This window comes from Elgaria multicarinata, chromosome 5 (genome assembly GCF_023053635.1).
Source record: "Elgaria multicarinata webbii isolate HBS135686 ecotype San Diego chromosome 5, rElgMul1.1.pri, whole genome shotgun sequence".
In the NCBI taxonomy this organism is placed as follows: domain Eukaryota; kingdom Metazoa; phylum Chordata; class Lepidosauria; order Squamata; family Anguidae; genus Elgaria; species Elgaria multicarinata.
Window position 1 is genome coordinate 46,531 of NC_086175.1, and position 144,179 is coordinate 190,709.

Sequence of the window (144,179 nt, forward strand, 5' to 3'; positions counted from 1 at the left end):
GACCCCCATCCACGACTCTCTGTGCACAAGAATTTTCAGAACGATAGCTTAAACCCCCCCCCCCCAGTTATCCCCGATTCTTTCCCTCAATGCAATCCTATGGGCGAAAAGCCGAAACGCAGTTTGAGCCGCGCGGTTGACCCGATTTTTAAAAAAATATTGCACGTGAACCACAGCATGCAGAGAGGTGAGAGTGGTCTCAAAATGACCCCCATCCACGACTCTCTGAGCACAAGAATTTCCAGAGCGATAGCTTCAAAAACAAAATAGTTATGCGCGATTATTTGCCGCAATGCAATCCTATGGCGAAATGTTTTCAAGATGGCGACCGGAGCGCTCCGCCTGAACTCGGAGCTCCGAAAAATGGTCGCTTCTCTTCGCCTTGCTTCTAGGGGGTCCACGGTCCGCTCCTACTCCGCCTCTGGGTAAGGCGGAGCAGGCCAATCCGCTACTGCTTCTACGCTCCTAATCGGAGCGGAGCACATCCCTAGTTCCTACCTTGTTGCAGACACTATTTTGGGACTCTGTTGGAGCTGTTCTCTGTACTGTGGTGCATTGGCCTTCATCCATTGTTGCCTCAAAATTTACGTCTCCCACCCCCGCAAGATTCAGTTTAAAGCCCTCCTGATGAAGTTCTTCATGCTGTGGCCGAACTCATTCTTTCCAGCCCTTGTGAGGTGCAACCCATCCCTTGCCAGCAGTCCATGTTCCAAGTAGCGTAGCCCGTGGTCCCAGAATCCAAAACTCTCACGACGGCACCACTTTCGAAGCCAGTCGTTCATCCGGAGTATTTTTCTTTCCCTTTCTAATCCTCTTCCAAGAACCGGGAGGATGGATGAGAAAACTACCTGGGCCCCAAAGTTCTTCAGTTTCCTTCCCAGAACTTCAAAGTCTGAAATGATTTCTTTGTAGCTCTGCTTGGCGACATCATTTGTTCCCACATGGATGAGAAGAAAGGGGTATGTGTCCGTGGGCTTTATGAGCTTCGGTAACCCTTCAGTCACATCTCTAATCTGTGCTCCAGGGAGACAGCACACCTGGCGAGTCCATGGGTCTTCACGACATACTTGGGTTTCAATCCCACGCAGCAGGGAGTCTCCCACAACGACTACTCTTCGCTTCTTCTTGGTTGACCTACCTTCTGTCTCTTGGTCACTGTTGCATGGTGCCTCCTGTACTTCTTCCTCTGCAAACTGTCCTTCAGTCTCATTCTCCAGAAGCTGAAAGCGGTTGCTTAACTGCAATGGCTCCACCGGTGCAGAACGCCCTCTAATTCCTCTTCTAACTGTCACTCTTTTCCAGGGAGTTTCCTCTTCATTGGCTTTCCTCCCCTCAGCATACTCCACTTCTGCTTCAGCTGGCTGTTGTTCTTCAATCTCATGTGCTTCTTGTTGCTGTTGCAGTTCCACCGTTCGGTCTAAGAACTCCTCGACTTCTCTTATTCCTTGGAGGGTGGACACTCGCTGCTCAAGTCCTCTCACTTTTTCTTCCAAAAGTGCCACCAGCTTGCACTTGTTGCAGGTGTACGCCATGTTGAGCTCAGGCAGAAACACAAACATTGCACACCCTTTGCAGGTCACTACCTCTAGGGACTCCTTTCCATCCATAATGTCGATTTCTGCTTTTGTTTTTTTCCTTTTTGATTATAGTAGAATTGCCTTTGCTTTGTTGTGTCCTCTCTGAAGGTACACAACTATATGAGGATGTCTTAAGGGAAAGTAATCTTTTGGGGGTTTTTTTGCTTTAGTTTGGTGGTGGTTTTGTGGGGTTTTTTTTTCTCTTTATGCTTTTCTTTTTCCCCCCACCTCTTTTTTATTTTTATTTTATTTATTTATTTATTTTTATTATTATTATTATTATTATTTTTTAGAGGCCTCCCCCTTGGCCTCCCCTGCTGAACTCCCCCTGCCAAACTCCTGTTCGCTCGCTCCCTGGGAATCTGGCTTACTTTTCTAGCTCCTCCTTGAGCTGGGCCAGCTGCTTTTCCCTGCTTCTGCTCAGCTCCAAGTCAGCAACCAGAATGAGGTCACTGAAAGGCCAACAACAATCAACAGCAATTAGGCACTGATTGCTGAGACCAACTGACAATCAGGCCACTCCCCCTTCAGCTCCTGCAGCAATTATAAACACCAACCTCTCACTCAGCACTCAGGAGCACATGGCAAGCACACGGCCTCTTTGAATTGGCAGCCTCCTGGGTTTCCTTGAGGCTTCTCTTGTTCCCCTTTCCTTGGTCTCCTCTTCCCCTACACTCCCCCTGCCAAACTCCTGTTTGCTCTTCCTGTTCGCTCGCTCCCTGTTCGCTCGCTCCCTGGGAATCTGGCTTACTTTTCTAGCTCCTCCTTGAGCTGGGCCAGCTGCATGCCTGCCTGCCTTCCCTCCCTCCTCCCCTGCCCACCTTGCAGGGATGTTGTGTGTGTCTGGCTTTGACTCAGGGGAGAAGTCCTTCCTGCGCTCACTTGGAGTTTTGGAAGTTCCAAATTTTGCAGGTTTAAGGCCCACCAAAAAACAGGGGATGATGGGACTGCCTTGAGTCTCGGCGTGCGGCGTATGTATCCCTGGATAAGCTGTCATGGTGGTGAGTTTGAGGGGTTTTTTTAACGTGCAAATTGACGGAGCTATTTGAAAGGGGTGTGAATGGGTGTTGGATTTTCATAAATTCCCCAAAAATCAGGGGATGATGGGACTGCCTTGAGTCTGGGCGTGCGTGTGTATCCCTGGATAAGCTATCATGGTGGCAAGTTTGAGGTTTCTAACGTGCAAATTGACGGAGCTATGGAAAGGGGTGTGAATGGGGTGCCCGATTTTCAAAAATTCCCCAAAAATCAGGGGATGATGGGATTACCTTGAAACTTGGCATCCATGTGGACACATGGATTAGCTATCATGGTGCTGAACTTGAGGTTTCTAACATGCAAATTGACAGAGCTATCGAAAGGAGGGGTTATGGGTGGTGCGTTAGAGGTTAGAGCCGTGCCAAAAATCAGGGGATGATGGGATTGCCTTGAGTCTGGGTGTCCATGTGGACACATGGATAAGCTTTCATGGTGCCGAGTTTGAGATTTCTAACATGCAAATTGACGGAGCTATGGAAAGGGGTCTGAACGGGGTGCCCCCACTCTCTCCTGTACTGGAAGGCCATCAGAGCCTTCCAAAGAGAGTAACCCGGTGGAGCAATGCCTATCATGAGTTAAAGTGAGCGTTTACTTCTTAGTGGTGGAGCAATGTCTTTCATGAGTTGAACTGACAGTGTTGCTTCTTAAAAGACTGGTCACTAGGACCAGTCACGATGAGATGCCCTAGGGGAGCTCATCCCCTTGCACCACATCTTTCACATCTTTTCAGTTGTTCCCCAAAGTTAGGGTGGGCAGCAGTGCTCTCCTCCAACTTTGGGATCATCATGACCGGGAGCTGACTCTGCCCCTCAGCCCTTTGAAAAAGGTATTTTTCTCGCCAATTTTTTAAAAAATTCTAGCGCGCGACCCGCACCACGCAGAGAGGTGAGAGTAGTCTCAAAATGACCCCCATCCACGACTCTCTGTGCACAAGAATTTTCAGAACGATAGCTTAAAAATCAACCCAGTTATCCCTAATTCTTTTCCTCAATGCAATCCTATGGGCAAAAACCGCCGTTTGACCCGCGCTGTCCGTTTGTTTACCCGATTTTTTAAAAATTCTAGCACACGACCCGCACGATGCAGAGAGCTGAGAGTAGTCTCAAAATAACCCCCATCGACGACTCTCTGAGCACAAGAATTTTCAGAATGATAGCTTCAAAAACAACCCAGTTATCCGCGATTATTTCCCGCAATGCAATCCTATGGGCGAAATGTTTTCAAGATGGCGATCGGAGCGCTCCGCCTGAAATAGGAGCTCCGAAAAATGGCCGCTTCTCTTCGCCTTGCTTCTAGGGGTCCGCGGTCCGCTTCTACTCCGCCTCTGGGTAAGGCGGAGCAGGCCAATTCGCTACTGCTTCTCCGCTCCTAATTGGAGCGGAGCACATGCCTACAATATAGGCATTATCTGATCAAAACGCCTTGCCTGTACTCAAGCAGCCATATTCTGTACCAGCTGAAGTTTCTGAACCATCTTCAAAGGCAGCAGCATGTACATTGCGTTACAGTCGTCAGCCTGGATGTGACTAGCGTGTGGATAACTGCATCCTCTCCAGATTGGGCATACCAGCATAAGCTGGTAAATGCACTCCTGGATACTTCAGCCATCTGGGCTTCCCCAGTTAGCTCTGAGTTCAGGAGGACTCCCGGACTGCAGACTTGATCTTTTAGGAGGAGTGCAACCCCATCTAACACCTGTTGTAAACCTTAGGGGTGTGATCCACTTCTCCTCGGACCAGAGAAGCAACAGCAAATTGGCCTGATCTGCCTTGCCCTGAGGTGGAGGAGAAGCGAGTTGGGGGGCTGGAGGAGCATGGCGTCACCTCTGTTTACAGCAGGGAATTCCATTTCCAGACAGACCTGGAAGGAGGAAGATGGTGAGTGCTGGTGTGTGGCGCCGGTGGGGTGGGGTGGGGTGGGGTGGGGTAGCTTCGCTTCCTGGCCCCGCCACAGCTGCCGTAGATCCTGCGGCGCCGGCGGCGGGGCCAGGGTGGCCCCCCCCAGGGTGGGGGGGTTCCCTGTATCTTTAATAGTTGCATAGAAAAGGGAATTTCAGCAGGTGTCATTTGTATGCATGTAGCACCTGCTGAAGTTCCCTCTTCATCACAACGTTTAAAATCACAGGAGCCTTGCCTCTTTTGTATCTGGTCAAGATGGCAGGGTTCCTGTAGCTTTAACTGTTGTGACGAAGAGGGAATTTCACCAGGTTCTCCATATATACAAATGACACCTGCTGAAATTCCCTTTTCTAGGCAACTGTTAAAAATGCAGGAGCCCTCTTTTCCTTTCCATGTGGCTAGGGAGGCCATATGCAAAAGAGTACAGGGCTCCTGTATCTTTAATAGTTGCATAAAAAAGGGAATTTCAGCAGGTGTCATTTGTATGCATGTAGCACCTGGTGAAATTCCCTCTTCATCACAACATTTAAAGTCACAGGAGCCTTGCCTCTTTTGTATCTGGTCAAGATGGCAGGGTTCCTGCAGCTTTAACTGTTGTGACGAAGAGGGAATTTCACCAGGTTCTCCATATATACAAATGACACCTGCTGAAATCCCCTTTTCTAGGCAACTGTTAAAAATGCAGGAACCCTGTTTTCCTTTCCATGTGGCTAGGGAGACCATATGCAAAAGAGTACAGGGCTCCTGTATCTTTAATAGTTGCATAAAAAAGGGAATTTCAGCAGGTGTCATTTGTATTCATGTAGCACCTGGTGAAATTCTCTCTTCATCACAACATTTAAAGTCGCAGGAGCCTTGCCTCTTTTGTATCTGGTCAAGATGGCAGGGTTCCTGCAGCTTTAACTGTTGTGACGAAGAGGGAATTTCACCAGGTTCTCCATATATACAAATGACGCCTGCTGAAATCCCCTTTTCTAGGCAACTGTTAAAAATGCAGGAGCCCTGTTTTCCTTTCCATGTGGCTAGGGAGACCATATGCAAAAGAGTACAGGGCTCCTGTATCTTTAATAGTTGCATAAAAAAGGGAATTTCAGCAGGTGTCATTTGTATTCATGTAGCACCTGGTGAAATTCTCTCTTCATCACAACATTTAAAGTCGCAGGAGCCTTGCCTCTTTTGTATCTGGTCAAGATGGCAGGGTTCCTGCAGCTTTAACTGTTGTGACGAAGAGGGAATTTCACCAGGTTCTCCATATATACAAATGACGCCTGCTGAAATCCCCTTTTCTAGGCAACTGTTAAAAATGCAGGAGCCCTGTTTTCCTTTCCATGTGGCTAGGGAGACCATATGCAAAAGAGTACAGGGCTCCTGTATCTTTAATAGTTGCATAAAAAAGGGAATTTCAGCAGGTGTCATTTGTATTCATGTAGCACCTGGTGAAATTCTCTCTTCATCACAACATTTAAAGTCGCAGGAGCCTTGCCTCTTTTGTATCTGGTCAAGATGGCAGGGTTCCTGCAGCTTTAACTGTTGTGACGAAGAGGGAATTTCACCAGGTTCTCCATATATACAAATGACACCTGGTGAAATTCCCTTTTCATCACAACAGTGCAAGCTGAATGAATCCATGGGTACGTAAATCCTACAATCCTATGCAAGATTAGGAGCGTAGAAGCAGTAGCGGATTGGCCTGCTCCGCCTTACCCAGAGGCGGAGTAGGAGCGGACCGCGGACCCCCTAGAAGCAAGGCGAAGAGAAGCGACCATTTTTCGGAGCTCCGAGTTCAGGCGGAGCGCTCCGGTCGCCATCTTGAAAACATTTCGCCATAGGATTGCATTGCGGCAAATAATCGCGCATAACTACGTTGTTTTTGAAGCTATCGTTCTGGAAATTCTTGTGCACAGAGAGTCGTGGATGGGGGTCATTTTGAGACCACTCTCACCTCTCTGCGTGCTGTGGTTCACGTGCAATATTTTTTTAAAAATCGGGTCAACCGCGCGGCTCAAACTGCGTTTCGGCTTTTCGCCCATAGGATTGCATTGAGGGAAAGAATCGGGGATAACTGGGGGGGGGGTTTAAGCTATCGTTCTGAAAATTCTTGTGCACAGAGAGTCGTGGATGGGGGTCATTTTGAGACCACTCTCAACTTTCTGCGTGCTGTGGTTCACGTGCAATATTTTTTTAAAAATCGGGTCAACCGCGGGGCTCAAACTGCGTTTCGGCTTTTCGCCCATAGGATTGCATTGAGGGAAAGAATCGGGGATAACTGGGGGGGGTGGTGGTTTAAGCTATCGTTCTGAAAATTCTTGTGCACAGAGAGTCGTGGATGGGGGTCATTTTGAGACCACTCTCAACTTTCTGCGTGCTGTGGTTCACGTGCAATATTTTTTTAAAAATCGGGGTTTGGGTTTTTTTTATTTATTTATTTATTTATTTGGAAGCGATGACAGGCACATTCAACTCCCAATCCTGATGAGAATTGATCTCCTCAGAAAGCATCCTCCTCCAATCCCAGCGTTGGAGGGGGGACTAAGGCAGACCCACCCTGAGAACTTTCTCTTTTGTGTCTCTTTGTGGGTTGGCGTTCGTGGAGGGAACACTTAGTTAGTTAGTGCTCCTGCTTTGGACTTTGGAGATAGATTAGGATAGGTTTAGTTTGGCGCGTGTGTGTGTTTGTTTGCTTCTTTCTGACTTGTAGCTTAGTTTGCCCTGTGTTTTCCCCTTACTTTGATTTAATATAAACTTTATTTTTGAATTTTGGAGTGTGTGGTTGGGTTGGTTGCCCCCCCCTTCCCTGTATTAAAGCCTGACTGTTCTGCTTTTGTGAAAGCTTTCTTTTGAAAGCATACACACACTTTTTGTCCCATTTCCCTACATTTATATTCTTAAACATATTTTATTATATTCTTTCACATAGTCCATTAGTATATATTCTCATACATATTATATTAGTATTCATATTTTGTTCTTCTTATAGTAGTGGTTGGTTCTTTTTCCCCCTCCCCTCTCTTAAATCCTGATTGTGTTTCCTTCTATCTTCTATATACCAAATATACCAAAAAAATTGGATTCTCTTTTTCTTCTCTGTGTAACTTCGACGGAGTGGGCTGCTTTTGTCAAGTTCAACAGGCAGCCACAGATTGAGCATTTTGGGGAAAGCATACGCACACCATTTCCCTATTCTTAAACATATTATTATTATATTCTTTGACATAGTCTTAGTAGTCTATTAGTATACATTCTCATACATATTAGTAGTAGTATTCATATTTTGTTCTTCTTATAGTAGTGGTTGTCCCATTTCTTGTCCCATTTCCCTACATTTATTAGTAATATTCTAAAACATATTATTATATTCTTGTAGATATTCTTAGTAGTATATATATATATATATTAGTATATTCTCATACATATTAGTAGTAGTATATTTTATTGTTCTTGTCCCATTTCCCTACATTTAAACATATTATATTCTTCTTATACATATTCTTAGTAGTACCTTATACATAGTATTAGTAGTATTAATATTTTGTTAGTCATCATGAAAAGAGGAAGCAGGCGTGCTGAAAGCAGCAAGGCTCAGTCTGCCAGCAGGGCTTCCTCTCCTCCTGTGAAACTCAAACGGGCAACTCCTTGGCTGACTGCTCCAAAACAGAAGCAGGACAAGCAGCAGGCAGAGCCACTCTCTTCTGCAACTTGTGCCCGGCGTTCTCTTTTTGAGGGTGGGAATGGGAAAAGTGCCCGTTTGCAAGAGGCACGTGGCAGCAGTGCCATTAGAGGAGGAGGAGTATCCCCAACTCCTTCATTCTCCTTTCAGCCCACGAGCCCGCTGATGGACCTAGATGAGGTCCTCAGCACAGTGGAGGGGGGGGAGGAGGAGGAGGCGGTGGGCCTCCAGGATGTGGGGGCTGAGGAGGAGCAGCAGCAGGCCGAGGCTCTCTCCCCAGTCTCATCCCACACCCCTGTTTCTGTGGCAACACCAGAGAGCTCAGGCGGACAATTGGTGGTGTCACCACGGAAACGAAAGACAAGCATCGTGTGGGACCACTTTGAGTTGGGAGTGGATCCCCGCTTTGCTGTCTGTCGCCACTGCAAACTCAGCCTAAGCAGGGGTTCATCGACAGGGCATTATGGAACCAGCAGCATGAAGATGCATCTTCATAGGCAGCACCAGGCGATCTTGCTGGGGAAAGAGGCGGGCAAGGCGACTGGTTCCAGGGGAAAGCCGAAGGCTGCTGCTGGCACTGCCACTCTAAGCTCTCCATCTCCCATCCCCACAAGGGTTAGGCAGGCAACCCTGCAGGACATGGGGTGGGGGAAGTATTGACCCACAAGATGGCGTTTTCCAATGCCCACCCAGGGTGCTACTGTGTTGGGGCATCTGCCGGGACTGACTCCTCCCCAATACTAGATCTATGACATGTCACTCTGCCTGCCCCTCTGCTAGCCTGTCCTCCTCGGTGACCGACTCGCTGGGATGGTTTGCGTTTGCAATGCGTGACTAACTGCAATGCTGGCTTAGAAACCAGCCATCACTTCCTTGTGCCCCCAGAAATGCCCGCAGCCTGCCTGCCTGCCTGCCCGCCTCCCCCGGGGTGCTGCTGTGGTGGGGCATCTGCCAGGACTGACTCCTCGCCTACTCTGCCTGCCTCTCTGCCCGCCTGGTGCCTGGTTTGCTCCCAATCGTCCTCCTCTGTGCCCCTCAAGGCATAACTGCTGGCTTAGAAAGAAACAACCAGCCATCTTTGCCTCACTTTGCGCCCACTTATGGGTTGGTTTGCTATGCGTTAGTGCTCAAGCCATCCTTGCGGCACTACAATGCATGCTGCCTGCCTGCTTTCCCTCCCTTCTCCCCTTCCCGCCTTGCAGCGATGGTGTATGTGTCTTGCTTTGACTAAGGGGAGAAGTCCTTCCTGCGCTCACTTAGACTTTATCAAATTCAATAATCCCTTTTTCAAATGTGCCAGAAGATTTAGGGTTATCTCGTGGCATGTTGGGATTGCCTTGGAACTGGCCCCATTGAGCTGTCTGCAATTGCAACTTTAAATCCCTGACGTACTGGAGTGTTCAAATTTCAAAAGTTCCCCTAACATCAGGGGATGATGGGATTGCCTTGAAACTTGGTGTCCATGGGGACACATGGGTAAGCTGTCATGGGACCAAAGGATAGGTTTCTAACATGCAAATTGACGTAGTTGTAGAATGGGACTTGATTTGGGGTGAGTTAAAAAGTTTAAGCCGCGCCAAAAATCAGGGGATGATGGGATTTGCTTGCAACTTGGCGTGCATGTGGACACATGGATAAGCTCTCATGGTGCCGAGTTTGAGGTTTCTAACATGCAAATTGACGGAGCTATCCCAAGGGGTGTGAATGGGGTGCCCGATTTTCATAAATTCCCCAAAAATCAGGGGATGATGGGATTGCCTTGAAACTTGGCGTGCATGTGGACACGTGGATAAGCTATCATGGTGCTGAGTTTGAGGTTTCTAACGTGCAAATTGACGTAGTTGTAGAATGGGACAATTTGGGGTGAGTTAAGCCATGCCAAAAATCAGGGGATGATGGGATTTGCTTGCAACTTGGCGTGCATGTGGACACATGGATAAGCTCTCATGGTGCCGAGTTTGAGGTTTCTAACATGCAAATTGACGGAGCTATCCCAAGGGGTGTGAATGGGGTGCCCGATTTTCATAAATTCCCCAAAAATCAGGGGATGATGGGATTGCCTTGAAACTTGGCGTGCATGTGGACACGTGGATAAGCTATCATGGTGCTGAGTTTGAGGTTTCTAACGTGCAAATTGACGGAGCTATCTAAAGGGGTGTGAATTAGGGTTATGGGAGGTGCGTTAGAGGGTAGAGCCGCGCCAAAAATCAGGGGATGATGGGATTTGCTTGCAACTTGGCGTGCATGTGGACACATGGATAAGCTGCCCTGGTGCCGAGTTTGAGGTTTCTAACATGCAAATTGACGGAGCTATCCCAAGGGGTGTGAATGGGGTGCCCGATTTTCAAAAATTCGCCAAAAATCAGGGGATGATGGGATTGCCTTGAAACTTGGCGTGTGTGTGTATACGCCCATGAGGTGTCATGGTGCCAAACGTGAGGTTTCTAACTTCAACGGAAAAAAAGTTGTTTACTTTTTTAGCTTTCAATGCAAGCCTATGGGGGGGCAAAAATGGAGCTCCGGATCCGGATCCGGAGCTCCGAGCGGAGCGGAGCGGAAGTGGGCGGAGCGGGGGCGGGGCGGAGCGACCCGCTCCGAAAAATGGCGGATCTGCAAGTGAAGCGGAGCGGGGGGTCCGTGCACACCCCTACTATGCATATACCCACGGATTCAAGACCCACTGACATCAGAGTCACCAGGCCCACCATGTGACCATATGCAAAGGAGTACAGGGCTCCTGCATTTTTTACAGTTGCATAGAAAAGGGAATTTCAGCAGGTGTCACTTGTATTCACGCAGCACCTGGTGAAATTCCCTCTTCATCACAGCAGTGAAAGCTACAGGAGCTGTACTAGAGTGACTCCATTTAAAAGAGGGCAAGGCTCCTGCAGCTTTCACTGTTGTGACGAAGAGGGAATTTCACCAGGTCCTCCATATATACAAATGATATCTGCTGAAATTTACATTTATAAATATAACTGTAAAAAATTTATATTTTTTACTTAATTAACATTAAAGAATTGTGCATTCTTTAATGTTAATTAAGTAAAAAATATATTTTTCTCCTGCACCTTTAACTGGTGTGATGAAAAGGGAACTTCACCAGGTTACCCTCTGCTGAAATTCCCTTTTCTATGCTACTATTAAAGATACAGGAGCCTTGTACTCTTTTGCATATGGTCTCCCTAGCCACATGGAAAGGAAAACAGGGCTCCTGCATTTTTAACAGTTGCCTAGAAAAGGGGATTTCAGCAGGTGTCATTTGTATATATGGAGAACCTGGTGAAATTCCCTCTTCATCACAACAGTTAAAGCTGCAGGAACCCTGCCATCTTGACCAGATACAAAAGAGGCAAGGCTCCTACGACTTTAAATGTTGTGATGAAGAGAGAATTTCACCAGGTGCTACATGCATACAAATGACACCTGCTGAAGTTCCCTTTTCTATGCAACTGTAAAAGAGGCAGGAGCCCTGTACTCCTTTGCATATGGTCACAAGGTGGGGCTGGTGACTCTGATGTCAGTGGGTCTATGAATCCGTGGGTATTTGCATAGAATTGTAGGATTTTATGTCTAACCTTGCATAGGATTGTAGGATTTATGTACCCAGAGATTCATAGCCCCACCGACATTGGAGTCACCAGCCCCCTGCCCCTGTGACCATATGAAAAGGAGCACAGGGCTCCTGTATCTTTAACAGTTGCATAGAAAAGGGAATTTCAGCAGAGGGGAACCTGGTGAAGTTCCCTCTTCATCACACCAGTTAAAGGTGCAGGAGAAAAATATATTTTTTACTTAATTAACATTAAAGAATGCACTCTTTAATGTTAATTAAGTAAAAAATATAATTTTTTTACAGTTATATTTATAAATATAAATTTCAGCAGATATCATTTGTATATATGGAGAACCTGGTGAAATTCCCTCTTCGTCACAACAGTTAAAGCTGCAGGAACCCTGCCATCTTGACCAGATACAAAAGAGGCAAGGCTCCTGCGACTTTAAATGTTGTGATGAAGAGAGAATTTCACCAGGTGCTACATGCATACAAATGACACCTGCTGAAATTCCCTTTTCTATGCAACTATTAAAAATACAGGAGCCCTGTTTTCCTTTCCATGTGGCTAGGGAGCCCATATGCAAAAGAGTACAGGGCTCCTGGTGAAAGCTGCAGGAGCCATACTACAGTGACCACATTTAAAAGAGGGCAGGGCTTTTGTCATCCTTTACAAAAAGCCATGAAATTCAATGAACAAAAAACCTACGGTTTATAAAACAGCCCTACTCTTTCCCACCAAGCACCAAAAAGCGGGGAAATTGGGAGTTAAGGCTCGCCAGCCTTAACGCCACATCCTCCCTAAGGAGGCAGAAAGTACCAGTGAAATTCTCATTCTGCCAAAGCAGATAAACCATGAGGACAGGATGGAGAATAGGATATGCAGAGGTGACTGTGGGGTTGTGGAAAACTGATGACGAACAACTTAGAGCCACCTACTTCTTTTTTTGTTTAGAGCAGCCCTTCCCCAACCTGGTGCCCTCCAAAGGTGTTGGACTGCGACGATGGAGCAGGTAAGAAACCCCACCCCCTCCTGCCTGGCCCTGCTGCCAGGTAAGCCCCAACCCACTTACGTGTTCCATCGTCACTGGGCCCGGGCTTGAACTGAGCACCCTGGTCCATCAGGAAACTCAATTCAAGCCTGGGCCCGGGGACGATGGAGCAGGTAAGCACCCCCCTCCTGCCTGGGCCCTTACCTGGACCCGCTGCCACTGCTGTGCAAACTGCAGCAACGGCTCCAGGCAAGCCCCCACCCCAGCCCACCCCACTTACCTGCTCCGTTGTCGCTGGGCCCCAGCTTGAATCGAGTGCCCTGGTCCACCCGGAAGCAAGTCCGCACCTGCAGCCTTGCTTCTGGTTGGACTCAGAGGCTTGATTCAAGCACGGGTCAGGCCATGACGGAGAAGGTAAGTGGGGTGGGCTGGGGTGGGCTTGCCTGGAGCTGCCACCGCAACAGTTTGTGCAGTGGCAGCTCCAGGTAAGGGGCCAGGCAGGAGGGGCGTTGGCTGGAGCTGCCACACTTTGTGCAGCGGTGGCAGCAGGTCCAGGTAAGGGGCCAGGTGTGTGTGGGGTGTGTGTTCTTACCTGCTCTGTCATCGGCTGGCCCTGACTTGAATTGAGCCCCTGGGTCCACCCAGAAGCAAGGCTGCAAGTGTGGCCTTGCTTCCAGGTGCACCAGGGCGCTCAGTTCAAGCCCGGGCCCAACGATGACAGAGCAGGTAAGCGGGGTGGGGTGGGGGTGGGCTTGCCTGGAGGCGCCCCCCTACGTTCCCCATCCTGCTGTCCCAGCATTCCTGACCATGGGACATACTGACTTGCAATGATAGATCATTGCAGTCCAACACCTTTGGAGGGCACCAGGTTGGGGAAGGGCTGCTCTAAACAAAAAAAGAAGTAGGTGGCTCTAAGTTGTTCGTCATCAGTTTTCCACAACCCCACAGTCACCTCTGCATATCCTATTCTCCATCCTGTCCTCATGGTTTATCTGCTTTGGCAGAATGAGAATTTCACTGGTACTTTCTGCCTCCTTAGGGAGGATGTGGCGTTAAGGCTGGCGAGCCTTAACTCCCAATTTCCCCGCTTTTTGGTGCTTGGTGGGAAAGAGTAGGGCCTTAACGTTGTTTTATAAACCGTAGGTTTTTTGTTCATTGAATTCCAGTCTTAGACCCATCATTCTAACCTTAGGGACCACCATTCCAGTCACATCCCTGTATGACAGCCCCAGTGGACATCATTCCGGTCTCAGGCCTGTCATCTCAGGCCCATTCCTGTCCCAGACTCTGTCTTTCCAATCATTTATGGTCTGCCATTGATATTCCACATCTTCTCTCCTTGTCAGTATGGTTAATCTGTTTTATTTATTTATTTAAGAGACATCTCAGTTGTCTTTAAGATCAAATTTAACATTTAGAATAAGAAAGCAAAAAGATCAAGATGTACCATTTCTGTCCCTATGACCAGAAAATCTTAAAATCATATTAAAGCAAACATCAACATTAAAATTGGCCCATTCCATTTCCTTTCAGCATCCATTCTTTGCTCTACCAGTAGTTCATTTTATGCCAACAGAAATTCTCAACTCACATTATTTTCTATGGGACTTATGATAGCTGCTGTTGTTTCCACTGGGCATTTGTTGTGGTTTAAAAGGAAACATCTGGTATTATGCCAAACCAACGGGTCCCAATCAGAAAGTATTGAGCAGCTGTTCCCTGTGTTTCCCATGAACAGATTTTCTGTGGTAAGCAAAAAGGATGGAAGACATGGTGAAACACAGGGGGACACCTGGACACCCCTTCTCTGATAAGATCCTGTGAACGAGGCAGGCCTCATCTGGCCTCATCTGGAAGCACCCCTGCCTCTTAGTCTTGGGAAGTGCCCCGCCCTCCGGCTAGTTTTCTTGGCAGCAGTATCAACAACAATGTCCAAAGCCAACTTTCAAGAATGGAAGAAGAAGACACTTTATGGGAGAAGAGTACTGGGCATCTCGGATGTGCACAACACAACTGAATCCAGCCACTGCCTGGTTCCTCATCCAATGCTGTTGGGAGGGAGGGTTTTTGTGTGTGGCTACTTTCCAGCCCTGTTCAGAGGAAGGACGGATATAATAACATGCCACAGGCAATCAGTCAGAGCAAGCTGTCCCCTTTCCTCCTTTTCCTCCCCCCACTCTGCAGTAAACTCCCTCCCCTTCCCCTCTCTGGCCCTGCTAGCTCTATAGAAGGGAGGGAGAAAGGCAAGACCCAAACAGACAGACGCGTAAATCAGCAAGAACAGCAGCGGCGGCGGCAACTCAGCTCTGTGTTCAGTGTTCGCCATGGACAGCAAAATGCTCACCCTCCTCTCCCTCCTGCTGCTACTCGGAGCCTTTCGTACTACCAAAGGTAAGTCCAGGAGGGCTCACTTTCCTCCTTCCCCTCCATTCTGAGAGACAATGGCAACTGTGGATTGCAAGAGGGGAGATCTTGCTCTTGAACTCCTGCGCTGCACCAGGCAGGCCAGTTCCAAGGGCGTCCACAGTCCAAAGAAGCGGCCAGCGAATGCCAGAGGGGCCCAGAAAAAGGATGCCTGCGGAGAATGCAAATGGAAATATGATGGAGCCGGCAGGGCAACAGACATCTAGGCCAGCAGAATGGGGCTCTAGCAGCTGTCGGGTCTTTTCTGGGGGAGCTGCATCTTTGCAGGTGTTAATGAGACTTTGCAGGGCATAATTATGAATCAAACTAAGGGTTATATTCTTCAGAATGACAGAAAGGCAGCGAGGGAGCACAGACATCGATGCTTGTTGTTCCCCCTCCCCCACATCTCTCCTCTAACTATGGTCGGGTCAGGTGGGGTCAAAGACTCTGAATTCCCAAGCACCGGGATTGCACTTTGGGGGGAGTGCTTCCAACTTTTATTTACGAGTGAAACCCCTTACTTGGGGGGGGGGGTGTGATGCGAAAGGAGGGGATCACAAAGGTGCAATGAAAATCTAAGCAAATTTCTGCTCAGAAAGAAACAGCAGTAGTGGCAGCTGGAATTGCTTCGGATTTTACCAGAAAGCAGAAAAAATGGGAAATACGTGATGATGTGTCAAATACTATTTATCTGCCCATGCAAAGTACACAGTACTGTATCCACCCATTAGCAGACAGGGAGGCATCCCTCCCCATAAATTTCCCAGCGCCAAGAGAAGTTGCTGTCGTCAGATATGGGCTTTCTCTGTATTCTTATTTCCAAAGCCTGATGGGTCCATTTGGTTACCCTAGCTTTAACACATTTTATCACCCTTTCCCAAAGATTCTACTGGTGGTTTATCAGGCCTGAATCAGGAAGTGAGAATGATTCTGACTAGTTCCAAAGAAAACTGAGAGGCGATTCTGCTGAAAAGTTGCTGGAAACGAATGTACCATAACAACCCAGCATTTTGAATAAAGTCCTCAGAAATAAATAGAGGTTTCCCAAAGGCAGTGCAACTTTTCAATGCTTGTGCTTTGCGGTCTAGTAAAGTGGCCTCCCTATCTGGATTTTCTCCAGAAAGGAGTGAGCTCTGACTTCTGCGTTCTCCACTGTTGGGAGAGTTTCCTCCTCGCATGCTTCTGTTGAGAACGAATGAAGGTAGAGGAAAGAGAGACAAGCTCTGGTGCTGTGTATAGATGAACAATGAACTTTTTATTTTTGTAATGATATGAAAATGCTAGCTGTTTCAGATTCAGAGGAATCCTTCCTCAGGAGCTGTAATAAGAAAAAAGAAAGGACAAGCTGCAAAACTGCTTACACAGTTCGCTTGATTAAAAAGCCTCAGCGTTTGTTGTGTGTCCTGATATCAGAACTAACAAATTTTCTGGGTTGTGTGAGCAAGGGTCTCTTTCTTTTACCTTCCTACTGGTGCCAATTCCCTTCATCTACCAGAGAACGAATGAAGCCATCGTGTCTGGGCTCTTTCTATTTTGGAGCACAGAAGCTTATGCTGAATGGCTTCCTCTGTGCCCATTTCAAAGCGGAGGGTTTCTCCAGAATTCGGCCAGGGTCTCTCTGAGGCTTGGGGGTGGGAGCTTGGGGAGGGAGGGAAAGTGGGAAGCGTTCTCCAAAATCATCCCAGGAAACTTTGCTGCCTCCACTGCGAACCAATCTCAAGCATTGAACAGGTACGATCCTCTACAGGGATCGGACATCTAGACAAGATTACTGGGTGCAGGCTCAGGCTACTTGAAAGTTTCTCTTTCCTCTCTGTTAGTTAAGCTAAGGGTACCATTGTATGAAGCACTTTTTCTTTTGCTCAAGGAGACAATTGGAGTGCTTCTAAACAAGACTTTTATTGCCCCTGCCTCATTCATGGAATGTTTCAGGGGTCCAAACATGTTGTCCTCATTTTCAGCCTTCATCTAACAAAACTGCTTGTTAGTTGGCTGGCCTGCATCAAGTGCAACAACCATTCACCCTGCTAATTGTGGGGAAGTACATTCAGTTTTGAGACACACAAGCTAATTCAGTCAATATTTGCTCAGAAGTACTTCCCACTGATTTCAAGAGTACGAGATGAGTTTTATCCTGTAATCACACTGCCTCAAACATGGCATTTTAGGGTGGGTCCAGGGGGGAATCCGCATGTCATTCCGAGATCGCTTCTAAGCGACCCCAGTGCGGCGTGAAAGCGATTGCGTAACTGGCCTTTGGAAGAGCCGATGAAGAGACGTCCTTCCCGCTGCCGCCGCCGCCGCCACCCGCAGACCTCATCGCCGGCTGGGACGGAGAGCTCGGGGGAAGAAGGCGGGGTGGAGAGCTTCTTCCGCTCTCAACCCTGCCTTCTTCAGCCGAGCTCTCCTCGCCGGTTGGCGAGGAGGTCTGCGGGTGGCGGCGGTGGCGGCGGAAAGGACGTCTCTTCGTCAGCTCTTCCGAAGGCCAGTTACACGATCGCTTTCACGCCGCACTGGGGTTGCTTAGAAGCGATCTCGGAACGACGTGCGGATTCCCCCCAGATGTCAACCTTTTCCATTTGAAGCCTCTTGTGTGTCTATCTTTTTCCTTACCAAAGGAGCATTAGGTTCACAATGCCTTTTGGCTAGGAGCTCTTAGGCTTTAGCTGGACCTAATGTTTATCCCGGGATCCTCCCGGGGTCATCCCTTCGCATCTAAATGACACACAGGGGATCCTGGGATCAACCAGTGATGACCCCGGGATGATCCTGGGATAAACCTTAGGTCTAGCTAAGGCCTTAGACTGGAAGCACCTTGAGTCATTGCACAGCATTTGCTGTAAATTCTTCTTAGTACATGCCTTATTAATTTATTCACTAGCTGAAATGTCCAGCATTGCTTGGGTCAGTGAATACTGTGTATAACATTTATTTCATAAATAAATGATTTCTATACAACTTATGTATCTTTAGGTTGGTTGGTTTTTTTAGTTTGGTTGTTAGTTAGTTTTTTTTTGTTAGAATCAATGGAAAATTGTGTTAATAAGAACTGTATTTTAAGTTAGAGCTTCGTGATAAATCACATTTTTTGTTTTACCTGAAATGCCTTGGCCCGAGCAGCCATCTAAACTTCATAGAATCACAGAATAGTAGAGCTGGAAGGGTCCTATTAGGCCATTAAGTCCAACCCCCTGCTAATTCAAAAACAATCAGGACACACAACACCCTTTCTCCCAGCTAACAGAGATGCAAACCTAAAAATATGTTTTCAAAATATCCCAAGCAATGCTACATGTGAATATCATATATTGTGAACCGCCCTGGCTATTGGCAGTATAGAAATGTAATAAATAAATAAATAAATAAATAAATAAATAAATAAAAATAAATAAATCATATAGAATCATAGAATCATAGAATAACAGAGTTGGAAGGGGCCTCAAGGCCATCAAGTCCAACCCCCTGCTTAATGCAGGAATCCACCCTAAAGCATCCCTGACAGATGGTTGTCCAGGTGCCTCTTGAATGCCTCTAGTGTGGGAGAGCCCACAACCTCCCTAGGTATTAACTGATTCCATTGTCATACTGCTCTAACAGTCAGGAAGTTTTTCCTTATGTCCAGCTGGAATCTGGCTTCCTGTAACTTGAGCTTGTTATTCCGTGTCCTGCACTCTGGGAAGATGGAGACGAGATCCTCGCCCTCCTCTGTGTGACAACCTTTTAAGTATTTGAAGAGCGCTATTATGTCTCCCCTCAATCTTCTCTTCTCCAGGCTAAACATGACCAGTTCTTTCAGTCTCTCTTCATAGGGCTTTGTTTCCAGACCCCTGATCATCTTGGTTGCCCTCCTCTGAACACGCTCCCGCTTGTCTGTGTCCTTCTTGAATTGTGGAGCCCAGAACTGGACGCAATACTCTAGATAAGGCCTAATCAGGGCCGAATAGAGAGGAACCAGTACCTCACATGATTTGGAAGCTATACTTCTATTAATGCAGCCCAAAATAGCATTCTGTTGTTTTCAGCCCAGCACTCCAGCCTATCAAGATCACCCTGAAGTTTGTTTCTGTATTCCAGGGTATTAGCTACCCCACCCAATTTTGTGTCATCTGCAAATTTGATAAGCGTTCCCTGCACCTCCTCGTCCAAATCATTAATAAAAATGTTGAAGAGCACTGGGCCCAGGACTGAGGCCTGCGGTACCCCACTCGTTACTTCCCCCCAGTTTGAGAAGGTACCGTTGATAAGCACTCTTTGAGTCTGATTCCGTAGCCAACTGTGAATCCACCTAATAGTTGTTCCATCTAGCCCACTTTTAGCTAGTTTGTTAATCAGAATGTCATGGGGCACTTTGTCAAAAGCTTTGCTGAAGTCAAGATATATGACGTCCACATATGATGGTCACTGGTCACTGGTGACTTGGGCCTTTTATCTGACATACCTTTGCTCAGACTACACACCATGGCACTTTTAATTTTATTTTTTTAGTTAAATGAACTTGTGTATAAATTAACCATCTGTACTACAGTAAGTGTATACATAAGGAAGTGAAGACACCTAGAATGATACAGCCAAACTGCATGTGCCTTGAATTGTGCTGCGATCAGGACTATAGCAGGGGAGAATTTAACTCCCCCACCCACCCATTCTGTTTTCCTGGTTCATATTTCCCCAAAGCTGCTATTTGATCCAGATAATGTAATTAACAGCAAACAGCACACGGACCTGGTTAATGGTCATCCCATTGCTTTATGGTGCTGGTGGCATTATGCTATGGAGTCACATAGAGGATAAAGCCATTTTTAATATCTCCTGCTGAAGACATTTTATTTATAGAATGTCCTGAAGGAATAATAGTAATTTGTACTGATCATGATCATGAGTCATAGTTTGGTGGCAAGAGAAGACTCTTGGGAGTTCCACCCAAGGCATGCTGGGAGTTGTAAGTATAAGGCACAGGATTTTTTTATTAAATTCTTTAAAAATACTTAAAATCCAAATTTTAATGTTTTTAGGTTTTTCTGGTACATTGTACAGCCAGATCTATCAGTGTGCCAAATTCCAAGTTACTACCCAGCATTGTTCGGGCCCCCTAAGATATAAGTCTGTGAGGTAATTGTCTTAAAGTAGCAAGCTGGTTCTAGGCCTGTGAGTTAACTTTTAAACAAATTAAATTCATTTCTTTTTCCCCTCTCTCACCCTCATGACAACTCTGCAAGGTAGACCAGTCCTAGGCCTGTGAGGTAACTTTAAAACAAATTAAATTAGTTTCTCCCCCACTCGTCTCTGGCTGGCTGACTCACAGGTAGCTTGTTTGTTGCCGTCGAATATGGGCCCAGAACTTCAACCTCCTTCACTCCTGCTCCAGCCAGCCCAGGCACTCTCCCTTCAGGCCCAGAATGGCGAGCTACTTCCAGATGATGGCTGCCAAACCCTAATAAGTCTGCCCAAGGCATGTCGGTAGTTGTAGATGCAAGCCTAGCTCCCTGAATAACATGTCAATCTTTGAACACATCTTAGGTGTGGTAGGACAGCAGGCCTTCTTAGTTGTAGCACTCTGCTTAAGGCTTTCTTTTTCCCAGGCAGGCTTGCCTAGTGACTGCATTAATGGCTTTTAAGTGCCAAGTGGTTTAAAAAAAAAAAAAAAAAAACATTATTTCCCAAAGCCTTTTAACTCGATGAGATTTTTTTATGCTGCATCCCCCCCACCATTTTAACTAAACCACAAGATTCCAAGACAGATGCAAGAATTACTGAATAAAGTTCATGATTTTTATGTAAAAGCCTGACTTTACTATTGAAACAGAAGAGTGAATGGAGGAATGACTGATAGCTGAAGCTAGAATGGAATGGTGGGCAGGGCGAGTGGCAGTTGGAGAAAGAAGGAGAACTACTACACCTCCCAGCATGTCTTGGCAGCCCTCTGGTGCCCATGTCCTCTGAGAGGCGCTTTCCTCCTCTCATTGCTGATGCTGCTCCTTGATAGAGCATCGAGGAGTAGCATTGCTGAGGAGGGGAGGTAAGCAGCTTTTAGTGGACATGCACAACTCTGGCGAAGTGTTGCTGGGCCTGCCTCAACCCGCACTTCTCACTCACAAAGTGCTCCGTCAGGAGCCTGTACTGAAGGGCAGGCCAGGGCCGGGCACTTGCTTCCTTTTGTCAAGCTTGTTTCTAGGCATATTTATTTATTTATTGCATTTTATACCGCCCAATAGCCAAAGCTCCCTGGGCAGTTCACAAAAATTGAAACATTAAGTATAAAACAAACAGTATGAAAACATGATATAAAATACAATATAAAATCATATTATACCACTTCTGAGGGTACATCCCCTCCAGCTACTACATCAAATAGTCTATTGGCTTCCATAGACTATTTTTTGCCTAGTAAACTATCTAAAACTATCTCCAGGGTCAGCGCTACCATAAGGCCAAGAAGGCAACCGCCTAGGGCACAGACCTCAGAGGGGCTCAGTACTGTGTGTGATTGTGATGCAGGTGGAAGCGACAGTTTGCGCTTTCCTCGTGTGTGTGCGTGAGTAGTAATTCTTCTCTTGGTGCAGAAAGGACTTGGCAACCTAATAGCCTAGCAGGAGAAAACGCCTTGAATCGCTGACTGGCTGCAGCCGGCATGCGTCCACTGTCATACATGCATGCCCTTGCCCCCTCCCACGCCACGCTATGCCATTAAGAGAACAGCAGGCTGTTTAGGGGCGCTCCATTTACCCACCGAGAAGGGGGAAATGGAGGTGGTGGTGGGCACGTCGTAGTGGGGTAAGGCAGGACTGCAAAAGGGAGGGGGTGCAGATCGTAAACAACAATGCAGCACCAGCCACGGTGCATTGCAAAGGCACCTCTGACCATTGGGTGCTTGCCCTGGCTACCAGCCAAACTGTGGAGTTCGTAGGCAGCCTTCGAATAGAGCTCAACGTGGCATTCGGAGACGATTGAGTGGAGCCCCTCCGTGTGTGTGTGTGTGTGTGTGTGTGTGTGTTTGTTATGATGTCTTTGTCTTTTTGAAGTGGGTCGGATGGGGGACACACAATAAAGGCAGAGGAAGCAATCACACCTGCCACGTGAGAAAATAAAATATAAATAAATGGTTAGGGTTGCAATCCTGTACCCATACTTACCTGGCAGTAAGTCCCATTGAACTTAATGGAGTTGACTTCTAAGTAGATATGCATAGGGTTACTTTATTAGGAAACAACCTTCATCTCTGGGAGAACAGAGCAGTCTGATCCTAGACATGTGTAAATCGGGACTAGTTCCATTCAGTTCAAATGTGTTTAGGATTGAAGCTCTGAAGACGCAATCCTGTGTATGTTGACAGAAAAAGAGCCCTACAGCATGGCTGGCTGGGGAACGCTGGGAGTGTAGGACTATCCCCTCCCTCTAAACATTGTACCCTTAGGGTGCAATCCTATGCATGTTTAGACAGAAAAAGTCCTACAACTCCCAGCATGCTTACTGGGGAATGCTGGGGATTGTAGGACTAGTCTATCTAAATATCCATAAGGTCCCCCTAGTTCTACAAAGAAAGCCTTGCTGGTTGTTACTATGTTGTTTGCAGAATTCCCTAATAATAACTAGTATTTAACTTACTATGTTTCACATGCATCATTTTGTTGTAAGCCTTACAACAACCCTGTAGTGTCGACCTGTATTATCCCCATATTTGCTAGAGTTCTAGTGGGTGAGAGCTGAATTTGAGAAAAAGTAACTTGTCTGAGGCCACCTAGTGAAATCATGGGCTTCTTCACCCCATTTGCACCCCTCCAGGCACCTTCAGTCTTTGCGTGAGATGGTGGGTGCCCCCCCGGTGGATTTGCAAAAGATAATCAAAAGTTGTTTACTACTTGTTACTTATTCTTGCAATTTAAAATAAATTTAGCAGTTTCAAGTTGTGTGCTTTTTATTTTTTCTACAAAAATCTGTTCTTAAAAATCGAAGTTGGAAATTTTTTGGGTGTGTGCGTGTGTGCAAGTAGCTCGCCTTGCCTAGGGCACAAAATAGTCTGGCACTGGCCCTGACTATCTCCAGCTTTGTCAAGTTGGAGATAAAATTACCTAGTTTTTTTCTGCTTCTATCAATCAAGGAAATCCATTAAACAGCTGTATTTTATATTTCAGCACCTGGTAGAGCCTGATCTGAATATCTGCAGCCAACTCACACTATTTACCTTTAGACAGTAACCAAAGGGTTTCAATATCAGTCATTTTTCTTTCATGATATTTTGCATTGTTTATCGTCTTGTCTGATGAAGAGTTCTGAAGAATGTATGACCTTTGAGGTGGCATAGTGATATTACACAGGAGATGATATTATACAGTGATGATATTATACAGGTGATGATATAGTGATGATATTATACAGGAGCCCTGTCCTTTTCATATGGTTACCCTATGTAAAAGGTATTACCATACCATGAATGTTTGATCTTGGATACAGCCTCTGTAGCTTTGGAGACAACTTGCTTTACTTTCAGCCAAGCTCATCAGGCATTTAGGCAGACATATCTGAACAGGAGTACAAACACTGATGATCTAAGCTGAAGTGTTGTGGAAGAGGCAGCTGGCATTGCTCATCCTCTAACACAGCCCTGTTGTTTTGAAAAGTTGTCGTACAAAGTAAGAGCTTGAAACAAGTGGTCATTAAGGCAGTGTCTGGACTTTGCTTCAAACTGCAAATAGGCCCTCACATTTATTTATTCATTATTACATATTTATATCACCCAATATATCACCCAATCACAAAAATTAAACTCCTCAAATTGTTGTTGTTTATTCGTTCAGTCGTTTCTGACTCTTCGTGACTTCATGGATCAGCCCACGCCAGAGCTTTCTGTCAGCCGTTGCCACCCCTAACTCCCCCAAGGTCAAGTCTGTCACCTCCAGAATATCATCCATCCATCTTGCCCTTGGTCAGCCCCTCTTCCTTTTGCCTTCCACTTTCCCTAGCATCAGCCTCTTCTCCAGGTTATCCTGTCTTCTCATTATGTGGCCAAAGTACATCAGTTTTGCCTTTAATACCATTCCCTCAAGTGAGCAGTCTGGCTTTATTTCCTGGAGTATGGACTGGTTTGATCTTCTTGCAGTCCAAGGCACTCTCAGAATTTTCCTCCAACACCACAGTTCAAAAGCATCTATCTTCCTTCGCTCAGCTTTCCTTATGGTCCAGCTCTCGCAGCCATAGGTTACTACGGGGAATACCATTGCTTTAACTATGCGGACCTTTGTTGTCAGTGTGGTGTCTCTGCTCTTAACTATTTTATCAAGATTTGTCATTGCTCTCCTCCCAAGAAGTAAACGTCTTCTGATTTCCTGGCTGCAGTCAGCATCTGCAGTAATCTTTGCGCCCAGAAATACAAAGTCTGTCACTGCCTCCACGTTTTCTCCCTCTATTTGCCAGTTGTCAATCAAGCTGGTTGCCATAATCTTGGTTTTTTTGAGGTTTAACTGCAACCCAGCTTTTGCACTTTCTTCTTTCACCTTTGTCATAAGGCTCCTCAGCTCCTCCTCACTTTCAGCCATCAAAGTGGTGTCATCTGCATATCTGAGATTGTTAATGTTTCTTCCTGCGATTTTAACTCCAGCCTTGGATTCAGCCTTGGATTCGTCAAGCCCAGCACGTTGCATGATGTGTTCTGCATACAAGTTGAATAGGTAAGGTGAGAGTATACAACCCTGCCGTACTCCTTTCCCAATCTTAAACCAGTCTGTTGTTCCGTGGTCTGTTCTTACCGTTGCTACTTGTTTGTTATACAGATTCCTCAGGAGGCGGACAAGATGACTTGGTATCCCCATACCACCAAGAACTTGCCACAGTTTGTTATGATCCACACAGTCAAAGGCTTTAGAATAGTCAATAAAACAGAAATAGATGTTTTTCTGGAACTCCCTGGCTTTCTCCATTATCCATCGGATATTGGCAATTTGGTCTCTAGTTCCTCTGTCTTTTCTAAACCCAGCTTGTACATCTGGCAATTCTCGCTCCATGAATTGCTGGAGTCTACCTTGCAGGATCTTGAGCATTACCTTGCTGGCATGTGAAATAAGTGCCACTGTCTGATAGTTTGAACATTCTTTAGTGTTTCCCTTTTTTGGTATGGGGATATAAGTTGATTTTTTCCAGTCTGATGGCCATTCTTGTGTTTTCCAAATTTGCTGGCATATGGCATGCATCACCTTGACAGCATCATCTTGCAAGATTTTAAACAGTTCAGCTGGGATACCGTCGTCTCCTGCTGCCTTGTTATTAGCAATGCTTCTTAAGGCCCGTTCAACCTCACTTTTCAGGATGTCTGGCTCTAACTCACTGACCACACCATCTGAGCTATCCCCGATATTATTATCCTTCTTAATATCACATGATGTCTCCCATCCTTTAACACAGCCTTTAACTCATAAAAAATTCTTGCCTTCAGTGCTCTGCTACATGTGATATGATGCAAGGCATCTGTGAATGGATTTCCTGACATCTTTTTCTTTTGTTAATTTGGACTGGGTCTGCAGAACTGTGAGATTGGGTCTAACAGCCAGAATCAGGCTTCCTGTAACTTCATCCCATTATTTCATGTCCACAGAAGTTGTAAGTCTTACCTAAAACATTCCCCTCCCCACCTACCCCCACAGGTAAATTTTCTATGTAGGAACTGATAATCCCATTGGCAAATGTACAACAGTGACAAAGGCATTAGAAAAAAAGCCTTTGTAAATTGTTATATGTGAGCAACACCACCAGAATGCTTACAAAATAAATTGGGTTAACTGCTGTGTTGTGTTGTTTAGCTGGTTCATATCTCCATTTTTGTTGTTGTGTTGTTTAGTTGGTTCATATCTCCATTTTTGTTACTGATTTGATGCCTTTCTCTCTCCCTTTCCCACCCCACCCTTTTTCTGGAAAAGGCGAGACACACACATGTAGCACCATAGTCCAGACCCAAATAACACTTTCTACTGGCAATAGCATTTAGCAATGAAAAAAGACACAAGGAGAGAATACTTGAATGTAAAGGAGAATGCTGGCCTTCAGCACAGGAATGTTGTTTTTTTCATGTAGGGTTTTCCAGTCATATGAGCTTCCACCATCTGTTTGAATTCATTCAGGCCAAATAAAGGTCTAGGTGGGAAATAGAACTTAGCATGAAGAAGTTGCCCCTTCGGTAGGATCAAGGGCCCCTCAACTTCCAAAGCTCGAAGTTAGTTAGGATACATTACAGCTTACTGGATCTTCAGGGTTTATTGGATTGTAGAATTTTCAAGTGACAGTATATTTAGGGTTATTGAGGAAACACGCCTAACTTGGAATCCTTTGCAATGAAGTTTCTTCTCTCTGGTTAATCATTTTAGAAGTTTGGGATGTGGAAGGAGCTCCCTAAGTTTCTTATGCCAACATGATGATGGTTGCAAACCATTTGTAGTTATGATGAGAACAGTGGCCAACAATTGCACTGTACTGTGGGGCTTTGTGCTCCATAGTTACTATATGATTATTCTAAAGTTGTAAAAACACAAAATAGCTAAACCATGGCAGTACTTGCATGCCTAAAGGACTTGCTAACTTTTCCCTCCCTGTCCGGAATCAGTTTGCAAAGGAAGGAGGTTGTTTGGCTTTGCAGAGCTGTGGGCTAGCTGTCTGCCTTTTCTTTTTGCCTCAGGTCAAATCATTTGGCAGGAATAACACTGAAGAAGTGAACTGCATTTCAGTTCTAGCCTTTATCTTGCTTAATTACCACCAGCCACTTGAGAGAATTAGCTGACTCCTTTTAAAGACTCCATTTCTTAGGTTCCAGTTTCTTATCCCATTTTTGTCGCTTAAAACCCATAAACACAAGGATTAAAGGCTGAAATAATTTGCATTGCAGAGTGAATCTATATCCACTGAATACTTTACTTTGTGTTGCACTCTAGGGAAGCCCATCAGCTTGACCTACCGCTGTCCCTGCAGATACTTTGAGAGCAATGTGGCCAAGTCCCACATTAAGCACCTCAAAATCCTGACCATCCCTGGCTGTTCTCTCCAGCTTATGTAAGTGACCACAGGTTTGTCTAACACATTTTGCTGTAGCAATTTCTAAAGTGTCCTCACAAAAGAACGTGTATCACTGAGGATATATGGCTTCACTGTGGCTAACTTGCATTAGTTTTGCATCAGCAAGAAATTAATGAGGCTCAGCCAATACCAGATGAATAAAACAATGGATCTGAGGAACAACAGACAGATTTTGGCTTCTGGAGACAACTTTTCTCCATTACGTTGTCCTCATCCATAAACTGATGTACAGCAAGCCCTGTTTATTTGCATGGTTGTCTGAAATGTATGGTTTTATTAATATTTGTGTTAAGTACATAACACAAATATTAATAAAACCATACAACTCTGCATAAAACCATGCAAATTAATATTACGGTTATTTGTAATTGTTCCTATTATGTTTTTGAATTGCTGCATTTATTGCTGTAAATATGTTAGCTGTTTTGGGTTATAAGGTTGATTTCAATTGGCAGGCTTCTGGCACTAACAAGGCATTTTTTCCTCAACTGATTTTCTATGGCAAGGAAAAAGACAGAAGAAGCAGTGGGAAAACACAGAAGGGCTACAAGTGGAATACATCATCTGGACCAGTAGTGACTGGTGGGGCAGAGGGCAGTTAGGGTGGCCCTGTTTTGTAAAACAAAAAGGAGGATATCATGGCCGGCCCTCAAGGAGGTGTGGCCACCCCAACATGTCCAGCCCCTAAGGCAGGTCCATCCTGACATGGGGGCATGGTCTTGGTCACATGATTCTACAGCTCACAATTAAGACAAACCTGTTCTACATAATATGTTAATGTTAAAATCACTGGGGGAAAAGTGAGACATTAAATGTACTTGAAATTAAGATGTATTTTTAGTTGCTGTACACATTTCTTTGTGGTAGATCTTTTTGCTGTCCTCATAAAAGATCAATAGAAAAGGAAGATCTATTATTTTTTGATTTTTCCTAAAGAAAACAGGTCCTAGATTAGAAAAAAAATAGCTAAAGAACATTGTGGTTAGAAGGGGGTACACCAGTGCTAGACTAAACAGAAGATTAGACAGGGATGCAAAACATCCTACGTATGTTTTGACAGACAAAAGTCATACAACTCCCAGCATTCCGCAGGCAGCATGCATAGGATTACACCCTAGACCGATTTCTACCCAAATCCTAAGCACAAGGACTGGGAAAACATCTAAATATCATCAATGAAGTTTGCTTACAATTTCAACTTTTAGCACTCAGAATAATTTTTTCCTATCCAATGCAGCCTGATGAAGTGAAGCCTCATGCATGTCTAACCAAAAGCAAGCCTCACTGTGTTTAATAGGACTTATTCCAAGGTAACTGTATATAGGATTGCAACCCCAGTATGGAATATCTGCCATTTCATTGTGTGTAGAATTCAGGGAATTGGAAGGGTGGAGACAGAAGAGAGAAAGAATTATTGGGTCACTGTTGCAATCTTTTCTCAGACCTATTCAGTGTGATTTAATATTAAGCAAGAAAGAGCAGCTCTCTTTAAAACATTGTAAACATTTGAGATGTAATGTAAACTAGATTTCCACAAGTAAATTTCTTTTAAAGGTCTTGCTCCAGGCGTAGGCTTTTTCAGATTTTTAGCTGTACGCTATTGGGAGAACTGATGGTAAGCACCCACCATATGGCCTCAGTGGTGAGTTTCTACCAAACCCTATACGACTATCAAAACATCTGACTACAAGTTACAAGATAACAGAGTTTACATTTTATTTATTAGATTTATATCTCACCATTTTTCCTCCAAGGAATCCAAGGCGGTGTACATAATCCTCCTCCTCTCCATTTTATCCTAACAACAACCCTGTGAGGTAGGCTGGGTTGAGAGTCTGTGACTGGCCCAAAATCATCCAGTGAGCTTCCATGGCTGAGTGGGGATTAGAACCCAGATCTCCCGACTCTCAGGCCGACACTCTAGCCCCACTATGCCACAATTCACAAGTCAAACATTAAAATATTAGCAATATTAAATGGATAGTTAATGTGAAGTTCAGGTTGATTCTGGTTAAGACTAGTCAGCATAGCATAATCCTACTCAGAAGTAAGCTCAATTGAGTTCACTGTCTTGAGTTTACTTCCAGGTAACTGGGCATAAGCCTAAATAATTTAAGGGGCACGCAAAGATAGCAAAGTGCACAGCATCATTTAAAACAAGGAAAGAAACAAACACTTAGCACCTTAGTTTTACACAAAATATTGACTTTATATTGGCACGTTCAAAAATGCAAACTAGTATGTAGCAACACTTAGCAGTCATATAGTATCTTCAGGCTACACTTTACAGCATTTTCCTCATTTTTTAAAAAAATCTCACTGTACAAGACTCCCTTAGACGTTACTATTAAGAAATACATTCAGACAAAAATACAAGACCAACATGCACAGGATTACAGTCTTAATCTGTAAATAAATCAACTAATATAGTTGATTAATCAAGGTAAGATATTTTATTCAGTCCAATTAAGGGACAGCTTTTTTAAAAAAAAAAATCTCTTGCTTCTAGTGTGTTATGGTAATAAAAGATGGCCTTTAAAAGACGGCATTTCTGTCCAACAGATGGATGCTTTTATTTATTAATGTTTTCTTATGCTTCCTTAAGTATCTCAAAAAATCACTTCTAGTGAGGTTTCAGTAATATGCAAAAATATGTATATAACCAGCTAAGGGGCAGATGATTTACTTAGAAGTATTTAATTTATCACCAGTCCCTTTTTTAAAAAAATGAAGATCCAAAGAAAAGAAAAGCCAGGTGAACAATGGCAAAACCATACATGTGCCCTTCTTCAATTATTCAGCTGGCAACACAGTGATGACAGAGAAGGCAGAAAGCATTACTCTGGCTTTTGCTGCTTCTAATTAAGATTTTTGCTGTTCATAAGCAAGAATCACACAGTATTTTCTCTCTTTTTTCCTTCTCTGTCTCCCCACCCCCAAATGGATGCTTTTTCTTGCATTAATATTTTTATATTTACAGCATAAATAAAATAGTGGTCTAGAAAGTTCACTACAAATAAATAATAGTGGTCTAGAAAGTTCACTACAAATAAAACAGTGGCACAGAAGGATAGTGCCAAAGTGATAGCTCTTTTTTAATTAAAACAAAAGCCTGAATGGTGCTAATAGAGCTGTGATTTGTGACATCCCTGCAACCAAGACGTGCTCAGATCCAGTGAATGGAGTTGCACAAATGGTTTATTAATTTTTTACCCCCAAAGTCCATGTAACAAGGAGGTGACGTATTTATTTATTTCATTTTTATATCGCCCAATAGCCAAAGCTCTCTGTAGCTGAGCCGTTGCTGTTGCTGCTGTGGTTCCAGGGCAAGGCCAGGACAAGCAGTCGCCTGCTGCCACACCAGGCCAGACCATGGCTCCAAGGTCAGGCCAGGCCACACACCACCGCAGCACCCACCCACCCGGCTGATGCGCCAGGCTGGGCCATGGCTCCAGGAGCAGGCTGGGCTCAATCTTGAGTGGGCCCCAGCCCCTCTCTGCCTGGCGATCCGGGCCTTTCCTTGGCCAGCAACATTGTGCCAGACAAAGGAAGGCCTTGATGGGCAGTGGGCGGGGCTGGAAGGGCTTGTTTCCGTAAACGTGGAAACAAGCCCTCCCAGCCCCTCCTGCCTGGCGATCCGGGCCTTTCCTTGGCCGGCAACATTCAAGAGGCAGCTGGACAACCATCTTTCAGGTATGCTTTCATAGAATCATAGAATCATAGAATAGTAGAGTTGGAAGGGGCCTACAAGGCAAACGAGTCCAACCCCTGCTCAATGCAGGAATCTACCCTAAAGCATCCCTGACAGATGGTTGTCCAGCTGCCTCTTGAAGGCCTCTAGTGTGGGAGAGCCCACAACCTCCCTAGGTAACTGATTCCATTGTCGTACTGCTCTAACAGTCAGGAAGTTTTTCCTGATGTCCAGCTGGAATCTGGCTTCCTGTAACTTGAGCCCGTTATTCTGTGTCCTGCACTCTGGGAGGATCGGGAAGAGATCCTCGCCCTCCTCTGTGTGACAACCTTTAAGTATTTGAAGAGTGCTATCATGTCTCCCCTCAATCTTCTCTTCTCCAGGCTAAACATGCCCAGTTGTTTCATTCTCTCTTCATAGGGCTTTGTTTCCAGATCCCTGATCAACCTGGTTGCCCTCCTCTGAACACGCTCCAGCTTGTCTGCGTCCTTCTTGAATTGTGGAGCCCAGAACTGGATGCAATACTCTAGATGAGGCCTAACCAGGGCCGAATAGAGAGGAACCAGTACCTCCCGTGATTTGGAAGCTATACTTCTATTAATGCAGCCCAAAATAGCATTGGCCTTTCTTGCAGCCATATTGCACTGTTGGCTCATATTCAGCTTGTGATCTACAACAATTCCAAGTTCCTTCTCGTTTGTAGTATTGCTGAGCCAAGTATCCCCCATCTTGTAACTGTGCATTTGGTTTCTATTTTCTAGATGTAGAACTTGGCATTTATCCCTATTAAATATTCATTCTGTTGTTTTCAGCCCAGCACTCCAGCCTATCAAGATCACTTTGAAGTTTGTTTCTGTCTTCCAGGGTATTAGGTATTTCTGTCTTCCAGGGTCTTCCAGGGTAAAATCCCACCCAATTTTGTGTCATCTGCAGATTTGATAAGTGTTCCCTGCACGTCCTTGTCCAAATCATTAATAAAAATGTTGAAGAGCACTGGGCCAAGGACTGAGCCCACTCATTCCCTCTCCCCAGTTTGAGAAGGTTCCATTGATAAGTACTCTTTGAGTCTGATTCTGTAGCCAACTGTGAATCCACCTAATAGTTGTTTCATCTAGCCCACTTTTAGCTAGTTTGATAATCCGGATGTCATGTCGTACTTTGTCCAAAGCTTTGCTGAAGTCAAGTTATATGGCATCCACAGCATTCCCACAGTCTACAAGGGAGGTTATCCTATCAAAAAATGAGATCAAATTAGTCTGACAGGATTTGTTCCTGACAAATCCATGTTGGCTTCTAGTAATCACTGCATTGATTTTAAGATGTTTACAGACTGACTTCTTTATAATCTCCTCCAGAATTTTCCCAGGGATGGATGTCAGACTGACTGGTCTGTAGTTCCCAGGTTCCTCCTTTTTGCCCTTTTTGAAGATAGGGACAACGTTAGCCCTCCTCCAGTCGTCCGGTACCTCACCTGTCTTCCATGATTTTGCGAAGATAATAGACAAAGGTTCTGAGAGCTCTTCCACTAGCTCTTTCATTACTCCAGGATGCAGTTCATCAGGCCCTGGAGATTTGAACTCATTCAAGGAAATTAGGTGTTCTTTGACCATTTGTTTATTAATCTCAAACTGCAATCCTACCCCCTCAACTTCTGCTTCACTTTTCCCAGGGGGGTCATAGACCTGCTTTTGGGAGAAGACTGAGCCAAAGTAGGAATTGAGCACTTCAGCCTTTTCTTTGTCATCTGTTATCAATTTGCCATCTTCATTAAGCAGTTGAACCACCATTTCTTTCCTCTGTCTTTTACTACTCACGTATGTGAAGAAAGCCTTTTTATTTCTTTTAGCATCCCTCGCTAATCTCAGCTCATTCTCAGCTTTAGCCTGCCTGATGCCATTTCAGCACTTCTGTGCCACCTGTCTGTACTCTTCTTTTGTAGCCTGGCATTCCTTCCACTTCCTATATGTATCCTTCTTTGTTTTCAGGTCATCTCTAAGCTTTTTGTGGAGCCACATTGGTTTCCTCTGTTGTCTTCTATTTTTTCTCCTTGTTTGTAACTGTGCCCTTAAAATTTACTTTTTTAAATGCTCCTATTCATCCTGCACTCCTTTTCTCATTAGGCTCACTTGCCATGGGACCTTACTTATAATAATTCTGAGTTAATTAAAATCAGCTTTTTTTACACTCTGCTTTTGTCTTCTTTATAATCAAGAATTGAAGTATCACGTGTCACTTTCCCCCAGAGCTCCTGTGACTGCCACTTTATCCACTAAGTCATCCCTATTGGTCAATAACAAGTCAAGGATTGCCGATCCTCTAGTTCCTTCCTCCACTTTCTGTAGGAGAAAGTTATCACCCACACATGTCAGGAATTTCTTGGAAGGGCCACTTTTGGCAGTATTTGTCTCCCAACAGATATCAGGGTAATTGAAGTCCCCCATCACTACTACATCACACTTCCTTGAAACACTGGTAATTTGTTTCTCAAAAGTTTTGTCCTCTTCTTCTCCTTGATTGGGTGGTCGGTAGTAGACTCCAATTATCATGTTCTTTTTATTCCTTGCCCCATTTATTTTAATCCAGATGCTCTCAATTGGGCTCCCAGTCTGATCCACCTGTATTTCTGTGCAGGGATAGGTATTTTTAATATATTGTGCTCATATAGTGGTTTCTTTAGGGTGGATTCCTGCATTGAGCAGGGGGTTGGACTCAATGGCCTTATAGGTCCCTTCCAACTCTACTATTCTATGATTCTATGATTCTGTGAAAGGCCCAGATGGGCAGTGGGAGGGGCTGGAGAGGTTTGTTTCCAGAAGTATGAAAATGGGTCTCTCCAGCCTCTCTGGAGTGGCAATCCAGCCTTCTTCAGGGTCATTGCTATTGCACCTCTAGAAATGGGTGTCTCTAGGTACTCCTGTGCAGCGATCCAGGGACTAGTTTTCCCAGACAATTTAAAAATAATTAAAAAATGCTGCCAGGGTGCCCATTTCCCAGTAAATGAACCCTGAGCCCTGGTTGCTCTGTACCCACATTGTTTCGGAGGAGGTCTCCAGAGTTTTCTAGGTGGTTTGGTCACCCTAAGAGGGCTGAACAGCAGAGGCAGAGCCACTGGAGGCAGAACCAAGGGAGAAACATGTAGGCCATAAAGATCTTTTCAAAGCCACATGGGCACACTCTGGAAATGCAAACACAGCAAAATCCGTGCTTTATTAAACTATGAACCAATGCATTTTTTACTGAGGGAAGGCAGAAATCTGATGTTGAACCCACATAGTTGGCCTTAAGGGCTTCTTTAAAAGCACATCACTGTCACTTTGGAGTGGACAGATCAGATTCATACATGTTGAACACAGTTTAACCACAGTTTAACTTTGTTTAACTATGAAAGGGGCCTTAGCAAGACTTAAGGATTATCCCAGGCAAATAGAGGGGTCGTCCCTGCCTGCTCCCAGGATCCGTTGTGTGTCATTTGGATGCACAGGGATGATTCCGGGACAATCCCGGGATATAGGCCTGGTCTAGCCATGGCTAGGGAATCACTAGAGAAGCAAACAAGATTTAAAGGTTATTTAGGATGCAATTCTATACCTGTTTACCTAGGCATTGAATTCAAAGAGCTTACATTCGAGTAGGCATTCATAGGATTGCAATGTTAAAAACCCATGATCCCAGGATCGCTTTGTCTTTATTTAAACAAGCAAGAGATGTAATTGTTGTTGTTGTTGTTGTTGTTGTTATTATTATTATTATTATTATTATTATTATTATTATTATCTTTATTATTATTCCTATCTAAAGAAATATTCTGGAAGGCAATTTAATACATGTTTTGCTTGGTTTGTGGGAAAATTAAATTCAATTTTTAAATACTCATCCTCCCCTACAGGGTTTGAAGCATGCAGTATTTAATTAATCAGGATGAATTTCCCCAATTGATACTACAACCTTATAAGATTTACCCTCCCCAGTACAATGCAGCCAGGGATGAAATTCTTTAACAATGTATATTGTAGCACGGCATCCCCCTTCCAATCCTCCAACTCCCACTCCCTTGAGAGGAAACACACATGCCTCCTCCTGCTGGTTTTACCTTTCAAGTAGTGTGATGAACACTGACTTCTCAAAAGAAACCTTACTCTAGGGCGTAGGAGGGAGAATGATTATTTCAGAATTTGCATTTTCACTGAGAGACAAGCTTATTCAGGTGTTCATGTAAATAAGATTAATTAGTATGCACACATGTTTAGTGTACACACATTTAACATATCCTGTGCTCAGCTGTCTCCTTCTTTAATTCCTCCTTATCTTCAACTCTTGATAATCTTGCCCCATCTACAACTCGGATAGTTCGCCCTTCTCAACCTCAACCGTGGCTCACCTCTTCCCTCCGCTACCTTCGCTCTTGTTCCCGGGCAGCTGAACGCCTTTGGCGTAAGACCAGGGACTGGGCGGACTTTGTCCATTACAAATTTGTACTCTCCTCTTTCTCTTCTGCCATTTCATTGGCCAAACAGCAGTACTACTCAACGCTGATCCAGTCAAATTCTAGGCATCCTCAGCTGCTCTTTGCGTCCTTCAACTCTCTTCTGAAGCCTAATCCGCCATCTCTCCCCACCTCTCTGTCTGCTAATAACTTTGCCTCTTTTTTCAATGCTAAAATCCAAACTATCCGCTCTGATCTGGCCAGCTTTGCTCCTCTTCCAGTTCCTGTTCCTCATCTGTCAGTTCCTCCTGCAAATTTCTCTGCGTTTCCTTCGGTCTCAGCGGATGAACTGTCTACAATACTGCGCTCTTCGAAGCCTTCCACTTGTTCTCGTGATCCGATTCCTTCTCGTGTCTTTATTAATCTTATTCCTGCTATCCTCCCTTCCTTGCTTCATATTATTAATCTTTCTCTGTCCTCTGGTTCATTTCCTTCTGCTTTTAAACATGCTACAGTCTCTCCCATTCTCAAGAAACCTACTCTTGATAGGCTATCTCTGTCTAACTACCGACCTGTCTCTTTGTTGCCGTTTGTTTCAAAGATCCTGGAGCGTGCGGTCTACTCTCGCTGTCTTGACTTTGTTTCTAGTAACTCTGCTTTGGATCCTTTTCAATCTGGATTCCGTCCTCTGCATTCCACCGAAACAGCCCTTACTAAGATCACCAATGATCTCCTTACTGCCAAGTCTAAAGGCCATTATTCCGTTCTTATTCTCCTTGATCTAACTGCAGCCTTTGACACGGTTGATCATGATCTTCTCTTAGATTCCCTTCATGACCTTGGATTTTGTGGCTCTGTCTATAATTGGTTTGCCTCCTATCTAGCGGGTCGCTCTTTCAGCGTCTTGGCTAATGGCAGCTCGTCTTCCTCCTTTCCCCTTTCAGTAGGGGTTCCGCAAGGCTCAGTGCTTGGCCCGTTGTTGTTTTCCTTATACATGTTGCCCTTGGGCAAGCTTATTCAATCTCATGGCCTCCAATATCATCTGTACGCCGATGATACACAACTATATCTGTCATCTCTGGAACTTTCTCCTGATGTTCACGATCATATCTCGGCATGTCTTTCAGATATCTCAGCTTGGCTGCTTCATCGTCGTTTGAAACTTAATATGGCAAAGACTGAATTGCTTGTTTTTCCTCCTAAACCTTCTCCTCATCTCTCATTCTCTCTTACTGTCAATGATGTTACGCTTACTCCGGTCAAGGAAGCTCGGAGCCTTGGCTTTATATTTGATTCCTTGCTCTCCTTTATTCCTCATATTGAGGCAGTAGCTAAATCTTGTCATTTTTTCCTGTATAATATTGCCAGGATTCAATCATTTTTGTCTGTCTCTTCTGCCAAGACGCTTGTTCATGCGCTGGTTATTTCATGGTTGGACTACTGCAACCTTCTTCTCTCTGGCCTTCCTTCTTCTCACATCAGTCCGTTGGTTTCTGTTCACCACTCTGCCGCAAAGATCATCTTCTTGGCTTGCCGCTCTGACCATGTTACTCCGCTTCTGAAATCTCTTCATTGGCTTCCAATTCACTTCAGAATCCAATATAAACTTCTCCTGTTAACCTTCAAAGCTTTTCACGGTCTAGCTCCTTCCTATCTCTCCTCTCTCATCTCACACTATTGCCCCGCTCGTGCTCTTCGCTCCTCTGATGCCATGTTTCTCGCCTGCCCAAGGGCCTCTACTTCCCTTGCTCGGCTTCGTCCATTTTCTTCTGCTGCCCCTTACGCCTGGAACGCTCTTCCAGAACATTTGAGAACTACAAGTTCAATCGCAGCTTTTAAAGCTCAACTAAAAACTTTTCTTTTTCCTAAAGCTTTAAAAACTTGATGTTGTGCGGACTTTATACTGTTAGTTTTACCCTACCCTGTGCCTGCTTACCCTACCCTGTGCCTGTTGGCATTCTCTTCCCCTCCTTATTGTTTTACTATGACTTTATTAGATTGTAAGCCTATGCGGCAGGGCCTTGCTATTTACTGTTTTACTCTGTACAGCACCATGTACATTGATGGTGCTATATATATAAATAAATAATAATAATAATAATAATAAATCCTGCTGCTTGTGTGTTGAGCAAAGCTCCACCAAAGCTGCTGGAGTAAATTGGAACTATCTTAATTCCCAGATGCCATTTCCAGTAAGCCAGTGGTAGACAATTATTTGAGTGACATTTCTTCAATGTATTTAGCATTGCTATGATACTTTTACTTTCAGGAACAGTTTTCTAAGTAAAGTTTACTTTCTGAAAGAGTCTCAGCAAAAAGTGAAATTTAAGAGAGCTGAACTCTGCTCTGTTTGGAGTGAGGGGGGGGGGAAGGTGATGCCCAATGCAGTGGGGATAGTGAAGGACTAGCCAACTAGCACAAACTTTTAAATTTGTATTGTATTTTGCCATTGCATGCATGTTTTTTTTGTTTACCCCCATAGCACAGTCAGTATTGAATATTTGGTGGTTTTCTGTTTTGAATGTAGGGAAGCTTCTTTTTTAAAAAAAACTCCTTGTAAAATCATTCCTCCTGAAGAGTGAGCAAGAACGCGAGCTGGATGAGTTGGAGACAGTTATCAGGCTTTCAATCAAAAGAGCCTCTGGTCTGCAATGCAATGTCCCAGAGCCGTTTTATTGAAAATCAAGAGGGCTTAAATCTGAATGTTTTGGATATTCACCTTCCACTCATTTCGTAAGATAACAGAAACATCTATCTTGGTGATATTCATTGAGTGCAATGGGTCCTACCTCTCAGTAAACAGAAAAAGAGGCTAGCTGATCCCCTCCCCACTCCTGCAGGTTGAGCTCTGCTGGGCTAAACAGTTTCATCCCTGAGTGGAGCAACAGGAAGCTCAGTTTGCAGGCAGGTTTTTCTAAATGAAGCAAACTGCAAACAGCCACTAAGGGCTCATCTACACCGAGCAGGATATTCCACCATGAAAGTGGTATGAAAGAGGTATAGAAAAGGCAGGAGCCACACTACTGCTTTATAGCAGTATTGAAGTACACTGCAGGATTTATACTAATGCTTTATGTGGTACTGAAGTGCACTGACAATTGTTGGGGCCCACGACACATCTACACCAAGCAAGATATAACACTCTGAAAGTGGTATGAAGGTGGTATATGGACTGTGTAAATGGGCCCCAACAGTGTCAGTGCATTTCAATACCACTATAAAGCGGTAGTGTGGCTCTTGCACGGCCAGTTCCAGACTATTTTGCACCCTAGGCAGGTGAACGGCTTCCAGCTGGGCATGCCATTCCGAAGCCGCCCCCCACCCCAGCGTCCTGGCTTTGAAGCCAGCGCCCAGCTGGAAGCTGCTCCTGGCTTTGAAGCCAGGACACTGGGGTTGGGGTGGGTGGGGGGGCGGCTTCAAAACAGCGCGCCCAGAGCGGCTTCTGAGCGCGCCGTTCTGAAGCTGCCACCCCGCCCCCAACCCCAGTGTCTTGGCTTTGAAGCCAGGAGCGGCTTCTGGCCGGGTGCTGGCTTTGAAGCCAGGATGCTGGGGTTGGGGGGCGGGGAGGTGGCTTCGGAACAGCGCCCCCCGGAAGCCGCTCTAGGAGAGCGGCTTCCGGGCGTGCCATTCGGCGACCTCCTTTGCTTGGCGCTCTAGGCCGCCGCCTGAGCTGCCTCTATGGCAGCGCCAGCACTGGGCTCCTGCCTTTTATATGAGCCCTAAGAAACAGGACTTTGGATGCAAACACAACCAAAGTAAATTGACCACAGTACTTCTCTCAGAGAAACCCCCTTTCTCCCCCAACCCCACAATCTAGTAAGGAACTGTACAAGGCTGTGCCTGTCTGTCTGCCTTCACCTGAGTCCTTCTTGTTGTGTTGGGTGTTTTAAATAACAGGACACTGCTCCTGCCCCACCACTGCTTCTCTCTCCCTCTCTCTTGCTTTCTCTTCCCTTCTTCTCCTGTCTTCCAACAAAATAAGTTGTTTTCAGGTGAAATTCCTGACCTGTGGACCTGCTCAGTTCAGCTCAACCCCTCTCTTTTTCACTACAGATGTCTTCTCCCTCACTAGATGATCTGCTGTGCACAGTTTTCCCACTTCTTCATTCGCCTAGATTAAGTCATCTGCTTCAGGTGTGAAATTGTGGACTGCAGCCAGGTGGCCCACAGCACTGGCCATTACAAAGGTGGGCCCTCCTCCACTTGTGAGAGAGTGTGGTGGCCAGTTCTTTGAGCATTTAGTGAATTGTTTCCTTAGGGTGCCCTCTGAGAAATTGGCCATTTTGGGTGTGCACACTCTGCACATTTATAACTCAGCGGTGCCAGCACACACAGTGGCAACAGGTAGGGTAATGTATGGCAGCAATTAGGACAATTAAATGCCACATGAGAAAGACTGCAGCAGCGGCGAGGAACAGGCACCGTACTGTTCATGCAGTGGATATGGGGGGGGGACTATGAGGGGGCACCCCTGGTCTGGATCCCTTGTAAAAATACTTGAGTAAGGCAGGATGATGGTGTTGTGAAAGTGGCACTCCATGAGTGAGGCAGAGTGATGAAGACCCCATAAAAGTGGCTCACGCAGCTGGGTATGTACAATTTTGGCATTAAAAATAATAAGCGTAATCCTGTCTTGTCTTCCCAGCCCAGGCATTGCAAGAATGGTTATATAGTTGTGGGAGGAAAGAAACAATCTTTGTGTACTTGCTTATTGTGTACTTACAATAAGCAAGTACACAAAGCAGACTTTATGACATCTGCAAGGGACAATGGGATAGAAAAGTAAGGTGAATCCATATCTCAGTACAATATCCAGTGTGTTTTTCTTTGTTGCATTGGGTGAGCACTGCCTTTGCTGCCTTCACTCCTCTACTGGCATGCATACAAGTATGGATTTTCCTTCTTTCCTCCTCACCCCTGCTTCAGGCAGACTTCAAACTCAAACCTCATTAGGGTCTAGCACCTTGAGAAGTAACCAAGCTTCAGGGGAAAAATTGAAATTACACATAAAGACATGAAAATTAGTACCATCGTAGGTCTTCAGTGGGGCTTCAGCCATGCCAAGTTTGAACCAGATTGGTTCAACCCTTGTTTCTGATGGAATTTTATAAATGTGTGCTTTATTATTGTGTACTGCTTGTGCACAACACACAGCAAACTCACACACAAAGTAGGAGACACTGAAAGACTAAACAACACAGAACTCACAGAGATGATGATGATGATGATGATGATGATTGGCTGTGCAGCTTAAAGTGCAATAAGATGGACCCTGAAACAATCCTCCTCCTAGCCTCCTAGTAAGGGGATGCCAAAGCATATCTCATTGTCTATGTTTCAAACCACTGTGCCTGCCTCGCAAGGCTGGTTTGTTTGCTTTCTGTCAGCCTCTCTGGGCCAGCCTGCCTCTCTGCCCTCCTGGTGCCTGGGAGATGTAGATGGGCTGAGTGGGCATACTTGCTCACTGGCATACTTGCTCCCAGTGCTCCATGGCCATAGCTGCCTGCTGCCTCTTCTCCTCTGTGCCCACCTCGCAGGGCAGGTTTGTTTGCTTTATGCTGACCTCTATGTGCGCCCCAACATAGCTGCCGCCTTGCTTCTCTGCCTGTCTGCCTGAGCACCAGCAAACTTCTCCAATATATGTCTAGTCCTGCCTTGCAGGGCTGGTTTGTGTTTCTGGCTTTGACTCAAGACAACCCTTGGCTCATTTAGACATGCCCGCATGGCAGCCTGCTGCCTCTCTGCCCACCTCTCTGCCTGCCTGCCAGCCAGCCGGCCTGCCCACTTCTCCAGGGCTGGTTTGTGTTTCTGGCTTTGCTTTTTCTCCATTTCTAAGGCACATTGCTCCCAGCCAGGTAATGTGTATGTTGCAGGCAGCCTACTTTCCCTGTTTCTCTCTGAAGATGAAGAGCCTGAGGATGTGCCAGCTTCAGAACAAAAGAAAAGTAGGGAAGATTTGCACTTGAAAGGATAGCGAGCTTAGATGAAATTCTCAAATTGCTTCTCAAATTGCTCTTTGCTTTGAGTGGCTGCTTTAATTGTTAAATTGTTAATCCATTTTTAGCAGTGGATTTCACAGGGTTGTTGTTGTGAAGATAAAATGGAGAGAAGGAGGATTCCTACATTGGGTTCCTTGGAGGAAAAAAGGCAGGATATAAATGCAAAAATAAATAAATAAATAAATAAATAAATATGTCTGAAATTTGGCACGCATGAGCACCTTCAGGGCATCTGTAAGGTCACCAACTTTCATGTTTCATCTTAAAAAATAAAAAAAGTTATAGACATTTATTTTTTTCCAATGCAAGTCTATTGCAAAATGCAAAATTTGAATAATTTGGACATCCGAATCTCAATTCGGATTTGGATCTGAGGCATGGTGGACTGGATCTGAAGTGATCTGACTCGAATTGGGCTCAATTTGGAATGTTCGAATTGGGATATAAAGCGAATCGGGGAGTCTATGCACAGCCCTAGTATTTGCACTGCTGTGTATGATTCATTTTTGTTGGGTTTTTTCTTGTACATTGTTCTGGTTTTATGAGTCTTGAGGTGACTGGCACTGAACTTGGAATTTGAGGTGACCTGGCACATCATGCCTAGCTATATGCCCATTAGATACAGTTTCAGTTGGCTTGAGCATCAGGACAGTGTTAAAGGGACACATACAATTAAGCATGTAATTACAAAAGATTCTTGGCTCCTTCTCCAATGGAAGAAGTTGTATTTACTGGTCTCACAGTGATCTACTTGTGCTGAGAGTTGGGGACTTGGCAGTTCAAAGGTTGCAGCTGGAAGTGGTAGGTGATTGATTCTGACTTCTTTTTACGTCTATAAAGTACATAATTTCTTAATTAAACACAAAACAAGGGGGCCTTTATATGATCCTGGATTATTTGAGGAATATTTAAAATGGTTAGGTTTGACATAAAAATGCTAACTTTCCACTGTACACAATCTGACATTTCAAAGGATCAAACACACTGTTGTTTTTTACACAGCTTCTTAAGAGTACTTCTTTTGAGAGGCAAAACTATAGAACTTTAGATCTCCAAAGATAATTTTAGACCTCTGCAGCCCACTGTGGCTTATTCATGCCATGGTGGTTTGTGCCATATGCTAGCAGGTGACAGGCTACTTTTGCATATTTAAGCTTTAACCTTTGCTTGGCATGTTGTGCGAACCCAGTGAGGGTAGGTTGTTGGTATGGTTAACAAACCACCCATAAGCCTAAAACAACCCATGAGTTGTAGGTGGCTTGCTAGGGTGACCATATTTTGAAAGGAGGACAACATGGTTGGCTCCCAAGGGGGCGTGCCCACCAACATGTCTGGCCCCAGAGGTCATGTCCAACACCAAGGGGGTGTGCCCTCCCGAACATAGCCTTGCTCACATCTCTGATTTTACAGCACACAGTTAAGACATTTCTATTCTATATAACATCTTAATGTTAAAACCACTGAAATAAAGAACAAGTGAGACATTCAACGTATCTGAAATTAACTTCATTTAATCCTTTTGTAGCTTTTGCTGTACTTTGAAGCTTTTGCTATACTCTGTGTGATACATTCTCCCCTTCCCTCAAATATCTTTTCTGACTGTATCCTCACTCCACTGCAAGCTGCCGCTGCTCTTAACGGGGTTTGCTGCTGGTCAGCTGGCTTTTTTATTTTTAAATTTCATTTAAAAAACAAAACAAAACAAAACTTGTATATGATTGTCACAAGTTTCTCTACTCTAACATTAGGGTGGTATTGTGGGTGGTGGACACTATCTCGCCCACTCACACTTTTCACTTATATACATTAGCTTCTCAAGGCTTGTGCATTAGCAGCACTTCACACAGCTAGGCTTTGAAACTGGGCCTAAAGTGGAGGGCGAGATCCCAGGGCAAGGGAGGGATCATCCCTCCCTGATCTCGGGATCCCCTGTGCATCATGTGGATGCACAGGGATGATCCCGGGAATTCCCTGGGATAAAGCCCCATAGCTAAGGCCAAAATCTGCAGGTTCATCTGAGGAGGAACTAGTATATACCTCTGAGAGCTCTGCTTTTATCAGGCTTGGTATAAACACAGAATCATAGAATAGTAGAGTTGGAAGGGGGCTATAAGGCCATCAATGCAGGAGTCCACCCTAAAGTATACCTGACAGATGGTTGTCCAGATGCCTCTTGAATGCCTCTAGTGTGAGAGGCATTCAACCATCCTTATTAATTTGCCATAACTGAGCTGATTTTTCAAATGTTTTAAAGAACTATTGAGGATCCCCACCCATTTCATAGGTTGAGAAATCTTTTGGAGTAACTTTAGGAGGTTTATTTTTCTCCCTGTCTTTTCTTTTCTGTTCATCTTATTTGTTTAGACTTTTCTAATTGTTTACATTCTAATTCCAAAACCTGATCTCTTTCTTGTCTTTTAATCTCTCAATTTCTGAAATTTGTTGTTCTCTATCTTTTTCTCTTTCTTTAATTCTTATGAATTCCAGTTCCAGTTCCTTTTCTTTTTGTTTGTCAGCTTGTTGTAATTTTAAAAAACTCTATTTCTCTATCCTTTCCCCTTTGTAACAGTTCCGGTTCTTTTTGTTTCATCTCAGCCTGCCGTTTCTCTCACTGAAAGCTTAAAAACTCATGGCTATGAGAGAGCATTATTTCTGTGGTTACCTCACCAGCACCATTAAATTTTGGATGTTTTATTAACAAAACTTTTAATTCATCCACAGTTTTTCCCTCAGAGGGGATTCCCAATAATGGAATCATAGAATAGCAGAGTTGGAAGAGGCCTACAAGGCCATCGAGTCCAACCCCCTGCTCTATGCAGGAATCCACCTCAAAGCATACCTGACAGGTGGTTGTCCAGCTGCCTCTTGAAGGCCTCTAGTGTGGGAGAGCCCACAACCTTCCTATGATACCTGGCTGCCTGACAGAACTCATAGATCCTATGATATGTTGCCAGCATGTATCACATTTAAGAGCAGGACAATGTCCTCCCTGTTCTGTGCTGCCAGGGAAGAAATGCTGGAGAAGCATAATTCAAGTTGTGAAGACTCGATGCAACTCCACATACCTGATCAATGAGTTTGGTGTCAGCAACCCATGTTACAGGCAGCAGTGGAAGGCCATATACCAGTTAGTGGTGGTTTTCAAACTGTTTGGCCCTTTGTGCTGCCCCCACTAGAGACAAACCATCACAAAGAACAGAAAACAGCTTTGGAATGTTCCTCAAATGTCCTCCAAATGTACAGTGTTTGGAATTGGAGAGTCATTCCTTCATGGAAAGCTAGAGCTGTCAGTTACAAAATGGCATTCCTCCTTTCTCTATCTCCCACTCTCCCCTGTGTGATTTTTCTTTTTATGGAGAAGTTGCAGAACTTGAAGGAGGTTCAAAAATTACAGATTGGGCATACAAAAGTTTTTTTTAAAGGATACTCTCTAATTGGGGTGCCAAGCTTTGGGATCAGTCTGTTTCGGTTTGCACCAGTCTCTTTGATTCAAAAGCAATTCAAATATCTCCAAAGTGAGAAGGTTTACTTTGGAATTATGCTTTATTGAAAGCTAATTCAGAGCCCTAATAAGTGTGGATATGACATTATCAAAATCAAATGTTTATTTGTTTCTCTATGTAATGTAATAAGAAGCAGGCCTTCTTTATTGCATCTTCTCAAAGAACTGAGCAGAATTCAGCAGTGGTTTCTCCTATTCAGAGTTTTATTTCCTATTCTGCAATTCTTTCCTCTTTTTGGCAGTGCAAGACTGAAAAATAGCAACAAACAGATCTGCATTGATCCCAAGTTAAAGTGGATTCATGAATATCTGGAGAAATATCTACACAAGTAAGCCAAGAGGAAAAAGGACTGCCAGCTAAAGCATCCTGGGTGAAGCATGATGGCTAGGTCTAACCAGATGGATCAGTTTTTCAATGAAAACAGGCCTTTCTCTCACTTGAAGTCTTTTGGGGGTAATCTTCATATTGCACAGTCATTTAGAAGCTTGGGGCCTTTCCTGTCTGCCACCAAAGAGATATTTCAATATTTGGAACTAGTGAGATAAGGATGTTGTTGGGCCCTGACAAAGCAAGCTTGTTCAGTTACCTCCAGAACAGTTCTCAAAAGGAACATAAATTATGTAAGTTCACCTCAATTTGAACACATGGTTGACCCAATATTTCAACACTGAAGGTCAATTGCACTAGTGCTGCACCAGCACTGCTAAAAATTTCACCAGCACTGCTAAAAAGCAGGTCCATGTGTCGTGTGCTGTGGAGAGGTGGCTGCAGATAAATCCCTCAGGTAAAAAAGAATTTAAAGTAGTGGAGAGAGGTTTCTTCAATGCTTAGCATGTGCCAAATGAGACAAATCTTGAAGAAAATGTTTAGGACAGCAGTGTGGGCCAAGGATAGATAGAATCTTTTTCAAGTTCTCGTCTTTATTAGCATGCAACAGGTTTTCATGATAAGCCCATAGAACTCTACTTGAGATTTATTTTCACTTTTGCCCTTCTTGTTTTCTCTTTCCCTGGAGATGAATCTGGATACTGCAGTGAAAATGCTTAAGTACCTGCGGAAGGATGGTGGAAGTGTGCAATTAGAATCAGAAGGTGCACTGCAAATGTAGCATGTCAGTCATGGGCCAATATTGGTCTCACAGACAACCTTTCTTATGTCTTTTGCATGTTTTTCTCCAGCTGCTCTAGGACCCAAAATGTCTTGCTGAGCTTGCTGGAATTCTTTTAGCTCCCCAGTGATCATATGAATTCTAATTTTAACAGAACTTCTTCATATTTTTATTTTGAGCAGTGCATGCAGGAAATTGGCACCAAATATGTCAGGTATGATAAACCTATTCCAGTAACAGCTGACACGTGTCTGACATACTTGACCATGACGGGCTATAGAGACTACTGCACTGCTGCTGTGTGAATGTTGCCTATTGGACATGCTGAGTATAGAAGCTCAATTTCAAAAGGGCGTGAACAACATCCCTGATGGATGGTGCCTTTGAAATCTGTTTCAATGAACCATTTTGCCCATCTGCATAGAACTGAATTTCCACCAAATACTAAGGAGGTTTCTTTTTGAGTACACTTCAGTCATGTGTAAAAAGCCATAAAAACTGCCTTGCCCCAAAATGACTGTATGTTAAATTGACAGTTACAGTAATGTATCAATATCAACAGCTTCTGTTTTTCACTTATACTAAAATTGTATTGCATATATTACACACACCCACACACCAATAAAAGTGGCTATTTTAAAATTATAAAAGACCAACTGTATATGAAAATTTATTTTTCTGAAATAAAAAAATGCTTTTTAGATGAGCTGTTGTAAGTTGTTTCAACTTCTCAGACTGTGCCTCTTAATAGTTGTCTATGCTAAAATGTAGCAGGGATGCAGCTATGGAAAGGTCAGGGCTTGGTTTCTTTATGAAGTGAAAGCTTCCGGCCAGGAAATAAGCTTATTGCTCAGTAACCCTGCTTGCCTTTCTCTTACTGACCCATGCAGTTGCTATGCACTTACTATGGGGAAAGCACACACTCATCTGCAACTTGCAAGTTTCACTTAAGTAGTAGAAACTAGAAATCAAGACACTAAACATCTTCTCCTCTCTCTGCTGCTGCTGTTCTGCTCAAATGTGAGAAAACAATGGCCATCTATTAGTTCCTGTTACTTCCTCTCCCATCCAAAGGCACCAAAGGGATTCTATGAAGAAATGAGAGGGAAGGGAGAATTGTCTATGAATGTCTTCCTTCACACCCATTTCTTCAAGGAATCCATTTGGTGCCTGATTGGCTGGGGAGACTGAGTATAGTGTATATGTTATCCAGGCAATGTGGAGCACCCCACTGAATTGACTGAATGTATTCCTCAATCAGTCTTGCACTATGCCTGCACCAGTGCTCATCCTGATGGGGGAGAAGATGGGGACACCATAAAAGGCTTCAGATGGATCAGGGACATGTACAGAGTTCCCCTCTTTTGCACATGCATGGCAAAGTTGTTTGTGAGTTACGGCAAACACTGAGAGTTGGAAAAGTGTGCAAGGTGATTGACAACCAAAAAGAGACAGTTTCCCCCCATTTCCTGAAGGTCAGGACAGGAATCTGGTAGTCTAAGGTAGCAGAGGAGCTCTGCCTACCCCCATGCCTTAATGGAGCCATTATACCTCTAGTCATTGACCTGGTTTGCACATCACCACAGATTAAATTCACCTGCTGGACTCTGAGATGTGCACTGGCCACCATTTCTAATAGGCTTGTTCTATTCCATGGATTGTTCTAAATGGTGGCAAGCACACTTCTTGAAGCCCCAGAGTTGAATTAACCCATAGTGGCTTATTGTGAAACTTCATCTTATTATTATGTTAAATGTTATTGAAATTATTGCTAGACACACTTGACAAACATTCAGCAGAAATGTCAATAGCAGTATGAATGTCAACCTTTTCAGCACGCCGGCAAAGGGGCATTCTAAAGAGACCTCAGAACTTGAAGGTAAGAACACTAGGGTGGAAAATGAAGGCCAGGAATCTGGGGTGACCAAAAATGGGGTGACCACCACCACCAGCACCTTCTGTTGCAAATGATCCTGGAATGAGTGAACTAATAAAAAATGAGGGGGGAGGGGAAGAAAGAGAGAGAGAGAGAGAGACTTGTGTATGGGCAAAATGCCTTCCCTCCCTGGTGGTGACCAATTCCAGAGAAGTAGTCGTGTTAATCGGTTACAACACACATAAAAGAATCTTGTGGAAACTTTACAACTACCAGCATATTGTGGCTGACACTTTCAGGGATCAGAAGTACTTCAGGTGCAGGAAGCGGAGCTCAAGTAAATTTGCTTCAATTTACTTGGGCCTCAATTCAAACAAGGGATTGCTAAATCAACACAGCATTGCTAGGCTTCTTGAGTTATTGTTGCCTAGAACTGCTGTTGTGGATGGTGGCTTATGTACTCTTTGCACACAGAATTATCACAGGCATTCATGGTGTGCTCGTGCTCTCCGCTCCTCTGATGCCATGCTTCTCGCCTGCCCAAGGGCCTCTACTTCCCTTACTCGGCTTCGTCCTTTTTCTTCTGCTGCCCCTTACGCCTGGAAAGCTCTTCCAGAACACTTGAGAACTACAAACTCAATCACAGCTTTTAAAACTCAGCTAAAAAATTTTCTTTTCCCTATAGCTTTTAAATATTAAGTTTGTTCTGACCCTATACTGTCAGCTTCACCCTACCCGGTGCCTGTTTACACTTCCCTGTGCCTGTTTGCATTCTCTTTCCCTACTTATTGTTTACTACAACTTTATTAGATTGTAAGCCTATGCGGCAGGGTCTTGCTATTTACTGTGTAATCTGTACAGCACCATGTACATTGATGGTGCTATATAAATAAATTAATAATAATAATAATAATAATAACAATAGCAGTGTAGCAAGCTAGATAATAGCAGTGTAGAAAGCTACAGAAATAACAGGGCAGAAATGACAATTTAATGGAAGTTCTACACCCTTCCTTGGAGTATGCAACCTGAGGTGAATGAGATTACACCAGGAACCATTTTGGGATGTCTCTTACTAGATAATAAGGAAGAGACTATGGAAAGGGTGCTGGTGATCAGCTTGCTCCAAAGGGCTGCTTGTTTTGCTGCTCAGTGTTTTGCTACTCAGAGCTTTTTTCATTGAAAGTCATGCTTAAAGTTCCCAGGTAAGTCACAAACAGTTATCAGTTTGCCCCTTCCTCCATGAGAGATGTGAGGCAGGCTGTAAGTTTCTCAGGCACACGCTTAGATATATAATTATTTGCCTGCTTGCCTTTTCAAACTTTTGAGTTTGGGACTCTTTTCAAACTTACTCTCCATTCAAAGCCTCACAACCTAGTGGCAGCCCACAGAGAATGACTGCATCTGCATCTATTGAGCCTGTTCCTGGTAGGTAAGTTTCCAGCATTGGTTCAGGCATTTCTCACATGGATGATCATCTCACGCCCATCATCACATAACATACCAGGGTGAAGCCTGTGGAATGTGCATAGTTTCCTCCATGAACTGTAACATGTGTTCATGTGTCATGCAGGTTTACAACCTTCAGACCTTCCCCAACATGTGGACTGGTGTATGTGGAAGGGCTGGTGCATGGCCCTACTGGCTTCATGCAATTAAGAGAGAAATGCTTGAATAGAGCTGTAGCAGGCATCAGGAGGAGATAGTGCTGTAGTCAAAGGATTCAGTATGTTTCCTGCCTCAGCTCTTGCGATGGTTGCATTGCACCTTCTGGATAATAATAAGGCCTATCCAATGAAATTTTAGAATGTTTTAAAGATGTTTTAATGTTTTAAAGATGTTTTAATCATGTATGGTATGTTTTTATCAGTTTATAATGTGTATTTTACATCACATTTTTATACTATTTTATACTTTGAATGGTTTTAGTTTTTGTGAACTGCCCAGGGAGCTTCGGCAGTTGGGCGGTATAAAAATGCAATAAATAAATAAATAAATAAAAAGGAAGTGCTTCTGATTAGGTATGCTCTTCCTCCCTAGAACTTCACACCTTCCCAAGTGTCTTGTGCAAACCTGAATTTTGATTGGACAAATAGAGTGGCAGTGTTTTATGGGATAGATTGTTCAGAGTAGTGAGCTATCCAGGCATGAAACAATACAAAGTTCAGCTCCATGCCAAAGTGTCCACCCTGGCCTTAGCTAGACCTAAGGTTTATCTCGGGATCATCCCGGGGTCATCCCTGTTCATGTAAATGACACACAGGATATCCTGGGAGCAGGCAGGGATGACCCCGGGACGATCCCGGGATAAACCTTAGGTCTAGCTAAGGCCCCTGTTTCTTCTATGCAAACCCAATTGAGATTGGCCAACAACAGCTCCCCATAGAGAGCTTCATGTTTTATAAATGGCAATGGCAAACACACATCCTTTACGATCGTCATAGGCCACAGTATCTAGAATTCGCAGTTTGTTTTTTACCATGTTTCAATCGACACATTCCTTAATAGAATCTCACTCTGTTCTTTATCAACAGGAAAGTCAAGATGTAAGAGGCGAGCATTGTACCTGTCTACAGGATGCCTCACTGTAGAAGCCAGAGAGCAAATATCTCACTATTAGGGAATTATGATAAAGAATCATCTTTATCACACAGCACAAAGCAACGCCTCATGCACTTGATTCTCTTCTTTGCCCAGAAAGCGTCTGCTAGTACTATGTGATGTAGCAGTAATGTCTGATTCAGCTTGATTTATTACATAACACTCATGCCAACAGCAGAAAGTCATATGAAGCCATTTAAGTGGTAAAAAAATACTCTTTAGGGTCAAACCACTTGTAACATGCAGCTCTCTGTGGCCTTTTACTTTACTTAAAAGTAAGCATAAGGAGCTCTGATCCACAGCATCTATGGAGGGGAGGTTTAACCTCACTGGAATTTCTCCAAAATCCCCTCAAATGCCAAATTAAAAAAGTCCTCAATGTCACCAATCTCTTTTATTATTGTTTTTTGGTATGCAGAGAATTTTTTGGGGGGGGATTACAAGTAGGGGAGGGAAGGATTAAACTTTCCTGCAGACACTGTGGACACAATCCAGACAAATGTATGTATTTTATTGTATATTGGGGTTTTTAATATTATTGTGATGATGTTTTCTGTTGTGCTGGTCTATGACCGAAATAAACAAACTTTGACTTTGACTTAATCAGAACATTACAGATCTATTCGTTGGCAGAGGCTATCCAAATTTTCAATAGGGTTATGAATGAGGAATTTTCAGATGGAGTTATAAATGTTGGTAGAATCTTGACTATTTTTCATTTTGCAAAAATGCTGATTGAGAGTCTACAAGCACATGGCACACATGACAAGAGAGGACATGGAACATTTTTCTACATGTGTCAGTGACTCTATGAAGGGCCTGGAAAATTGGCTAGCTGAAAATGATGGCTGGGTGAGTATTTTAAAAGATGCACTGTTGGTTATTTTAATATTGTATTTATTTTATATTCTTTTAAACAGTTTTTATGTATTATATTGCAGGAAAAAGAATTCGAAGACAAAAAACCATGGTTACCCCTCTACACCTTGAAGATTTTAAATATCTACAACTGTTATTTCGCTGTAAAATGGCTGCTGTTGCCTGTTTGAAAATAAAAATGTTTTTAAACTATACCTGATCTTAGCCATCACTACTCAGAAGTTAGGCCCAATGAGTTCAATAGGGTTAACTTTCAGGAAAATAGGTATAAAGCAGTTTTTTAGGACAGGAAAACAAGAAAAGAGCTGTTTTATAAAGCATTAGATAAAATACCTGATCCACAACACCCCCAATAAGCATCCATTGTTTGGGGTGTATCATCTACAAGAAACCCCCCCCCCCCCCCAGCATTCAGGGAATTACATAACAAGTGTATATGCCTATTTAAACATTTCAAAATAAAAATAAAGATGAAGAAATATAAAGAGCATTTCTCTTAATTTACAACACAAACCTAGCCATCTCTACTCAGAAGTCAGGCCCAACGAGATCAACAGGGCTAACTTTCAGGAAAATAGGTATAGAGCATTTTTTAGGACAGGAAACCAAGAAAGAACAGCAAAAGATCTGTTTTATAAAGCATTAAATAAAATGCCTGATCCACAACACCCCCAATAAGCATCCATTGTTTGGGCTGTATCATCTACAAGAACCCCCCAACATTCAGGGAATTACATAACAAGTGTATATGCCTATTAAAACATTTCAAAATAAAAATAAAGATGAAGAAATATAAAGAGCATTTCTCTTAATTTACAGCACAAACCTAGCCATCTCTACTCAGACGTTAGGCCCAACAAGCTCAATTGAGTTAACTTTCAGGAAAATAGGTATAAAGCAGTTTTTAGGACAGGAAACCATCTACAAGAACCCCCAACATTCAGGGAACGAATACTCACGTGTTGTTGGTGTTCTGTATCTGCAGGGCAGGATCAGGAAAGAGCCTACCCCGTGCAGCGCTTTTTATAACCCCCTTGTCTGGGGAGTCTTCTATAACGATTGGTTCCCCTTGGGAGAGTTTCTAATTGGTCTCTGGGTACACCATGTGATATAAGGCTTCTCCCACTCCACCCCACCCTCCCTACCCATCCAATCACGGGGTTCCCCTCGGGAGAGATTCTAAAATGGATTAGGACCCATATGGGGCTTCATCACTTTAGCATAATCGTTCATCACATGGGCCAGCAACCCAGAAGATTGGGGGATTTGCAATTATACCAATATACCAAAACAAAGCCCCCCCCCCCAAAAAAAAACCACGACCCTGCAAATCAATCTTTTTAGGTATAATTAGTAAATTGTATGTCAGTCATGTTCATGAAAATATTCTAGAAGACGAATAGGCAGGTTTTAGGGCTGGGCGATCTACTATTGACCAAGGCTTGGTTCTCCAACAGCTGATTGAATGTTGGTCTTTAATATTACAGTGTTGGGTGTCCCAAGTTGTGTCCCAGAGGTATAGGATTTATTACTGGCTGAGGTTACTTCAGGTCACACAATACGGGGGGTTCTCAGAACCACTGGTTCTTGCATTTTACCTTCTAATCATGATTCAGGAAATTATAATGACAGGATTTATCACCTGGCCGAGGTAACTTCAGGCTATCTTTTAAGCATCTTAGAATGTTACTCCAGATTCAATGGTTTGTGGGTACCACTGTATATTTTTTATTCAACAGCGCTCTAGGGGTTTAACATTTGAGCAAATTCAAGACTTGTATTCTCGCTACTTGGAAAGAAACGACCAGATGGTGGTGGAATTACAAATTACAGTTACAAACAATTCCAACCAGGAGAAAAGATAGAAGACAACAGAGGAAACCAATGTGGCTCCACAAAAAGCTTAGAGATTACCTGAAAACAAAAAAGGATACATATAGGAAGTGGAAGGAAGGCTAGGCTACAAAAGAAGAGTACAGACATGTGGCTCAGAAGTGCCGAAATGGCGTCAGGAAGGCTAAAGCTCTGAATGAGCTGAGATTAGCGAGGGGTGCTAAAAGCAATAAAAAGGCTTTCTTTACATACGTGAGTAGTAAAAGACAGAGGAAAGAAATGGTGGTTCAACTGCTTAATGAGGATGGCAAATTGATAACAGACGACAAAGAAAAGGCTGAAGTGCTCAATTCCTACTTTGCCTCGGTCTTCTCCCAAAAGCGGGTCTATGACCCCCCCTGGAAAAAGTGAAGCAGAAGTTTAGGGGGCAGGATTACAGTTTGAGATTGATAAACAAATGGTCAAAGAACACCTAATTTCCTTGAATGAGTTTAAATCTCCACGGCCCGATGAATTGCATCCTAGAGTATTAGGTGGATTCACAGTTGGCTACAGAATCGGACTCAAAGAGTACTTATCAATGGAACCTTCTCAAACTGGGGAGAGGCAACGAGTGGGGTGCCGCAGGGCTCAGTCCTGGGCCCAGTGCTCTTCAACATTTTTATTAATGATTTGGACAAGGAGGTGCAGGGAACGCTGATCAAATTTGCAGATGACACCAAATTGGGTGGGATAGCTAATACCCTGGAAGACAGAAACAAACTTCAAAGTGATCTTGATAGGCTGGAGTGCTGGGCTGAAAACAACAGAATGAAATTTAATAGGGATAAATGCCAAGTTCTACATTTAGGGAATAGAAACCAAAGGCACAGTTACAAGATGGGGGACACTTGGCTCAGCAATACTACAAACGAGAAAAATCTTGGAATTGTTGTAGATCGCAAGCTGAATATGAGCCAACAGTGCGATATGGCTGCAAGAAAGGCAAATGCTATTTTGGGCTGCATTAATAGAAGTATAGCTTCCAAATCACGTGAGGTACTGGTTCTTCTCTATTTGGCCCTGGTTAGGCCTCATCTAGAGTATTGCGTCCAGTTCTGGGCTCCACAATTCAAGAAGGATGCAGACAAGCTGGAGCATGTTCAGAGGAGGGCAACCAGGATGATCAGGGGTCTAGAAACCAAGCCCTATGAAGAGAGACTGAAAGAACTGGGCATGTTTAGCCTGGAGAAGAGAAGATTGAGGGGAGACATGATAGCAGTCTTCAAATACTTAAAAGGTTGTCACACAGAGGAGGGCCAGGATCTCTTCTCGATCCTCCCAGAGTGCAGGACACGAAATAACGGGCTCAAGTTAAAGGAAGCCAGTTTCCGGCTAGACATCAGGAAAAACTTCCTGACTGTTAGAGCAGTGCGACGGTAGAATAAGTTACCTTGGGAGGTTGTGGGCTCTCCCACACTAGAAGCCTTTAAGAGGCAGCTGGAGAAGCATCTGTCAGGGATGCTTTAGGGTAGATTCCTGAATTCAGCAGGGGGGTTGGACTAGATGGCCCTTCCAACTCTGCTATTCTATGATTCTATGATTCTATGAATCTTTAAAAATCCAGAAGAATATGTACAGACATAAATCAGACATGTTCTAGCCATCACAATGCTGTATATCATGTAATGACTTTCACAATAAAAGCAACCTCTAATGGGTTTTTTAAAAAAGACTTTTGATTAGGGATGTGCTCCGCTCTGATTAGAAGCAGAGAAGTGAATTGGCCTGCTCCGCCTTGCCCAGAGGCGGAGTAGAAGTGGACCGGGGACCCGTAGAAGCACGGCGAAGAGAAGCGCCCATACGCAGAGCACTTCTCTTTTCGCGGCGCGATCCGATCGCTTTTTTGGAAAAAATTCGCCCATAGGATTGCATTGCGGAAAAGAATAGGGGATAACTGTGTTGTTTTTTAAGCTTAGAGAGTCTTGGCTGGGGGTCATATTGAGCCTACTCTCATCTGTCTGCGTGCTGCGGTTCACTTGCTAGAATTTTTTTAAAAATCGGGTAAAACAGCGGGAAAATGTACCTTTTCGAAGGGCTGAGGGGCAGAGTCAACTCCCGGTCATGATCACATGATCCCAAAGTTGGATTAGGGGATAGGCAAAACGGGATTCTGGGAAACTTCTCTTTCTACTCTGAATGGAGTTTTCCCAGTGTTTTTTAAAACAGTAGCTCCGCCAAATGCACAAACACAACCTGAAATCATATACTAACAGATAGGAAACACAGCACTGCTACCCACCCTAACTTTGGGGAACAACTGAATAGAATCATAGAATCATATCATAGAATAGCAGAGTTGGAAGGGGCCTACAAGGCCATCGAGTCCAACCCCCTGCTCAATGCAGGAATCCACCCTAAAGCATCCCTGACAGATGGTTGTCCAGCTGCCTCTTGAATGCCTCTAGTGTGGGAGAGCCCACAACCTCCCTAGGTAGCTGATTCCATTGTCGCACTGCTCTAACAGTCAGGAAGTTTTTCCTGATGTCCAGCCGGAATCTGGCTTCCTTTAACTTGAGCCCGTTATTCCATGTCCTGCACTCTGGGAGGATCGAGAAGTGATCCTGGCCCTCCTCTGTGTGACAACCTTTTAAGTATTTGAAGACTGCTATCATGTCTCCCCTCAATCTTCTCTTCTCCAGGCTAAACATGCCCAGTTCTTTCAGTCTCTCTTCATAGGGCTTTGTTTCTAGACCTCTGATCATCCTGGTTGCCCTCTTCTGAACACGCTCCAGCTTGTCTGCGTCCTTCTTGAATTGTGGAGCCCAGAACTGGACGCAATACTCTAGATGAGGCCTAACCAGGGCCGAATAGAGAGGAACCAGTACCTCCCGTGATTTGGAAGCTATAGTTCTATTAATGCAGCCCAAAATAGCATTTGCCTTTCTTGCAGCCCTATCGCACTGTTGGCTCATATTCAGCTTGCGATCTACAACAATTCCAAGATCCTTCTCGTTTGTAGTATTGCTGAGCCAAGTGTCCCCCATCTTGTAACTGTGCATTTGGTTTCTATTCCCTAAATGTAGAACTTGGCATTTATCCCTATTAAATTTCATTCTGTTGTTTTCAGCCCAGCACTCCAGCCTATCAAGATCACTTTGAAGTTTGTTTCTGTCTTCCAGGGTATTAGCTATCCCACCCAATTTGGTGTCATCTGCAAATTTGATCAGCGTTCCCTGCACCTCCTTGTCCAAATCATTAATAAAAATGTTGAAGAGCACTGGGCCCAGGACTGAGCCCTGCGGCACCCCACTCGTTGCCTCTCCCCAGTTTGAGAAGGTTCCATTGATAAGTACTCTTTGAGTCCGATTCTGTAGCCAACTGTGGATCCACCTAATAGTTGTTCCATCTAGCCCACTTTTAGCTAGTTTGTTAATCAGAATGTCATGTGGTACTTTGTCAAAAGCTTTGCTGAAGTCAAGATATATGACGTCCACAGCATTCCCACAGTCCACAAGGGAGGTTATCCTATCAAAAAATGAGATCAAATTAGTCTGACAGGATTTGTTCCTGACTAATCCATGTTGGCTTCTAGTAATCACTGCATTGATTTCAAGGTGTTTACAGATTGACTTCTTTATAATCTGCTCCAGAATTTTCCCAGGGATGGATGTCAGACTGACTGGTCTGTAGTTCCCAGGTTCCTCCTTTTTGCCCTTTTTGAAGATAGGGACAACGTTAGCCCTCCTCCAGTCATCCGGCACCTCACCCGTCTTCCATGATTTTGCAAAGATAATAGACAAAGGTTCTGAGAGTTCTTCCGCTAGCTCCTTCATTACTCTTGGATGCAGTTCATTGGGCCCTGGAGATTTGAACTCATTCAAGGAAATTAGGTGTTCTTTGACCATTTCTTTATCAATCTCAAACTGCAATCCTGCCCCCTCAACTTCTGCTTCACTTTTTCCAGGGGGGTCATAGACCCGCTTTTGGGAGAAGACGGAGGCAAAGTAGGAATTGAGCACTTCAGCCTTTTCTTTGTCATCTGTTATCAATTTGCCATCCTCATTAAGCAGTTGAACCACCATTTCTTTCCTCTGTCTTTTACTACTCACGTATCTGAAGAAAGCCTTTTTATTGCTTTTAGCATCCCTCGCTAATCTCAGCTCATTCACAGCTTTAGCCTTCCTGACGCCATTTCGGCACTTCTGCGCCACTTGTCTGTACTCTTCTTTTGTAGCCTGGCCTTCCTTCCACTTCCTATATGTATCCCTTTTTGTTTTCAGTTCATCAATAAGCTTTTTGTGGAGCCACATTGGTTTCCTCTGTTGTCTTCTATCTTTTCTCCTTGTTGGAATTGTTTGTAACTGTGCCTTTAAAATTTCATATTTTTAGATACTCCCACCCATCCTGCACTCCTTTTCTCATTAGGCTCCCTTGCCACGGGACCTTACTTATTATAGTTCTGAGTTTATTAAAATCAGCTTTCCTAAAATCCAGAGTACGTGTATGGCTACGCTCGACTTTTGTCTCCTTCATAATCAAGAATTCAAGTATGACGTGGTCACTTTCCCCCAGAGTTCCTGTAACTGCCACTTTATCCACTAAGTCATCCCTATTGGTCAATAACAAGTCAAGGATTGCCGATCCTCTAGTTCCTTCCACCACTTTCTGTAGGAGAAAGTTATCACCCATACATGTCAGGAATTTCTTGGAAGGGCCGCTTTTGGCAGTAATGGTCTCCCAACAGATATCAGGGTAATTGAAGTCCCCCATCACTACTACATCACACTTCCTTGAAACACTGGCAATTTGTTTCTCAAAAGTTTCATCCTCGTCTTCTCCTTGATTGGGTGGTCGGTAGTAGACTCCGATTATCATATTCTTTTTATTCCTAGCCCCATTTATTTTAATCCAGACGCTCTCGACGGGGCTCCCAATCTCATCCGCCTGTATTTCTGTGCAGGGATAGGTATTTTTAACATATAGTGCAACTCCACCTCCCTTTCTATTTCTTCTGTTCTTTTTGAACAAGTTATATCCTTCAATTGCTATATTCCAGTCATGGGAATAGATGTGGTGCAAGTGGATGAGCTCTCCTAGGGCATGTGGATGTGCTCAGTGCACTCTCCTGTCCTTGGAGGGCCATCAGAGCCCTCCAAAGGTTAACCTGTGGAGAGAATGCGTATCATGAGTTGAAGTGAAATTTGCTTCTTAAAGACTGTTCCCTAGACAGGGACAGTCAAATTGGCACCAATGATTCCCCCTCCCCCTGGGCACGTCCACTCCCCTCTTACTGGTAAAAGACAGATATAGCCTTTTAAAAAAATATATTCTTGTTGTTTATTCAGCAACACTGCTGCTTTTAATTCCACCCCTCCTTTGTTTGTTTATTTATTTATTTATTTATTTATTTATTTATTCCATTTTATATGCATTACTGGCTTTGAAACTATCCTTGGCCCACTTCCTTATGCCCCCAGAAATGTCTGCTGCCTGCCTGCCTTCCCTCCCTCCTCCCCTGCTCGCCTCGCAGGGATGGTTTGTGTGTGTCTTGCTTTGACTCAGGGGAGAAGTCCTTCCTGCACTCACTTAGAGTTTTGGAAGTTCCAAATCAATTTTTCAAGTATGGAAGAAGATTCATATTTAGCTTTATCTACTCCCCAATTCATGGCATGTTGGGATTTCCTTTGAAATGGCCCCATTGAGCTGTCTGCAGCTTTAAATCCCTGAGATACTGGGGTGTCCGATTTTCATAAATTCCCCAAAAATCAGGGGATGATGGGATTGGCTTGAAACTTGGTGTCCATGTGGACACAAGGATAAGCTGTCATTGGACCAAACGTGAGGTTTCTGACGTGCAAATTGACGTAGTTGTAGCATGGGACTTATTTGGGGTGAGTTAAAAGGTTTAAGCCCCGCCAAAAATCAGGGGATGATGGGATTGGCTTGAGTCTTGCCATGAATGTGGCTCTAGATGGCATCTGTGGGGGTGCCTGCTTCAATTTTTTTTATCTGTCAAAATGTCAGAGAACAGCCCATATCTGCAAATGGGGTGTTCGATTTTCATAAATTCCCCAAAAATCAGGGGATGATGGTATTGGCTTGAGTCTTGGCATGCATGTGTATACTTCCATGAGGTGTCATGGTGCCAAATGTGAGTTTTCTAACTTTAACAGAAAAGACGTTGTATACTTTTTTGTATTTCAATGCAAACCTATTGTGGGGGGAAAAAGCAGAGCTCCGATCCGGATCCGGAGCTCCGCAGCGGAGCGGACCGGTCTATAGGCGGAGCGGGGCGGAGCGAAGTGGCCCGATCCACAAATTGTGGATCTGGAAGAGAAGTGGATCGGGGGGGGTGTCCGTGCACACCCCTACTTTTGATATCTGTGTGTTTCATGCCACGATGTAGATAGCACAAATTAAATATGTTTTAAAAATAATAATTTATTTTAGGTCTGGGAAAAACCCTTATTTTGAGATTCCTAGTCTGGGTGGGTGATGGGGAAATGTCCTGAATTTGATTAAAAGGTTTCCATGACGATCCATTGTTCTCAGGACATTCTAAGATGCTTAAAAGGTGACCTCGGCCAGGTGATAAACTAATCATTATAATCTCCTGAATCTTGATTAGAAGGTAAAATGCAAGAACCAGTGGTTCTGAGAACCCCCCATATTGTGTAACCTGAAGTAACCTCAGCCAGTAATAAATCCTATACCTCTGGAACACAACTTGGGACACCCAACACTATAATATTAAAAGCCCCAACAGACAATAAAATTCATAAACAGCCTTTTTTCTGATGGCTTATGGCAGCCGCACAAAAACTAGCCACTTTTAGAGTACCCTGAGGATTCTAGCTGTTTCCACTTCACCCATCTCACAAGGACATACCAGTTCTTGGTAGGGTATATTTCCAAAAGGGCTGAAGGTAGAACGTTAAACCTGGCTAGAGTGAAAGCTTTCCTACATTTTAGGAATATTCAAGTCCATCAGATATTTTGCAACACCATATCCCCAAAAAACGTTGTTGAATTGTCATTTTAGCTTTTTTCCATAACCATGACCAACCAGGGTGTTTGGTGAGAAGCCCAGAAGTCTCTGTTGTTTTTGTTTTTTTCATATAGCGTAGTTTTCCATTTTTGTCTGGAAGGTATCAATTAATGTGTGTGGGGGTCAGACCCTCTGGGAGAGAAAATAAGCTTTCAGCCAGTAATAAATCCTATACCTCTGGAACACAACTTGGGACACCCAACACTGAACGCAAAAACTTTGACTGTGTGGCTTAAAGAGGACAAAACTTTTTGTATGCACACAGCTTTGCTTTACCCATTAAAAGCTGGGATCAATATCTGTATCCTCAAATTTTCCCCATAACCTCTCTCTTGAAATTAGGTCAAAAGGCTGATTTAAAATCAATAAAAGACTGCCTATTCGAGCTCCTCTAACTTTTGATGCATGTTTTTTCAATCAGCTGTTGGAGAACCAAGCCTTGGTCAATAATAGATCGCCCAGCCCTAAAACCTGCCTATTCGTCTTCTAGAATATTTTCATGAACTTGACTGGCATACAATTTATTAATTATACTTAAAAAGATTGATTTGCAGGGTCGTGTTGTTGTTTTTTTGGCTTTGTTTTGGTATATTGGTATAATTGCAAATCCCCCAATCTTCTGGGATGCTGGCCCATGTGATGAACGATTATGCTAAAGTGATGAAGCCCCATATGGGTCCTAATCCATTTTAGAATCTCTCCCGAGGGAAACCCGTGATTGGATGGGTAGGGAGGGTGGGGTGGAGTGGGAGAAGCCTTATATCACATGGTGTACCCAGAGACCAATTAGAAACTCTCCCAAGGGGAACCAATCGTTATAGAAGACTCCCCAGACAAGGGGGTTATAAAAAGCGCTGCACGGGGTAGGCTCTTTCCTGATCCTGCCCTGCAGATACAGAACACCAACAACACGTGAGTATTCGTTCCCTGAATGTTGGGGGTTCTTGTAGATGGTTTCCTGTCCTAAAAACTGCTTTATATCTATTTTCCTGAAAGTTAACCCTATTGAACTTGTTGGGCCTAACTTCTGAGTAGAGATGGCTAGGTTTGTGCTATAAATTAAGAGAAATGCTCCTTATATTTCTTCATCTTTATTTTTATTTTGAAATGTTTTAATAGGCACATACACTTGTTATGTAATTCCCTGAATGCTGGGGGGTTCTTGTAGATGATACAGCCCAAACAATGGATGCTTATTGGGGGTGTTGAGGATCAGGCATGTGGAATCACTAACACATGTAGAAAAATGTTCCATGTCCTCTCTTGTCATGTGTGTGCCATGTGCTTGTAGACTCTCGATCAGCATTTTTGCAAAATGAAAAATAGTCAAGATTCTACCAACATTTATAACTCCATCTGAAAATTCCTCATTCATAACCCTATTGAAAATTTGGATAGCCTCTGCCAAAGAATAGCTCTGTAATGTACTGATTAATGGTGTAATTTCATTTTTCATAGGTTCTTGAATTTTAGAGGTTGTTTTCTGTATGAACGCGAGGATCTTGCATGCCGGTGTTTGTCCATAAGACGTTTCTTTCCTCTCGGTCGTTTTCTTTTAAGGGGGCGGGGTGGTCCAACCAATCTAACCCGTGAGGCATTTCTTTTTAGAGGGTGCAGCCTTTTAATGTACATCAACCCTGATCCATCTTGTGGCGTTCGCGTGTTCACTCTGTTCAAAACCTCTTGTGCAACATTGTATACCATGTCTTTAGTAATATTATGTGCAGCGGTTTTTGCATGGGGTTTAATGATGTCTATACCCCTTCACAAAAGGGGTATAGCTTTTTGGAAAAGGCTTCTGAAAATCCCACCAAGCCCTGCACCATACATAACAGGGGTCCCATGGTAACCAGGCAATGCATAGCCAGCCTGTGCCTTATAATAATTCCTATAAACGGTTGGATCACCATAGCTTTTCAGAATAGCCATTTTTTAAAATACAAAGGCTCTCCGGGGATGAAAGTGCAACTTCGCAGACACCTTACTGAAACAAAATGCTACATTTTTTTTCTGGTCGTTCTTTATTTCAATGGTGATGGTGTCAATGTGATCCTTGATTACAGGCAGGTAGTGTGGTTTGTCATAACCAATGGTTACACAACCATTGTTCTTTCCACTCACGGGTACGCAACGCAATAACGGTACATAATAGTCTCCTACTATCTGGTGCTCCACAATGTCTGTGTACATGTATAAGGTGTTAAAACCCTGGGTAATGTCAGCATGAAAAGGGAATTCTTTGACTGGCATACCAGGCTTCGTGCCTAATATGCGGGCCAACTCTGCATCACATTGAAAGATAAAACTTTCTTCAGGGTTTAGACTAACTTTTCTAGTCACAGAGTCGTACTGTAGGACCACTTTATCCCCCCTATATATAAGTTTGTTCATCGCTTCAATCAACTCGTGGATGTCTGCATAATAACCATTGCACAGAACTAAATGATGCATATTTTCCTTGTTAGAAATGTCAAATCGTCTTCAGGTAGTTAGTGTCTCCCAGGTGTGTGGATACTGTATTTCAGCTAACCCCACTTCCCAGGAGCCCTGGAGATCCAGAGCTCTTGCTAGTTGTATAGTGTATGCGGAACTCTTGTTGTTTGGAAAAGCTGAAGCACAGGTGTTGCTGGGCAAGGTAATGTAAAACCCTTGATCACCCATACTTCTTCTATACAGGTTCACGTAGATCAGAAGCGTTCACCCAGCTGTTAAACTTGCTAGGCCAGCCTAACCATTTAACTAGGTGACACTTTCTTCTACCCCTTCCTTTTGTTGCTAAGATTTCTTCAATCCTGTATGTCCTATCCACCCTGGCGTTCACTTTTTGTAATTCTTCAGGATAGAAGGTTCCCAGCACAGCATCTCCTTCATAATCTTTTAACAGATATACAGGTCTCTTTGCTCTTTTGATGACTTCATCCACTATAAATAACTCTGTGGTAAAATTCTGTTCATAACCCTTAGCAAAGACCCCCCCTGCATTTAGAAATCTGCACATGATCCCCTTTTTTGAAAAGTGGCAACTCTGCCTTTCTCTCTATATCGTGAACATAAACATTATGTAGATTGTTGGCATTTACTGAATGGATCGAATTCGGGATTTTCTTACTCCTCCTCAGTTCATCAGACATATTCTAGAATAGATTATATAATGGTTTCAAAAGAGTTTGCAAGTAAGGTATGTAAAATGGGAATGGGGGTAATAAAGGTAACAGTTTAGAGTTTACAGTTAAAAAGAATTATAAGGAAACGTTTAGGTGGAAACTAAACACAAAACTTTTGAAGTATAATAAGGTGGTAGAAAAAATGCAAAGAGAATTGACAGAGGCTTGGGAAATTAATGAGAAGGGAGGAACGTCAAGGGCAGTAGTTTGGGATACCATGAAGGCAGTATCAAGAGGGATATGTATTAGAGAAATGTGTAATTTAAGGAGGCAACAAGTAGCAGAGCAGGAACAATTGGAGGAAGAGATTAAGAAAATGGAGAAAGATTATTGGCAATATAAAAATAAATATAAATTAATAGAAATACAAGCAAAGAAAAAACAATTAGAAAATTTAAATTTAGAGGAGGTTCAAAAAAATTTAATATATATGAAAAGGGAGTATTTTGAAAACAGTAATAGGAATTCTAGATTGCTTGCCAGGCTCACACAAAAAGAAAAGGCCAGGAATGGGATAGGGATTTTGAAGGATAAACAAGGGAAGTATTGTCATACAATGAAGGATAAAGTAAAGATTTTTCAGGAGTTTTATCAAGAATTGTATAAGGGAAAGGATATTCAAAAACAAAAGTTGGAAGCTTATATAGAAAAGTATATAAAGAAGAGAATAAAAATAGAGCATAAAGAGTTAATGGAAAAGGTAATAACTCAAGGAGAAGTAGAAGAAGTAATTGAGAACTTGAAGCCGGGTAAATCACCGGGGGTAGATGGTTTAGGTCCAGAATATTATAAGGTTTTTAAAAGAATTTTAGTACCAAAATTATTAAATTTGTATAATTCCATATTGGAAGGGGATAGAACGCCAGAATCATGGGAACATTCATTAATAATTTTAATACCAAAACCAGATAAAGATTTGACTGTCCCTGATTCATATAGACCTATTTCATTAATAAACCAAGATGCTAAGATTTTTTCAACTATTTTAGCAAGGCGGTTGAATAAAGTTATAGAGAAATACATAGGGGAGGACCAATGTGGATTTGTGGCAGGTAGACAGATGTCTAATTTAGTGGGAAGAGTATTAAATGTAATACAGGTGATAAATAAGTCTAGGGTTAAAGCGGGAATTCTGGCATTGGATATTTTTAAGGCTTTTGATTGTTTGAGCTGGCAAGCTTTAAAGATGGTTTTAAATAAAATGGGGTTTGGAAATAAATTTAAAGCGATAATAGAACAGTTATACTCTCAAAATACAGCTGTAGTGGTAGTGAATGATGGTGTGACAGATAAGATACGACTAGCCAGAGGGACAAGGCAAGGATGTCCGCTCTCACCAGTCCTATTTGTAATGGTAATGGAATTATTGGCGAATGCAATACGAGAAGATGAGGAGATTGAAGGAATAGGTAGTATGAAAGAAATTAAATTGAATATGTTTGCAGACGACACGTTGACGTTAAAGAATCCAATAGAGAAGATGGGGAGAATTAAACAGCAACTGAGAGAATTTGAGGATATTACGGGGTTAAAAATAAATTGGTCTAAATCAGAATTGATGTTGTTTAATTATACTAAAAAGGAAGAGAAGGATTGGGAAGAAAAGGGAAGAGAAATGAGAGTTAAGAATCAGATTAGATATTTGGGAATAAAATTACGCAGAAGCTAGAGAGTTTAGAGAAAGAGAATTTAAATGTGTTAAAAAAAAGAGATTTTAGCAAAATTGGAAAAATATAAAAGGTTAAATTTATCTTGGTTTGGAAGAATAGCATTAATAAAAATGAAGATTTTAGCAAAGATTAATTTTGTGTTCAGGATGCTACCAATAAAAATTTCAGAATTAGAGCTAAAAAGTTGGCAAAGGATTATAAATAATTATTGTAATGGTGATAAGAAAGCGAGGGTAAATAAAAGTAAATGGTATTTGAGCCAAAAAAAGGGAGGATTGGGTCTCCCGAATATTAAATTATATTATGTAGCTAATAGATTAAGATATATAGTGGAGGCAATTACAGGATTAGGGGAATTAGATTGGATGGAAGAAAAAATTACGAGTAATATAGAGACTAATTTGGAAAATGTATTTTTTATGGAAGGGAAAAAAAATGGGTGGAAAGTATAAATAACTCGCTTTTGAGGTCTCACTGGGAAATTTGGAGTAAATATAAAGGGGAGCTGCTTCCAAGCAGCTCTCCTTTGTCACCGGTAATAATGTTGAAGAATTTCCCGGAGGAATTAAAGAGTAGATTAAGTAAAGTTTTAATAGAAAAAAATAAAATGAAATTAAGGGATTGGTTAAGAGGAATGAGTACAAGAGAGGATATGGAAGAGGTTTTGAAGGATAAAAAATTAACTTGGTTAAATTATAGGCAATTAGAACAGTGGACTAAAAAGTGGGTAAGAGATAATGGAGATTGTAGAGAATTAACAAAGTTTGAGGAACTAATAGTTAAGAAAGATAATGAAAGGGAGAAAAGAACAGTGTTAAAAGGGTTGATGAGTGAAATATACAGAATATTGGTGGAGAAAGGGACGGTGGATAATTCGGGTAAAATGGTTTGGGAGACAGATTTGAAGGTACAAATAGGACAACAGGGTTGGGAGGGATTATGGAAACAAAGAGCGTTGAGAAATATGTCAGTAAGAATAAAAGAGAATTATTTTAAAATTGTATGGAGGTGGTACCTAACTCCGGTTAGATTGAATAAGATAAACAATCAGCAATCAGAAAATTGTTGGAGAGGTTGTGGGGTTAAAGGAACGTATTTGCATATGTGGTGGGAATGTAACTATGTTCAGAAATTGTGGAAGATGGTGTTTTTGGAGATTGAAGAAATTGTGGAAATGAAGATAGAACGAACACCAAAAGTTGCATTGCTGTCACTATTTGAAGATGATTTTAAATGTAAAAAGGAAATTAAGGAACTGATAACGAATTTGTTGACTGCAGCAAGATTGATTGTAGCTAGGAACTGGAAGATTCAAGGGGAATATTCTATTGAAGAATGGTATAAAGAAGTATGGGATATAGCTATTAATGATAAATTGACAAGTAATATTAAATGGAGAAGAGGTATAGCTAAATCAAATGATTTTGAAGGAATTTGGAAACAGTTCCTAATATTTGTGTTTTCTAAAGGAAGTGGGAAACCACCAGCAGAAGGAAGTATGAGATTCTGGAATCAGGAATGAGATCCCGAGGTGGGGGGTGCACTTGTATGTTAATCTTGATTATGTTGTTAAGATAAGATATTATGTATTCAACATTTCAACATTATCTAGTATGTTGTTGTTGTTGTTTTTATGTGAAAATGTAAATGTGTATGTTTAAGTATTGTAGAAAAATAAAAAAAAAATTTTTTAAAAAAAGGATCTTCCTGCTCCATTATCTCTTCAGATGGTAGAACCGATTTCATAAGGCTCCCGCCATCCACAGCTTCATCATTGTACTTCTCCACCTTTAGGCGCACATTTTTTAAATCACAGCCACAATCACACTCTGCATCAGACAATTGCTCGGTACAATCTATTCTCCAATCGGCCCATTGTGAGGTTTCAGGAAAAGAATTTGGCTCTGATGGGTACACAGATGATGGTAAACTCTCAGTTGGCGGGTATGAGGAAGACCGAATCAGCTCCGGCTTTTAGGGCTGAAGATCCAGGGATGTCAGCAGATAAGATGAGGGTTTACTCATTGTTGCATCAGAACTATTATTTATAATATTCTAAGATGGTTGTGTAATTTCTCTGTCTTCTGGAGGATATGTGGAAGCACGACTCACCCCTTTCTTTCTGTTTTGATTCCTCAAGGGTGTCTGTGGAGGAACTGGTGAAGATCCACCGGCGGGGATTGGATTCGCCATCTTCCCTATGCAGGAAAACTTGTCTGGGCAGGCAAAATGGGGGATCCCTTCTATACTCATCTAGAGCGAGGGGGTTGGCCTTACAGGACCACGTGCACCCTGCAAGACCAATCCGGATCGAAATATCAATCTAGGGGTGTCATGTGATCCACGTCATGTGACCACTCTTTCCAGAGGTGGGACTTCCGGTGGTGGGACTTCCGTCTAAGGCAGGACATCCGGTCTAAAAAGGGGAGGGGCACCTGTCAGTGGGCGGGGCTTAGGAGTTTGATGGATAGTCATACTTGTACTACTATATAATGTGGGTTGAACCTGGATGAAACCATGTCATTTTTTGAAGCAAAATGTGTAACGAGTTAGGAAATGTGTAGTGTGGTATTAAGTGCGCTGTGAGAAGATGTGTCTGTTCTAAGGTAGGGGTGGGGTGGGCATAAAGTAGTCCTATGGATGTTCTGAATTTCAGCTCCCAGCAGTAAAAATGATGTGTCTCTTCTAAAGCACTTCTAAAGCACTTATGTTCTATCCCCTGCTTTTCCCAAGCTGGCACAGTCCAGATGTTTTAGGCTACAATTCTCAGTCAGCATGGACATCAGGGACAGGGGTGCTGAAGAAATTCAGTGCGGACTCCAATGAGGCTGGATTCCCAAGAATCTGACCTATGGCGTCCACAGTGGACCCGCCCTCCTCACCTGCATGTCCTCCAGATTTCACTTGGGGCATCTTTCCAGCTTTGCACAAGGCAAGATATGCTAATGGCAGCTGCCATTAGCCTCTCTTGGGAAAATTACAGCTGTAAAGCTTATGGCTGTAACTTATGTAGAAGCAAGCACTTTATGGCTGCAATTTTTGTTGAAGTAAATGCTTTTTAGCTGTAAATGGCATAATTACAATCACAATAGGCTAACGGCAGCTGCCATTACCCTGCAAAAGTTAATAGACAGTTGAAAATTTGCAATGAATTGTTTAAACATGGGGATTGGAGTCCCCAAGACTCAGCATCTGTAGAAGTGTGGCGAGAGCATTATAAGGACAGACAGGGCACAATTGTCTGACTGTGGTAATGACCTTTATTTGCTAGATCGGCAGAAGAGCCTGCAGATGTGATCCTGTGCAGATGTGGGGAGAATGACTAAACAAGAGGCTTGTCACTCCCTGTGGCAGGTATGTACAGGCATCTTGAGCAGGTTAGGGTTGGTGAGCATTCAGAGGTATCATTGCAGTGATAGGTAATGCCTGAGTCTCCCCAGCTGCAAGCCTTGCGGCTCAGCTGGCAGTGATAAGGGTTACCTCTGAGGCCAACCTTCCTCACCCACTCGGAGCCCTGCAGCACAAGGGGGGGTGACATGGAAGGGGAAGCTGGGGTGATGGCAAATGTTGAGGTGCCACTCTCAGGCCACGAATGTCTTGTCCAATAAAACAACAGCATAAGGCCAGATTAGCGAAGATGCCCACTTAGGTTTACCCTTTCTGCAAATCTATTAATAAATGTGGCCCTATTTAAATCCCAACTTTTGAGACTGCCTCTTTATTTTCCACACTCCACATTCCCACAATAGGCTAACGGCAGCCGCCATTCACATGTCTTGCCTTGTTTAAAGCCAGAAAGATGCCCAACAAAATCTGGTGGATGCACCAGGGTTCCAGGGAAATCTGGTAAGTTCGAAGCAGCCTGGATTGTCTCATGGTGGATGAGGGCAGGGAGTTCACTCATCCTTAGTGATGAGTGAATGCACTGGATGAGGGCCAATAAACTGAACCCTGTAAATATGGAAGCCCTGTAGGTAAATGGTTCCCGAGTCCAGGAGATAGGCTCATTGCCTGGTCTGGATGGGGTTGCACTCCCTCTGATAGAACAGGTTCATGGTTTGAGGGTACTTTAGACCCATCACTGGTTCTGGAGGCCCAAGTGGCCATTAAAATGTTGTTATGTAGCCAGCATGATTAGGAATGGTTCACACAACATGGTAAGTCATAATGTTTAGCTCAAAATGCTTACCCATTATGGCTTAGTATGTCATCTGGATAGGGTCGTTAGTAACCTCAAGTCTGGATAACTACAATGTGCTCTATTATTATTATTATTATTATTATTATTATTATTATTACTACTAGCTGTACCCTGCCACGCGTTGCTGTGGCTCAGTCTGGTTAAATTGAAAAGAAAGAAAAGACAAAGCGGATGTTTCTAATATGTTTAATTTCACAATGCTTGTGGATATACAATATTTTTAGTTGTTCCATTGTCTGTGTAGATATAGAGATTGTCTGGTTTGCCGACTCTAGAACACGCAACATATAATTGTCCATGTGAGAAGCAATCCGTGTCTAGATCTAAACCGCACAATTCTAAAGATTGGCCCTGAGCTTTGTTGATGGTGATTGCAAACGCCAATCGAATTGGGAATTGCAAGCTCTTAAATTGAAATGGCATATCTGTTGGAATCATAGGAATGCGAGGAATGAGGACATCTTCACCTTTGAAAGGTCCTGTCAAGATTGATCTCTGACTATAACAATTGCCACTTCGTCTATAGTTGGAGCATTGAATCTTCGCACATGTTCTTCAGCAGGCGTTTTGTCAGCATGAATAACAATCTTGTGTGTATCAGATGGCATCATGTCAATTGCTGTTTTGAACAAATGTACTAAATTGTTTTTTTCGTGAAGTAGCTGTTGCAGTTTTGAAACGATGGACCTTTTTATGCCGGTATAAATTCCGCAGCGTGCATTCAATTCATCATTGCCATCACCAGTGAAATACATTTGTAGGAATTTATGTTGACTATCTTGAAACGGAAGGAAGGAGCTGGCTTTATGATAAATTTGTCCTTTGACTTTGAAAGTTGGCATAAATGGAGCTGTGATGATTTCTGCACTGAACGACGTCATTTGGAAGCATGAGTAGTATTTCCTGATGTTAGATAGGAAATGCTTTGATTCTGCGGTATATCCAGCAAGCAAAGTTTGTAATGGCTCTGGTGGTTCTCCAAGTTGAGGCAGTTTAATTTTTCCAGCAGCGCAACACATTCCTTTTGTTTCTCCATTAAATTTAAGAGCCTTGCAATAAGGACACACTTCAGTCATTGTGCCGATGAGAACATGCCGCCTCAAATTATAATCATCAGCTGGGTTGTACCGGAATGCAAGGCGATTGTAATCGTGTGATTGTTTACCACGGAGTCATGTTTGACGCTGATGTGCTGTTTCTCGTTGACGTCTTTCAGCCGCTCTCAGCCTGTCGCGTTCATTCTGTTGAGAACAAAGCAGATCTGAAGCTGTAGAACGCGATTGCCGTGATCGCAACCGTGCATCCTCAAGTCTGGCTGAACGTTGCTTGGCTGGTTCCTTGGCACGTATTTGAGGCATTCTTTTTCTTTTTTTCTCGTTTGCTGATGCCCGTTCTTCCTCAGTCTGATTTGCAATTTCTCATCGCAGTGCTTCCGCTCCGTGAGTACGATGACCTAAGTGTGATCTTCTGCGAGGCATTATTTGGATGAAGTAAAGCAAATTGTTTGGTTTTTTAAAAAGGATGTTTTTACGGTGAGGAGGTTAGTGGAAACTCCTGGCAGTTACCTTTCTTCAGAACATGTAACTGTCACAGGTGTGACATCTATATTCACTCAGCCAATTGTGAGAGAACATGCAAATAAGAGAGAAGGCAGAGGCAGCGGATTGGCCTACTGGTTGGTGATGTCACAAAGATCAGCAGGACTGGTTTTGAGGAGGCCTATTTCTTCGATTTTAAGACAAACCTTTGACCCCATAGAGAACATAGTTACATAACAACGCTCGCGTATTCGAACGCAACGCTGTGTCAAAATTTCAAAGCAATTGGTGAAGAACTTTCAGAGATATAAAAGCATGTTTTTACGGTGAGGAGGTTACTGGAAACTCCTGGCAGTTACCTTTCTTCAGAACGTGTAACTGTCACAGGCGTGACATCTAGGGGTGTGCACGGACCCCCCGCTCCACTTCACTTGCAGATCCGCCATTTTTGGAGCGGGCCGCTCCACCCCGCCCCTGCTCCGCCCAGTTCCACTCCGCTCCGCTCGGAGCTCCAGATCCGGATCGGAGCTCCGTTTTCCCCCCCATAGGGTTGCATTGAAAGCTAAAAAATTATACAACATTTTTTCTGTTCAAGTTAGAAACCTCAAACTCAGCACCATGAAAGCTTATCCACGTGTCCACACGTACGCCAAGTTTCAAGCAAATCCCATCATCCCCTGATTTTTGGCGAATTTTTGAAAATCGGGCACCCCATTCACACCCCTTGGGATAGCTCCGTCAATTTGCACGTTAGAAACCTCAAACTCGGCACCAGGACAGCTTATCCATGTGTCCACATGGACGCCCACACTCAAGGCAATCCCATCATCCCCTGATTTTTGGCGCGGCTCTAACCTCTAACGCACCACCCATAACCCTAATTCACACCCCTTTTGATAGCTCCGTCAATTTGCACGTTAGAAACCTCAAACTCAGCACCATGATAGCTTATCCATGTGTCCACATGGATGCCAATTTTCAAGGCAATCCCATCATCCCCTGATTTTTGGTGAATTTTTGAAAATCGGGCACCCCATTCACACCCCTTGGGATAGCTTCGTCAATTTGCATGTTAGAAACCTCAAACTTGGCACCAGGACAGCTTATCCATGTGTCCACTTGGACGCCCACACTCAAGGCAATCCCATCATCCCCTGATTTTTGGCACCCCAAATCAAGTCCCATTCTACAACTATGTCAATTTGCACGTCAGAAACCTCAAACTCAGCACCATGATAGCTTATCCACGTGTCCACATGGACGCCAAGTTTCAAGGCAATCCCATCATCCCCTGATTTTTGGCGAATTTTTGAAAATCGGGCACCCCATTCACACCCCTTTCCATAGCTCCGTCAATTTGCACGTTAGAAACCTCAAACTTGGCACCAGGACAGCTTATCCATGTGTCCACATGGACGCCCACACTCAAGGCAATCCCATCATCCCCTGATTTTTGGCACCCCAAATCAAGTCCCATTCTACAACTACGTCAATTTGCACGTCAGAAACCTATCCTTTGGTCCCATGACAGCTTACCCATGTGTCCACATGGATACCAAATTTCAAGGCAATCGCATCATTCCCTGATGTTAGGGGATGTTTTGAAAATCGGGCACTCCAGTATGTCAGGGATTAAAGTTGCAATGCAGACAGCTCATTGGGGCCAGTTCAAAGGAAATCCCAACATGCCATGAGATAACCCTAAATCTTCCACCCTCAAAAAGAGAACGCCGGGCACAAGTTGCAGAAGAGAGTGGCTCTGCCTGCTGCTTGTCCTGCTTCTGTTGCCGAGCAGCCAGCCAAGGAGTTGCCCATTTGATTTTCACAGCAGGAGAGGCAGCCTGCTTACTGGTGCCAGCCTGAGCCTTGCTGCTTTCAGCATGCCTGCTCCCTCTTCTCATGATGACTAATAAAATATTAATACTACTAATAATATGTATAAGATACTACTAAGAATATGTATAAGAATATAATATGTTTAAATGTAGGGAAATGCGACAAGAAGTGTGTGTGTACGCTTTCCACAAAATGCTCAATCTGTGGCTGTTGCACTTCACAAAAGCAGTGCACACAGCACATTCACAGTCCAAGTTACACAGAGAAGAAAAAGAGAATAACATTTTTTTGGTATTTTTTGGTGGTTTTTTGGATATAGATAGAAGGAAACACAATCAGGATTTAAGAGAGGGGAGGGGGAAAAGAACCAACCAAACACTACAACTAATATGTATAAGAAGAATAAAATATTAATACTATGTATGAGAATATACTAATATATATACTACTAAGAATATGTAAAATAATATAATAATATGTTTAAGAATATTACTAATAAATGTAGGGAAATGGGACAAGAAGTGTGTGTATGTGCTTTCAAAAGAAAGCTTTCACAAAAGCAGAAGGAACACAGTCAGGCTTTAGCGAAGGGGGGGGGGACAACCAACCAACCAAACAAACACACACTCCAAAATTTAAAAGTAAAGTTTATATTAAATCAAAGTAAGGGAAAAACACAGGGCAAACTAAGCTAAAAGTCAGAAAGAAGCAAACAAACACACACACACACGCGCGCGCCAAGCTAAATCCTAATCTATCTCCCAAGTCCAAACACAGCAGCAGCACTAACTAAGTCCTCTCTCCACGAACGCCAACCCCACAAAGAGACACAAAGCAGAAAGCTCTCAGGGTGGCTCTGCCTTAGTCCCCCCTCCAACGCTGGGATTGGAGGATGATGCTTCATGAGGTGATCAATTCTCATCAGGATTGGGAGTTGAATGTGCCTGTCATCGCTTCAAAAAAAAAAAAAAAACCGTTTGTTGACCCGATTTTTAAAAAATTCTAGCACGCGACCCGCATGACATAGAGAGGTGAGAGTAGTCTCAAAACGACCCCCATCCACGACTCTCTGTGCACAAGAATTTCCAGAACGATAGCTTCAAAAACAACCCAGTTATCCGCGATTATTTCCCGCAATGCAATCCTATGGCGAAATGTTTTCAAGATGGTGATCGGAGCGCTCCGCCTGAACTAGGAGCTCCGAAAAATGGCCGCTTCTCTTCGCCTTGCTTCTAGGGGTCTGCGGTCCGCTTCTACTCCGCCTCTGGGTAAGGCGGAGCAGGCCAATCTGCTACAGCTTCTCCGCTCCTAATCGGAGCGGAGCACATGCCTAGTGACATCTATATTCACTCAGCCAATTGCGAGAGTACATGCAAATAGGAGAGGAGGCAGAGGTAGCGGATTGGCCTACTGTTGGTGATGTCACAATGATCAGCAAGACTGGTTTTGAGGAGGCCTATTTCTTCGATTTTAAGACAAACCTTTGTCCCCATAGAGAACATAGTTACATAACAACGCTCGCGTATTCGAACGCAACGCTGTGTCAAAATTTCAAAGCAATTGGTGAAGAACTTTCAGAGATATAAAAGCATGTTTTTACAGTGAGGAGGTTACTGGAAACTCCTGGCAGTTACCTTTCTTCAGAACGTGTAACTGTCACAGGTGTGACATCTATATTCACTCAGCCAATTGCGAGAGTACATGCAAATAGGAGAGGAGGAAGAGGCAGCGGATTGGCCTACTGGTTGGTGATGTCACAATGATCAGCAGGACTGGTTTTGAGGAGGCCTATTTCTTCAATTTTAAGACAAACCTTTGACTCCATAGAGAACATAGTTACATAACAACGCTCGCGTATTCGAATGCAACGCTGTGTCAAAATTTCAAAGCAATTGGTGAAGAACTTTCGGAGATATAACGACAGTAACGAACGGTCTTTTTCATTTTTATTTATATAGATTATTATTATTATTATTACTAGCTGTACCCTGCCACGCGTTGCTGTGGCTCAGTCTGGTTAAATTGAAAAGAAAGAAAAGACAAAGCGGATGTTTCTAATATGTTTAATTTCACAATGCTTGTGGATATACAATATTTTTAGTTGTTCCATTGTCTGTGTAGATATAGAGATTGTCTGGTTTGCCGACTCTAGAACACGCAACATATAATTGTCCATGTGAGAAGCAATCCGTGTCTAGATCTAAACCGCACAATTCTAAAGATTGGCCCTGAGCTTTGTTGATGGTGATTGCAAACGCCAATCGAATTGGGAATTGCAAGCTCTTAAATTGAAATGGCATATCTGTTGGAATCATAGGAATGCGAGGAATTGAGGACATCTTCACCTTTGAAAGGTCCTGTCAAGATTGATCTCTGACTATAACAATTGCCACTTCGTCTATAGTTGGAGCATTGAATCTTCGCACATGTTCTTCAGCAGGCGTTTTGTCAGCATGAATAACAATCTTGTGTGTATCAGATGGCATCATGTCAATTGCTGTTTTGAACAAATGTACTAAATTGTTTTTTTCGTGAAGTAGCTGTTGCAGTTTTGAAACGATGGACCTTTTTATGCCGGTATAAATTCCGCAGCGTGCATTCAATTCATCATTGCCATCACCAGTGAAATACATTTGTAGGAATTTATGTTGACTATCTTGAAACGGAAGGAAGGAGCTGGCTTTATGATAAATTTGTCCTTTGACTTTGAAAGTTGGCATAAATGGAGCTGTGATGATTTCTGCACTGAACGACGTCATTTGGAAGCATGAGTAGTATTTCCTGATGTTAGATAGGAAATGCTTTGATTCTGCGGTATATCCGGCAAGCAAAGTTTGTAATGGCTCTGGTGGTTCTCCAAGTTGAGGCAGTTTAATTTTTCCAGCAGCGCAACACATTCCTTTTGTTTCTCCATTAAATTTAAGAGCCTTGCAATAAGGACACACTTCAGTCATTGTGCCGATGAGAACATGCCGCCTCAAATTATAATCATCAGCTGGGTTGTACCGGAATGCAAGGCGATTGTAATCGTGTGATTGTTTACCACGGAGTCATGTTTGACGCTGATGTGCTGTTTCTCGTTGATGTCTTTCAGCCGCTCTCAGCCTGTCACGTTCATTTTGTTGAGAACAAAGCAGATCTGAAGCTGTAGAACGCGATTGCCGTGCTCGCAACCGTGCATCCTCAAGTCTGGCTGAACGTTGCTTGGCTGGTTCCTTGTCACGTATTTGAGGCATTCTTTTTCTTTTTTTCTTGTTTTCTGATACCCGTTCTTCCTCAGTCTGATTTGCAATTTCTCGTTGCAGTATTTCCGCTCCGCGAGTACGATGACCTAAGTGTGATCTTCTGCGAGGCATTATTTGGATGAAGTAAAGCAAATTGTTTGGTTTTTAAAAAAGGATGTTTTTACGGTGAGGAGGTTAGTGGAAACTCCTGGCAGTTACCTTTCTTCAGAACGTGTAACTGTCACAGGTGTGACATCTATATTCACTCAGCCAATTGTGAGAGAACATGCAAATAAGAGAGAAGGCAGAGGCTGCGGATTGGCCTACTGGTTGGCGATGTCACAATGATCAGCAGGACTGGTTTTGAGGAGGTCTATTTCTTCGATTTTAAGACAAACCTTTGACCCCATAAAGAACATAGTTACATGCTCGCGTATTCGAATGCAACGTTGTGTCAAAATTTCAAAGCAATCCGTGAAGAACTTTTGGAGATATAACGTCTGTTTCGAACGGACATTTACATTTTTATTTATATAGATTATTATTATTAGTAGTATCCTGCCTTTTGCCCAATACTGGGCCTCAAGGTGGCCAAAGGAAATGTGGGGCTGCCCTTAAAGCTGCTCTGGAAGGTGGAACTAGTTCAAAATGCAGCAGCTCGGCTGTTGTTGGTAGCTACCCCTTTCCAGCATGCAACTCCTTTGCTGAGGGAACTGCACTGGCTGCCTATTTGCTACAGGGCCTTGTTTAAGTTTCTAGTACTAGTGTACAAAGCCCTAAACAACTTGGGACCAGGATACCCGAAAGAGCACCTTCTCCCTTACCAACCTGCCTGGTCAATGAGGCCATCTGAGGGCATATTTCTGGAGGTTCCACATGGACTATGGTCCCGTTGGAGTCCACCAGTAGAAGACCCTTCAGTGTAGTGGACCCCTTCCTATGGAATTCCCTGCCTTTGGAGGTCAAGTAGGTGCCAATGTTGTATTGCTTCTGGTGCCTCCTGAAAACCTTGTTGTTTCAGGAAGCTTTCCCTGAATAATTGGCCATGGTTTTATCAGAACTTTGTACTTTTAAAAGTGATTTTTTTAATATGGTGTTTTTATTCTGTTTTTATTCTTTTATTCTATTTGTTGTTTGCCACTCCATAATCTTTAGATGGGTGTGTGTGTATTGATATATAAATATTGTAAATAAATAAATAAATAAAAAGGGGAAGAGTTGTAGTCAAAATCATCTGGAGGGAGCCAACTTCGAGAAGGCTGCTTTAAACTGTATAGAATTAAAAACAGCTTTGGGGATGCTGATGAATGGGCAATCTTGTGGTGCTACTTGCGCTTATAATTATACTGTTCTCTGGATAATTCACTGGGAACACAAATTGCCAGTGCACCTACATGACATATCCTTTGTGCACCACCAATTTTGTTCTAAGGTAGGAGGTAATAATCACAACAGAAGGAACTTTCTTGCTTTATTCATCACAAGGGCACCATGTTGGGGAAGGCTGCTTAATAAGTGCAGGCTGGCACTTATCCATTGGTCTGTATCAACTGCTTACACTCTTCTCCATAACAACCGTGTGTGTGTGTGTGTGTGTGTGTGTGTGTGTGTGTGTGTGTGTGTATATATATATATATATATATATATATATATATATTTACAACATAGAATTTATAGAATTTCTCCCTCAACAACCCAGAATTCCCAATTCAGACATCACACTAAACAACTTTTATCCAAAGCAGACAGAAGCAGCAGGGTGCAACATTTTAAAAAATCTCCCCCAACCTCTCAGATTAGGGCTATGATCAATCAATCAATCAATCAAAGACACACCAGCTGATCAGGCTGGGTTGCTTGCAAATGACAAGGAAAACAGGAACCCTCAAGAAAGTTAGTCAAGCAGGATGGACATATCAAGCATGTAGAAAATCTTCCAGAAAACAGTTGTCCATTTTAGAGACAGGCAATAAAACACTTAAATCTAAAAGATAGGTAGGGAGTAGTTGTTTTAAGTCTGAGAGATGATAACATACACAGCCTTCTCTCTCTCTCTTCCTCAATTCCAAATAGTGGATACATGCAACAGGAATATTGTGTTACAAGTTTATTAATTGTAAACCTCCAAGAGGGATTCTATCTATCTATCTATCTATCTATCTATCTATCTATCTATCTATCTATCTCCTGAGGGTCAGTCCTGTTGGTCTGTTGCAGCAAAAACAACAGGGTCCCATGGCACCTTAAAGATGAACAAATTTATTATGGTATAAGATTTCATAGACGAGACCATGTAATCCATGGAAGTTTATGCCATAATAAATTTGTTCATCTTTGAGATGCTTTGAGACATTTTGTTGTTTTTATTTTTATCTTACCTATTCCTCAAGGAATTGAGAGCAACGAAAACCCTCCATTTAATTTAGGAATGAACTTTTAAATTGACCTTACTGTTACAAGATGGGGGATACTTGACTCAGCAATACTGCAAGGGAGAAGGATCTTGGAAGAAGATCAGAAGCTGAATATGACCCAACAGTGTGATGTGGCTGCAAAAAAAGCAAATGCTCTGTTGGGCTGCATTAATAGATTCCAAATCACACAACGTACTGGTTCCCCACTAATGGGGGCACACCCTAAGGGAAGGTGCTGTGCATACCTATGGGAGAGCCCACTACCTCCCTAGGTAATTGGTTCCATTGTCGTACTGCTCTTACAGCCAGAGATTTTTTCATGATGTCCAATTGGAATCAGGCTTTCTGTAACTTGAGCCCATTATTCTGTGTCCTGCACTCTGGGATGAGCAAGAAGAGATCTTGGCCCTCCTCTGTGTGACAGCCTTTCAAGTACTTGAAGAGTGCTTGAAAAAAAATTAAAATTGAACTGGAAGACAGTTAATGTTTGGTATTTGCACTTCTCAGGATTTGATGATGCCATTTTCCTCACTCCCAAAGGGATATAAAAATGTGCACACAAAAAATGTATGCATTAGTGAAAATGCATAATGCCACTTTATATGAAGGAAAACCCCTTCTAAGAATGCATATATTAGGCAAACTTCCATACAAGGGATTTGTCCATTCCTAATTCCAGACCTATAAAACCCACCCCCTCTGGAAACATTTGCTTTACTTACTTGCTTATTGCTAGTGACTTTCTCCAATGTCCCCAGATGAAACAGAAACTTCAACTTGGTGTAACAGTGATGCTAAGATCCTTTGCTAATAAATCTGGTGCCAATAGCAGCTTCACTTCTGAGTGAAATAGCAGCTTTGGTGCATTGTGCCATGATTCAGAGCCCTCCTCCCATTGCTCCCATTTTATAAATATCAGCACAAATGTGAATTGTAAGCCCCCTGTCTAGTGATGACATTTTAGAGGGGAGGGAAGGAGGATGGAGAGCTCATGTGCTAGCTTCTCCAGTCTCTCCGCTTCACTACCGACTGAAACACTTTCTTTTCCCCCTCTCCAAAATGTTCCTAACCTCAGAGATGAAACAGCATGGTTCTTTCTACACTGGCTGCAAGGGTGTGAGTGTTGGATTTCTGACTCCTCCTTCTGAGGTCAGAGTGCTGTCTCTGAGTGTTGTTGGTGGGGAGACTCTGATGCTGTCTAGGGGCCATGGGATTGTTTCCTTTGTGTAATGTGTAGAACCGACCCACCTAATCTAGGGGGATTCTCTCTGATGCAAAGAATCATCCCACCCTCAGTATTTCCCACTCCTTTCAAATGCAGGAGAAGCAGACCAGTGCTTCACTTTGTCAGGTTGATAAGAGAAACATAGAAGAACTTTACCTGAAAGTATTTGAATGACTACCTAATTTGAATGATTCTTTAGCACCAGATATTGGCCCCAAATCTCTGTCTTTATTTTTCCTTTCCTGACACCTAAGTTCTGCTCCCTGGGAAGCAAGCACACATGTTTAATATTCTACTTTGGCAGAATGTGCATATTTTAAAACTCTGCTGCAGTGTTCATCAAAAATTAGAAAAAGTTGCTGGCCTACACAAGCCATACTTTTGGTCTCCGTGGTCTCTCTTAGAGTATTGAAGAGGTTGTGGTATGAGGACCCTTGGGTAAAAACAAAAACTGCCAAAGGATATGCCAAAGCTGCAGTTTTGAATTAAAAATGGCAATTCAATGAAAAACACATGGCATTCACATTTAGTTCTCAAAGATGTGATGGGGGACTTATAACAATATGCAACATCAAGTTGATTACAAATGCTTGGATCTTTCAAATAAAAGAAATAAACTGAGTGGAGGGATTTAAAGATGCATAAAAAGAATTTTCATCAGAAGCAATGGATTGAATTCAGACTTGTTGTAAACCCATCGAAATTAATCATACTAAAGAAAATCATACTCTAAGGTGCAATCCGTGCATGTTTAGATAGAAAAAAGGCCTACAATTCCCAGCATGCCACAGTCAGCATGGCTAGCTGGAGAGAGTTGTAGGAATTTTTCTGTGTAAATATGCATAGAATTGTGCCCTAAGTCTGGATTCAATTCAATACAATATAAACAGTGGTTAGCTACTGGCAGACTATGGGACAAATTCAACTGTCAGATGATTGTCAATAGTCCCACTGTATCACATCCACATTCTCAAAAACTCTGAAAGCCTTGTGTACCTATTGTATAGCTGAGTGTTGCTAAAAGGACTTCCTGTATTCCACAAAAAGGAAGGCAGAGCTGCAAAAAATACATTGCTGTCTGGGAGCTTCCAAAACGTTCTCCCTTTCAACTATCCATAGGGTTGGACTCGATGGCCTTATAGGCCCCTTCCAACACTACTATTCTATGATCATTTACCTCCTGCAATCTCTTCATTTCATGGCTGGTTGCAGCAGAGGCAGCTCATGTGTTTCTGCAGCTTCCCTTTTCACCCTAAAAGAGGTGTGATCTAGTGCTGTGTACGGATCCCTTGATTCGGTTTGGACCCCGATTCGGACCTTCCGAACGGGGCCCAATTCAGTTTGGGTCAATTTGGACCTCCCCCAACCTGCCTTGGATCTGAACCCAAAGCGAGATTCGGACCTCCAAATCGATATTCAGATGATTAATTTCCCCCATTGGGATAAATGAACACATAGAATTTTTATTTAGAATCATAGAATCATAGAATAGCAGAGTTGGAAGGGGCCTACAAGGCCATCGAGTCCAACCCCCTACTCAATGCAGGAATCCACCCTAAAGCATCCCTGACAGATGCTTGTCCAGCTGCCTCTTGAAGGCCTCTAGTGTGGGAGAGCCCACAACCTCCCTAGGTCACTGGTTCCATTGTCATACTGCTCTAACAGTCAGGACGTTTCTCCTGATGTCCACCTGGAATCTGGCTCCCTGTCACTTGAGCCCATTATTCTGTGTCCTGCACTCTGGGAGGATCGAGAAGAGATCCTAGCCCACCTCTGTGTGACAACCTTTCAAGTATTTGAAGAGTGCTATCATGTCTCCCCTCAATCTTCTCTTCTCCAGACTAAACATGCCCAGTTCTTTCAGTCTCTCTTCATAGGGCTTTGTTTCCAGAGCCCTGATCATCCTGGTTGCCCTCCTCTGAACACGCTCCAGCTTGTCTGCGTCCTTCTTGAATTGTGGAGCCCAGAACTGGACGCAATACTCTAGATGATTCCTAACCAGGGCCGAATAGAGAGGAACCAGTACCTCACGTGATTTGGAAGCTATAGTTCTATTAATGCAGCCCAAAATAGCATTGGCCTTTCTTGCAGCCCTATCGCACTGTTGGCTCATATTCAGCTTGCGATCTACAACAATTCCAAGATCCTTCTCGTTTGTAGTATTGCTGAGCCAAGTATCCCCCATCTTGTAACTGTGCCTTTGGTTTCTATTTCCTAAATGTAGAACTTGGCATTTATCCCTATTAAATTTCATCCTGTTGTTTTCAGCCCAGCACTCCAGCCTATCAAGATCACTTTGAAGTTTGTTTCTGTCTTCCAGGGTATTAGCTATCCCACCCAATTTTGTGTCATCTGCAAATTTGATAAGCATTCCTTGCACCTCCTCATCCAAATCATTAATAAAAATGTTGAAGAGCACTGGGCCCAGGACTGAGCCCTGCGGTACCCCACTCGTTGCCTATCCCCAGTTTGAGAAGGTTCCATTGATAAGTACTCTTTGAGTTCGATTCTGTAGCCAACTGTGAATCCGCCTAATAGTTGTTCCATCTAGCCCACTTTTAGCTAGTTTGTTAATCAGAATGTCATGTGTGGCGGAACCCGAAACCACGGGTTCCTGTGTGGTTCGCTGAGTGGTGGTCAAAGACTCTCAAGACACAATTTCTCTCTCCTTAGAAGGTTTATTACGAGCAGCGCTGCAAGGTGGCAGTCTGAGGAAACTGCCCAATAATTTCAGGAAATGTCAACATATTTATAGAGTCAGTTCCCCTTAGATACCATGGCAGAACTTTCTCACCAATCATAATACAGTTCTGAAAATGCAACAACCAATAAGAAGCTAAGCATTTAGGCATGTACAGGGTATGAGTGCTTCTCTGACTAGAAGATATCACAGTTACAGAAAAACAGAAAAACATCTCTATCTCTTATTTTCTTGGTTATCTTTCCTTGCAGGCATCCTCCACCCTCTGACTGCCGGGGTGGACAACGCCTATGTTGTCACATAGTTTCTGCATCAACTTAACTCTAAAAGCAAAAGCAATTGCAGCATTAAAAACAAGGTTTAAAGGAACAGGAAGCCATGAACTTTATGAACTATAGCTAAGGATGATAGGCCATTTTCTCATACCTATGGGCATAGCAAAAGAACCAGCTAAAATTCCACGACAGATTCCCTCCTGATGGTCGTTGCTTTGCCCATAGCCATAAAACCATTCTCTATTAAAGCTCTAATCTTCACTCTTTTGTTCTTTGCTTAATAATGCAACTGAATACCTTTTTTTTTTTTTACCTGCTCAAGTCATGGGATGCTTTTGAGACTCTTTTTTGGATTGCAATGCAAGGCAGGGCTTGTATAATAAGAAATAACACACACTCAAATTTCATTTTTACAATTCAGAGAACTATAGAGGTTAAAAACACACAAAGTAGTTGTAACGGCGTTGTCTTAATATCTTCTCTTCACTGAATGTCTCTTAGAGCATCCAGATTTCGTTGGAGGGTTATTATGCCTCGTTAACTCTGAAACTCTTGACTTGAGGTTAAAAGGACAGCTGATCTTGCTGACTGACCAGATGTCGTTCCGTGGAGGGGAGTTCCTGCTCTTCAGCCTCAACTCGCTCTCTCCACTGGACACTTGGTCGCTTAGCATGTACAGGGGGCTCTCTTGGCTTCCTCCTGACAGCTTCTTTCATCCTTTAACATCTCAATCAGGTCTGAGTAACTTTCTAGTGCAACTGGATCATCTGGATCATCCGTCTGGCATCCTGGATTTAGCTTTTTCACAGGGGCTGCATGTATCCAGGTGTGTGTGGTCAGCAACACAATACAAGGCCCGTCCTAAGTAGGAGCCAACGAATTGGGCTTTTTATGGACTTTTATGAACACTGCATCTCTTGGTTGGAAATGATGACATGGAACATCAGCTGGAATCAGTTGCTTGTTTCTCATTTTTCTTTGGAGTTGAACTAATAGTCTGTGTAAGTGTAGAACATAACAGATTATTTCCTCACTGCTCTCAGTGAGGGGAAAAATGGTTTTGGCAGAGACAGTCCAACAGCCATAAGCTTCCCAAATACAATCTTATGTTGTGTGAGTCTATGTTTTCTGTTGGGGCTGTTTCTCAAGTTCATTAACACCAAAGGAATTTCACTTAATTCGTAGTATAGTCTGAATCTACCCTTAAAGGTACGCTAAACCTGGGCACCACTTCTCTTAGTAAGCATTTAATTGTGGATTTTTCTGTTGCATATTATACAGGAAAACTTTCTACCCATCTACTGAAAATGCACACAACAGTCAAACAGTATTTAAATCTTATTGCGTTAGTAAATTCAATAAAGTCAATCTGCAATATTGAAATGGACTATAAACTCACGGGTGTGTGCAGATAGTTTAAGTATGTTAGTGTCTTAACTAAATCTCAAGATGCAATTAGCTGCAAAACCACTTTGCAGCTAAAGGGCTATTTGCTATAGGCCCTCCTGCGGCTGTCATAAAGCCTCTATATTCTTAGATTTGCTCAACTGCATGACAGATTACAAAACAATATTGTATGAATATTTATTGACAAACCTTTTGCTAGGTTCTGGTTAAAGCAATTAATTCTGCGGCTTGTGCACTTCGTGGCAGAGCGAAACTTTCTAATGTGGTATACACTTCCCCTTTTTGTTTTATTTTATCAGTACTTGAGAAATTACTGCATATCTGGCTACTAGCTCTCCTCAGCTGTTTCTGTTTATCAGTAAACAGAACTATATCTGGAGCTGGCAATGTAACATCAGTCAAATTCTTGAATTACCACTTCACAATCATTTAAGGTAGTGCACTGTTTAAGGGTAATTGCTGGTAGTATCTGCTCGTATCGAGTCAATCTCTGATTCGATAGAAATTGTGTAGATTTGGTTATCAACAAGGCTGCGACGGTGGAACTCTAACCCACAATTTTTTCTTAATTTCAAATCAACTGCTTTTTCTTTAGGTCTTCTTAGTTGCAATACTGCGTCTATGCACTGTTTAGCCAAACTTCTTAAGGTAGGATTTGAGTCTGGAGCTGTTCTATTTGCAAGGTTAGCAACTTGGTTTCTAATTTTTCTTTTCCTAGTTTTCTTTCTTGGATGTCATCCCAGTATTGGGTGGCGGCCCGTAGAATTTCCTCGGGCGTGGCCTCCCGATACCCGATGACTGCAGTCCTAATTTTACCTGAAATTTCACTGATAAGCCCATTTAGAAGCAAATCAGTTATTTGCCAGGCATTTTGTGGATCGCTTGGGTCTAGATTAGAATGCTTTCTAATAGCACACTCCAGACGTGCTTGATAAGCTCTGGGGCTTTCATCTTTAAGTTGTTTTGTGTCTCGAATGGCAGTCATATTTATGCGTTTGCCACAAATTTGTCGAATTGCTTGCCACAATGTTTCTCTTTCTTGTCTCATTCGCTGGAGGTCTGCGTCTGTCAAACCTATTTCTCCTGCTTGGGGATTTGCTGGCCAGGCTGTAAGGGCTTGGTTATTAGGGTTTCTGGCCGCAACTAAAATTCTATCAAAATCATGTTTAGGTATGACCATTCTCAGCAGATCTTCAAGATCTAACGCTGTAGGGTTATATAATGTTGCCAAATTTTGAAGCTCTTCAATAAATCTCTCAGGGTCTTCTCTAAGGGCTGGCAACCTCTGTTTGAAATTCCAAATATCAGAGGAACTCCAGGGCTGGTAAGCTCTAATTGGAGCTTGGTTTGGATCAGCAAAATTTGGATAAGTACGCACAGGGAGAAATTTACTGGGAGTGCTTCTAATGTCTTCTAAAGGTCCTAAATGTGCAAACAGTGCTTGGTCATTCTGGGGCTGCAGCAAAGGGGCTGAGGCTATCTGGCTGGCTGACAGTCCCAACTTCTGTTTAAGCAGATTCAAGCTATTTTTCTGACTGGCTATTACACTCTCTACTTGCAATCTTGATCTTTGATCATCCCAAAGAAACCAGTAATCCATCTGGGAGGGCTGTTTTCTTTCTAAATAATGCCTCAAGTGCGTGAGTCTTTCGGGTTCAAATGTCCCTACTACAGGCCACTGCAATGAGGGTAGATCTTTAGTAAAACATGGCCACTTGTCTTGACACAGAGTCACTAATCTTTTTAAATTCAACCTAGATGGCATACGATCTTTGTAGATCTTACACATTTTCTTTAACGGGGTTTTTTCTGATTCTGGGCTGCCTGTTTTTGACCCGGAGCTTCCCATTATCTCTTTTGCTCCACAGTCTGAGGTTACTTACAAAAAAAACCACAGCAGCTATTTCTTCTGTTCTTATCTATGCACACCGTTTCTCGTTATCACACTCAAGCACGTGAAGAGCTTTCGTACGTGGCAACTTCTGGGTTTTTGGGCACAAGCACAACAGGGGTTTTCACAACAGGGCTTATAACAGGGTGTCTGTGCTTTTCTCACCCCCCTAACGGCACTGTCCCTTTGCAAGGTGGTCCACTCATTCAGGGCAACTCATTCAGACATGTCACATTACACATAACACAGGTATGGCTTATATAGGAGTCCTGTTATTTCTCAGGCTCATAATAGGGATTGGGGTAGGAAGGAAGACAAACAAACAGACATAAATGTTCCTGTTTGGAACGTGTGTCTCTACTGTTAAGGTTTCTTTATCTGAGCTCTTTCAGCTGATTATTTCTTGTTCCCTTTTTTTCTTTTTCTCTTTCTCCTCCTGTTTCCTCTTTTTCTATTTTTTTTTATTATTATTATTTTCTTGGCCGGACTGGGTCTTCTACCCAGGCTGGGGCGCGACCCCAGACTTTCCTGGTGCCTCCTTAGAGGGCTTACCCACACCGGGTCCTTCCTGGTGCCTCCTTAGAGGGCTTACCCAAACCGGGTCCACTGTGGACCACAATGACTTTTAGGAGCAATCTATGCTCCGCCAGTTTAGCGTCAATGCGCTTTTTAGGACCCTTATCAGAGGAACTCCTGCTTGCCTAGGTCTTAGAGCAATTTTTTCCCTTTTTTTTTTTTCCCCCTTAATTTATTTTTAGGTCTGACCACAAATCTTTTTAAGCTGCCTCACTTCCAGGAGGTCTTATCAACGCGCGTTCCCAAAGTATGTGACTTGCTTATCAGCTTATCATTCATCCGCAGCTGGACCTGCCGTACAACGTCATAGCGGTCACGGCCCGGTGGGGCTAGCACTATGAGTGACGGGTTTTCCCAGTGCCATTCACCATTGACACATTCAAGCAAGTCTCACTCCCCAACCTATCTCTGGATCCCAAGTTTTCCCTGCTTTTTTTTTTTTTTCTTCTTCTTCTAATGAAAGAGAATGCCTTAAAACAGGCGTCACTGACTTTACATGACACTTACCGCTAGAAAACTCCAGCCACAGGGAGAGTTGACCAAGGAAAGCCCTCCTGTTGTAGGATTTTAATGTGGTTCCTACTCACCTGATCTGTGCGCACGTTGGAGGATTTCCTGTGTCAGGTCTCCATGAGCAGAGGCTCTCCAGTGTACCACTCATCCGTCCTCGTCGCCAAATTGTGGCGGAACCCGAAACCACGGGTTCCTGTGTGGTTCGCTGAGTGGTGGTCAAAGACTCTCAAGACACAATTTCTCTCTCCTTAGAAGGTTTATTACGAGCAGCGCTGCAAGGTGGCAGTCTGAGGAAACTGCCCAATAATTTCAGGAAATGTCAACATATTTATAGAGTCAGTTCCCCTTAGATACCATGGCAGAACTTTCTCACCAATCATAATACAGTTCTGAAAATGCAACAACCAATAAGAAGCTAAGCATTTAGGCATGTACAGAGTATGAGTGCTTCTCTGACTAGAAGATATCACAGTTACAGAAAAACAGAAAAACATCTCTATCTCTTATTTTCTTGGTTATCTTTCCTTGCAGGCATCCTCCACCCTCTGACTGCCGGGGTGGACAACGCCTATGTTGTCACATAGTTTCTGCATCAACTTAACTCTAAAAGCAAAAGCAATTGCAGCATTAAAAACAAGGTTTAAAGGAACAGGAAGCCATGAACTTTATGAACTATAGCTAAGGATGATAGGCCATTTTCTCATACCTATGGGCATAGCAAAAGAACCAGCTAAAATTCCGCGACACATGTGGTACTTTGTCAAAAGCTTTGCTGAAGTCAAGATATATGACATCCACAGCATTTCCACGGTCCACAAGGGAGGTTATCCGATCAAAAAATGAGATCAAATTAGTCTGACTGGATTTGTTCCTGACAAATCCATGTTGGCTTCTAGTGATCACAGCATTGATTTCAAGGTGTTTACAGATTGACTTCTTTATAATCTACTCCAGAATTTTCCCAGGGATGGATGTCAGACTGACTGGTCTATAGTTCCCAGGTTCCTCCTTTTTGCCCTTTTTGAAGATAGGGACGTCAGCCCTCCTCCAGTCGTCCGGCACCTCACCCGTGTTCCATGATTTTGCAAAGATAATAGACAAAGGTTCTGAGAGTTTTTCCGCTAGCTCCTTCATTACTCTAGGATGCAGTTCATCGGGCCCTGGAGATTTGAACTCATTCAAGGAAATTAGGTGTTCTTTGACCATTTGTTTATCAATCTCAAACTGTAATCCTGCACCCTCAACTTCTGCTTCACTTTTTCCAGGGGGGGTCATAGACCTGCTTTTGGGAGAAGACTGAGGCAAAGTAGGAATTGATCACTTCAGCCTTTTCTTTGTCATCTGTTATCAATTTGCCATTCTCATTAAGCAGTTGAACCACCATTTCTTTCCTTTGTCTTTTACTACTCACATATCTGAAGAAAACCTTTTTATTGCTTTTAGCATCCCTCGCTAATCTCAGCTCATTCTGAGCTTTAGCCTTCCTGACGCCATTTCGGCACTTCTGCTCCACCTGTCTGTACTCTTCTTTTGTAGCCTGGCATTCCTTCCACTTCCTATACGTATCCTTTTTTGTTTTCAGGTCATCTCTAAGCTTTTGTGGAGCCACATTGGTTTCCTCTGTTGTCTTCTATCTTTTCTCCTTGTTGGAATTGTTTGTAACTGTGCCTTTAAAATTTCCTTTTTTAAATACTCCCACTCATCCTGCACTCCTTTTCTCATTAGGCTCATTTGCCATGGGACCTTACTTATCACATGCTCTCGATGGGGCTTCCAGTCTGATCCACCTGTATTTTTGTGCTAAGATCGGTGATTTTAACATATAGTGCAACTCCATTTCCCTTTCTATTTCTTCTGTTCTTTTTGAACAAGTTATATCCTTCATTTGCTATATTCCAGTCATGGGAGTCATCCCACCAAGTTTCAGTTATACCTATCAAGTCGTATTTGCCTTCATTTAATAAGAGTTCAAGTTTGTTCTGTTTGTTTCCCATGCTCTGGGCATTAGTATATAGACATCGAAGATCATGTGTTTTATAGTCTGGCTTTGTTCCTACATTGTTGCAGACACTATTTTGGGGCACTATTGGAGCTGTTCTCTGTACTGTGGTGCATTGGCCTTCATCCACTGTTGCCTCGAGGTTTACGTCTCCCACCCCCGTAAGATTCAGTTTAAAGCCCTCCTGATAAAGTTCTTCATGCTGTGGCCGAACACATTCTTTCCAGCCCTTGTGAGGTGCAACCCATCCCTTGCCAGCAGTCCATGTTCCAAGTAGCATAGCCCATGGATCAAGAATCCAAAACTCTCATGTCACCACCACCTTTGTAGCCAGTCGTTCATCCGGAGTATTTTTCTTTCCCTTTCTAATCCTCTTCCAAGAACCGGGAGGATGGATGAGAAAACTACCTGGGCCCCAAAGTTCTTCAGTTTCCTTCCCAGAGCTTCAAAGTCTGAAATGATTTCTTCGTAGCTCTGCTTGGCGACATCATTTGTTTCCACATGGATGAGAAGAAAGGGGTATGTGTCCATGGACTTTATGAGCTTCGGTAACCCTTCAGTCACATCTCTAATCTGTGCTCCAGGGAGGCAGCACACCTGGCGAGTCCATGAGCAACTCCTATCTTTTCAAGATAGAAACATGAAACTTTGTGAGCTTAGATGGCATTGTGCTTGTCCTGTGTGGAAATTTTCAGACACATCTGTGCAGTGGTTTGGACGCAATGAATTTTTTTAAAATGTGATTTTTCAAGCAATCCAAAGTGCTATAACTATCTCATTTTTCAAGATACACACATGAAAGTTGGAGAACGTACAGGTGGCCTGGTGTGAGCCATCTGTGAAAAAAATTAAACACATTTGTGCAGTGGTTCTCCTGCAATCAACTCTTTAAAATATGATTTTTCAAAGGAACGGTTTAAGCAGCCAGACTCTCTTAGCGAAGAGAGAAGCTGTGTATTCAGAAGATCACGCTATCCGTTCAAATGAAAATCTCCCCGTCAGTGTCCTTTTGTGTTTTACAGTTAGACTAACACAGCCTCATCATCTGGCTACCCCACAATGTTGGCACACAGGTGGGCACAGAGGGCAGGCAGGCAGGCAGAGGAGGCAGGCAGCGAGGTGCTATCGCATTGCATGAGTATGCAATAGATCCATGGGTAAGACCCACAAGATCTGGCTACCCCACAATGCTGGCAGACAGGTGGGCACAGAGATGCTGTAGCATCCCCTTAATAGCACGGTAGGAAGACTATCCCTTTGGTTTCCTTCCTTCAGAGTTGATTTTCTGAACTGTGCACAAAGCCAATCATAAGTAATAATAAGAATATGATGGAAAATGATAAGCTAAGTGCAAATATAACCTTCTCATCTTTCATGAGAAAAACTGGACAGTTTTGAACCTTACAAGACAGATGGACTGTAGGTACACATATGTTCCAAATTATTACTGGCACAGAGGTGCAATGGAATATCTGCACTGCCGTCCACTGTGAAATTAAAATATGGTTTCTGAAGACAAAGCAGTCAAACAGCCATTCTAAGCCAAGAGCCATTTGCAAAGCAGGTGTGCATTCCAGTATTCAAGAAGATTTCACACTATCCATTCAAATGCAAATCTCCCCTTCAGTGTTCTTTTGTGTTGTAAAGGTAGCCTAACACAGCCTCAGGGTCTTCCCATTCAGATACCAAGTAGCAGTCAACGACTGTAAGTTAGGGAGTAGGTAGCCCAGTCAATAATACATACATAATGTGGCTGTAAGCAGAAATGCAATATTGGACAACGCTGGAAGTGTTGCGCAAAGTCAGCCACACAGAAGCAGTTAGCAGCAGTCAGTGATGATGATTGCACAAGTCAGTAAGCCCAAGATTGCCTCAATTTTCAAACATGCAGCCAAAAATGCAAACCAACCCAGCAAGGTGGGCACAGTGGTTCCAAAACCATAGACAGACAGAGATGCTCTGGCATCCCCTTAATAGCACATTTGGAAGACTATCCCTTTGGGTTTCTTCCTTCAGAGTTGAGTTACTGAACTGTGTAAGCGCAGCCAGTATTAAATAATAATAATACAAATTATAATAATTATGAAAATAATATTAATAATAAAAATAACAGCAATAATAATAATAATAATGAGGCTGCCTGACTTAAATAAAGAGAAAAGCCTGCCAAACTAAGGTGGAGTGGAATGAAAGGGATGTGTGCCTGTCACTCCCCCGAGGGCTTGAGGGTAGGGGTATCCCAGCAGGGGCAGATTTGCTTTAAGAAAGACCAGCTGTTCTGTGTCCAAGCAGGAGTGGTGGACATGTTGGCTCCCATGGAGAACACCCTCTCACTTGGGACACTGGTCGGTGGGCAGCTGAGATGATCCCTGGCCACCTGAGCCAGGTTGGGCCAAATCTGGCTGCGGGATGCCTAGTAGGCCAGGGGGGTCGATGGAGCAGTCCTCCATGGTCTCCACCAGTTGTTGCAGTGTCATCCTGTCAGGTGGGTTGGGTGCCTCTCCCTCCCCCAACCACTCCCTGCAACGCCTTCACCCAAAACCCCTGGCCTTTGCTCCTGCTGGGAGTGCTGCTGCTGCTGTGGGGACTGCTGCCACGGGAAGGTGCAGGGACCGCTTATCAAATTTGCAGATAACACCAAATTGGATGGGATAGCTAATACCCTGGAAGACAGAAACAAACTTCAAAGTGATCTTGATAGGCTGGAGTGCTGGGCTGAAAACAACAGAATGAAATTTAATAGGGATAAATGCCAAGTTCTACATTTAGGAAATAGAAACCAAAGGCACAGTTACAAGATGGGGGATACTTGGCTCAGCAATACTACAAACGAGAAGGATCTTGGAATTGTTGTAGATCGCAAGCTGAATATGAGCCAACAGTGCGATAGGGCTGCAAGAAAGGCCAATGCTATTTTGGGCTGCATTAATAGAACTATAGCTTCCAAATCACATGAGGTACTGGTTCCTCTCTATTTGGCCCTGGTTAGGCCTCATCTAGAGTATTGCATCCAGTTCTTGGCTCCACAATTCAAGAAGGATGCAGACAAGCTGGAGCGTGTTCAGAGGGCAACCAGGATGATCCGGGGTCTGGAAACAGCCCTATGAAGTGAGACTGAAAGAACTGGGCATGTTTAGCCTGGAGAAGAGAAGATTGAGGGGAGACATGATAGCACTCTTCAAATACTTAAAAGGTTGTCACACAGAGGAGGGCCAGGATCTCTTCTCGATCCTCCCAGAGTGCAGGACATGGAATAACGGGCTCAAGTTAAAGGAAGCCAGATTCCAGCTGGACATCAGGAAAAACTTCCTGACTGTTAGAGCAGTACGACAATGGAATCAGTTGCCTGGTGAGGTTGTGGGCTCTCCCACACTAGAGGCCTTCAAGAGGCAGCTGGACAACCATCTGTCAGGGATGCTTTAGGGTGGATTCCTGCATTGAGTAGGGGGTTGGACTCGATGGCCTTGTAGGCCCCTTCCAACTCTGCTATTCTATGATTCTATGATTCTATGAAATTGGAGAAACAGGTGCGTCTGCCTTCTTCTTCTCCTGCTTCTGTTGAGGAGCAGCCAGCCAAGGACTTGCCCGTTTGATTTTCACAGCAGGAGAGGCTGCCTGCTTACTGTTGCTAGCCTTGCCTTGCCTTGACCACCACAAGCCTGCTTCCCATTCTCAGCTCAGCTCCTCTGCCCAGCTGCTGCCGCCACTGCTCAGCCCAGGTGCCCAGACCAGCAGGATCCAGAGGACCATGGCCCCTTTAAATGGGGAGCACCTGCCCCAGGCTTGCCGAGGGAGGGAGGGAAAAGACAGCGAATGCCTCTGTTTGCAGCCGGCATGGCATGGCACACCAAACAGGGTATGTCTCTTTATTAGCGTTTTGGTGCTTTTGAAACATTTCAATTCACCGTTAAAAGGACTCTTCTTAAATGGTATTAATACATGTGTGGATTGAGGAGGGTCTTGTTGGCAGCACAGCTCGGGACAACCCGGGCTGATGGACTGCCTCTCCCGGCATGGAGTAAAGGAACCTCTTGTGCAAGCACTGAGTCATTACTGACTCTTGGAGGGATGCCAGCTTTCGCTGATGTTTTCTTGGCAGGCCTTATAGTGGGGTGGTTTGCCGTTGCCTTCCCCAGCCATTATTACCTTTCCCCCAGCTAACTAACCCAACTAACTTTCCTCTCCTGGCATGACCCTACCAAAATATACTACACTCATCAACTAAGGCCCTCCTCAGAGGTTTGCAAAAAATTGAGTTTTTTTTTTTAAAAAAATTGAAGTTAGGATACTGCTGTGATTGACCTGCTTTTTAAGGACATGCGTTCTCTTGCAGCAGCATTTTGGCCCCGTCGGGCACTCCTTGGAGAGGGGCTTGCCGCTTCCATTAACCCCTCCCCCTCCCTCCCCGACCCTATTGGACTCCGTGAGACTTACTTCTGAGTAGGCATGCACGAGATTGGGGAGGGAACCTGTTGATTATGAACTTGTTACTGTTTTGAATTTTATTGTTATTATCTTCCTTAGTGGATCATTGAAAACCGCTATTCTGAATAATGATTTTTATAGGGTAGGGTAAGGGGCACTGGGCATGATTTTGTGGAACCAAGGGGCTGATTACCTGAAAAAGTTTGGGAACCACTGTTCTAGTCCAACATTCTGTGCACACAGTGGCCAACCAGCTGCCTGCAGAACTCCACAAGCAGGACATGTGCAAAAGCATCCTCCCACCCATGTTCTCCTGCTGCTAATGGTGGTGAAATGTAAATAAATTCTAATACTTCTAAGTTACAGCTACCTAGATTCAGATTAAATATAAGGAAAACCTTCAGGACGGTAAGATCTGCACAACAGTGGAACAGTGTACCTACGAAGGTTATGGGGTCTCCATCTTTATAAGTTTTATAGGAAGAAGCTGGACAGCCACCCCTCATGGATGGTTTAATCAGCTTTCCTGCATATTACAGAGGTTTGGAGTAGATGATCCTTGTGGTCCTTTCCAACTCCACAATTCTATAATTCTATGATTTGCATGAATGTGTTTGCTGAATTCAGACAGTCTGAAACCCAAGCAGAAATGGGCAGTCTTTAAGTCTCAAAATAACATACATTGCTCTAGTTCTGCTAAGAGCTGCAAGAGGAGGGAGGGAGTGTGGTTCAATAACTTACAGGTCCACCTTCTAATCCTAGAGCACATTTTTACCATGGTCTTCCATTACTGTGCTTTGTGAGAGGGCAAGGATGGGGCTATGAGATGTTCAATCTTCCAGTGCCAGCAAACTTAACTATGAAAAATCCTTAAAGTGGATTTCAAGCATCTTAATTCCCTACCCCTGCTCCTATTCTGAAAAATCACAGGTTTTTTGTCTGGAGAACACCTTTAATGACCTGTGCATTTTCATACAAATTTACCCAAATACCATGGGGGTTTGAAGGGAAAGGAAACCAAACCATTTCCTCCCCTAAATTGGAGAACTCTCCTTCCACATGAACTATTGTGCCTATAATTTTGAACCTTTGCTGGTTTCTTACTTAGGGACATCTCTAGGCTATCTGTAATTTTCAGAAAAATGGTCCACAAGCAGCATAGGGAGATAAGTATGTCCTCTTTTGGAGACCCTCAGAATGTCAAGGCTACCCTCACACAAAAGCTCCTGCAGCTATCATTCTGTAATTTGGAAGACATGCTCTCTGATGGAGCAATGAATCCTGAAATTTTATCCAATTCTTCCAAGGAATAAAAATGTTATTTGCAGTTCCTTTTAATAGAAAATCAAAATGCAAAGGCAGATAACACACACACAAAACCCTGTTCCTATTTTTCTGAGATTGGGCAGGTATAATCCCCTCCTAAGAGACTACTGTGCCTTCAATTATCATCCAATTCTGGCCAAGAGAAAAAAGGTACAGGTTCTTTTTTCATTTCCAGTGATAGTCAACAGGAAGCATAAAGATTCAGTTCTCTGAACCTTGACTCTGGTTTGATACTGAGCTGAAATGGACATTCTCCAAATTGGTCCGAACAGAAGCAGGATGTTTTCCAAACTGCTGAATCGGGGTCTGAGTTGAAGGGGGTGGGGGTGAGTCAGAGCATACGTCTAATCAATATCTATCTATCTATCTATCTATCTCTTATTTATTTATTTATTTTATTACATTTATATACCGCCCCATAGCCGAAGCTCTTTGGCCGGTTTACAAAAGTTAAAAACAAGGAACATTGAAAACAGATATACAAAAATTTAAAACTATCAAAAGCAGGAACACAATATCTATTTAAAAACAATAGTGATTTAAACAACTATTCTATCTATCTGTCTGTCTGTCTAATCCATCTATCAAAACACATACACACCCACACCCACACCCACACACCATATATGACACCCCCTCTCCCCAATTCAGATGCAAATTTGTGTTACAGGCCTGTGGCCCAGATCTTTTAAGAACCTAGCAGGACCCCTGATGGACAAACAACTTTGCTGCTGTTGCAAGGCAAACTTCAGCATCCCTGCATGTAAGGGAAAAAGGCTAGCAAGATTGCAGCAGCATGTAGAGTGGTCAGGTAGTCCAGTGCTCTTCAACATTTTTATTAATACTTTGGATGAAGAAGTGCAGGGAATGCTTAGCAAATTTGCATCCTTGCTGCGATGGCAGAGGATTTTCTATTTTGGTAATAGACACTTATGTAAATCAACAGACATGATAGCACTCTTCAAGTACTAGAAAGGTTGTCACACAGAGGAGGGCCAGGATCTCTTCTTGATCCTCTTCTCGATGCAGGACATGGAATAATGAGCTCAAGTTAAAGGAAGCCAGATTCTGTCTGGACATCAGGAAAAACTTTCTTACTGTTAGAGCAGTACGGCAATGGAACCAATTGCCTAGGGAGGTCATGGGCTCTCCCACACGAGGCATTCAAGAGGCAGCTGGACAACCATCTGTCAGGGATGCTTTAGAGTGGATTCCTGCATTGAGCAGGGGGTTGGACTAGATCGCCTTATAGGACCCTTCCAACTCTACTGTTCTATGATTCTATTATTCAATTAACTCTTTCTCCCATGGATTTACTCTTGGGGAAAATCAGCAACTGCTATCCTGGAGTCACATGGGAGATCTTCCTTCTGGAGCCTGAGGTTGAACTCCAGTCAGAACAAAGGACTCTGCTGTGTCTGCTTTTTTGGCCCCACCCCATCAACATGATGATTGGCTCAGCAGTCCCCTCATGGGAAAGAGATGCTGCTGCTGAAGTTGTGCAGCCACTCCTCACCAGCCTTTCTCCCTTCGCTACTGGCCTGCTCGCATTCCCATTAGGATGGGGAGTCAGCATGGTCTGAACTAGTATAAGGTAATGTCCTATGTTAAAAGGATAAGGGAACCTTGTTGGTGACCCGAATGTCTTTGGGGTAGGGAGTTGTCCGGTTACACATCGCCTTTGGTGTAATACTCACTGCTCACATTCTCTGGCACACAGCTATGCCCCCTGAGAAATGGCAAGGGGGTAGATCATAGAATAATAGAATAGTATTTATTAATTAATTAATTTATAAATTACATTTCAATACCACCCAATAGCCAGAGCTCTCTGGGCAGTTCACAAAAATTAAAAACAAAGTATAAAACAACAGTATAAAACCGTAATATAAAATACAATATAAAAGCTGAACCAGATAAAAACAGCAGCAATGCAAAATTACAAATTTAAAACACCAAGTTAAAATTTATTCATAGACTGTTAAAATGCTGGGAGAATAAAAAGGTCTTCACCTGGCGTCTAAAAGCATATAATGTAGGTGCCAAGCGATCCTCCTTAGGGAGCTCATTCCACAGCCGGGGTGCCACAGCAGAGAAGGTCCTCCTCCTGGTAGCCACCTGCCTAGTAGAATTGGAAGGGGTCTATAAGGCCATCAAGTCCAACCCCCTGCTCAATGCAGGAATCCAGTTTAAACCATACCTGACAGTTGGTGGTCCAGCTGCCTCTTGAAGGCCTCTAGTGTGGGAGAGCCCAAAACCTCTCTAGGTAATTGGTTCCATTGTCATACTGCTCTAAATTTCATTCTGTTGTTTTCAGCCCAGCACTCCAGCCTATCAAGACCACTTTGAAGTTTGTTTCTGTCTTCCAGGGTATTAGCTATCCCACCCAATTTTGTGTCATCTGCAAATTTGATAAGCATTCCTTGCACCTCCTCATCCAAATCATTAATAAAAATGTTGAAGAGCACTGGGCCCAGGACTGAGCCCTGCGGTACCCCACTTCTTTACTGAATAATACTCTGGTGAGTGAAATGGGATTTGTAAGAAGCCTAGCTGACCCTTGTCTTTATACAAAGGGAAAAGGTAAAGCCTACAAGGCTATTTTGATTTATGTGGATGACTTGATAATATCTTGTTCTAGTGACGCTGAAATCAACAAAATAGCTGAGCAGCTGAGTAGCAGGTACAATTTAAAATCCCTAGGTGTTGTAAAGAATTATCTAGGAGTTGAAATTAACAGGGCAGAAGATGGAAGTTTTTTGCTAAGTCAAAAGCAAAAAATTCTGAGTTTGCTGGAACAGTGTGGAATGTCTGAATGCAAACCAGCAAAAAGCCCTATGGAACTGGAAGCCCTAAAGAATCTACAAGGAGAGGACTTTAGTGATCCAGGCTTGTATCATTCAGTGGTGGGAATGTTGATGTATTTAGTGAACTGGTCAAGGCCAGATTTGTCTGCTTCTGTCAACATTTTAAGCAGTTTTGTTGCTAAACCAACTGTGCCTGCTTGGCAAGCAGTGAAAAGGATTTTAAGGTATTTGAAAGAGACCTTAAATCATAGCTTGAAGTTATCTGCCGATGCAGATAAGGAACTGTTATGCTATGTGGATTCAGACTGGGGTGGCTGTGTCGAGGACCGCAAATCCACGTCTGGATACGTTTTGACATTTGGAAAGGCACCGATATGCTGGAAGTCCAGGAAGCAAGCGTTTGTTTCTATATTGTCTTGCGAGGCTGAGTATGGTGCGCTATCTGAACTGTGTGGAGAAGTTACTTGGCTAATTCAATTAATAAAGGACTTTAAGGCCCCGGTAGAGAAGCCAATAACTGTTTACTGTGATTCACAAGCATGCATAGGCTTGGCCAACACAGAAATGTTCAAATCCAAATCCAAACACATAGCTATAAAGTATCAAAACGTGAAGTAACATATAGCAAGTGGAAGTTTAAAGTTAGTTTATTGTGAGACTAAAGAAAACCTTGCTGACATGTTCACAAAGCCACTAGGTCCCACCAAACACAGGGCAGTTTGTGAAACTTTAGGTTTCAGGGAGGACAAATGTATATAACTGTACAATGTGTTGTTAAATCCTGTGTAAACATAAGAAGGGGTGTTGGATCCTGGAATGGATCCTGGTTATATTTCCAGGGATTTACTAATTGCTGAGGAGCTGGAGGAATCAGAAGACTCAGCAGAAAACTTAAAGGTCAACGTTGCACCTGGACATTGATGTCATGATTGAATAATTGGTGACTTGATTGTTTCAATTAAGGGATTGCAAGCAGTTGCGTAATTGTACAGTTAGCCTATAAAAGGATTGTATTCCCATGTACATGTATCAGAGATCATTGTATCGCTGTATCACTCCATGTATCAGAGCTGTTTGACTGACCGTATGTAAGTATTTGTATTTGTGATTGCCATAACTAAATTATATTTTATATGCCAGTAAAGGTTTCTTTAAACCTTCTGAAAGTCTCTGTCTTAATCTGTATCTGTGCTGACTGTGCTGGAAACCGCTGCAAAAACTCTGTTATAAGATTATTGGCCAGAAGCCCAGTCTGGCAATAACTAAAATAAGGTTGTAAATATTAGACCAACATATCCCAATAGGTTATGGGCCCAGGTCTCAAAAAAACAACGAGCAAGCAGAGTGGTTACAGCAAGAACAGTAGGACTGAAGGATTAAGCCGTGGTTGATTAAATTCCTGAGCGTCTTTGTTGAAAGTCGTAGGAACAGGCAGCCGGAAAGCTATTTCGGATAGCTGGTGTCTGAAAAATCACACGGAGAGAACTGGCAAGAGTGGTTTTGAATTTAAGGGGGCACTGAGGAAGCTGAAACTGTATAGCTGGTCAGGCCCTAAAAGAAATTAAACCACTGAAGGGGTTGTATATCAGAAACAACCTGTTAAATTGAAAGTATGGCATTAAACGTTGGGAACACTGTCCCTATGGAATTACTTACAGACGAAAATTACATGTCATGGTCATTCAAGTTAGAAATGAGCCTGAGAAATCTTGATCTGTGGGAGGTTGTAACAGATGCCCCAGCAGAAGATTTGAATGCAGCAGATTTACAGGAGTGGAGACGTCGCGCTGACCGGGCAAAAGCCCACATTGTTTTGTCCATGAGAAATGACCAACTGTCTTATATAAGCAGAGAAGACACAGTTGATGTTATCTGGGCTAAACTTAGAGCTGTATATATCAGGGATACCGCTGGAGCTAGAATAAGCTTAACCAGAAAGCTCTACCGCACACTGATGAAAGAGGGAGAAGATGTAAAAGCCCATTTGCAGAAATTAAGAGACTGTTTTGAAAGTCTAAATGCAGCAGGCTTACCTCTCAGTGACGAAATGAAAACGTATGTGGTTTTATCGAGCTTGCCACAGTCCTGGGACGTGCTGGTGACAACTTTAGAAGCAATGAGGATCCAAGACATGACTTTAAATTTGATATCGGGCAGATTGATAGAAGAATGTCAAAAGAGGACTTTGAGAAAGTCAGCCCAAAGCAGTTCAGGCGACAAACCAGACGCGTTTAAAGAATGGTCTGGGTATGAAGGGGTTAAGGCTTTGGTGAAGAAGGAGGAAAATGAATCAGCGTTTTCAACTTCGAGAAAGCCCAAAACTAAGAAACCTCTATGGTGCTTCAGGTGCCAGAAGTTGGGATATTTGCAAAAGGATTGTAGAGTTAAATTACAATCAGAGCCCAACAAAGAGGACAGAGGGAAAAATAAATCAGTGCAGCTAGTGACGGCAGAAGCAAGGAGTCAACTCTGCAAGCAAGCAGGAGGGAAGAGCTTTCAGTGGCTCATAGACTCTGGATCTTCTACAGTGATTTCGAATAGACCTGACTTCTTCCAGGACTTCAGGGACTCTTCTGAAAAATCTATCACGCTGGCTGATGGCAAAAAAGTTTAAGTGTCTGGCGAAGGCTCGTGCAGACTACCTTTTTTGAAAGAATGCTTTAATAATGCATTGTTTGTTCCCAGTTTAAGTTATTCTCTTCTAGGAGTATCAAGTTTAACAGAAAAAGGTTTCTGTGTGTCTTTTGAAAAAGACAAATGCTTTATTCGAAAGCATGGACTCCTAAGAGGAACTGCAAAGATGCAGAATGGATTGTATTTTATACAGGACAATCCAAATGAGGAAGAAACTCCAGAGGTGCAAGCAGGTTGTATGGAAACTTTTGAAAATGTTCCTAACCATGACAATTGCATCCATGTTTTACATAGGAGACTTGGACATTCAAGTTTTAAAGTTCTGAACAAAACTCTGAATTTTTCAGAGGGTCTAAAAGTTCAGAAATGCAACAATTTTTTGGATTGTTTGGTTTGTAAAGTTGCCAAGTCGAAGCAGAGGAATAGTCCACGTGTCAGAGACTGGCGGAGTCAACACGTATTGGGACTGGTGCACATGGATCTGACCGGCCCGTTTCCAGAGAGCTATGGAGGAGCCAGATATGCTTTAGTCATTCTGGATGATAAAACCCGGTTTTCGTGGGTATACTTGTTAAAGCACAAATCTGAATGTTTAGACACGGTGCAGGAATGGGTTAAATTCATAGAGAGAAAACTCCAGAAGCAAATACGTGAGCTGATGACGGATCGGGGAGGCGAATTCCAATCGACCCGTTTTAAGCAGTTTTGTAAAAAGACTGGCATAAGTCATAAATTATGCAGCCCGAGGACACCGCATCAGAACGGCAATGTTGAGAGGCGCATCGGCGTGCTGAAAGGAAAAATGCAATGTTTGTTAAAGGACGCTGAAGCAGAGCCACAATTGTGGGGAGAAGCGTTTGTGGCAGCCAATTACCTTTGTAACAGGACTTGGATTAAGACCATAAATAACATTCCTTTCTTTTTGCTTTACAACAGGAAACCAAATCTAAAGCACTTGAGAACTTGGGGGAGTTTTGCTGTTGTAAATGTTCCAACTTCACAGAGGCGTAATTTACGCTTTGTAGGTTATGGTCACAACAACTGGAGGTTTTTGTGTGAAGGGGGAAGGATAGTGGTCTCTAGGTCAGCTAACTTTAGTGAAGCGAATTGGAAAAGAGTGCACGGCAACCCGGAAGTGCTGGTAGAACTAGAAAGCAGGCAGGAGCCTGAATTGTTGGTTAACCCACAAAGTGCAGAGACTCAAGAGTTAAGGCACGAAGAACAGCCGGAAGAAGCTCCAAGACACAGTAAAAGAGTTAATAAAGGCGTACCACCAAAGCGGTACGGCTTTGAAGCTTGCTGTGTGAATTATGAGCCTAGTTCTTACTCTGAGGTAAAGAAGTTGAATTCTTTAGAGAGGCAGCAGTGGGAAGGTGCCATGCAGAGAGAGTTAGACAGTCTCAGAGAAAACGGAGTGTTTGAAGAGACGAGTTTGCCAGTAGGGCAAAAATCTCTAACCTGCAGATGGGTATTTAAACTCAAGCAGCTAGAAACAGGGGAGCAGAGGTTCAAGGCTAGGCTGGTCGCCCGTGGGTTCAACCAGGTTAAGGAGGTCGACTATGACCAAACTTTCGCCCCCACAGCCAAATCAGAGACTTTGCGTTTGTTTTTGACTATTGCAGCCAAAGAAAACCTTAAAGTGAGGCAATATGATTTTCAAACTGCCTATCTCAATGCACCAATCATTGAGAAAATTTATTTAAGGAAGCCTGAAGGTTTAGAAACAGATGACAACACCGTGTGGTTTCTAAAGAAGGCGATTTATGGGCTTAGGCAGAGTGCCAGGTGCTGGAATTCTTTACTGAATAATACTCTGGTGAGTGAAATGGGATTTGTAAGAAGCCTAGCTGACCCTTGTCTTTATACAAAGGGAAAAGGTAAAGCCTACAAGGCTATTTTGATTTATGTGGATGACTTGATAATATCTTGTTCTAGTGACGCTGAAATCAACAAAATAGCTGAGCAGCTGAGTAGCAGGTACAATTTAAAATCCCTAGGTGTTGTAAAGAATTATCTAGGAGTTGAAATTAACAGGGCAGAAGATGGAAGTTTTTTGCTAAGTCAAAAGCAAAAAATTCTGAGTTTGCTGGAACAGTGTGGAATGTCTGAATGCAAACCAGCAAAAAGCCCTATGGAACTGGAAGCCCTAAAGAATCTACAAGGAGAGGACTTTAGTGATCCAGGCTTGTATCATTCAGTGGTGGGAATGTTGATGTATTTAGTGAACTGGTCAAGGCCAGATTTGTCTGCTTCTGTCAACATTTTAAGCAGTTTTGTTGCTAAACCAACTGTGCCTGCTTGGCAAGCAGTTTTAAAGGATTTTAAGGTATTTGAAAGAGACCTTAAATCATAGCTTGAAGTTATCTGCCGATGCAGATAAGGAACTGTTATGCTATGTGGATTCAGACTGGGGTGGCTGTGTCGAGGACCGCAAATCCACGTCTGGATACGTTTTGACATTTGGAAAGGCACCGATATGCTGGAAGTCCAGGAAGCAAGCGTTTGTTTCTATATTGTCTTGCGAGGCTGAGTATGGTGCGCTATCTGAACTGTGTGGAGAAGTTACTTGGCTAATTCAATTAATAAAGGACTTTAAGGCCCCGGTAGAGAAGCCAATAACTGTTTACTGTGATTCACAAGCATGCATAGGCTTGGCCAACACAGAAATGTTCAAATCCAAATCCAAACACATAGCTATAAAGTATCAAAACGTGAAGTAACATATAGCAAGTGGAAGTTTAAAGTTAGTTTATTGTGAGACTAAAGAAAACCTTGCTGACATGTTCACAAAGCCACTAGGTCCCACCAAACACAGGGCAGTTTGTGAAACTTTAGGTTTCAGGGAGGACAAATGTATATAACTGTACAATGTGTTGTTAAATCCTGTGTAAACATAAGAAGGGGTGTTGGATCCTGGAATGGATCCTGGTTATGTTTCCAGGGATTTACTAATTGCTGAGGAGCTGGAGGAATCAGAAGACTCAGCAGAAAACTTAAAGGTCAACGTTGCACCTGGACATTGATGTCATGATTGAATAATTGGTGACTTGATTGTTTCAATTAAGGGATTGCAAGCAGTTGCGTAATTGTACAGTTAGCCTATAAAAGGATTGTATTCCCATGTACATGTATCAGAGATCATTGTATCGCTGTATCACTCCATGTATCAGAGCTGTTTGACTGACCGTATGTAAGTATTTGTATTTGTGATTGCCATAACTAAATTATATTTTATATGCCAGTAAAGGTTTCTTTAAACCTTCTGAAAGTCTCTGTCTTAATCTGTATCTGTGCTGACTGTGCTGGAAACCGCTGCAAAAACTCTGTTATAAGATTATTGGCCAGAAGCCCAGTCTGGCAATAACTAAAATAAGGTTGTAAATATTAGACCAACATATCCCAATAAGCCCAATTAATGCCAATCGATGATCCAGGGTGGGGTACAGGACAAGCGGGCAGAGAGAGCGCAGCTGCCCATTATAATTGTATTTTATTTAGATTGAGGCAGTGCTCTCGAAAACCTATAAACTTATCAAAGGTTTTTGAAATTAAACAAGAGAAAACGGAAAGCCCTTCAGCGTTCCTTGAGAGGCTGACTACCACTTTCAGAATGTATTCAGGTTTAGATCCCACTGAAGAGTCAAATAGGAAAGTAATAGTAAATCAGTTTATAGGTACCGCACAGCCAGATATAAGGAAGAAATTACAGAAGATAGATGGAGTGTATGGGAAAGGAATTGGAGAACTTTTAGAAATTGCTCAAGCAGTATATGATCGAAGGGATGAGATAGATGAGAAGAACCAGGTGAGGCGACAGGCAAAATTTATTGCCCTAGCCTTAGAGGAGAAAGACAAAAAGAAAGTCAGAAATTATGGAGGAGGTTCAAGAGGGCAGGCAAGAAGGCAGCCCCTTGGCAAGAGTCAATGTGCGTTTTGCAAAGAACAGGGACACTGGAAACGGGAATGCCCTATTTTAAAGGCAAAATTGGAATGTGAAAGTCCCAGAGGAGGGTCTGGACCAACACCAGTCCTTTATGAATCCCAATGAAGAGGACCTGGGTCGGGCTCCCCCATTCTTCGAACTGATTCAGCCAGCACCGACCCAGTGGTTAAGATTAAGGTGGGGGATAAGACCTTTGAAGCCCTGCTGGATAGCGGGACGGCACTTTCCTTACTCCCTTTAGCTAATGCCCCAGGAGGAAGAACCCGTGTCGCTGCCATTACAGGCGTGACAGGAAAAGCACAGCAAGTGGACGTCACGCGCCCCCTGCTGACAAAAATTGGCAATACTCATTTGCAACACCAATTTGTTTGTTCAGCTGCTTGCCCAGTAGCCTTACAGGGCCGAGATATTCTAACGAAACTACAGGCTCAAATTTGTTTTCTTGAAGATGGCAAACTTTATTATTATTATTATTATTATTATTATTATTATTATTATTATTATTATTTATTTATTTATTTATATAGCACCATCAATGTACATGGTGCTGTACAGAGTAAAACAGTAAAACAGTAAATAGCAAGACCCTGCCGCTTAGGCTTACATTCTAATTAAATCATGGTAAAACAATAAGGAGGGGAAGAAAATGCAAACAGGCACAGGGTAGGGTAAACAGGCACTGGGTAGGGTAAAACTAACAGTATAAAGTCCAAACAACATCAAGTTTTAAAAGCTTTAGGAAAGAGAAAGGTTTTTAGCTGAGCTTCAAAAGCTGCGATTGAACTTGTAGATCTCAAATGTTCTGGAAGAGCGTTCCAGGCGTAAGGGGCAGCAGAAGAAAATGGACGAAGCCGAGCAAGGGAAGTAGAGGCCCTTGGGCAGGCAAGAAACATGGCATCAGAGGAGTGAAGAGCACGAGCGGGGCAATAGTGCGAGATGAGAGAGGAGAGATAGGAAGGAGCTAGACCGTGAAAAGCTTTGAAGGTCAACAGGAGAAGTTTATATTGGATTCTGAAGTGAATTGGAAGCCAGTGAAAAGATGCCAGTGCCATCTGCCCTGTTACTGTGCCAGTGCAGCCTAACCCCTTTCATAATTAGCTGTGAAGGAACAGGAATCCTCCCCTCTGGTTTGGCATAGGAAGGGACATATTTAAGGCGATAAATTTAGCAATTGGCCCAATGCCCAACTTGAAGTAACCATTCCTAAACAATAGGGAAGCAATTACCAAATGGCCTTATTACTCCAAGATTTGTCCCCCATGAGAGAGGATGATGAAGAATTATTATTAGACACTGTGGACCAGGATGTCTGGGCTGAAAATGGGGGAACAGCCAGGGCCAAGAATGCTGTACCGTTACGCATTCAGCTTAAACCAGGCTCTAAGCCGGTGGCCCTCCGCCAGTATCCTCTTTCATTAGCTGCACGAAAAGGCCTCCAGCCTTTAATTACGTCCTTTTTAAGGAATGGATGGCTTAGGAAAACCTCCTCACCTTATAATACCCCTGTGTTGGTCATTCCAAAACTAGGGGGTGACACTTGGAGGATAGTTCAGGACTTACGGGTCGTGAATTCACAAATTTTGGCCCCACACCCAGTCGTGCCCAACCCCCACACGCTTTTAGCCCGACTGAATGGACAACATGGGTGGTTTACGGTCCTAGATCTTAAGGATGCTTTCTTTTCCATACCTCTCGACAAAGAGAGCCAACAGCTGTTTGCTTTTGAATGGGATGATCCTAATACAGGGGAAAAGACCCAACTCTGTTGGTGTGTAATGCCTCAGGGTTTGACCTGCGCGCCAGATGTTTTGGGGGCTCAGTTACAGGCAGATTTGGCCCCTTGGAAAGAACAGAACCCCCACATAGGCCTGCATCAATATTGTGATGATCTTTTGATAACAACTGAAACAGCCGAGGACTGTCAAAGAGCCACTATCAGTCTTCTTAACTGGCTGCATGATGCGGGCTATAAAGTATCTAAAAAGAAGGCCCAAGTTATTAAACAGAAGGTTACCTTCCTGGGATATGAGCTTAAACAGGGAGAGAGGTCCTTGAGCACTGCACGTACCCAAGCTATCTGTGAATACCCTCGAGCTCTGAGGGCATTTTTGGGTCTAACAGGATTCTGTCGCCTATGGATACCTGATTATGGAGGGAAGGCAGGCCCCTTATATGAGGCATTGACTAAAGAAAGATTATTGCAATGGAAATGGACCCGAGAGATGAATAAAGCGTTTCAAGACCTTAAATCAGCATTACAGATGCCACCCGCCTTAGCCTTACCCGATTACCGGAAGCCATGTCGCCTGTACGTGTACGAAAAGAAAGGAGTGGCCTCAGGATTGCTGTGCCAGAAGCTGGGACCTTCATGGAGACCGGTAGGCTATTATTCTAAAGTCTTAGATCCTGTAGCTAAAGGTTGGCCTGCATGCTTGAGAGCTGTTGCTGCCGCCGCCCTCCTCGTCCAGGAAGCGGACAAGCTGACCATGGGAGGAGAGATGGAAGTTCTTGTGCCACATGGAGTGCCCCAGATCCTAGGATCAGGAGGAGGAGATAAGTATCTCAACCCTGCACGGCAGTCAAGGTATGAAATTGGATTATTGTTAACTGAACGATTGACTTTTAAGGCCATTGTAAATCCTGCAACATTGTTACCTGAAGGAACCTCAGAGGAGGGCCCCGAGCATGACTGTTTAGAGACTTTAAGTCTAGAATCCAAGTCTAGACCTGATTTAAATGATATTCCCCTTGAGCATCCTGATGTGACTTATTTTGTTGACGGCTCTAGTTTTGTAACTGAAGGGAAAAGACACACAGGAGCAGCTGTGGTAACCAGTGAAGAAACCATATGGCAGGAGAGATTACCTCCACATTTCTCTGCACAAGCCGCTGAATTGATTGCTTTAATGCGAGCCCTCGAGTTTGGAACAGGTAAACGCTTAAATGTATATACAGACTCTCGTTATGCTTTCTCTGTATTATATGCGCATGGTGCCTTATGGAAAGAAAGAGGTTTCATCACTGCCAATGGACAGCCTGTCACGCATGGAGGTCTCATCAATGACCTGTTACAAGCCCTGATGCTTCCCCTTGAAGTGGCTGTGATGCATGTGCGAGCCCACGGACGTGCGTCCGAAGAAAAATTGAGAAAAGGAAATCAGAAGGAAGACCAGGCTGCTAAACAAGCTGCCCTGCAAGGAGAAGCAGGAATTTTCCTAGTTCAACCCGCCAAACCGTTACCACCTGTATATGAACCCTCAGATGACACCCTGGCTCAAGAAACCAAAGCTCAAAAGAATGAGACTGGTTGGTGGATAACCCCTGAAGGACTTGCAGTACTGCCTCGATTAATCATGAGAAAAATCTTACAAGATCTTCATCAGAACCTGGGACATCCTGGAGCCAGCAGCATGGTGGAGCACCTGCAAAGAACAACCATTGGAAAAGGGATGCACCAAGAAGCCCAAAGAATAGCCGCAACCTGCACCATCTGTCAGAAGACCAACATTCCCAGACGACCCCCTCCAGCGATGGGAGGAAGACCGTGGGCACACTACCCATTCCAGCGTCTACAAGTAGACTTCGCCGAAATGCCTCCTGCCAAAGGGTTTAAGTATTTGTTAGTTTTTGTTGATCAGCTCACGGGTTGGATAGAGGCCTTTCCTTGTCGGAATAACCAAACTAAAATTGTAGTTCAAAAGTTAATGTCAGAGATTGTAAGTCGCTTTTCCTTACCTGAAGTCATAGAATCAGATCAAGGAAGCCATTTTACTTCTAAAATAGTGCAGGGGGTAGCTAAAGAGCTAGGGATAGATTGGAAGCTCCACACTCCTTGGAGGCCACCGGCCTCAGGACAAGTGGAAAGAATGACTAGGTCCTTGAAAGAAACACTTAAGAAAATCCAGCTAGAAACCTCTCAAAATTGGGTAGATGCCTTGCCCCTAGCCTTAACAAAGCTTAGGAGAATGCCTCGCAAGGGTTTAAAGATATCACCTCTTGAATTGATGTTTGGGTTTCCACCGCGTGTGCTGACTGGGATAAGGGAAGAAGTTAAGTGGGAAATGGGAGACCAGATGTTATTTGATCATATAACTGCCCTTCAGTCTGTTTTAACACAGCTCCACAAGTACGCCGCACCCTTCCAGCGATTGCCACTTGATGCCCCGATCCATCGCTTCCAGACGGGAGATGAAGTATTGTTGAAAAAGTGGAACCCAGATTCTGATGGCGTACGGTGGGAAGGACCTTATTCAGTAGGACTTGTAAGCCATTCAGCAGTTAAGTTAATTGGACTAAATAAATGGACTCATTGTTCTAGAATTAAAGCCTATAGGCCACCCCTGCCTCCTTCGAGCCTCGCATGCTCGAGGGACACGGGCAACCTTGAGGACAGCAACCCTCCCTCTCTGAACTCACCGGAAGCAGCTCAGAGCATAGGACAAGAATCCAACAAGGATCAAGACAAGCGTGTTAAGTATACTTGTATACCTCTTGGAGGCACCAAAGTTAAAATTGTGAAAAATCAGTAGATGGGTGGGCCTCCAAGTGTGCACTATCATACAGCAGCTGAACCAGTCATTCAAAATTTTGTAAACCCACTGCCCCAAGGAGAACAGAACAACACTATTGTGTGGACACAAGGAAAAGGGCCTCAGAAAAACCCCTACATCTTTCAGAGGTTAGGGACTGTAGAGCCCAAAATCTACTGGCCTTTGTGGTATAGGCGGCATCCAGAGAATTATCGGCCTCGGCCCTAAATTAAAAATAAGTGTGTAACCACTTTAAAAGTAAAGAGTCTCAATTAGATACTCCCATTTGTGTACACCACGATCAGCACCCATCAAAGTGTGCCATTTCCACGATAGGCCATGTCTACTTTTAAAAGATTCAGAAGCATGGCCTTGGTCCTGCTTGAATGCTTGATCCTAATCCAGACGGGACAAGGAAACTGGTTCAAAACACATGCTGAATATATGTTTAACCAACATGGACAAGATGCAATTTTGTTTTATGAACATCCTCTTACTGTAAGAGACTTTGCCATGATACCTAGTTTAATTACTGATCCTGACGTGGTTGATCCTAACCCTAACCCACACCGAAGGTTTAAAACCAATAAGTACACCAAAGGAATGTATTTTTGTTGTTCAGACTCAGGAAGTTGGAATAACAAGACCAAAGATTGGGGAAAGTGGAAGCCATTCTATGAACGATTAAAGAATTATTCCTATTGTTCTGATAAATTTTGGTTGTGGGGACAGAGAAATACTTCCATGTCTATTAACTCCCCTAATCAAACAACCTTTTCTGATATATATCCTGAATACCCAATGTTTCAGGCGAAATATTCAGGAAAAGGAGGAAGTATTTGCTCTGGATGGCAAGCCAGAGACCCCAATTTATGGTTCTTTTATAAAGGATGGGCCACTAACTATCACCCTGGAAACTACCAATGTGTGGGCGTTGGGTATCTGACCATGCCAGTGCAAGTGGTAAAACTTGCTGGAACCAGAACTCGGAGAGAGACAGGGGGCTTAAGACAGCTAGTAGGACCCATAGGAAAGAATTGTAATGACATGGTGATTGTAGGAGAACAAATGTCTAAAACAGAACCATCAAGAGTAGCAGGTTGATCATGATCTTCTCTTAGATTCCCTTCATGACCTTGGATTTTGTGGCTCTGTCTATAACTGGTTTGCCTCCTATCTAGCGGGTCGCTCTTTCAGCGTCTTGGCTAATGGCAGCTCGTCTTCCTCCTTTCCCCTTTCAGTACGGGTTCCGCAAGGCTCGGTGCTTGGCCCGTTGTTGTTTTCCTTATACATGTTGCCCTTGGGCAAGCTTATTCAATCTCATGGCCTCCAATATCATCTGTACGCCGATGATACACAACTATATCTGTCATCTCCGGAACTTTCTCCTGATGTTCACGATCGTATCTCGGCATGTCTTTCAGATATCTCAGCTTGGCTGCTTCATCGTCGCTTGAAGCTTAACATGGCAAAGACTGAATTGCTTGTTTTTCCTCCTAAACCTTCTCCTCATCTCTCATTCTCTCTTACTGTCAATGATGTTACGCTTACTCCGGTCAAGGAAGCTCGTAGCCTTGGCTTTATCTTCGACTCCTCGCTCTCCTTTATTCCTCATATTGAGGCAGTAGCTAAATCTTGTCGATTTTTCCTGTATAATATTGCCAGGATTCGATCATTTTTGTCTGTCTCTTCTGCCAAGACGCTTGTTCATGCACTGGTTATTTCACGGTTGGACTACTGCAACCTTCTTCTCTCTGGCCTTCCTTCTTCTCACATCAGTCCGTTGGTTTCTGTTCACCACTCTGCCGCAAAGATCATCTTCTTAGCTCGCCGCTCCGACCATGTTACTCCGCTTCTGAAATCTCTTCATTGGCTTCCAATTCACTTCAGAATCCAATATAAACTTCTCCTGTTAACCTTCAAAGCTTTTCACGGTCTAGCTCCTTCCTATCTCTCCTCTCTCATCTCACACTATTGCCCCGCTCGTGCTCTTCGCTCCTCTGATGCCATGTTTCTCGCCTGCCCAAGGGCCTCTACTTCCCTTGCTCGGCTTCGTCCATTTTCGTCTGCTGCCCCTTACGCCTGGAACGCTCTTCCAGAACATTTGAGAACTACAAGTTCAACAGCAGCTTTTAAAGCTCAACTAAAAACTTTTCTTTTTCCTAAAGCTTTTAAAACTTGATGTTGTGCAGATTTCTACTGTTACTTTCTACTGTTAGTTTTTCCCTACCCTGTGCCTGCTTACCCTACCCTGTACCTGTTTGCATTCTCTTCCCCTCCTTATTGTTTTACTATGATTTTATTAGATTGTAAGCCTATGCGGCAGGGTCTTGCTATTTATTGTTTTACTCTGTACAGCACCATGTACATTGATGGTGCTATATAAATAAATAATAATAATAATAATAATAATAATAATAATAATAATAGGTGGATTATTCTCTGGAATCCTAACATTAGGAGCATATCCTGGCATCATTGCACAGGAAAACCTCAAAAGTATATTAGGCTTGACCTGCCGCTTAGAGAAAACTATAAATGCTACTGCAAGAATGATTAGAGCAATGCAATCTGAAATAGAAGACCTTAGTCAAGAAGTTGCACAGCAGCGTTTTGTATTAGATTATATTTTGGCTAAACAAGGAGGATATTGTAAGATAGTTGGTAAAGGGTGTCGAGTCACCTTTCAAGATTTAAATAAAACTATTGAAAATGAACTTGAGAATCTCCAACATATGAATGGCCAAAATACAAGAGGGATCAGCGGACTAAATGATTGGTTTAACTGGCTTACCAGCTGGTTACCTGATTTAAGTTGGCTCAAGGGATTGATAATGATTATGTTAGCCGTATTGTTTGTTTGTCTAGTATTATCTTGTTGCTTTCCCTGTTTAATGGCTCTTATTCGCCACATGCAAAAAAGCTTGATGCAAAAACAAATGCTTGTAATGTATGAACAAATAGATGAAGGAATCAATGATAAACTGTGATTTATGATCTATAAAACGCTTTAGAGGAGGGAGAAATGTTAGCAAACGTAACTCCATTTTAGAAAAATCTTGCTGTGTGGCTTGAGAGTGAACTCTGTTTCACCCAAACCCCCTGTCCTATGTAAGTTGTTTTTCAGAATCAGCAGTTGAGGAATCGGTTTGAACCAAACCTGGATGCCTGCTGACATTTAGTCAGAACCAGTACAATGTACACATTTTTAGAACAATGGTGGGAAAGAGGCATATGTAATGCTAACTATACCATGTATACATTTTTAGAATAATGGCAGGAAAAGAAGCATATGTGATGTTAACTGTATAAATAATTGTAATTTCTTGTATTCAGGGTCCGAATAGCTTTAGAGCTTTTTGCACCCAGCGCTGCAGCCTGAATAAATATATATATATCCTCCAAACTTGATCTGTGCATTTCTATGGGATCCGCCCTTAGGAAGAAAGAACCAGATATTTGTCTAACAAACTTGTTCAAAGAAATTAGGTGTTCCTTGACCATTTGTTTATCAATCTCAAACTGCAATCCTTCTCCTTCAGCTTGTACTTCTCTTGAGAGTGTTTCTCTGAAAACCATATTTTCGAGACCACAGACCACAGACATTTGGATGTTAAACAAGTTCTGCCTTTTGGTAGGCTGTGGTCTCACTATGACCAACGTGCACTTAACTGAGAAAATACAATTTGAGAAATGAGAATAGTGGAGAAGAAACTCAGCTTCTGTGACTTAAAGGGGACTCTCTTTTTGACAAATTGAAAGCAAATAAATCACTAGGCCCAGATTGTATCCATCCTAGAGTTCTCAAAGAACTGAGATATGAAATTGAAAATCTTCTAACCAAAATATGCAATAGCCTCTGCATTTGGCACTGGTTAGGCCTCATCTTAAGTACTGCATCCAGTTCTGGGCACCACATTTCACGAAGGATGCAGACAAGCTGGAGGGAGTTCAGAGAGGGCAACAAAGATGATCAGGGGTCTAGAAACAAAGCCCAAAGAGGAGACTGAAAGAACTGAGCATGTTTAGGCTTGAGAAGAGAAGACTGAGGCCTTAGCTAGACGACGGGTTAGCCTGGTGCGAGCCCTGGGCTCACCCCTGGGCATCCAGATGATGCACAGAAGATCCTGGGCTCAGGCAGGGGTAACCCTCCCTTGGCCCGGGATAACTGGTCCCCTGCTTCTCCCATCTACCTCAATTACTCGCAATGAGTGCTGGGCCCATCGGGGCGGGGGAGAGATTGGGGTGGGTGGGGAGATGGTGTGTGTGTGGAAAACCAGAGATCACGGTGGAAGCGGAGATCGTGGGGGGGATCGGAGATTGCGGGGGGAATTGGAGATCGCGGGGGGTGAAACAGAGATCACAGGGGGGGAACCAGAGATTGGGGAAAAGTGAAGATCGGGGGGGGGAGATCAGAGCCAGTGTGGGGAGATCGGGGAGAGAGATCGGGGCTGGGGGTGATCAGTAAAGTTCTTTTTTTAAAAAAAACAACAACAACTTACTTTTTGTCGCTGCAGAAGGTTTTTAAATGTTGTTATTTGAAACAAAGCTTATGAACTTTTAAAAATAAATTTTAATTGTTTTGTTTTTAAAACTACCACAAAAATCCCACGTGTCTGTTTGGCATTTATCATCTTAAGTTTACACATTCAGCACCCACTCTGAAAATCATACTCTTGTGCTGCGGCCCCTTGAAACATTAAAACAAAATGGTGGGAGCGATGGCTCTCTACTAGAGTCACCTCGCCTGACGTCAAGACAAGGGCAGGATCGTCACCATGGCGACCAAGGAGAGGCCCTGATAGAAGCCGGGAGAGCCTTAAACCATGCATTTCCAAAACGCGGAAACCTCATCCATCTGGGCCTCTCCTATCGACATCATAGGGCCTCTCCTATCGACGTCAAGCCGGAAGAGCTGAGAACGGGCCTCGCAGCCCCCGCCCCCTAGAGCCGCTCTCCCCTTCTCCTCTGTGGTGGCGCAAGCATGCCAGCACACAGGGGAAGGCCTGCGTCGCTGGGGGGGGAGGAGCTGGGAGACCCATTCTCTGAGAACGGGTCTTCCAGCTCCCTCCCCCAGCGATGCTGGGCCGGTGCCATCACGCTGGGCCAGCAAAAGGCCAATCTTGGCCCTGGGAGGGCTGGAGGCTGGGAACGGGTCCTCCAGTCCTGCCTCCCAGCACCTGCAATGCAATCAGAGGTTTGATAGCCTTCTCCAGGAATTTATCCAAACCCCTTTTAAAGCCATCCAAATTGGTGGCCATCAGTACATCTTGTGGTATGAATTCCATAGTTTAACTATGTGTGGTGTGAAGAAGTATGTCCTTTTATGTATCCTGGATCACTCACCAATCAACATAATTGAATGACCCCTGGTTCTAGTATAATGGAAGAAGGAGAAACATTTTTCCCTATCCACATTCTCCACACCATGTATAATTTTGTACACCTCTATCATATCTCCCCTCAGCCTCCTTTTTTCCAAGCTAAGCAATCCCAACTGTTGTAACCTTCCCTCATAGGGGAGATGCTCTAGCCCCTTGATAATTTTATTTGCCCTTTTCTGCACTTTCCCCAACTCTTTAGGTGTGGTGACCAGAACTGTACACAGTATACTAAGTGTGGTCACACCATAGGGTTGTATAAATGCAGTATGATATTGGCAGTTTTATTCTCAATTCATAGACAGTGGCGGCACCAGAAAAAAAAAATCAGGGGGGCACAGAAGGGGCAAAGCATATTTCTAGGTGGGCAGGCTGTGTCCCAAATGTTAAGATCTCTGAAAGAAAAATAACCGTATATCTCATATTAAAACTGCCATCCTAATCATATATTTTGAAATAAATAATATATTGATATTAGCCAAATTCAAGTTAGTGTAAGGTAAACTGCTTTCAAACAAGGTAGAGTCACTACACAAGCATTTCCTTGACTCGGCCATGGAAACCCACTGGATGACTTTGGGTCAGTCACAGGACTCTCAGCCCAACCCACCTCATAGGTTGTTGTGAGGATAAAAGGTATGCTGCCTTGGGTTCCTTGGAGGAAAAAGGCAGGATATAAATGCAATAAATAATAATAATAATGTACAGATTAAAAAGTCAGAACACTTTCTTTAGAAAACAGTTACTTTTGAACTAGTGCATGCAGAACCAGCAAACTGAGATACCTGGGCCCTGTACACCTAGGAAATCTAATGCATGTGAAGTACTAGTCTAAAGATCCAAAAGATGAAGTTTTGGAAGATGAAGTTTCTGATGAAGCTGGGTAGGTTTTTTTTTAATTGCAATCCATTGCCTTTGTAGTATGGAATAAAAGAAATAAGAAATATTGAATATGGTGGGATTAATTTATTAATTCATAGGCTTGCACTGTGAGTAAATTCTCCCCACCTCCCATTCCTGTCCTAATTCTCTGAGGAGAAAAAAGAAAGACAAGGGGAAGGTACAGATTAATTATTTCCTTTCCCTCTCATTTTTCCTGGCCTATTGTCCTGAGGGAAAAAGGAAGAGATCCATAGAATAAGCAGATGAATTCTTCTGAGAGTGCTTTAGCTGGCTCTGGCTGCTGGTGCCAGAGTATAGTTTGGAGAACTGCAAAGAATAAGTTTAGGCATCAGAGGTTTTAAGTGTGATGCAGTTATGAGTGCCCCCATCCCAACCCCTAATTGGTAAGGCAGAAAGTGGGTTCACTGGAGGCAAGGGGGTCAACTCCCTCCCAGAAACCGCTCCAGAATGACACAGAGAAAGCAGTTTGTGGCAGAGCCCACTTATTGAAGCAAGGGGAGGTGGGAAAGGAAGAAGCCCATTTGACACACAGGTAAACTGAGGCAGGAGGCAAATTACTGCAAGAGAGAGTGAGTTTGGGTTGCATAATTGTAGCACACAAGGGTGATATCCCTAGGATCGTTAGACGGGGCGATATCCCAGGAAAGGGAGGGATCATCCCTCTCAGCTCCCGGGATCCCCTGTGCATCATGTGAATGCACAGGGACGATCCTGGGGATATTGCCCCATCTACACTTCTAGCCTGCTTTTTCCATGGTCTCCGCAGAACTTGTGGCCGGTTGTCATGGTTTGTCCTGGCTCCACGCAAGTAACCGTGAGGAGCCAGGAGCTGGGCACGGGGAGCTGTGTACCCATTGGGAGTGGGGTGGGGGGAGAGTGAGATTTTTTTTTAAAAAAAACATACCTTACCATTTGCGCACGAGCGCCCATGTGCGCCTTCTTCTTTAAAAACAAAAAAAAATGGCAGCCGCAATGTTGCACGCCATGTGTAGATGAGGGCGACAATCTTGCAATCATAAAACTGCAATATCATAGAATCATAGAATCATAGAATAGCAGAGTTAGAAGGGGCCTACAAGGCCATCGAGTCCAACCCCCTGCTCAATGCAGGAATCCACCCTAAAGCATCCCCGACAGATGAATGAATGAATTTTATTTACGGTCACAAGACCAGCAAAACAACACAACAATATAAGCACATATAATATTACCAAACCAACAGAATAAAATCAGACTATGAATAAAACAATATATGGTAACAATTAATTAGTTAAAATATGTCCCACATATTTTAATAGATTAAAACATTGTCACAATCAGATGATAAAATCCCACGCCGACAAGCAATTGCCGCAGCACAAAATTTAGCCACCTTGGAGGTTATTTGTAGGGGTGTGCACGGACCCCCCGCTCCGCTTCACTTGCAGATCCGCCATTTTCCGGATCGGGCTGCTCCGCCCCGCCCCCGCTCCGCCCACTTCCGCTCCGCTCCGCCCGGAGCTCCGGATCCGGATCCGGAGCTCCGTTTCCCCCCCCCCATAGGCTTGCATTGAAAGCTAAAAAATTATACAATTTTTTTTCTGTTCAAGTTAGAAACCTCATGTTTGGCACCATGACACCTCATGGGGATATACACACGCATGCCAAGTTTCAAAGCAATCCCATCATCCCCTGATTTTTGGGGAATTTTTGAAAATCGGGCACCCCACACACAACATCCCTGCGAGGTGGGCAGGGGAGGAGGGAGGGAAGGCAGGCAGGCATGCAGCTGGCATTTCTGGGGGCATAAGGAAGTGAGCCAAGGATAAGCCAGTAATGCATATAAAATGGAATAAATCAATCAATAAACAAAGGAGGGGTGGAATTAAAAGCAGCAGTGTTGCTCAATAAACAACAAGAAGAACTTTTTTTAAAAGGCTATATCTGTCTTTTACCAGCAATAGGGGGACGTGCCCGGGGGAGGGGGAAGTAGCTGCCAGTTCAAGACACTGACAGCCACAGCTCCGAGAAGAAGTAAAACGCTCACTTCGACTCAGAACAGGCATTGCTCCACCACTGAAAAGTGACCATTCACTTCAACTCATGATAGGCATTGCTCCACCGTTTTACTCTCTTTGGAAGGCTCTATGGCCTTCCAGTGCAGGAGAGAGTGGGGGCACGTCCACGATGAGATGCCCTAGGGGAGCTCATCCCCTTGCACCACATCGATTCAGTTGTTCCCCAAGGTTAGGGTGGGGAGCAGTGCTGTGTTTCTATCTCTTATTCTTGGCTTAGTATATGATTTCAGGTTGTGTTTGTGCATTTGGTGGGGCTACTGTGTTAAAAAACACGGGGAAAAGCCCATTCAGATGAAGAAAGAGAAGTTTCCCAGAATCCCAAGTTACCTGTTTTGCCTATGCCCTCCTCCAACTTTGGGATCATCATGACCGGGAGCTGACTCTGCCCCTCAGCCCTTTGAAAAAGGTATTTTTCCCGCCGATTTTTTAAAAACGTCTAGCCCGCGACCCGTACGATGCAGAAAGTTGAGAGTGGTCTCAAAATGACCCCCATCCACGACTCTCTGTGCACAAGAATTTTCAGAACGATAGCTTAACCCCCCCCCCAGTTATCCCCGATTCTTTCCCTCAATGCAATCCTATGGGCGAAAAGCCGAAAACGCAGTTTGAGCCGCGCGGTTGACCCGATTTTCACAAAAACATTGCACGTGAACCACAGCACGCAGAAAGTTGAGAGTAGTCTCAAAATGACCCCCATCCACGACTCTCTGTGCACAAGAATTTTCAGAACGATAGCTTAAACCCCCCCCCAGTTATCCCCGATTCTTTCCCTCAATGCAATCCTATGGGCGAAAAGCCGAAACGCAGTTTGAGCCGCGCGGTTGACCCGATTTTCAAAAAAATATAGCACGCGACACGGACAACGCAGAGAGGTGAGAGTGGTCTCAAAATGACCCCCATCCACGACTCTCTGAGCACAAGAATTTCCAGAGCGATAGCTTCAAAAACAACGTAGTTATGCGCGATTATTTGCCGCAATGCAATCCTATGGCGAAATGTTTTCAAGATGGCGACCGGAGCGCTCCGCCTGAACTCGGAGCTCCGAAAAATGGTCGCTTCTCTTCGCCTTGCTTCTAGGGGGTCCACGGTCCGCTCCTACTCCGCCTCTGGGTAAGGCGGAGCAGGCCAATCCGCTACTGCTTCTATGCTCCTAATCGGAGCGGAGCACATCCCTAGTTATTTGAGAGTTCTGATCAGCCAAAAGATAGTCTATATAGAACACATCAGATCTCCCAGGTATTCCTTGTAAAATAGGAGTGATAAAAGTATGCCGAAAGTCACAATAAAAGGAGCAGTACAACAATACATGATCCACAGTTTCTATCATGTCAGCTTTACAGGGGCATAGGCGCTTAGAATATGGAATATTATTAAATTTACCCTCCAAAACTGCAGAGGGAAGCACATTAAATTTAGCCTGCGTGAAGGCTTTCCTGTATTTTGGAATAGTTAAAGAAGTTAAATATGTTGCAGGAAGGAGAGCCTGCCCCCGATCTCTAAATTCAGGATATGGGGTTGCTGCTCTTATATGATTTTGTAACTCAATATCACTAATACGCTGATATATATCCTCCTTGGCTTTTGAAAGGCCTAATGTCAATATAGCATTTTGCGAGAAACCCAAAATGCACAATTTTTCGTTCACAGCCTTTTTCCATTTAGACTGGAATGCATCAGTCAGAGTCAAAGGGGCCAAGCCTTGAGGAGAGAATGCCATTTTAAGCCAGAAGTTTAACTTATACCTCCAGGCACGGGATTCAACCGAGATTTGACCTGTCTCTAGACGTAGAAGTACGTTGGGCACACAGCTTGGAAGACAAAGAACATTTCTCAGAAATTTTGTTTGGGTGGATTCCATAGCAGTAAAATTGCTGTAAGTGCAAAATTGTGCACCGTAAAGCAATTGTGTTAATACCTTGGCGGAAAACACTTGTAAGGCTGATGGTATGTACTGTCCTCCTTTGGCATAAAAAAAAAGAAATTAGTGATTTGGCACTCCTCTGTGCATTTGCAATGGCATTAGAGATTTGACTCTTCCATGAGCCAGATGATTGAAAGATGACTCCCAAATATTTATAGGTTTTAACCTGTTCAATTAAATGCCCATTTATCTGCCAATGATGTTTAATCCGCTTTCTGGTAAAAACCAAGACTTTAGATTTAGTGTAATTAATTACCAACTTTTCGGTTTTACAATAGATGCCTAAAGCTCTTAATAACCGCCTCAAGCCAATGCATGTCAAAGAAAGAAGTACCGCGTCATCTGCATATAGTAAAATGGACAACGATCTATGTGCCAACTTGGGAGGGTGAGAGTTTATCTCAGAGAGCCCCTTGACCAAAGAGTTGATATAAATGTTAAACAAGGTGGGGGCAAGAACACAGCCCTGTCTAACACCAATGTGAGTTGGAATCGCTCTGGTCAGATGGCCTACACGGTCGCATCTCACCTGCACCCACGTTTTATCATAGAGGCTATGAATAAGAAACAGCAATCGCCTATCAATGTTGGTATCCTCAAGCCTTTGCCACAACCTGTCTCTCGGGATTGAATCAAAAGCAGACTTAAAGTCGATGAAGGCTGTGTAAAGTGCCCCTCCGGAAGCAGAGGAGTATTTCTCAGCCAGATGTTGTAGTACAAGTCCTTGATCCGCTGTGGAACGCCCAGGTCTGAAGCCTGCCTGCTCATCTTCCAGAAGATTTTCCTCCTCCATCCAGCTTAAAAGTTTCTCAAGGAGGTGGCTAGCATACAACTTACTCACAATGCTCAGCAGACTAATTGGCCTATAATTAGCAGGGTCCCCTCTTTTCCCTTTTTTATATATCGGAACAATTGTAGCAAGGCCCCAGTCCTCTGGTATACATGTTGTCCTATTGATACAAGTAAATAACACTGCTAGAACAGGGGCCCACCACTCCACATTGGCCTTAAGCATCTCAGGAAGGATATTATCACTCCCAGGTGCTTTACCTTGTTTAAGTTTAGAAATAAGGCTTTTAATTTCAGAAATAGAAACGGGAAGCCAATCGGGGACATTCGCCAGTTCAGTTTGCGACAGTGAGATTCCAGTTTGTCTTTCTGCATACAGTTCACTAAAATATAGTTCCCAGGTCTTAACAGGAATATGAAAGTCCATTCTACCTGGTTTACTCTGCCAACCAGAGGAGACAATTCTCCAAAAGGTGGCTGTGTCCCGAGCCCTTGAAGCGACAATTAGATTCTGCCAATCCACTCTCCGCGCCTGATTCTTTTTCTCCTTAATCAAGTTTTTATATCTCTTCTTCAAAGACAACCATTCAGAGGATAGAGTCGGCAAATCCAATTCCCTGTACCTCCTGTATTTATCTATTAAGGATTTCTTCATATCCACACAATCTTGGTCAAACCAAGGTTTGGATCTACAGGGAGGGACATATGTGGGTTTTTTCTGAGTCAAACAATTTTGAAAGATTAAAATAATCTCTTGATACGACTCTAAGACAGTTTGCGAGAACCCCGCAGTTAGCAAAGTGTCTCGCAATCTAAGACAATTTTCTGAGTGTAACAATAGCCGTAGGTAGTTATCTAACCTGCCAGACCATCTTACACGTGAGGCTCTAATTTCAGGCTCAGGGAAGATCCAAGGTCCATGATCTGCATGGACTTCCTGATCCCTAAGGTTCAGGAGTACCATTAAAGGAAGGTGGTCACTCTCTGTACGCGTACCCACCCTGCAACTGATCACCAAATTTAACAGATTATACGATACAATAAAATAATCAATTGTTGATGCTCCAGAGCCTGATAAAAATGTGTATTCACCTTTTCTGTCTCCCTCTATGCCCCCATTTAACAACACTAAATCTAAATAATTTATCATATGTAGGAGGCACAATCCGGAGTAATTGCAACCACTGTCTTTAGACTGCCTTTCAGGTAGTAGATGTGCCACCTCTGTTTCAGGAGGGTGTTCACCATAATGGCGGTAGAGAGCTTCATCATTCGGACCAATTCTGGCATTAAAATCTCCTGCCAGTATCACAGATGCTCCTGGATGCTCAGATGTCTTTCTTTCAATGAACTCTTGCAGTCTGAGCCACCTATCTTTATTTAGATGTTTTTTACTCAAAGGGGGTAGATAAACATTTATTAATAACAAGGAGAAAGCGTGAAATTCAATCACTAGAGAAATTGCAATACCAGGCAAACAATCTGAACTAGTGAAGGTGGCTCTGAGTTTAGTTGAAACCAAAATCCCAAGGCCTCCCTTAGAACGCCCTCCCCTAGTACTTGGCTCTGCTTTTAAAGAGTAGGTTGCAAAGCCATTCAATTCCAGTTCCTCCCTTATCCAAGTCTCCTGTAGCAGTAGGATATCGTGACGGCTAATAAAATCCTGTAAAGATGGATCAGCAGTCTTGCTCTGCCAGCCTGCAACGTTCCAAGAAAGCAATGTTAGTTGTGAATTCTGATGGCATAGATTTGGTCAATCCAGGGTATACTGAGTCTTTCCAACAGGGGAACTCAAAGGGCTACACATTACTATGGGAGCTGCAGAGTTCAACCCTTTCAGGCTCAAACCTTTAGGGTTTGGCAAGAGAGTCCTCTGAACCATTTTATGAGGAGATTGTACATCGGCTTTTCCCTTGGAGATAGCCCTACTTCTCTCATGGGTTTGCTCCTTTTCCCTAATTGATCCTACTGCGCCAACTTCATCCTCAGCAGGTTCAATGGCCTCCATAAGTGGACTCAATTTACTCACATTTGAAACTATTGGATGATATACATTAGGTAGGTGTCCTCCTATCGCAGCTGCTTTCTGAGGAGAACCAATTTCCGCCACATCCAGCTCTCTCATCTCAAACCAGGTTAATTTGGAGGCAGTTGCTGTTTCTGCAATAGCAAGATTTTTAGGGGAATAGTCAGGTTCACATTTACAGGTGAGTGGATTTATCTCTACAGTAACCTGTTGTCGTGGAGGGCATATCTTTTCGCCCAAAGCTCTCAGCTCAGCACACTCCCAACTTTCTATGTTGTTCACTTGTTGGTCTATTACCGGACTCTCTATGGATCGGTGGACCTCCCCGTGATCACTTAGGTTTCTTTGCCCCACCTTCATTTTTTCTAAATGTGATTTTAAGAAATTGAGTCTATCAACAATTTCATTTTGTGCATCATGAGATAGAGCAGAGAAGGACTCTAGTAACTTCTGCTCTTCAGCATCGAAGGGTACTTCCCTCTTTTGTGATGTCAGCCTTTGTCCATAGTCAACAGGATGTAAAAGTTCTCGTGTCTCTAAATCATTCAAGCATTCATGGATAGAAGGGTTGTTCCCTGCACTATCAAAGTCAATTAGATTATTATGATTAGATGATTCCTCAATTCGGGCACTTTTAGTATGTGTGGGCAAGTGGGAACCCAAGGGAAGGGGAGGTGCCCAGTTCTCAAATAATCTAGAAACCAATATACCACGCTTGCTTAAAAGGCCTCTACAATCATACACTATCTTAGCTGAATTCCAATTGCAAAATGTGACTACTGCATGAGCACGAAAGACATTAAAATATAGGTATTCAACCCTTATTAGGTCCTCTATTGAAAAGCAACCTGGAAGAACCAGTTCCAAAATTTTATAAAAATGATGTTTACGTTCATTTTGTGATAAAATCCCCTCTGGTTTTGGATAGTTTGATAAGACTAATTTATTTCGATTCAATACTAGTCTCCAGGTACAATCTTTTACAATTGTCTTTTGAGGTGTTTTGGTTTCTATCAGGATTTGAGTCCATGGATCCTGCATTATAGGGCTCTTCCTTGTAAAATCCTGCTTTTGAATTGATGTAAACACTGGGGTCTGGGTTAGGTTACCCATAGCAGTCTCTGAATAGTGTTTGTTGTTATTTTGATTTACCTTGCTTTTCATGGGGGATTTCTCCATATTCTGGTTGGAATTCAATTTTAAGCTGTTGTCAAGTATTTTAAAAAGTTTCTTATAATCCATTTTTTTAAAATGAGCTGGCTTTGGATTTCTTACATTTTTAGTTTTCTTTGTGGCTATAGCCCATCTTTTGCTGCCTCCCTTAATACGCGCTTTCCCCCCTGGCATATTTGTGCCCCTTATAGGGGGGGCTCTTATTGTTAGTCAGCAGTCCAATTGTTACTTTATTGCAACTTAACCAGATTTCCGCCAAAGTAGTTAATAATTTGTTGCATTCAGCCAGATAAGATTTTATATGTTCAATGTCTTCTGTTAACGTAAGAAGACCTCCTAGGATTGGCATACCTTCCTCATTTATCATGCAGGGTTGAATTGGAGCCTCTTTCCTGCCTGGAACCATCGCAGCAATTTGCCTTTCCATTAATTCCTCTATCTGGGTAGAATTGTCAGGAGGTAGGTGGAGTTTATCTGGCAACTGATACGGCTCTTGAGGTGCTAAACTCTCTGCAAGAGTCAGCTCTGCTGCAAGGCTGACTGGATCGGAATTCTCTTTGTAGTCTTTGTAGTCATGGAGATTCCCTTTAAGATCCAAGCTCCAGTCCAAATTGGAGTTAGGGGGAACTGGGGAGTGTGGTTTCGCATCTTCCAACTCCTCCACCCCCTCCCTTTCCCCCTCCTTCTCCTTGACTGTAAGGAAGTTGATGATTTTTGTTTGAACTTTGTGCTTCTTTAAGAGAACACCTGTAGATACAGGAACAAGCCCAAGGGTTTTGTAGTCCTTTCTAGTTAGCACCATTGTTCAATTATTTTCAGAGACTATCTCCCCACAGCTAGAAGTTGAGTGCGTATCTGGCTTTTTAATTGCAAACCTCCTTCATAACTCCTCCGCAGTTCAGTCTCCGATGCCTTTATCAACCAAGCCGGAGACTCTGCCCTCCTCCACTGAAGCTCTAGTAAATATTCTCTAGCTAAACTATGGGTATGGAAAACCTTTCAGCCCTCCTGACCCCTAAAGGAGAGATAAAACACCGAGCTTCTGAAATCTTGTTAGCCAGCATTAACTTTCAGATTTGAGGGAGGAGATAGTAGTCAAATAGTCAAATACCAGAGTGGACTCCCACACTCCCACACTCCGATTCTCTCGTAGCTTCAAACTTCAAACTTCAAAGGCAAGGCAAGGCAAAGAAGTAAGTAAAAGTAGAATTAAAACAAGTAAAATTAAAACCTTCCTGGAGCTCAAAAAGGAACTGTTGCTGCTGCAGGCGCCATCTTGGAAGTTCCCCCCGACAGATGCTTGTCCAGCTGCCTCTTGAAGGCTTCTAGTGTGGGAGAGCCACAACCTCCCAAGGTAACTGATTCCATTGTCATACTGCTCTAACAGTCAGGAAGTTTTTCCTGAGGTCCATCTGGAATCTGGCTTCCTTTAACTTGAGCCCGTTATTCCGTGTCCTGCACTCTGGGAGGATTGAGAAGAGATCCTGGCCCTCCTCTGTGTGACAAGCTTTTAAGTATTTGAAGAATGCTATCATGTCTCCCCTCAATCTTCTCTTCTCCAGGCTAAACATGCCCAGTTCTTTCAGTCTCTCTTCATAGGGCTTTGTTTCCAGACCCCTGATCATCCTGGTTGCCCTCCTCTGAACATGCTCCAGCTTGTCTGCATCCTTCTTGAATTGTGGAGCCCAGAACTGGACGCAATACTCTAGATGAGGCCTAACCAGGGCTGAATAGAGAGGAACCAGTACCTCACGTGATTTGGAAGCTATACTTCTATTAATGCAGCCCAAAATAGCATTTGCCTTTCTTGCAGCCATATCACACATTATTATTATTATTATTATTATTATTATTATTATTTATTTATTTATTTATATAGCACCATCAATGTACATGGTGCTGTACAGAGTAAAACAGTAAATAGCAAGGCCCTGCCGCATAGGCTTACAATCTAATAAAATCATAGTAAAACAATAAGGAGGGGAAGAGAATGCCAACAGGCACAGGGAAGGGTAAGCAGGCACAGGGTAGGGTAAAACTAACAGTATAAAGTCCGCACAACATCAAGTTTTAAAAGCTTTAGGAAAAAGAAAAGTTTTTAGTTGAGCTTTAAAAGCTGTGATTGAACTTGTAGTTCTCAAATGTTGGCTCATATTCAGCACTGAATATGCACTGTTGGCTCATATTCAGCTTGCGATCTACAACAATTCCAAGATCCTTCTCGTTTGTAGTATTGCTGAGCCAAGTATCCCCATCTTGTAACTGTGCCTTTGGTTTCTATTTCCTAAATGTAGAACTTGGCATTTATCCCTATTAAATTTCATCCTGTTATTTTCAGCCCAGCACTCCAGCCTATCAAGATCACTTTGAAGTTTGTTTCTGTCTTCCAGGATATTAGCTATCCCACCCAATTTTGTGTCATCTGCAAATTTGATTAGCATTCCCTGCACCTCCTCGTCCAAATCATTAATAAAAATGTTGAAGAGCACTGGGCACAGGACTGATCCCTGCGGTACCCCACTCGTTGCCTCTCCCCAGTTTGAGAAGGTTCCATTGATAAGTACTCTTTGAGTTTGATTCTGTAGCCAACTGTGAATCCACCTAATAGTTGTTCCATCTAGCCCACTTTTAGCTAGTTTGTTAATCAGAATGTCATGTGGTACTTTGTCAAAAGCTTTGCTGAAGTCAAGCTATATGACATCCACAGCGTTCCCACGGTCCACAAGGGAGGTTACCTTATCAAAAAATGAGATCAAATTTGTCTGATAGGACTTGTTCTTGACAAATCCATGTTGGCTTCTAGTAATCACCGCATTGATTTCAAGGTGTTTACAGATTGACTTCTTTATAATCTGCTCCAGAATTTTCCCAGGGATGGATGTCAGACTGACTGGTCTGTAGTTCCCAGATTCCTCCTTTTTGCCCTTTTGGAAGATAGGGACGACATTAGCCCTCCTCCAGTCGTCCCGCACCTCACCCGTCTTCCATGATTTTGCAAAGATAATAGACAAAGGTTCTGAGAGTTCTTCCGCTAGCTCCTTCATTACTCTAGGACGCAGTTCATTGGGCCCTGGAGATTTGAACTCATTCAAGGAAATTAGGTGTTCTTTGTCCATTTGTTTATCGATCACAAACTGTAATCCTGCACCCTCAACTTCTGCTTCACTTTTTCCAGGGGGGGTCATAGACCTGCTTTTGGGAGAAGACTGAGGCAAAGTAGGAATTGATCACTTCAGCCTTTTCTTTGTCATCTGTTATCAATTTGCCATTCTCATAAAGCAGTTGAACCACCATTTCTTTCCTTTGTCTTTTACTGCTCACATATCTGAAGAAAGCCTTTTTATTGCTTTTAGCATCCCTCGCTAATCTCAGCTCATTCACAGCTTTAGCCTTCCTGACGCCATTTCGGCACTTCTGCGCCACCTGTCTGTACTCTTCTTTTGTAGCCTGGCCTTCCTTCCACTTCCTATACATATCCTTTTTTGTTTTCAGGTCATCTCTAAGCTTTTGTGGAGCCACATTGGTTTCTTCTGTTGTCTTCTATCTTTTCTCCTTGTTGGAATTGTTTGTAACTGTGCCTTTAAAATTTCCTTTTTTAAATACTCCCACCCATCCTGCACTCCTTTTCTCATTAGGCTCATTTGCCATGGGACCTTACTTATCATAGTTCTGAGTTTATTAAAATCAGCTTTGCTAAAATCCAGAGTACGTGTATGGCTACACTCAACTTTTGTCTCCTTCATGATCAAGAATTCAAGTATGATGTGGTCATTTTCCCCCAGAGTTCCCGTAACTGCCACTTTATCCACTAAGTCATCCCTATTGGTCAATATCAAGTCAAGTATTGCCGATCCTCTAGTTCCTTCCTCCACTTTCTGTAGGAGAAAGTTATCACCCACACATGTCAGGAATTTCTTGGAACGGCCTCTTTTGGCAGTAATGGTCTCCCAACAGATATCAGGGTAATTGAAGTCCCCCATCACTACTACATCACACTTCCTTGAAACACTGGCAATTTGTTTCTCAAAAGTTTCATCCTCGTCTTCTCCTTGATTGGGTGGTCAGTGGTAGACTCCAATTATCATGTTCTTTTTATTCCTTGCCCCATTTATTTAAATCCAGATGCTCTCGACGTGGCTCCCAGTCTGATCCGCCTGTATTTCTGTGCAGGGATAGGTATTTTTAACATATAGTGCAACTCCACCTCCCTTTCTATTTGATGCATCTTCACGACATACTTGGGTTTCAATCCTACGTAGCAGGGAGTCTCCCACAACGACTACTCTTCTTTTCTTCTTGGTTGACCTACCTTCTGCCTCTTGCTCATTGTTGCACGGTGTCTCCTGTACTTCTTCCTCTGCAAACTGTCCTTCAGACCGATCCTCCAGAAACTGAAAGCGGTTGCTTAACTCTAATGGTTCCACTGGTGCAGAATGCCTTCTAGTTCTTCTGCTCCTAACTGTCACTCTTTTCCAGAGAGTTTCCTCTTCATTGGCTTTCCTCCCCTCAGCATACTCCACTTCTGCTTCAGCTGGCTGTTGCTCTTCAATCTCGTGTGCTTCTTGTTGCTGTTGCAGTTCCACCGTTCGGTCTAAGAACTCCTCGTCTTCTCTTATTCCTTGGAGGGTGGACACTCACCGCTCAAGTCCTCTCACTTTTTCTTCCAAAAGTGCCACCAGCTTGCACTTGTTGCAGGTATCCGCCATGTTGAGCTCAGGCAGAAACACGAACATTGCACACCTTTTGCAGGTCACCACCTCTATGGGCTCCTTTCCATCCATATTGTCTATTTCTGCTTTGTTTTTTCTTTTCTGTTTATAGTGGAATTGCCTTTACTTTGTCCTGTCCTCTCTGAAGGTACACAACTATATGAGTATGTCTTAAGGGAAAATAAGATTTTTTGGTTGGTTTTTTTTTTTTTTTTGGTTTTGTGGGTGGGTGGGTTTCTCTTTATGTTTTTCTTTGTTTCCCCCCCTCTTTTTTTCCTTAGAGGCCTCCCCCTTGGTCTCCTCTTCCCCTACACTCCCCCTGTCAAACTCCTGTTTGCTCTTCCTGTTTGCTCGCCTCCCTCTGACCCACTCGTCTAGCTGAGGCCCAAGTTCCCAGAGCCAACAGAGAGCAAGCTTCTTCTTTTTTAAACGTTTCTTAAATAAACATACCCCAATTTATCCAGGGTATGTCACAGCACAGAGAAAGGCATTTACAGACAAGCCCACTTCTCCAACATTTAAATAAAATGCAGATGGGAGACCAAGAAACCCATTCCACACATAGATAAACTGTGGCAGCAGTGATATTCTTGCTGCAGTGATATTCTAGCAGACTGACCTGGCCAGATAGGCAAAGGTTAAACAGCAAACAGTAAAACTTTTGCAGAACTATTATACCCTTGGCAAAACAGGCTGAAAAAACAAACAAACAAACTCCCAAACAAAACCCAATATATATAAAGACAATGTGCTGAATATTAAAAAAAAACACCAAAAGCATTTTGCAACCAGCACAGAAATATTTTATCAACCAGATTCAATTCACAAAAAGGTAAAAGTTGGGTAAATAAAATGTTCCTCAGTGCAGAAGATTTGAATAGTGTATTGAGCATTTTTTTGACAAACAATATTAGGAAGTGTTTTTATAAGGGAGAGCTATAATATAAATGGAATGCTAGATTGTCAGCAGACTGTCCTAAGGGAATGAAATAATATCAGTAACTTAAAGGAGAATCTTTTAAAACATTCTTAATTTAAATGGGGCGCAGTCGGCGGCGGCAGGGAAAGCAGAGGCTGCAACGTGGGCCCTGGGCTGGTTGCTCCTTATCCCTTCTTTGTTGCTTTCTCCTCACTTGCTTTTTGTCTTCAGTTGGAAAAAGAGCAAGCAAAACAGGCGTCGGCAGTGTCTGCTCACCGAGGCTGCTTAGCCTATCCTGGCCTGCCTGGCACATGATCACTCTCCTCTTCACGCTTGCACAGTCGCTCCTTCCTAACCTTCCCACTCTGCCCCACCTCTTTCTAAAACAACAAGCCCCGTCTTCCAGATAATTAATCAACATGACAACAAGGCTCAAAACTTCTGCCCAAACAGTCGGCCAGCAATGAGTTGACCAAGCAGCCCTGGAATTTAGGGGTGTGCACAGACCCTCCGATCCACTTCTCTTCCAGATTCACAACTTCCGGATTGGGTCTGCTCTGCTCTGCTCTGCTTATAGTCCGCTCCAGTTCGCTGTGAAGCTCCGGATCTAGATCGGAGCTCCGCTTTTCCCCCCATAGACTTGCATTGAAATAAAAAAAGCCTACAACTTTTTTTGTTAATGTTAGAAAACTCAAACTTCACACCATGATAGCTTATCCATGTATACACATGCATGCCAAGCCTCAAGCAAATCCAAGCATCCCCTGATATTCGGGGAATTTTTGAAAATCGGACACCCCATTTTCAGACATGGGATTTACTCTGACATTTTGACAGATAAAAACTTGGAAGCAGGCACCCTCACAGATGCCATCTAGATCCACATTCATGGCAAGTTTCAAGCAAATCCCATCATCCCCTGATTTTTGGCAGGGGTTTAACCTTTTAACTCACCCCAAATCAAATCCCATGCTAGAACTCCATCAATTTTCACATTAGAAACATCAAATTAGGCACCATGACACCTGATGCATATATACACATGCATGCCAAGCCTCAAGCAAATCCAAGCCTCCCCTGATTTTTGGGGAATTTTTGAAAATTGGACACCCCAGTGTCTCAGGGCTTTTTAAAGCTGCAGACAGCTCAATGGGCTTTATTCATGGCCATTTCAAAGGAAATCCCAACATGCCATGAACTGAGGAGTAGATAAACCTAAATATGAATCTTCTTCCACACTTGAAAAATGTATTTGGAACTTCAAAAAGTCTAAGTGAGCGCAGGAAGGACTTCTCCCCTGAGTCAAAGCAAGACACACACAAACCATCCCTGCGAGGCGGGCACAGAGGAGGAGGACTGGGACGACAGGACTATGGGATATGCCATAGATCTCTGGGGGAGTCAGTCCCGGCAGATGCCCCACCACAGCAGCACCCAGGGGAAGGAGGGAAGGCAGGCAGGACGGCAGGCAGGCAGCAGACATTTCTGGGGGCACAAGGAAGTGAGCCAAGGATTGTTTGTTTCAAAGCCAGCAGTAATGCATTGCAAACCATCCCTGCGAAGCGGGCACAGAGGAGGAGGACTGGGAGCAAGCATGCCGGAGGCTGGTGGGCATGAACCACAAAGCCCATCATGTAGTACAGCTCCCAGGCACCAGGCGGGCAGAGAGGCAGGCAGAGATATGCCATAGATCTATGGGGGGAGTCAGTCCCAGCAGATACCCCAAAACAACAGCACACAGGTGGAGGTGGGAAGGCAGGCAGGCAGCAGACATTTCTGGGGGCACAAGGAAGTGAGCCAAGGATTGTTTCAAAGCCAGTAGTGCAAACCATCCCTGTGAGGTGGGAGCAGCACAGAGAGATGCCTTTTCTTTTGCATCCCATAACTAGGAGGCTAGGAGGATTAGAGTAAAGCTTTGTGATCCTTGCTTCAGAGTTGATTGACTGCATTGTGATTACAGCCATTATTAAACAACAACAAAATAAAAATGTTAATAATAGCAGTACTAATTAATATTAATAGCAATAATAATAATAATAACAACAACAACAACAACAACAACAACAGCAACAACAACAATAAGGAGTTGAAGCCTGCCTGACTTCACTGAAGAGGAAAAGCCAGGAGAGCTTAGGCTATACTATAAATATAAAATGGAATAAATAAATAAATAAACAAAGGAGGGGTGGAATTAAAAGCAGCAGTGTTGCTGAATAAACAACAAGAAGAATTTTTTAAAAAAGGCTATGTCTGTCTTTTACCAGTAAGAGTAAAGTGGATGTGCCCAGGGGGAGGGGGATATGCCAATTTGACATGGCTCTAAGTAAGTACCAGTCTTTAAGAAGCTAGTACCTGGCACTTCAACTCATGACAGGCATTGCTTCTCCACTCCAGTCTCCCTCCACTGGTTAATCTTTGGAGGGCTCTGATGAGCCTCCATGGAGTGCACTGGGCTCGTCCACATGCCCTACGGGATCTCATCCCCTTGCACCACATCTATTCAGTTGTTCACCAAGGTTAGGGTGGGTAGCAGGGCTGTGTTTCCTATCTATTATTTATTTGCTTAGTATATGATTTCAGGTTGTGTTTGTGCATTTGGTGGGGCTACTGTTTTAAAAAAACACTGGGAAAAGTCCATTCGGAGACTAAGAAAGAGAAGTGTGCTTGCCATGTGCTCCTGAGTGCTGAGTGAAGAGGGTCGGTGTGGATAGTTGCTGCAGGAGCTGAAGGGGGAGTGGCCTGATTGTCAGTTGGACTCAGCAATCAGGACCTGATTACTGTTGACTGTTGTTGGCCTTTCAGTGACCTTTCTGGTTCCTGACTTGGAGCTGAGCAGAAGCAGGGAAGAGCAGCTGGCCCAGCTCAAGTAGGAGCTATAAAAGTAAGCCAGATTCCCAGGGAGCGAGCGAACAGGAAGAGCAAACAGGAGTTTGACAGGGGGAGTTCGGCAGGGGAGGTCAAGGGGGAGGCCTCTAAAAAAAAGAAAAAAAAGAGGTGGGAAAAACAAAGAAAAACATAAAGAGAACCCCCCCCCCACAAAACCACCACCAAAAAACAAAAACAAAAACAAACAACCAAAAGATCTTACTTTCTCTTAAGACATACTCATATAGTTGTGTACCTTCAGAGAGGACACAACAAAGCAAAGGCAATTCCACTATAATCAAAAAGGAAAAAAACCAAAGCAGAAATCGACAATATGGATGGAAAGGAGTCCCTAGAGGTGGTGACCTGCAAAGGGTGTGCAATGTTTGTGTTTCTGCCTGAGCTCAACATGGCGGATACCTGCAACAAGTGCAAGCTGGTGGCACTTTTGGAAGAAAAAGTGAGAGGACTTGAGCAGCTAGTGTCCACCCTCCAAGGAATAAGAGAAGTCGAGGAGTTCTTAGACCGAATGGTGGAACTGCAACAGCAACAAGAAGCACATGAGATTGAAGAACAACAGCCAACTGAAGCAGAAGTGGAGTATGCTGAGGGGAGGAAAGCCAATGAAGAGGAAACTCCCTGGAAAAGAGTGACAGTTAGGAGCAGAAGAATTAGAAGGCATTCTGCACCGGTGGAACCATTAGAGTTAAGCAACTGCTTTCAGCTTCTGGAGAATGAGAATGAAGAACAGTTTGCAGAGGAAGAAGTACAGGAGACACCATGCAACAGCGACCAAGAGGCAGAAGGTAGGTCAACCAAGAAGAAGAGAAGAGTAGTCGTTGTGGGAGACTCCCTGCTGCGTGGGATTGAAACCCAAGTATGTCGTGAAGACCCATGGACTCGCCAGGTGTGCTGTCTCCCTGGAGCACAGATTAGAGATGTGACTGAAGGGTTACCGAAGCTCATAAATCCCACGGACACATACCCCTTTCTTCTCATCCATGTGGGAACAAATGATGTCGCCAAGCAGAGATACGAAGAAATCATTTCAGACTTTGAAGTTCTGGGAAGGAAACTGAAGAACTTTGGGGCCCAGGTAGTTTTCTCATTCATCCTCCCGGTTCTTGGAAGAGGATTAGAAAGGGAAAGAAAAATACTCCTGATGAACGACTGGCTTCGAAAGTGGTGCCGTCGTGAGAGTTTTGGATTCTGGGACCATGGGCTACGCTACTTGGAACATGGACTGCTGGCAAGGGATGGTTTGCACCTCACAAGGGCTGGAAAGAATGTGTTCAGCCACAGCGTGAAGAACTTGATCAGGAGGGCTAGGTCACTTCTAGGTCTCTTCACCTCCTTGCTCTTACTGAAACCTGGCTTCCTGCCCATGATACCGCCATCTCTGCTGCCCTCTCTCTTGGAGGACTCTCTTTCTCTCACTCTAGTCGCCCAGAGGGTCGTGGTGGTGGTGTGGGTCTTTTATTATCTAGTTTGTGCCAGTTCCAGCCTCTTTCCATTCCACCTTCACATTGTTTTTCCTCCTTTGAGGTACATGTGGTGAAGCTTTTCGCTCCATTGCGACTGCGGATTGCAGTTCTGTACCGCCCCCCAGGCTCATCCTCAAAATTTATCTCTGATTTTGATTCATGGCTGTCCTTTTTCCTCTCTGATAACTGTCCTACTCTTATTTTGGGTGATTTCAATATTCATGTGGATGACCCTCAAGACGCTGCAGCTCTACGATTTCACTCATTATCTTCCTCTTATGATCTTAAGCTTTGGTCTGATGCACCCACACATTCCCTTGGACACTGTTTGGATCTTGTTCTCACTCAGAATTGCTCTGTTTTGGACTTTTCTACTGCTGACTTTCCTTTGTCAGATCATCATCTAGTTTCTTTCATATTACTCATAATCCTCCTCCTACACATCCTCTTTCTCGCTCTTGTCGTGACTTGCAATCTATCAATTATAAGGCTTTTTCTCAGTCTCTAGCCTCCTCTCTTCCTTCTGTCTTTTCGGCTGTCTCCTTGGACTCAGCTGTCTCCTTCTTTAATTCCTCCTTATCTTCAACTCTTGATAATCTTGCTCCAACTACAACTCGGATAGTTCGCCCTTCTCAACCTCAACCGTGGCTCACCTCTTTCCTCCGCTACCTTCGCTCTTGTTCTCGGGCAGCTGAACGCCTTTGACGTAGGACCAGGGACTGGGCGGACTTTGTCCATCACAAATTTGTACTCTCCTCTTTCTCTTCTGCCATTTCATTGGCCAAACAGCAGTATTGCTCAACGTTGATCCAGTCAAATGCTAGGCATCCTCAGCGGCTCTTTGCGTCCTTCAATTCTCTTCTGAAGCCTAATCCACCATCTCTCCCCACCTCTCTGTCTGCTAATAACTTTGCCTCTTTTTTCAATGCTAAAATGCAAACTATTCGCTCTGATCTGGCCAGCTCTGCTCCTCTTCCAGTTCCTGTTCCTCATCTGTCGGTTCCTCCTGCAAATTTCTCTGCATTTCCTTCGGTCTCAGCTGATGAACTGTCTACAATACTGCGCTCTTCGAAGCCTTCCACTTGTTCTCGTGATCCGATTCCTTCTCGCATCTTTATTAATCTTATCCCTGCTATCCTCCCTTCCTTGCTTCATATTATTAATTTTTCTCTGTCCTCTGGTTCATTTCCTTCTGCTTTTAAACATGCTACAGTCTCTCCTATTCTCAAGAAACCTACTCTTGATATGCTATCTCTGTCTAACTACCGACCTGTCTCTTTGTTGCCTTTTGTTTCAAAGATCCTGGAGCGTGTGGTCTACTCTCGTTGTCTTGATTTTCTTTCTAGTAACTCTGCTCTGGATCCTTTTCAATCTGGATTCTGTCCTTTGCATTCCACTGAAACAGCCCTTACTAAGATTACCAATGATCTTCTTATGGCTAAGTCTAAAGGCCTTTATTCCGTTCTTATTCTCCTTGATCTAACTGCAGCCTTTGACACGGTTGATCACGATCTTCTTTTAGATTCCCTTCATGACCTCGGATTTTGTGGCTCTTTCTATAACTGGTTTGCCTCCTATCTAGTGGGTCGCTCTTTCAGCGTGTTGGCTAATGGCAGCTCGTCTTCTTCTTTTCCCCTTTCAGTAGGGGTTCCGCAAGGCTCGGTGCTTGGCCCGTTGTTGTTTTCTTTATACATGTTGCCCTTGGGTAATCTTATTCAATCTCATGGCCTCCAATATCATCTGTATGCCAATGATACACAATTATATCTTTCATCTCCGGAACTTTCTCCTGATGTTCACGATCGTATCTCGGCATGTCTTTCAGATATCTCAGCTTGGTTGCTTCATCGTCGTTTGAAACTTAATATGGAAAAGACTGAATTGCTTGTTTTTCCTCCTAAACCTTCTCCTCATCTCCCATTCTCTCTTACTGTCAATAATGTTACGCTTACTCCAGTCAAGGAAGCTCGTAGTCTTGGCTTTATATTTGATTCCTCGCTCTCCTTTTTTCCTCATATCGAGTCAGTAGCTAAATCCTGTCGTTTTATCCTGTATAATATTGCCAGGATTCGATCATTTTGTTTGTCTCTTCTGCCAAGACTCTTGTTCATGCATTGGTTATTTCTCGGTTGGACTACTGCAACCTTCTTCTCACTGGCCTTCCTTCTTCTCACATCAGTCCGTTGGTTTCTGTTCACCACTCTGCTGCTAAGATCATCTTCTTAGCTCGCCGCTCTGACCATGTTACTCCACTGCTGAAATCTCTTCATTGGCTTCCAATTCACATCAAAATCCAATATAAACTTCTCCTGTTGACCTACAAAGCTTTTCACTGTCTAGCTCCTTCCTATCTCTCCTCTCTCATCTCACACTATTGCCCCGCTCGTGCTCTTCGCTCCTCTGATGTCATGTTTCTCACCTGCCCAAGGGTCTCTACTTCCCTTGCTCGGCTTCCTCCATTTTCTTCTGCTGCCCCTTACGCCTGGAACGCTCTTCCAGAACATTTGAGAACTACAAGTTCAATCGCAGCTTTTAAAGCTCAGCTAAAAACTTTTCTTTTTCCTAAAGCTTTAAAAACTTGATTTTGTTCTGACTTTATACTGCTAGTTTTACCCTACCCTGTGCCTGTTTGGTGCATTCTCTTCCCCTCCTTATTGTTTAATTATGATTTTATTAGAATGTAAGCCTATGCGGCAGGGTCTTGCTATTTACTGTTTTACTCTGTACAGCACCATGTACATTGATGGTGCTATATAAATTAATAATAATAATAATAATAATAATAATAATAATAATAATAATAATAATAATAATTTAAACTGAATCTTATGGGGGCGGGAGACGTAAACTTCGAGGCAACAATGGATGAAGGCCAAGGCACCACAGTACAGAGAACAGCTCCAATAGTGCCCCAAAATAGTGTCCACAACAATGTAGGAACAAAGCCAGACTATAAAACACATGATCTTTGATGTCTATATACTAATGCCCAGAGCATGGGAAACAAACAGAACAAACTTGAACTCTTATTACATGAAGGCAAACACGACTTGATAGGTATAACTGAGATTTGGTGGGATGACTCCCATGACTGGATTATAGCAATTGAAGGATATAACTTGTTCAAAAAGAACAGAAGAAATAGAAAGGGAGGTGGAGTTGCACTATATGTTAGTAGAGTTGGAAGGGACCTATAAGGCCATTGAGTCCAACCCCCTGCTCAATGCAGGAATCCACCGTAAAGAAACCACTATATGAGCACAATATATTAAAAATACCTATCCCTGCACAGAAATACAGGCGGATGAGACTGGGAGCCCCATCGAGAGCGTCTGGATTAAAATAAATGGGGCTAGAAATAAAAAGAATATGATAATCGGAGTCTACTACCGACCACCCAATCAAGGAGAAGACGAGGATGAAACTTTTGAGAAACAAATTGCCAGTGTTTCAAGGAAGTGTGATGTAGTAGTGATGGGGGACTTCAATTACCCTGATATCTGTTGGGAGACCATTACTGCCAAAAGCAGCCCTTCCAAGAAATTCCTGACATGTATGGGTGATAACTTTCTCCTACAGAAAGTGGAGGAAGGAACTAGAGGATCGGCAATCCTTGACTTGTTATTGACCAATAGGGATGACTTAGTGGATAAAGTGGCAGTTACGGGAACTCTGGGGGAAAGTGACCACGTCATACTTGAATACTTGATTATGAAGGAGACAAAAGTCGAGCGTAGCCATACATATACTCTGGATTTTAGGAAAGCTGATTTTAATAAACTCAGAACTATAATAAGTAAGGTCCCATGGCAAGGGAGCCTAATGAGAAAAGGAGTGCAGGATGGGTGGGAGTATTTAAAAAAGGAAATTTTAAAGGCACAGTTACAAACAATTCCAACAAGGAGAAAAGATAGAAGACAACAGAGGAAACCAATGTGGCTCCACAAAAAGCTTAGAGATGACCTGAAAACAAAAAGGGATACATATAGGAAGTGGAAGGAAGGCCAGGCTACAAAAGAAGAGTACAGGCAAGTGGCGCAGAAGTGCCGAAATGGCGTCAGGAAGGCTAAAGCTGTGAATGAGCTGAGATTAGTGAGGGATGCTAAAAGCAATAAAAAGGCTTTCTTCAGATACGTGAGTAGTGTAAAAGACAGAGGAAAGAAATGGTGGTTCAACTGCTTAATGAGGATGGCAAATTGATAACAGACGACAAAGAAAAGGCTGAAGTGCTCAATTCCTACTTTGCCTCGGTCTTCTCCCAAAAGCGGGTCTATGACCCCCCTGGAAAAAGTGAAGCAGAAGTTGAGGGGGCAGGATTACAGTTTGTGATTGATAAACAAATGGTCAAAGAACACCTAATTTCCTTGAATGAGTTTAAACCTCCAGGGCCCGATGAACTGCATCATGGAGTAATGAAGGAGCTAGCAGAAGTACTCTCAGAACCTTTGTTTATTATCTTTGCAAAATCATGGAAGACAGGAGAGGTGCCGGATGACTGGAGGAGGGCTAATGTTGTCCCTATCTTCAAAAAGGGCAAAAAGGAGGAACCTGGGAACTACAGACCAGTCAGTCTGACATCCATCCCTGGGAAAATTCTGGAGCAGACTATAAAGAAGTCAATCTGTAAACCCCTTGAAATCAATGCAGTGATTACTAGAAGCCAACATGGATTTGTCAGGAACAAATCCTGTCAGACTAATTTGATCTCATTTTTTGATAGGATAACCTCCCTTGTGGACTGTGGGAATGCTGTGGACGTCATATATCTTGCCTTCAGCAAAGCTTTTGACAAAGTACCACATGACATTCTGATTAACAAACTAGCTAAAAGTGGGCTAGATGGAACAACTATTAGGTGGATTCACAGTTGGCTACAGGATCGGACTCAAAGAGTACTTATCAATGGAACCTTCTCAAACTGGGGAGAGGCAACGAGTGGGGTGCCGCAGGGCTCAGTCCTGGGCCCAGTGCTCTTCAACATTTTTATTAATGATTTGGAAGAGGAGGTGCAGGGAACGCTGATCAAATTTGCAGATGACACAAAATTGGGTGGGATAGCTAATACCCTGGAAGACAGAAACAAACTTCAAAGTGATCTTGATAGGCTGGAGTGCTGGGCTGAAAACAACAGAATGAAATTTAATAGGGATAAATGCAAAATTCTACATTTAGGGAATAGTAACCAAATGCACAGTTACAAGATGGGGGACACTTGGCTCAGCAATACTACAAACGAGAAAGATCTTGGAATTGTTGTAGATCGCAAGCCGAATATGAGCCAACAGTGCGATATGGCTGCAAGAAAGGCAAATGCTATTTTGGACTGCTTTAATAGAAGTATAACTTCCAAATCACGTGAGGTACTGGTTCCTCTCTATTCGGCCCTGGTTAGGCCTCATCTAGAGTATTGTGTCCAGTTCTGGGCTCCACAATTCAAGAAGGACGCAGACAAGCTGGAGCATGTTCAGAAGAGGGCAACCAGGATGATCAGGGGTATAGAAACAAAGCCCTATGAAGAGAGACTGAAAGAACTGGGCATGTTTAGCCTGGAGAAGAGAAGATTGAGGGGAGACATGATAGCAGTCTTCATATACTTAAAAGGTTGTCACACAGAGGAGGGCCAGGATCTCTTCTTGATCCTCCCAGAGTGCAGGACACGGAATAACGGGCTCAAGTTAAAGGAAGCCAAATTCCGGCTGGACATCAGGAAAAACTTCCTGACTGTTAGAGCAGTGCAACGGTGGAATCAGTTACCTTGGGAGGTTGTGGCTCTCCCACACTGGAGGCCTTCAAGAGGCAGCTGGACAACCATCTGTCAGGGATGCTTTAGGGTGGATTCCTGCATTGAGCTGGGGGTTGGACTAGATGGCCTTGGAGGCCCCTTCCAACTCTGCTATTATATGATTCTATGATTCTATGAAGTTTCCCAGTATCCCAAGTTACTAAGTATCCCGTTTTGCCTATCCCCCCCTCCAACTTTGGGATTGGAGGATGCTTCATCAGGTGATCATGACTGGGAGTTGAATCTGCCTCTCAGCACTTCAAAAAGGTACCTCTCCCGCTTTTTCACCCTATTTTTTAAAAAATTATAGCAAGCAAACCGCGCCACGCAGAGTGCTAAAAATAGGCTCTAAATGACCCCCACCCACGACTCTCTAATCACACCAAGTTTCAAATAGATAGCTTTAAAAACAAAAAAGTTATCCACTAATCTTTTCTGCAATGCAATCCTATGGGCGAAAAAATCCAAAATGGAGGTCGGAGTGCTCCGCGAAAAGAGGAGTGCTCCGCTTATGGTCGCCTCTCTTCACCATGCTTCTTCAGCGCCCCGCTTTGCTTCTCCTCCACCTCAGGCAGAGGCGGATCACCCCAATTCGCTGTTGCTTCTCCGGTCCTAAGTGAAGTGGATCACACCCCTACTGGAACTTGCTCTGGAACTGGCTCAAACCCTCATCTCCATGGCTACTGACTTCTTGGCCCTCCCAGAATGCAGGCAATTATAAAAGAAGTCCCAAAACTGGGGTGGCAAGCTCCTTGTTTGGGGGGGCACCTGCCCCCTCCGCCCCCTTGAGTTCATAGAATCATAGAATACTATAGTTGGAAGGGGCCTATAAGGCCATCAAATGCAGCCCCCTGCTCAAAGCAGGAATATACCTAAAAGCATACCTGACAGATGGCTGTCTATTTGCTTCTTGAAGGCCTCTATTGTCATACTACTCTAATAGTCAGGAAGTTTTTCCTGATGTCCACAGCACTGGGCCCAGGACTGAGCCTTGCAGTACCCCACTCATTATTTCTACTAAAGGATGTCAAGATGTACCGACGTTCCAAGATAGATCTGTCAATCTGATAATTTTTGTTTGTTTGTTTGTTTACAATATACTGCTCCCCATTCAAGAATTTTGGAGTGATGGAATAAAATTGAATAAAAGTATAAAAACAGAATAAAAACACTTTAAAATACATTTTTAAAAGAAACAAAGTGCAAATAAAATCATGGCTGGTCATTAAGGGAAGGCTTCTTGGAACAATGATGTATATAAACGGGTTAGATTTGAGCACAGACCAGAATGCCAACATGGAGTACTCACAGACATTCTGAACTTGCAGATGCAGGGCCTGGGCTGAGGCAGCAAGATTCTCCATCTTATCAGCCCTGGGCAGCAACCAGAGATGTGGAAAGTCCCTCTTGGGGTCTGCAAGTATGAATAGACAAGGAAATAGTGAGAGCTGTGGCTGTCCATAGAATCATAGAATCATAGAATCATAAAATAGCAGAGTTGGAAGGGGCCTACAAGGCCATCGAGTCCAACCCCCTACTCAATGCAGGAATCCACCCTAAAGCATCCCTGACAGATGGTTGTCCAGCTGCCTCTTGAATGCCTCTAGTGTAGGAGAGCCCACAACCTCCCTAGGTAACTGATTCCAAGGAGGGTGGGAACAGAGAGTCTCAGACCCTTCTGACCTCAGGGCTGTGCTAGCTTTCCCCTCCTGTTGGGGAAAGCTAGCACAGCTAGATTACCCCACTTCCCCTACAAGAGGGGAAGTGGGGTAATCATGTTCTGGTGCAGGAACAAAGTCACACAACACAAAATGCCACCCAAATTCAAATCTCAAGTTACTCATTCCAGAGTACCATAGTGTGCTGCTGCAGTCCTGGCCTTCCCATTGCTGACACCTGGAGTGGGGCCTTGGGTTGGAATGGTGGCAAGGGAGTACTGGATGGGGGCATAGCCTCACCTATGCTTTCCTTGCCACACTCCTGTCAATTGCTTGCTGTGGCCATGCCTGGCTGCTGCCCCCCAGAAGAGGAAAGAAAATGGCATACACTCCACCTCACCCCATCCTTGCTTGCAAAACCAGCCGCAACGATGCACCATGTCATATCAGAACAGAGAAGAGCTATCGCCAACCTCCCTCAGCTGGAGCATCATCATTGCCCTCCGACACTAAGTCTTCTTCAAAACATGACTTAAGATAAAGGAGAGTGGTGAGAACTCTGAAAAACCTGGCAGTCTTTCTGCTATTTTAATTTTATGATATGAAAAAAATATGAGTCAACTGAACATGTTTTATTTTCAAACTGAAAGCTATGTTTGAAGTTTGTACCTCCATTTCCCTCAATTTTAAAAATTGATTGAGTGTGGGGGGGAGAGGTCATGAACAAATGAAGTGGGAGGGGTAAGACTCTTGGCTGGTGCCAAAAAAGTTATCCAGGGTTCATTGGTGCATGTGAACACTGCATTGCCTACCCCTGATCTAGTGTAGCAGAATGCTGTCTGAAATACTTGCTGTTCAAGTAATCTGGAGAGCATGTAATGCTGCTTCTCTCATCCAAAGAAAATAAAAGTCAACGTGCATCTGATAAATTCTTTGCTTGTATTACTTGCATGGCAGTCTTAGCGACTGTAGGAACAGTGCAATATACATGCTTTTTAGTAAGCCCCATTTGGTTCAATGGGGCTTACCAGGTAAGTGCTGTTTTTATCTTGGTTCTGCTTTTGTATTTTATATTATATTATGGTTTTATACTGTTGTTTTATACTTTGAATTGTCTTAATTTTGTAAACCACCCAGAGAGCTTCGGCTATTGGGTGGTATAGAAATGCAATAATAAATAAATAAATAAATAAATAAATAAACAAATATGAGAGAAAGCACAAGCAGTTCAGACACTAGTGTGAAAGACATGACTCCTAAGTTAGTATTAGGCCAAGAGGAAGACTGGCAACATTGGAATAACGTTATACACTAGGGGTGTGATCCGCTCCGATTAGGAGCGTAGAAGCAGTAGCGGATTGGCCTGCTCCGCCTTACCCAGAGGCGGAGTAGGAGCGGACCGCGGACCCCTAGAAGCAAGGCGAAGAGAAGCGACCATTTTTCGGAGCTCCTAGTTCAGGCGGAGCGCTCCGGTCGCCATCTTGAAAACATTTCGCCATAGGATTGCATTGCGGCAAATAATCGCGGATAACTACGTTCTTTTTGAAGCTATCGTTCTGGTAATTCTTGTGCTCAGAGAGTCGTGGATGGGGGTCATTTTGAGACCACTCTCACCTCTCTGCGTCGTGCGGGTCGCGTGCTATATTTGTTTGAAAATCGGGTCAACCGCGCAGCTCAAACGGTGTTTTCGGCTTTTCGCCCATAGGATTGCATTGAGGGAAAGACTCGGGCATAACTGGGTTGGTTTTTAAGCTATCGTTCCGAAAATTCTTGTGCACAGAGAGTCGTGGATGGGGGTCATTTTGAGACTACTCTCAACTTTCTGCGTCGTGCAGGTCGCGCGCTAGAAGTTTTTAAAAAATCGGCGGGAAAAATATCTTTTTCAAAGGGCTGAGGGGCAGAGTCAGCTCCCGGTCATGATGATCCCAAAGTTAGAGGAGGGCATAGGCAAAACAGGTAACTTGGGATTCTGGGAAACTTCTCTTTCTTCATCTGAACGGGCTTTTCCCCGTGTTTTTTAAAACAGTAGCCCCACCAAATGCACAAACACAACCTGAAATCATATACTAAGCCAAGAATAAGAGATAGAAACACAGCACTGCTACCCACCCTAACTTTGGGGAACAACTGAAAAGATGTGGTGCAAGGGGATGAGCTCCCCTAGGGCATCTCATCGTGGACGTGCCCCCACTCTCTCCTGCACTGGAAGGCCATTAGAGCCTTCCAAAGAGAGTAAAACGGTGGAGCAATGCCTATCATGAGTCGAAGTGAGCGTTCATTTCTTAGTGGTGGAGCGATGCCTGTTATGAGTTGAAGTGAGCGTTTGCTTCTTAGAGCTCTCGTGGTGAAGCAATGGCTGTCTTGAGTTGAACTGGCAGCTACTTCCCCCTCCCCCGGGCACGTCCCCCTATTGCTGGTAAAAGACAGATATAGCCTTTTTAAAAAAATTCTTCTTGCTGTTTATTGAGCAACACTGCTGCTTTTAATTCCACCCCTCCTTTGTTTATTTATTGATTTATTCCATTTTATATGCATTAGTGGCTTATCCTTGGCTCACTTCCTTATGCCCCCAGAAATGCCAGCTGCATGCCTGCCTGCCTTCCCTCCCTCCTCCCCTGCCCACCTCGCAGGGATGTTGTGTGTGTGTGGCTTTGACTCAGGGGAGAAGTCCTTCCTGCGGTCACTTGGAGTTTTGGAAGTTCCAAATTTTGCAGGTTTAAGCCCCGCCAAAAAACAGGGGATGATGGGACTGCCTTGAGTCTCGGCGTGCATATGTATCCCTGGATAAGCTGTCATGGTTGTGAGTTTGAGGTTTTTTTTTAACATGCAAAATTGACGGAGCTATGGAAAGGGGTGTTGAATTTTCATAAATTCCCCAAAAATCAGGGGATGATGGGACTGCCTTGAGTCTGGGCGTGCATCTGGATAAGCTTTCATGGTGGCGTGTTTGAGGTTTCTAACGTGCAAATTGACGGAGCTATGGAAAGGGGTGTGAATGGGGTGCCCGATTTTCAAAAATTCCCCAAAAATCAGGGGATGATGGGATTGCTTTGAAACTTGGCGTGCATGTGTATACCCCCATGAGGTGTCATGGTGCCAAACATGAGGTTTCTAACTTGAACAGAAAAAAAGTTGTATAATTTTTTAGCTTTCAATGCAAGCCTATGGGGGGGGGAAACGGAGCTCCGGATCCGGATCCGGAGCTCCGAGCGGAGCGGAGTGGAAGTGGGCGGAGCGGGGGCAGGGCGGAGCGGCCTGATCCAGAAAATGGCGGATCTGCAAGTGAAGCGGAGTGGGGGGTCCGTGCACACCCCTATTATACACTGCTCATAGATTATAAATTTGTATAGTCCAAAAGTGCTTACTGCTTCCAAAATGTGTTTCTTATTAGAAGTCTCTCCTGACCCCAAGAGGGACCATGTAGTTTTGTTTTTGTTTGTTGGTGTTTTACACATATGCAGTGCTCAAACTGTGCTCATTTGGTTCATTTCAAAACCTGGCAATGTCATCTGCAATAGTAGTTATGAACATTCACCTTATTTATTGCTCCTTACAAGTTGCCAAATCCATTGTAATTGAAGAATAAGATACTTTATTGTAATTGAAAGACAAAAGTAGGCAGATCTGGCAAAATCTCTGTAATTAACATCTGCTCAGACCCTCATCAGAGCAGGGCCAATAAGAATCCTTTCCCACACATTTAGTTCTTGAAACCAAAAATAAGCCAGCCTGAACTCTTTCTCTATCCACAACAATGAGCTATTATTCCTATTGTCCTATTGTGCAACATTATGGGTTTTTGGTTTCACCCTTATTGCTGAAATTTGTCAATTACTCTATCTTTTATTCACTAAAAGAAAAACACTTTCTCTTGCAACACTTTCATACACTCAAGTGGGGATGCAAAGGATGCTAAGAGCTCTAAGTGCATACTGTACAAGTGAAGCTCTCCAGATTAATTATGATAAAACCAAAATCTTAGTTTTTTGGGGGAAAAGGAAGATATACCGTTGGCAGATTGACAACCGCCAGCTCGACCAGGTGAATAAATACAAATACTTAGGAATAACAGTCCAGAGTTCGGGA

General features: G+C 43.5%; 1 protein-coding gene and 1 long non-coding RNA gene across 2 annotated transcripts; one reads left to right on the plus strand and one right to left on the minus strand.

Annotated features, from left to right (window-relative positions):
- Positions 1–14,840: 14,840 nt before the first annotated feature.
- Positions 14,841–50,808, plus strand: CXCL12 (C-X-C motif chemokine ligand 12). Its single transcript, XM_063127408.1, has 4 exons — positions 14,841–15,119; positions 27,044–27,161; positions 45,043–45,129; positions 50,320–50,808. The coding sequence occupies exons 1-4, from the start codon at positions 15,053–15,055 to the stop codon at positions 50,333–50,335; spliced, it is 288 nt and encodes a 95-aa protein (XP_062983478.1). The 5' UTR covers positions 14,841–15,052; the 3' UTR covers positions 50,336–50,808.
- A 32,529-nt stretch (positions 50,809–83,337) lies between these two features.
- On the minus strand, positions 83,338–87,506 carry LOC134398592 (uncharacterized). Its single transcript, XR_010025442.1, has 2 exons — positions 86,758–87,506; positions 83,338–83,373 (listed from the first exon to the last, which is right to left on the minus strand). It is a non-coding gene; the product is annotated as an uncharacterized LOC134398592 (long non-coding RNA).
- Positions 87,507–144,179: the final 56,673 nt, after the last annotated feature.

Coding starts and splice junctions, on each gene's coding strand:
- CXCL12 (XM_063127408.1), top strand. CDS start 15,053: ATGGACAGCAAAATGCTCACCCTCCTCTCCCTCCTGCTGCTACTCGGA. Junction 15,120..27,043: donor AGCCTTTCGTACTACCAAAG/GTAAGTCCAGGA, acceptor GTTGCACTCTAG/GGAAGCCCATCAGCTTGACC. Junction 27,162..45,042: donor GGCTGTTCTCTCCAGCTTAT/GTAAGTGACCAC, acceptor TCTTTTTGGCAG/TGCAAGACTGAAAAATAGCA.